The 133,683-nt window shown below is 55.9% G+C and overlaps 1 protein-coding gene across 14 annotated transcripts; it reads right to left on the bottom strand.

The window, feature by feature from the left end:
* Window positions 1–10,986: 10,986 nt before the first annotated feature.
* On the bottom strand, window positions 10,987–114,717 carry ZMYND8 (zinc finger MYND-type containing 8). Of its 14 annotated transcripts, none has more exons than XM_062204303.1 (25): window positions 114,115–114,136; window positions 112,996–113,228; window positions 111,842–111,915; window positions 108,237–108,324; window positions 104,588–104,658; window positions 80,146–80,294; window positions 72,294–72,512; window positions 68,399–68,512; window positions 66,126–66,218; window positions 64,947–65,034; window positions 61,934–61,989; window positions 58,633–58,710; window positions 57,589–57,704; window positions 53,122–53,603; window positions 40,367–40,507; window positions 35,986–36,138; window positions 32,824–33,333; window positions 27,256–27,633; window positions 25,322–25,512; window positions 21,184–21,264; window positions 18,543–18,621; window positions 17,698–17,937; window positions 15,982–16,142; window positions 15,318–15,384; window positions 10,987–12,128 (listed from the first exon to the last, which is right to left on the bottom strand). In XM_062204303.1, the coding sequence occupies exons 4-25, from the start codon at window positions 108,251–108,253 to the stop codon at window positions 11,989–11,991; spliced, it is 3,624 nt and encodes a 1,207-aa protein (XP_062060287.1). In that variant the 5' UTR covers window positions 108,254–108,324; window positions 111,842–111,915; window positions 112,996–113,228; window positions 114,115–114,136; the 3' UTR covers window positions 10,987–11,988. The 14 variants fall into 14 exon arrangements, with proteins under 14 accessions (XP_062060287.1, XP_062060285.1, XP_062060286.1 ...); XM_062204301.1 differs by lacking the exon at window positions 114,115–114,136 and adding an exon at window positions 113,772–114,108; XM_062204302.1 differs by lacking the exon at window positions 114,115–114,136 and adding an exon at window positions 113,414–113,623.
* Window positions 114,718–133,683: the final 18,966 nt, after the last annotated feature.

A 133,683-nucleotide genomic window follows, 5' to 3' on the forward strand; every position in this document is an offset into this window, starting at 1 on the left:
AGATCTCTACAATGAGAATTATAAAACATTAAAGAAACAAGTAGAAAATTAAAAAAAAAAAAAAGGAAAAATCTTCCATGTTCATGGATTGGAAGAGTCAATATCATCAAAATGTCCATTTTTCCAAAAGCAATTTATAGATTCAACGTTATACCAATCAAAATACCAAAGACATTCTTCTCAGATTTAGAAAGAATGATGCCGAAATTTATGGAAACACAGGAGACCTTGAATAGCTAAAGCAATCTTATACAACAAAAACAAAGCCAGAGACATCACAATGCCAGATTTCAAGACCTACTACAAGGCAGTTATAATCAAAACAGCCTGGTACTGGAACACAAACAGATAGACCAATGGAACAGAATAGAAACAGCAGAAATCAATCCAAGCATCTACAACAAACTTATATTTGACCAAAGAGCTAAAACCAATCCCTGGAGCAAGGACAGTCTCTTCAACAAAAGACGGGGAAAATTGGATTTCCACATGCGGAAGTATGAAGCAGGACCCCTACCTTACACCTTACACAAAAATCCATTCAAAATGGATAAAAGACCTAAATCTATGACTTGATATCATAAAATTATTAGAGAACATTGGGGAAACCCTGCAAGACATTGGTGTAGACAAAGAGTTCTTGGGAAAGGCCCCAGAGGCACAGGCAATCAAAGCCAAAATTAACAAGTGGGATTACATCAAATTGAGAAGCTTCTATATCGCAAAAGAAACACTCAGGAAAGTGAAGAGGCAACTGAAAGAATGGGAGAAATTATTTGCAAACCATGTAACTGATAAATGATTCATAACCAGAATATATAAAACAGATCAAGAAACTCCACAACAACAAAACAAACAACCCAGTTAAGAAATGGGCAAAGGACTTAAACATTTTTCAAAAGATGAAATCTAAATGCCAACAGACACATGAAAAAATGCTCAGGATCACTAGCCATCAGGAAAATGCAAATCAAAACCACAATGAGGTTTCACCTCACCCTGGTTACAGTGGTTTTCACACAGAAATCAACAAACAACAAATGCTAGCAAGGATGTGGGGGAAAATGTACCCTAATCCACTGTTGGAGGGATTGCAAACTGGTAAATCCACTGTGGAAGACAGTATGGAGACACCTCAGAAATCTGAATATAGACCTACCACATGACCCAGCCAATGACCCAGCCATCCCACGCCTGAGAGTTTACCCAAGGGAAATGAAATCAGTAAAATAAAAAAAAAATATATCTGCACCCACATGTTTATTGCAGCTCAATTCACAACAACTAAGACATGGAATCAACCTAAATGCCCGTCAGCTGAAGACTGGATAAAGAAATTATGGGATATGTACTCTATGGAATACTACACAGCAGTTAAAAAAAATGAAATCTGGTCATTTGCAACAAAATGGATGAATCTGGAAAACATCACACTTAGTGAAATAAGCCAGTCTCAAAGGAACAAATACCATATGTGTTCCCTGATCCGTGAGAATAGAGCACCTGAAAGGAAACCTGTAGAAGAGAAATTGCTCCTTTGAGAAGCAATGACTGAACAGCCCTTGTCTTGACTGTCAAAGAACAGTGTTTTTTTTCTCTTCTTCATACTATTTGTTGAACTCTTTACTTATAGAGTTAATCATATGTGTATAAAGCCAACTGAAAATAGATCTCAGTAAAAAATAAAAGTGGGAATAAGAGAGGGAGGAGGAAGTTTGTAAAGCTGTGTAGTCCTGCATATATTCCTACAGACTTACTGCTAACAGTACAGTTTAAAAACTTGCCATGGGACCCAAACCTCATTAAGCTGGGTGGTAAAAATGCCATCTTAAGTGTTAAAGTGACCATATTAAGTGTTAATGTGATCATATAGATGGGATTAAGTGTTAAAGGGATCATGTAAATAAGATCAAATGGGGGCCGGTGCCACGGCTCAATAGGCTAATCCTCCACTTTGTGGCACTGGCACACCGGGTTCTAGTCCCAGTCGGGGCACCGATCCTGTCCCGGTTGCCCCTCTTCCAGGCCAGCTCTCTGCTGTGGCCAGGGAGTGCAGTGGAAGATGGCCCAAGTCCTTGGGCCCTGCACCCCATGGGAGACCAGGAGAAGCACCTGGCTCCTGGCTTGGATCAGTGCGGTGCACCAGCCACAGCGCGCCAGCCGCGGCGGCCATTGGAGGGTGAACCAAAAAGGAAGACCTTTCTCTCTGTCTCTCTCTCACTATCCACTCTGCCTGTCAAAAAAAAAAAAAAAATCAAATGGCTGGTGATAGTAATTAATAGATAGAATTAAAAAGGAGAGAATGTTCCAAAATGCATGGGAAGCAGTCCACACAGCAGACTCATAGAATGACAATTGCTTTAAATAGCACTCTGACCTCAGAATCAGCTCTTAAGGCACTCTGGTCTGGCTGAAAAGCCCATGAGAGCATTTCAGGCATGGAAAGCCAAGACACTGTGGCAAAAAAAAAATGTCCTACATGAAGGGTCTGTGAGTGAGACCCCAGCGAAAAGAAGGGGCCAAAGAAGGAGGTACTTTTCTCTGAAGGGAGAAGAGAATTTCCACTTTGCTTATGGCCCTGTCTAAATATTGTAGATTCCAAAGGCTTCCACAGCCTAGGCAGCTCATGTGAAGAGCCTCGGGGGATCACTGACGTCATACAGAAGAGTGTTAATTGTTAAATCAACAACAGGACTCACCGTGCACTAACTGCCCATGCAGGACCTCTGTCCTCAATGAGTTGTATTATGAGAATTAACTGTAAAACTTGTTCTCAGGGTTTTTTGTGTGTGCATGTGTGTGTAAATTGTTGAAATCTTTACTCAGTACAGAGTGGGTCTTCTGTGTATGAAGTTAATTGAAAATGAATCTTAATGGAGAATGGGACTGGGAATGGGAGAGGGAGGAGGAGGGGGAGTGGGAGTGGGTGGGAGGGCGGGTATGATGGGAAGAAACACTACATTCATAAGGCGTACTTATGAAATTTGTACTAAATAAAAATTCTTTGAGAAAAAAATAAAATTAAAATAATAATTAAAAAATTAACAAAAAAACAAAATAAACCTCTAGTCAGACTAACAAAGAAAAAAGAGCCACAGGGCCGGCCCCAAATAAATCTTTTTTTAAAAAAGTTTCCATCAAGGAAAACTCCACAACCTGATGGCTATACCTCTGAATTCTACAAAACATTCAAAGAGGGAATAATCCCAATACTTTTCAAACTACTCCAAAATACTGAACAGGAAGGAACTCTGCTAAACTCCTTATGAGGCCAGCATCACTTTGATACCAAAGCCAGACGCAACACAAAAACTACAGACCTATACGCTCATGAACATAGATGCAGAGAGTCTCAATGAAATACCTGCACATCGAATCCAAAACCACATCAAACAGATCATACATCATGATCAGGTGGGGTTTATTTCAGAAACGCAGGGTGGCTCCACATTAGCAAATCAGTAAACATCTTAAATCACGCCAAGAGAAGGAAAAACAAAAATATGGTCATCTCAATAGATGCAGAGGAAGCATCTGATAAGATTCATCACCCTCTCATGATAAAAACCCTCCACAAATTAGGCATAGAAGGAACATTCCAGGCCAGTACTGTGGTGTAGCGGGTGACGCTGCTCCCTGCAGTGCTGGCCTCTCATATGGGCGCCAGCTCTGGTCCCCGCTGCTCCACTTTTGATCCAGCTCTCTGCTATGGCCTGGGAAAGCAGTAGAGGATGGCCAAAGTCTTCGGGCCCCTGCACCTGCATGGGAGACCCGGAAGAAGCTCCTGGCTTTGGATTGGTGCAGCTCTGGCCATTGTGGCCATCTGGGGAGTGAACCAACGGATGGAAGACCCCCTCCCCTGCCTCTCTGTAACTCTGCCTTTCAAATAAATAAGTAAATCCAACAAAAAAAGGAACATTCCTCAAAATTATAAAGGCCATATATGGCAAACCAACAGCCAATACCACACTGAATGGGGAAAGCCAGAAGCCGATTTCACCACTCTTATTCAATATAGAACTAGGAGTTTTAGCAACAGCAATTAGAATAACAGAATTTAGAAAACAGAATTAAATAAATGCATCTAAGCTGGAAAAGAGGAAGTCAGCTTATCCACGTTTGCATCTGACATGATGATGCACGTGGAAAAACCTAAACGCTCCACCAAAAAACCGTTAGAACTGATAAACCAGTTCAGTCCAGTTGCAGGTTACAAAATGAACATAACAGGCCGGCGCCGTGGCTTAACAGGCTAATCCTCCACCTTGTGGCGCCGGCACACCAGGTTCTAGTCCCAGTCAGGGCACCGGATTCTGTCCCAGTTGCCCCTCTTCCAGGCCAGCCCTCTGCTATGGCCCGGGAAGGCAGTGGAGGATGGCCCAAGTGCTTGGGCCCTGCACCCCATGGGAGACCAGGAGAAGCACCTGGCTCCTGGCTTCGGATCAGCGAGATGCGCCGGCCGCAGTGGCCATTGGAGGGTGAACCAACGGCAAAAAGGAAGACCTTTCTCTCTGTCTCCCTCTCTCACTATCCACTCTGCCTGTCAAAAAATAAATAAATAAATAAATAACAAAATGAACCTAACAAAAAGCAGTAGCTTTTTAATATGCTAATGATGAACTCACTTGAAAGAGAAATCAAGAAAGAAATCCTATTCAAGGTGGCTGGGGGAAAAAAATTTAAATATTTATTTAGGAATAAATTTAACCAAAGAAGTGAAAGATCTCTACAATGAAAATTATCAAACACTGATGAGAGAAATCAAGGACACAAAAAAATGGAAAAACATTCCTTGCTCATGGATAGAAGAATCAATATCATTAAGATGTCTATAGTACCCAGTGCAAACTACAGATTCAACGTAATCCCTATCAAAATACCAATGACACTCTATAGAATTAGAAAAAAATCCTAAAATTCATATGGAGGTGCCAGCATTGTGGTGTAGTAGGTTAAGCATCTGCCTGCAGTTCGAGTCCCGGCAGCTCCACTTCCGATCCAGCTCCCTGCTAATGCACCTGAGAAAGCAGTGGAAGATGCCCAAGTGCTTGAACACCTGCACCAGCATGGGAGACCCAGAAGAAGCTCCTGGCCCCTGGCTCCAGCCTGGCCCAGCTCCAGCCATTACAGCCATTTGGGGAGTGAACCAGTGGATGGAAGACTTCTCTTTCTCTCTCTCCATCTGTAATTCTGCCTCTTAAGTGAAAAATAAATAAATCTTTTTAGAAAAAATTCATATGGAGTCACAAAAGACCCAGAAAAGCCAAAGTGATCCTGAACAAGAACAATCAAGCTGGAGAAACTACAATACCTGACTCTGAAGCATACTACAACACTACAGTAATTAAAACAGCATGGTACCGGTATAAAAACCAATACATAGATCAATGGAACAGAATAGAGCCCAGGAGCTTATCCACATACATACAGCCAACTGTATTTTGACACATGTGCTTAGACCACAATGTGGAGTAAGGATGATCTCTTCAACAAATGGCGCTGGCAAAACTAGAGGGGTGTGTGTGTGTGTGTGTGTGTGTACACACAAATGAAATTAAATCCATACCGATCACCAGATACAAAATCAACTCAAGATGAACCAAAGACCTCAGACTACAAAGCCGCTTGAAGAAAATGCAGGGAGACACTCCAGGACCGCAGGGTAGGGGACAACTTCTTGGACAAGACCCCCAAAGCATAGGCAACAAAAGCAAAAACAAAAACAAACAGCACTGGGGCCAGGCACTGTGGCATAGTGGGTAAAGCCACTACCTGCCATGCCAGCATCCCATATGGGTACCAGTTCGAGTCCCGGCTGCTCCACTTCCAATCCAGCTCTCTGCTGTGACCTGGGAAAGCAGTAGAAGATAGCCCAAGTGCTTGGGCCCCTGCACTCATGTGGGAGATCCGGAAGAGCTCCTGGCTTTGGATCAGCCCAGCTCTGGCCACTGCAGCCATTTGGGGAGTGAACCAGCAGATATGACCTTTCTCTCTCTCCTTCTGTGTAACTCTACCTTTCAAATAAATAAAAATAAAATCATCTTAAAAAGTTACACTACTGCATTTGTAATGATCTGTGATTACTTTAAAATTACTCTATATGGGTGAAGTGGTCATTTTCCCATTCAGCTGTTGTTTATGGACATTGTCTATATTCCCACAAAACTAGTCTTTTTACTTAAAGTACGTCATGAAAATTAAAAACAAAAAGAGGGAGAGGAGGAGCGAGGGAGGGAGGGTAGGGTGGGAAATATCGTGTTCTTAAAACTGCATCTAGGCCAGCGCCGTGGCTCAGCAGGCTAATCCTCCACCTTGCGGTGCCGGCACACCGGGTTCTAGTCCCGGTTGAGGTGCCGGATTCTATCCCGGTTGCCCCTCTTCCAGGCCAGCTCTCTGCTATGGCCTGGGAGTGCAGTGGAGGATGGCCCAAGTCCTTGGGCCCTGCACCCCATGGGAGACCAGGAGAGGCACCTGGCTCCTGCCTTCGGATCAGCGCGATGCACCGGCTGCAGCGGCCATTGGAGGGTGAGTCAGCGGCAAAAAGGAAGACCTTTCTCTCTGTCTCTCTCTCTCACTATCCACTCTGCCTGTCAAAAATGAATAAAAAAAAAAAACCCTGCATCTATGAAATTCATGAAATTTGTTCCTTTTAGATGAATTTTAAAAATTGTAGGGTTCCAAAAAATCCTCGTGAGCAGGGATGCAGGATCGGGCCGGGAAGGGTCCCCTGCCTCCTACGAGTGAGTAATGGGGGTCCTCCCGCTGCTGGGCTCTCCACTTCCGCCTTGCCTGGAGCCCAGAAGGAAGTGTCCAGGGGTCCCAGGGGAGGCGGCGTAGTCGGCCTGGATTGTTCCAGCTGCCGAGGCCCTGTCCACGGCGCAGCTCAGACCAGGACAGGAGGCTGGGTGAGGTGGCCGAGCCCAAGCCCGAGGTAGGGGGAAGAGGCCAGGCCGTATCTGTAAGACCATTGCAAAACGCAGCAAACATGGAGTTAGAGGAAAGGTTTATTGTCGGGTGGGGGGAGCCCGATGAGCTAGAGGGAGAAGGTGGGTGAGAGAGAGAGAGACAGACAGACAGACAGACACGGAGGGAGGGAGGGACGGATACCAGGAGAGAGGCACGTGTGGGAGAAGCAGGTCCTGTTACACCTTTGCAGGGCGCAGGGAGAGCTGTGAATCCCATCAGGGTGGGGGTGGAGCGGACACCGCAGTTGGGCCATCTGGTCACCCAGCTTCTAGCAACAGGGACCAGAGCCTAGGGTGGTGCCCAGGGCGTAGATCGTGCCACACGTGAGGCTGTGCCATTACTAACAGTCTCCAATCGGACCCTGTTGGTCTTGGATTTGGGGCGTTTTTCTGAATCCAGTGACCAGGACAGGGCGAGGGCTTTTAGCAGAGCTGGCATTGACCCGACTGAGGTCCTCAGACTCGGCCTGGCTGCCATGGGAGGAGCCTTGGAGGGGCAGTTTGTTGTTTAAGTTTTTTGAATTTTATAATCAAGTCTACTGCACAGAGCACATAGCTCAGGTAAACACTTGTTTAAAAAGGATAATTTGAAAAAGAGAGGTCGTCCATCCGCTGGCCCAGACCCCAGACGGCCAATGCCAGGAGCTTCTTCGGGGTCTCCCACACAGGTTCAGGGGCCGAGGCACGTGGGCCATCCTCCGCAGCTTTCCCAGGCGCACTAGCAGGGAGCTGGATCGGGAGTGGGGCAGCCAGGACCGGACCCGCTGCTCCGACGGGATGGCCACAGCGCAGGCAGCGGCTTAGCCTGCTCCGCCACAGCGCTGACCCCCCAAGTACTCCCTGAAGAGCTTTGAGTCCACCGGTCAGGGTGCACATTTCCCAAAGGTGCCCCCTGCCCCCAGGGCGGACTGGGCTGATGCCCACTGCGTAGGAGCGGACTCCGACAGCGTGCACTGCCGCCTCTCAGGATGTTTCTGGGGAGCATCTGTGGGGGTGTAAGGACCTGTCACTCTCCAGACTTTAAAATGCTCCATGTTGATGCTTCAGCGCCCACGGAGCTGTGCTCACCAGTGACCACCAGAGGGCAGTGTGACCCTGCAGCAGGCATGAGCCGCCCGCAAGTGCCCAGCACAGCCGACCGCGTGCTCTGGCCAAGTTAACAGTAAGGTGACCTTCGGCAGTGACCACAGCGGCGTCCTCAGCCGACAGGCCGTCAGGAGCTGTCGGCCACCCACAGGCCTGGGAACACCTGTCTGCCCCCGGCCCGGCTGGCAATGCTGATCACTCTGATTTTTAATGTCATTGTACTAATAGCTCAGTCCGGGAATACGCAGCTCATTGGCGGGGCCAAGCTGGGGGCAGCGGGTTAAGCCGCCACGTCTGACCACAGGGGCCGGTGACAGTGGAGGCACCCTCGAAGTCTGGCCCAGCTCCTCTTCTGCTCTCCTCTGACTGTCAAGGAGGGGGAGCCTGGGCGGAGCAGCTCTACTGCAGCCATGCAGAGGGCCGGCTGGCCCACCCCCATCACCTGCTGCTCGCTGGCTTGGTGGACGCCGCTCCGGGCAGTGCGTGCTGGCAGCCCCATCTATGAGTCCGCACCAGAGGTGGCCACGTTTCCACTTTCCCAGCCCCACCCTGTAGTTGGAGGCAGTGCAGGCTCATGGCCCAGGCTCGAGCCCTCAGTCAGAGCTGGGGCCTGGGCTCCGCACCCGCACCCCACTCGGGCTCAGTTGTATGAAAGCCATGGAGGTGATTCCAGAACACAGAACCCAGTCTCAGGAAGGTGGGGAGAACACGCCCTCCGGCCCAGGGCCAGGGACCAGGACAGCAGGGTGGGTGCGGGGAGGCCCTGGGTGTGGCTGTGCACTCTCCCAGCCCACCATAAAAACCTGGCCTCTCTCTCCTTCTAACTGCCTTGCAATCTTAAAAAAAAACCACACACCTGGCCCTCTCTATAGGCTTCCCACCTGTTACCCAAGCAGCAGACCCACACCCACTGCAGGGGGCAGCCGGGGAAGTCAGGGAGGGGCCCCTCAGAGGGAGGGCAGGTTGTAAATGAGCACAGAGCCACCGACAGGTGGCTGCGCGGCATCCCCCGAGGCGCCCCGGGTGGTTTGAATCCTGGCTTGGGGAAGCCAAGTCAGTTTGCTCATCTGGGGAATGGGACCACGACGCGCGCCTGCTTGTGCAGAGGAATCATGAAGACCCAAAGATGTAGACAGCGCACTGTGTGCAGAGCGCAGGCGCAAGGCACCCAGCGGGACGTGGCGGCCCTCGCTCCCGAGATTCAAACGACGGGCACTGAGGCAGGCAGGGCCTCCGCGCCCGCTGCACGCTGGGAGGCACCACTGGGGCAGGGGGCAGGCGCACTGGTTAAGCTGCTGCCTGGGGCGCCCACGTCCCCGGCTGGAGAACAGATGAGCGCACGCTTTCGACCTCAGTGGCACATTCTGATACACACCTGATCACAATTTCCCACAATTAGTAAGCAAAACAGCTTTCCTGTGTAAAGTCTCTTAGAGGTGGCCCGCCTGCTGGTTCGCTCCCCAAATGCCTGCAGCAGCCAGGACTGGGCCAAGCTGGAGCCAGGAGCCTGGAGCGCCATCCAGGTCCCCAAGCACTTGACCCTTCGCCAGCTGCCTCCCAGGGTGTGTGTGAGCAAGAAGCTGGATCCGAAGCGGAGGCTGGGGGCCTGGCGCTGTGCGAGGAGGGCTAAGCTGCCACCTGCAGTGTCGGCATCCCGCTGTGGGCACCAGCTTGAGCCCAGCTGGTCCCCTTCCAACCCAGCTCCCTGCTAACGCACCTGGGAAAAGCGCTGGAGGAGGCACAAGCATTGGGCTAACCCTGCACCCATGTGGGCGACGGGGATGAAGCTCCTGGCTTCAGGCTGGCCCCGCCCTGACCACTGTGCCCATCTGAGGGCTGAACCAGCAGATGGAAGACCTCTCCCTGTTAAGTCCTTCCAATAAATAAATCTTTTATGGAGGCAGAACTCAAACCCAGGCACTAATATGGGAGACACAGGGCAGCTGAATCTAAGGTGTCACGACCCCACCCAAATCCCACACTTTAAATGGGCAAATGCTATGGTATAATCACCCCTCAATTTTCAAAAAATACACCCATGCCAGCTTCCAGGCCCACCGCGGCCCACCCCCAGCCCCCTCCCCTGGAGATGCCGGGTCCCACAGCCTTTCCCCTACCTGGACGCTCTTCCAGCAAGGCTAGCCGCGCTCCACCCTGGCTGCCCAGCACGCGAGAAGTTCCAGAAAGTGCTGTCGCCCCCGCCTACCTCCGAGGGGCTCACGCCTCTACTGGGGGTGGGGATATGGGCTTTTATTGGTGCAGTTAAGACTTTCCAGGTGCTTGTTGGGCCAGCATTAACAAGTCACCACCTTCGAAACCTGTGCTCGACCCCACCTCCTCCAGGCTTCCACTCAAGCTGGCCCCGCAGGAGGCTGCCCCAGCCATCCCTCCTCCTGTGTTGATCTACAAAGCATCAGGCACTGGCAACCGCGTGGTAAGCACAGCTGGCTACCTCCCAATGAGAACGTCAGGTCGATGAGCGCAGAGGCCACACCTGTGTTGTTCACCGCCCTATCCCTAGGGCACGGGAGGACAGCTGTGGCAATGAGCGGCTGTGGGATGCAGTTCTCTGTGCGGCCACCAGGTGGCAGGAGCGCCAGACTGCGGCAAAAGGCGCCCTTGGCCACTGCTAAAAGCTGGGAATCCGAGGACGACCAAGCCGGTTTGCCAAAACAGCATTAATTTAAAAACTGGTGCAGAACCTGAAAAAATGAGGGCGTGGGGGGAGAACCCAACAGGGCTTAGGGTGTGGAGTCCACTGGCTCAGTCACAAAAAAACACCATCATCAAAAAAGATATTTAAGTTTAATACAAATTTTATACAAAGAAAATGTGAAAAAATACTTCCATATGCTAAAAGCAATTAAGCTTCACAAGTAAGGCCAGCTAGGCTTCGTGTGTGTGTTTTGCTTTTTTTGACAACTGCAATTCACAAGTCTCCTGTTTTCCTCTAATACTCTTCTCAGTGTTCTCTAGGGAGGGGAGCTAGCCGGGGACTGTACAAGTCACGTCCTCTTATCAACAAGGAAGAGAAAGGAAACGAGACTAAAATGTACAACCAAATGTACTGGAATGATATCGTACAGTTAATTTGCTCATATACATACATCACCTTTTGCTTTGATCAATGCCTCGTACAGAACAAAGTGGGACGAACGCATACGTAGTGTAACAGACAGCATGACGGGGCCTCGCTCTCCCATCCGCCTCGGCTTCATATAAATAAAACAGACATGCCCGCTCCCAGCCGCCGGGGAGCTCCTGCGCCTGACCAGGGAGGTGGGGGGAGTAGGTGTGTGTGGGTGTGGGAGTGGAGAGGAACCGCAAAGCGGAGAGATGAGCCCGCTCCCCGCACCAGGCTGGGCCCCGTGGCGCGTCTGTAAACACGGACGCCGTGGCTTCCCTTCTCGGGGTCGCCCTTCCAGTCCCACACAAAGGGGCGAGCTGCTCCGTGCGTCCCGCTGGCCGGGACAGCGTGTGGCCCGAAGCGACCACCGGCTTGGCGTGACGTGTCCACGACGGCGCAGTCTGGGCCCCACCTCCTTCGTGCAGGCTGAGAACGGCTCCCTTTCCCCTGGGTGACAGCGCCAGCACCGTGTGACCGACAGGTGGCCCGGCTGGCCGCCCCTCCTCCAACATCAAACATTCCTCTTGTGGCTGGGGGGGGAGGGGGGGGTCACCTTTCATGATTTTTCTTCTTTATAAGTTAAAGTCAATACAAATATAAAAAGGGGCGGGTGCTCCAGCCTCGGTGCCATCCGCGGATCGTCCCTTATGTACAGCTAAAGCCCGGGCCCCAGGCGGCGCGGCCCGCCCTCAATGTAGTGTAGGCGGCCCGGGGCGCCAGGCGCTCAGCCCGCACCTGTGGAATTCGCAAGTCTGAAGACGGCCGCTCTCCCGCCATGGCTGCTTCCTGTGTCCCTGGGGCCCGGGGGCCCTAGTCCCAGAAGGCGTCCAGCCGAGACTCTTTCGGGAGGAGGCTCTTGGAGCTGGCGCTGGCGATGTGCTCGGCCCGGGCCGACGCCCGCTTCTCCTCACCGCTGTTCCAGCAGGTGGACTTGCTGCTCCGGGAATGGTCTGGGGGAGGAGAAGGGACAGGTGAGCTCGGCTGCCCCGCCCGTCCCGCAAGGCGCTCTGCACCCGCCCCCCCGGGTCATCCCTGGCGCTGTGCCCCAGCAGAGGACACGGAGCTGGTGGGCGAAGTGGGGGCGGGGCTGGCAGGCTCACGGAGAACCGGAGTTGAGTGGCAGCCGGGTGGACCTGCCGGGGCGGGCATCTCCAGTGCCGGCCCCAGGCCTGGGTGCCCTCCTCTCAGACCCCAGCGACACCACGCACGTCCGTGTGCGACCTCAGCCCCGGAGAACGCACCAGCCTGTGGCTTGTGGTCGACTTACGTCAGTGGAGGGACCGCGCTTTAAGCCAAGTGATGACAGAACCACACCTGGCGACCCACGAGACAGGCTCGCGAGAGATGGGACCAGAGAGGGGAAGGCCAGGTTCCGGGGTCACGGGGGGAGGCAGAGCCACACTCACACCCAGGACGGCTCTGGGCTGGGTGGGTGGGGCCCAGGCGGGCTGCTTGTCACACCTGTTGCTAACAGACAGCAGAGGCAGCGCCAGTGTCTGCTAAGCCCGGGTTCCGCGCACCCCGGGAGCGCCCTGGGCCTGTTCCTCGGCAGCCATGGCTACTAGAGCAGGCTGCCACCTCCGGGGAGGCCGGCGCCGGACACCGAGGCATCCAGCCACCAGCACGACCACCGAACACAGCACCCGCAGCAGTGCGGGGAGCAGCCGGGGAGCGGAGCCAGGACGGAGGACCCAGCAGCCGAACCCTCCGCCTCCAAGGGCAAAGGCAGCGAGCAACCGCGGTGCAAAAAAATAATCAACAGCTGGGAGCCAGTGGGAAACACAGCTGAAAGTAAGACAACGGTGGGGTGGGAGAGCTCCAGGGAGAGTGAGGATGTCGGAGCAAGGGGTCCTGGAAGGCAGGCTCGGGTGACCACCCGGCCCGGCGAAGCCCCACACTGGACAAGAGAACACGCGTGGTCTCCACCCTGATGACGGGCAGAACAGAGGAGGGAGGGGACGAGCTCCCAAGACAGGGCCGGAAGTCAGGAGGCGGGCTCGCTGGGCCCACCAAGCACAGCCGAGGTCCCTAACCTAGCCCATCTGCAGGTCGAGATGGGGAGGAGCCAGGTAGGCGGCCGCAGCTCTCCTGGTTCAAAGCTGCCGTGAACAACAGTGTCCAGAACCAGGGAAGAGGGTCGGGCAGTGCATGGCTCACCAACGGGGAGGTGACAGACAGGATGGAGGCAGAGCGTCCCCTGTGGCTCCTCCCTCTGACGACACAGCACATGCAAAGCCCGTGGTCCTCCAGGATACAACATGGGCGCCATCACCAGCCCGCGGGTGCTGGCTCGAGTTAGACGAGGAAGGAGAAGGGGCCTGAACACAAGGCGACCATCACCGAGTGCTCTGCCGGGAAAGCAGACACAAAAAGCACACCACCCGCAGGTTGCTCTGGGCAGGTGCCCGGGCGCTGGGTGCGCAAGGCCTCCGGCTCACAGGCGGGGCACGTGGGGGCCTGAGCCAGGGCAGGGCACCTGGGGAACTGCGCAGCAGCAGGGAGGGGCACGGGCCGGAGGAGGAACCCGGTACAAGGACCCGGCAGAGGGGCCCTCGGCACCCGAGACCGCACCTGTGCACCCAGCGGAGCGCCGAGCAGGACGTCAGGACTCGGCCGAGGAGGACCTGACCCCGTGGACGTGATGAGAAAACCGTCACGGGTTTGTATAGCGCGGGAACTGCAGCAGTGCCGGGTCATGGAGATGGGGGAGGGGGCGCCGCGGCCTTGTGCCTCCTGCACCGTCCACACCTCCTATCAGAGCCTTGGCTCGATCCCGGCTGCTCCACTTCCAACCCAGCTCCCTGCTAATGCGCCTGGGAAGGCAGCAGACGATGACCCAAGTGCTTGGGGCCCTGCGCTCACATGGGAGACCCGGAGGAAGCTCCTGGCTTCAGCCTGACCCAGCATCAGCCATCGTGGCCATCTGGGGAGTGACCCAGCAGATGGAAGACCCCTCTCTCTCTTTCCACCTTGCTCCCCCATCTCTGTCTCCCTCATCTGTACGTTGCTTGCCGACCCCTGGTCTAGGTACCCCTCACTGACCTCAGAAATGGGCGACGACGCCTCTCCCAACACCTTCCTGTGTGTGACCCCCGATTCCAACAGACCCCACACCTCCCAGGCATCACCCACCCCACCCCCTGTGACTCACCTGCCCTCCCACAACTGCCTGGCGCAGGGTTTTATTGTAAACCTTGCTTCTTTAACTTAGGGTTCTTCTTTTTAACTATTTATCACTACCACCAAAAAGGAGATGGATAAAACGTGCCACAAACAAGGTGAACTGCACACCAGACAACAGGAGCAGGATTAAGCTCCGCAGAGGCCCCATGGCAGGTCTGCCCTTGGAGACAGCACGAGACGCCGGCGACTCCACCATCTCCGAGAGGGATGGAGGGAAGTGGGCGAGCGGCACCTCTAACGGGCGGCGCGGTGGTACCGAATGCCAGCTCCAGGGCCCCCCACACCCGCTGACCTGACGTCCACCCCGGCACACCTCCCCCAGCCCCAGGAGCAATGCGCGGGGTTCTTCCTCTGCCACCCAGGACACAGAGGAGCGGGGGCTCCAGGGTTCCACCTGGAGAGCATCCTCACAGGACAGAGACGCAGGGGCGGAGGCGACAGTGAGATGACCCCTTGTAGGACGGACCCCGCCTGGCCGGGAAGGGAGGACGGCCAAACAGAACAAAAGGAATCCAGACGTCTCCAAAAACCACCCCAGACAGCCCAGCCTAGGAAGTGACCCACGAAGAGAGGCTGTTACACCCCACCCCAGGCGCCTAGCCGGACCCAACACGGGTGCTGGGACCTCAGGGAGGCCCTATTGACAGCTGGGCCACATCCCTGTGGACAGAGGGACAGCCTGGGGCCAAGCGCGTGCCAGAGCGACCCCGGAGCCTTCCGCACAGGCGAAGCTCCCGGTGGTCCACAGTAAATGCACCACGTGCAGCCGGCTGACGCCGATGGGCCCAGGGACCTGCCTGAAGGCTGACTCGCCCAGCTGCCCCCGGCCCCGGTGCCCCCGACCCACCCGAGGCGTCTCCCAGGACCTGGAGCAGTAGGAAAAACGCTGCCATCAACCCCGCCCCTCCGTGGCGCACAGCGCCCCTGCCCACAGTCAGCAGTGGGAGATGACCTACCTGTGCCTTGGTTGGTGCCTAGGAGAATGGAGGAGGGTGTGTCTCTGGAGCCCGAAAGGTCGAGGGTCTGGAATACAAAGAGAGAAGGATGGATGGACTCAAGCCGTGGGGCCAGCGGGCCATTGGGGGCACTCACACCACCCCGAGTACGGCCCGGGCTCTGCCCCCAGCGTGAAGGAACGGTCGAGAGCACAGCACGGGAGCACCCTGACGGCCTCTGATCCAGAACATTCCCCACTTTCCCAGTCTCCAGACTTTCCCCATTCCCGAGGGAGAAGCTGCTGGCTTCGACATCACACCAGCAGACATCACACAGCAGACTTGCCTCACGGGCAAGACTAGCAAAGAAACCAAAGGGCTTTACTGACCGCCCAGTGATCAATGTATTCCTAACACCAAGAAATAAATGCAAATGGATAAACATGTGAAAGATGATCAGTGCTCACCCTGAAACAGCCTTGGCTCGTGACTAAGGCCGTTGCGCCCATCTGGGGAATGAACCAGCAGATGGAAGACCTCTCTCTGCTCCCCCCCCCCCCCAATAATTTTAAAAAAAAAAAAAAAATCAACTCCATCACTGCCCTGGACAAGCACGAGGCTTCCAGGGCTGGCAGGCACGGGGCGGGGAGAGCTGGGGTCAGCGGCCCAAGGCCAGGGCCCTCACCGAGCTGCTGTCTTTGCTCTTCTCGGCGGACGCCTCCTTCTCTTTGGGGGTGCTGGGCGTCTCCGGGGCAGCCGCCTGGGTGCTGGCAGAGCTCCCCTGGGTCGACTTGCTGACGGTTTCCGTGTTCACCTCGGCGTCGGCTTCCTGCTGCGGGGCAGTAGCTGGGGAGGAAGAGAGGAGCCACGCGGGGACTGAGCACGACGGACTGGGGCCCTGTGTGGAGCCCTGCTCAGCAGCCCACGCGGCCCACGGCCCAGCACTAACTCTGACCCCACCCCGTCCGCAGAGGCAGCTGCCGCCCAGCCCAGCCCGGGACCAGAGCAGGAGGGCAGGCCCGAAGTGGGGGGCTCCCCAGAGGTGTCCAGAGCTGGGGTGACTCCGAACAGCGTGCACCCCACGTTTTATTAAACCACCTGGCGATGACAGAGTGCCCCCAGCTGGAGGCAGTGTGTGACCAGAGGGGTCTCCTTCTAGGTTCAGGCCTGCGTTAGCCCCAGGGGGCTCGGTGGGAAAGCAATGCTTGGGAGGGATAGAGCACCTGCAGAGGCAGGAACCTGGGCAAGCCCAGGGCGCCGGACGGAGATCTGCAGCGAGCAGGTGTCCCATGCCTCAAAGTGGAATGACCAAGGCCAGCTGGGCCAACAGGGACACAGCAAGAGGCTGCTCGGGAGCACTGGAGAACTCGGGGACACTGGGACGCACAGCACGGGGGGACTGCAAGTCACTGCAGGGAAGCCAGGTCCCTAGGCAAGGTTACAGCTCACTTTGCCTTTCAAATAAACAAATCTTCAAAAAATAAAAAGCACACAGCAGTGCGTGCTCCTGTACTGCCTTTGACAAAGCCCCAGAGGTCTGTGGAGAGCAAGAATCCGAGAAATCCGGAAACAGTTCTGCTGGCTGCAGCCACGCCCACCCATGCCCAAGCTGTCGGCGGCTGCTTCTGGGCTGCCAGAGCAGGGGTGACCGGCGGTGACGGGGCCACACAGCCCCCAAAGCCCAAAATATTCACGGGGGCCTTCCCCAAGAGTGGCTGCCAATCCCTGGTCTCCAGCCTCTCAAACCCGAGTCATCCACAAATCACCTTGGCAGGGGTTGTCTGACGCGAGCTTGCAGGACTGGTACAACACGTCAGCTCCCGGTGTGCAGGGCCCCGCGACCCAGAACCCACGGACGCTCAAGCCCCTTCCACGCCATGGCAAAGTATTCACGCGGCATCTACACAGGCCTCCTGCACACCAGACCCCTATAACATCCTAATACGATGGAAACGCTACAGAAATAGTCACAGTGCATCGTTTGGCCAGTATGGACATGGGGTGTCGGGGGGTGGGGGTGGGGGTATGCTCACATCCCTGCAAACGCAGAAACAGAGGGCCACCCGAACCGCTCGCAAAGTCTTCACAACGTAGACTTTTTAATTCTAAGCACACAAACCTCCTATCACATGCAATGGAAAATCTGCTTTTAAAATTCCGACAAATTGTAAGTCTCCCACTGGAGGCCCAGGCCACCATCTAAAGCTCAGGTCCCTCCCGGCCACAACAGCAGCGTCTCTGGCCAAGATGGCTGTGTTGGGGCGGCGACCTTGTGCACCGCCGTCCCTCGGGGCTTCCTGGGCCCACGTGGAGACAGACAGATCTGCAAAGGTGCACCCAGTGCGCCGGCCCCAAGGCACCTGTGGGTGGCAGCTGGCCGCCCGCTGCGGTCAAGCCGTACCTGACTGCGTGCAGGACTTCATGTGCTCGGGCCAGTGCGCCTGCTGGCACGGGTAGTCGCAGTAGCTGGTGTTCCAGCAGCAGTAGAAGATGGCCTCCTTCCGGCAGTGGGCGCACCACTGCTTCTTCTTGGTCTCGTCCACCGCCTGCTGTTTCTCCAGCTCCAGCTGCTTCTTCACCTCGGCGATGAGCCGGTCCCGCTCCTGCTCCAGGCTCTGCCGCATCTCGGCCATGGTCAGCTCTGGCGGGGGGAGGGAGGGGGGCGCTGGCTCAGTCAGCTGACCCAGCCTGGGGTGCAAGCTATGCACACACACCCCACCCCACCCCCGATTCAGACACAAGGTCCGAATCCAGACTCGGAAAATAATCTTCCCCTAGACCACATGACCCTAGGCCGGCCCCCAGACTTCCTTGAGAGAGCAAGGCCATTTGCAAGTCACCCGGGAGCGACATGCACGTCGCAATAAAACAAATGGTTCCTCGATTCCATGAGCGCACTTCCAGGAACCTCATGTCTGAAGCCCCTTCCCTCCCTGCCCCTCCCACGAGGGCCTGGGACATTTTTTTCTCTGGTGAAGAGAACACACATGGGGCCCTTGCAGTTGCTCCAATGACCCTTTAGACAAAAGCCCCACACCCCATGGGGTGGGGCATCTCTGTGCAGCACCAGGGGAGGCCTGGAGAGCACATCGCTAACAGCAAAGAGCAAACTCCAGAATCCCCCCCACACCCGTTTCCACGCCTGGCTGCTTCTCCCCACGGGCAGCCCAGCCCACGGCGCCCGGTCCCGGCTGCGTGGCGCAGGCCCGGATCCGGAGGCGCAGGGAAGCCCCCGCCAGGCCTCACCCAGGTTGTGCTTCATCTCCGAGAGCTCCTGCTGGTGCAGCCACTGCAGCTTCTCGATCTCGATCCTCAGCCTGCGGATCTGCAGGGAGGAAGGGGAGGAGTCTTCGACAGCCGCCCGCGGGTCGCGCACCAGCCGGGCCCGGACACTCGGCCCCTGGCCGGCCATAAGAATCACCCAGGACAGAGGCAGCCCGGGCCTGCGCAGAGCAACAGCCCGCACAGGCGGGCACCAGCAGGTTAACCGAATCCGTGAGCCGGCTGGCGCAGAAAACCGACTTCCAGCCGGGCTTTTCAGAGAAAAAGCCCCTCTAAGTGCAGACACCCACCAGAGCTCCACGTGCGAAACACGGAGGCGCTGATTAGGGTTTGGTCTAAGGAAATGGAACTGAAACAGGACAGCTGTGCCCGCCCCCACCTGCCGCCACTCGGCTGGGCTCACTCTCACCTGGAACCCCAACACCAAACATCTCTGAGAACCAAGAGTACTGGCGGGGAGGTGTGGCCTAAGTAGGAGGCCAAACTCATCGCACGCGGAAGCAAGAAGCCCAACCTGAACGGGTACGGGGCTACGGTCACAGCGGCTCTCCGCTGCGGCCAGCTGCTCACCCCGCCCTCTGCGGCAATGACAACGCCTGGAGTCATTTCTCGACTGTCACAGCTGGGCAGGGCTACTGCTGCAGTGGACAGAGGCCAGAGATGCTGCTGAACACCCCCACAGGGCACAGGACAGAGCTGAGGTTAAGACAATGTGAGGGGCTGGCGCTGTGGCGCAGCGGGGTAACGCCCTGGCCTGAAGCGCCAGCATCCCTTATGGGCGCCAGTTCAAGACCCGGCCACTCCACTTCCAATCCAGCTCTCTACTATGGCCTGGGAAAGCAGTAGAAGATGGCCCAACGCCTTGGGCCCCTGCGCCCACATGGGAGACCTGGAAGAAGCTCCTGGCTTCAGATTGGTGTAGTTCCGGCCATTGAGGCCATCTGGGGCGTGAACCAGCAGATGGAGAACCTCTCTCTCTCTCTCTCTGTAACTCTCTCAAATAAACAAGTAAATCTTAAAAACAGAACACTGAATCTCACAGAGTGCAGATGCCCATCAAGCAGAATCCTGCACCAACATGGGGCTGCTCACCCGCTCTCCGAAGGCCATAGCACCAGCACCCATCTGGACCCAAGATTTCAAGCGAGGTACCTAGGACCCTACTTTCTGCTGCAGGCCAGTTCTTAAAGCGAACAAACAAGAATACAAAGTACAGGGTGGGTGCTTGGCACAGCGGTTAAGGGGCTTGGGATGCACCCGGTCCCATACCCGAGTCCCCACTCGGCTCATAATTCCAGCTTCCGGTTGACCCACACCCTGGGAGGCGGTGGCTGACAAGTACTTAGGTCCCTGCCACCTGTGTGCAAGACCCAGATGGAGTTCCCAGTTCCTGGCTTCAGCCAGACCCGGCCCAGTCGGTTGTGGACATTCGGGGAATCGGCGCCGGGTTCTAGTCCCGGCTGCTCCTCTTCCAGGCCAGCTCTCTGCTGTGGCCCAGGAGTGCAGTGGAGGATGGCCCAAGTGCTTGGGCCCCTGCACCCACATAGGAGACCAGGAAGAAGCACCTGGCTCCTGGCTTTGGATCAGCGTAGCTCCGGCCATTTTGGGGGGTGAACCAACGGAAGAAAGACCTTTCTCTCTCTCACTGTCTAATTCCATCTGTCAAATAAATTTAAAAAATTTAAAAAAAAGAAAAACAGACATTCAGGGAGTGAACTACTAGATGAGAGATCTCTATGGCTCTCCAAAAAAAAATTCTTATTTTTTAAGAGAATGGACTGTAGTGGTGGCGCGGGGCAGTTTTTCTAGAGCGGCATCTTCATTTCTTCCGCAGTCATCAAAAGGGCGTGTCCATAAGGCTCCTCAGGAGGAGGGGCCGCTCTTAACCTTTTGTGTCCCCACTGCTCGCCCTGGAGGGGGTGGAGCGCCAGATCTCCTGCCTACAAACTTCCCCCTCTTGCCCTGGCTGCTGGCTACCACGCCACGCCCCCCAGGATTCAGGGCCACGACTCTCCATCACGACCTCCAGTGACCTAGGAATCTGGCCACTGGCCATTTCCCCTGGGGACATTGTGGTCTCCACACAGACCACCCACAAGCGCCCAGCCCAGGACCCCCGCTGTGTAAGCGGGCACTTGAACCGTCCTCCTCTCCAGGAAGCCATGTAACTGGGGAGACTCCAGGACAGTGACGCCTGCACGAGGACCCTGTGTACACAGAGCCCAAACTTCTTGATGACCAAGGACCCACCACAGGCTCGGGTTATAGCTGCTGGATCGGAAGTGAGTTTATCACACGGGGCAGGGTGTGTCTCCACAGTCCCAGCCTCCTGCCCACATAGGCGACCCCAGTGACAGCCACAGTCAGCGGATCAGCGGAGCAGAGCCAGGAGCAAGGAGGCGGCCTCATGGGGCGGGCCTGGAGCCCTGGGCCAGGAGCGAGGAGGGGGCCTCGTGGGGCGGGCCTGGGGCCCTGGGCCAGGAGCGAGGAGGGGGCCTCGTGGGGCGGGCCTGGGGCCCTGGGCCAGGAGCGAGGAGGGGGCCTCGTGGGGCGGGCCTGGGGCCCTGGGCCAGGAGCGAGGAGGGGGCCTCGTCTGGCCTCTGACCTCGGCTATGGTGCTCCCCGTGGTGTTTTTGGAAAGATCGTTGTAGATCTCCGTCATCGTCCCTTTGATGGCGTCCATCATCTGAAAGAGAAAGACAACGCAGGCGGTCACTCCTCCAGGATCTCTGCCCGGAGCCGGGTGCGGACCCGGGGTCGCCTCGCCCCTCCCGAGACACTGAGGGGCTGCGGCCGCCGTGCCCGGTGGGGGAGGCGAGAGCAGAAGCTGTCGGCAGACGGTGAGCAGACGCAGGTCCACCGCTCCACACCCCCGAGGGCACGCGACAGGCACAGCCCAGCTCACCAGGGCCGGGGTTAAGAGCTCTGGCATAAACCAAGGCAGGAATCACCCGCAGGTTCCCGGTCCGCCGTCCCGGGGAGGGGTCCAGGACGGGACGGCCAGTCCCTGCCCAGGGGCTGCACCGGACAGGCCGAGTCTGGCACCGTGCATGTGGGTTTGTTTGTTGCCCGACACAGCAGGCAGAAAGTAGTGCAGAAAGCACTACTTTGCTCTGTTTTGCTAACAGGGTTTTAATCCTTTCCCCTTAAAAAAAAAAAACAAAAACAAACAAACAAAAATAAAAAAACACTGTTTTATGTAGATAACATTCACACACCATACAAGGACCCATTTAAAACAGGAAGTGCAGAATCCGATGGCTTTTCAGGGTACTTGGAGGTACGCACCCACCGTCAGCATCTTCAAACCCGCACAAGCACCCGGCAAGAAAAGCCTGACCCCCCCACCCTTCATCCCCCAAGCCCCCTTCCGGCCTGCAGGCCCCTCCATCGGCCGCCCGTCTCTGGTCTGGCTGCTTGCCGTGCACGGGCTTGCCCGGCCTGCGGTCCCCCAGGGCAGGTGCCAGGCTTGCCAGCTGCAGCATGTGGGAGGACTCCCCAGGCTCCGAGGGTCCTCCGTGGGGACCCGGCCGTCTGTCACTCAGGATGCCCCCTGCCCGGCCACTTCTCGTCTTCAGTGGCATGAGCAAGTTGGAAGTCAGCTGAGGCCACAGAGCAGACCGACAGCTGCGGGCCGAGTGTGTCCGAAGCATCACTTCTCTGTCCCACCTGCCTGCGACCCCTCCCCTAGCTCGGCACAGAGGCCGAGACGCCCTCCCGCGCCCCAGGCCTGGGCTGACTGCCAGCTCTGTGCTACGTCTCCCAGATGCTCCCAGCACGTGAGAAGTCGGGAAGCAGCACCCCTGCCTCTGACGCCATCGTCCCCTCTCAGCGTCCACATTCTGAGCCTCCGACTCCCACCGAAGGAACAAGCATAGGGCCGGCGCTGTGGCGTAGTGGGTAAAGCAGCGCCAACATCCCACATGGGCGCCGGTTCTAGTCCCGGATGCTCCACTTCCAATCCAGCTCCCTGCTATGGCCTGGGAAAGCAGTAGAAGATGGCCCAAGTGATTGGGCCCCTGCGCCTGCGTGGGAGACCTGGAAGAAGCTCCTGGCTCCTGGCTTAGATCAGCTCAGCTATGGTCATTGTGACCATCTGGGGAGTGAACAAGCAGATGGAAGACCTCTCTCCCTCTGCCTCTCTTTCTCTCTCTGTGTAATCCTTAAAATGAATAAATAAATCTTAAAAAAAAAAAAACACACACACACTATTTTCTGGATGATTCCAGTTCCGTTTTCTTCTCTCTTTCAACATCAACATTTTCATGTAGCGAGTGAACCAGTGGATAGAAGATCTCCCTCTGTCTCTCCCTCCCTCTCTCCCTCTTTCAGTACACAAATAAATCTTTAAAAAAGAAACTAAACAAGCAAACAAGCAGAGCGAGCAGGCACGGAGCCAGTCATTAGAAGTCACACCTGGGAGGCAGCAGTGACGGCTCCAGTACCTGGGGTCCTGGCTCACACAGGGGAAGCCCAGCACGAGCTCCGGCTCCCTGGCTGCAGCCGCGCCCCAGCCCTGCTAGGACACCCTTTCAGGGAGTGATGAGCACACGGGGCTCTCTGCCTGCCTCTCTCTCTGACTCGGAAATAAACTTAGAAACAGAGAACACCCTTGGGAGGCATGCTCAAGGGTTAAACGAGAAAACCAGGCCACAGAGGGGGCTCAGCACCTGGAGGGAGTCAGCGGGTGCTCATGGAGAAATCCTGGGGGCCGACACTATGCCTAGGGGCAAAGCCAGGGCCTTTGACGCCAGCATCTCATATGGGCGCTGGTTCAAGTCCTAGCTGCTCCACTTCCAATCCACTTCTCTGCTAATGCACCTGGGAAAGCAGAAGAAGATGGCCCAAGTGCTTGGGTCTCTGCACCCATGTGGGAGACCCAGAAGAAGCTCCTGGCTCCTGGCTTCGGATTGACCCACCCCGACTATGTGGCCATCTGGGGAGTGAACCAGCGGACAGAAGACCTCTCTCCCTCTCTCTCTGTAACTCTGTCTAAATAAATAAATAAGTCTAAAAATACCTGTCCATCTTACTTTTACAGAAAATTCACATGAGCATGCGATAGTGTAACCGCTGCCAGCCTCCGAACAGTGACCCCCAATTCATCCCGAGATGGGAGTAAAGCAAATGAAACATCGACCAAGACTCCCCGCGCAGCCTGCAGCCGGGTCACGGCCACCCTGAGCTCCGTGGCGCCTGCGGGTCCGAAGTTTTTATGGGGCTCCTCGCTCTCCATGACTGCAACCACATCAATTTAAAAAATTAAAATGCAACTGCTTTACAGGAAACTTTAGGAAGCAGACGGAAATCGGGGCGTCACTAACGCGAGGTTACATTCCACTGTGAAGATATCACTGGTCTGTGCACTGACCGTTCACTCTGGCTTCCAAATATAGCAAAGAGCGCGCATCCAAGAGGAGGGCCTTCTGCCAAGACACACAAACCTGGGCCGGCTGGCAGGGCCACCGGGAGCCAGGGACGCCCGTCGGCGACCCCAATCCCACCAAGCTCATGTTTGTCGGCTGCAAGGCAAACACCTCCCACAAGGGTTGCTTCATTCTGCAAAGTACTGAGGCTACAGGGATCCCAGAACTCCAATGACTGCAGGACCTGGATTTGTGGGGACCACTGGCCGACTCCACGCCATGGGCCTCAGTTTCCACCCCCTGCAGACACACAGCCTAGATCGAATCAACGTCAGGTGACACAAGGGGCGAGTCAGAGTAGACTGAGTGCGCGTCTGGGCTACAGCAGGCCCTCCCTTAGATCAGTAATGACAAAAGTACCCCCTTCAACTCCCTCCTAGTCCCACAGCTGACTTGGGCCAGAAGGTCCCAACACCTTCATGTCACTCTCCCTTGTTTAGAACAAGAAAAAGGGATCTGGGCTCCAAGCCTTGACAAAGAACAGTATCTGATGAGGTTAACCTTCATATTGTTTGGGTTTTTAAGCTAAGTCGACTTAAATTTTAAAAAACAAAAAAAAAATCAGATTTAGGGGCTGCTGCTGTGGAGCAGGGGGTTAAAGCCCCAGCCTGCAGCACCGGCATCCTATACAGGCACCGGTTCGAGTCCCAGCTGCTCCACTTCCAATCCAGCTCTCTGCTGTGGCCTGGGAAAGCAGTAGAAGATGACCCAAGTCCTTGAGACCCTGCACTCAAGTGAGACTCAGAGGAAACCCATGGCTCCTGGCTTCGGATCAGCACAGCTCCGACCGTTGTGGCCATCTGGGGAGTGAACCAGAGGATGGAAGACTTCTCTCTCTCTGCCTCTCCTTCTCTCTGTGTGACTCTGACTTTCAAATAAATAAATAAATACACACTGCTTGGGACACCCAGATCTCAGATGGGAGTGAGGAGTCCAGGCACCAGATCCACTGCCGATTCCAGCTTCCCACAAAAGCACATCTGGGCGGCAGCAGGGGATCGCTGGAACCCACGTGGGAGACCCAACTCCTGGTTCCAGCCTGGCCCAGCCCCAGCTGCCGTGGGCATCTGAGGACTGGATCAGCACATCTAAGATCTCTGTTTCTTTCCATCTGCCTTAAAATTCAGTAACCAGGTTAGGCCCTCGTGGAGTGCGTGAGAGTGTCCAAGTTTCTCTGTTGGGCACCAACTTTAGACCCAAACAAGAGAATCTGCTCGTGGAAGTCCTCCGTGAAAACAGGGCCTTTGCCACTCCAGGTTCCACTCCGCCCCCCCCCGCGTGGCCCCGCCCCCATGGCTCGTGCCGCCAGCTGCTCACTTTGCTGGTGTACTTGGCGATGTCCGCGGCGACATCGGCAGAGGCGGTGGCGATGGGCAGGTCAGCGCTGACCGAGGACGTGAGGGTGCTCGAGGCCCCTGAGCTGGTGACCAGGGGCGACGACTGTGTGCTGGTCACCAGGGTGATGGTGGACGAGGACGGGCTCTGCGTGACCTCCTTCTGCTGCACAGCTGTGAAGCAAAGGACCCTGGTTATCCACGGGGGAGGGAGGGGCGCCCTGCGAGCTTCCCGGCTTCCAGGCAGGCGGCAAGGACCCTCTGAGCCAGCTCCGGCCAGGCTCGCTGAGCCCTCCTCTCCCCGAGGCCCCAGTTCCGGCCTGCGACAAGGTCAAGGCTGCCTGCTCGGATGACCTCAGCCCCTTTGGAGAGCAAGCTCAAGGCTGCCCCCACATGTGCAGGTGTCCAGCAACACCTGAGCGCCGGACTCCTGTCTCCCAGGCTCTGCGAGAGCACAACAGCCTGACTTCCGGAGGCAAACGCAGAGGGGTTTCACGTGGCCCAGCCTCCCCTGCTGCCCTGACCCAGCGCTGCTCCCTGGCTCTCCCTTCAAAGGGCCCCTTCACCTCTGGTCAGATCGCAAGCAGGTCTCAGCTCATGCTGGACTTTGCCCGAGGACAATGGCGTAGCACCAACTGCATCGTGCCCTGGGCACCAGACGTGCTCACGGTGACACAGACCCTCTGAAACTTCAGAGCTGGCTGTCAACCAGCCCCTTCCTGGCGGCACTCAAACCCCCACTGGGGAAAGCGCCCGGGATGCTGACGGGGCGTGGAGACAGAGCGTGTGGGCCGCAGTCCCAAGCTCCACTGGCTCTGGCCCAGCAACTTTGAAAGCAGCGACATCCATCCGCCCGGCTGCCACCTTTGTTTATCCAAGTGGTTACGGTCAGCCGGGCCACTCAAACCCGCGCAGGGGCGGGCGGAGGCCAAACCAGGCTCTGGCTACCTGTCCACCTCCTTTCCCGCCGCTCCTTCGGGGCTCTCCCCCAAGCTTCCCAGGTCTCCGTGCGCGGCCTGAGATCGGGATCAGCTGACAGAAGCTGAGCAGAGTGGGCCAATCGGCTCAGCAGCTCGTTGGCCTCAAGATAGGCTACAGATGGGGCCTCCTGCACGGCTGGGGGGGGCTGCGGATTCCGCAGCTTCCACAAGGGGTTCCGGAGGCCGGCCCGCCTCCCATGGGTCACCAAACCTTGTGCCTAAGGTCACCTTTGCTATCAACTCGCCCCACTGTGCAAAGTAACACCATGAGGTTCACCCACGTGGACGAGGAAACTCAAAGACACTCACTGCAGCGCTGTTGGCACTAGGAAAACCTGGACGCAACCTACATGCCCGCTCCGGCTGGGCAATACTTTAAGGAAACTCGGAATACTATGCAGCAGTCCAAAAAGAAACCAGGCAGAGCTGTAAGTACCGACACAGACGGACCTCCAAACATGCTGATGGGTGGGAAAAAAGCAAGTAGGGTACCATTTTTATGCTTTAAAAAAGAAAAAAGGAAAAAAAAGGAATTATTTCTAGAACATCATATATATATAAAGTATATATGCACTCATGCATAGGAATGGGTTTCAAATCCGTCCGTAGTGGCCACTCAGGAAAGGAGGGGAGGGAAATGAAAGGACCGGGACAGCAGACGTCGGCGTACAGTGTCCCTTTCTCAAGGACAACACAGACGCGAGCATCCTTTACAAAGTGAAAAAAAAAATTTTTTTTAAATAAAAAAAGACTGCAAATCAGTTTTTCAAAATAACGTCAGATGGAATGTGCAAGGCCTCCAGCCATCAGGGGCCAGGAAAGAAATGGGATGGGAAAAAAAAAACAAAAAACAAAAAACGGAAACAGCAATGGTTTTCTCCTGACACTGTGGCCAAAAGGGAGCGGGCGCCCCGAGCGCAGAGGGGAGGCGCGGTACCTTTCACAGCCTGTCTGGTCTGATAGCGTGTCCCCTGCGCAGATTGAGGCTGCGGCTGCTGCGGCTGCTGCTGCTGCTGCTGCTGGCGCTGCATCTTCTGCATGTGCCACTTTTGGGAGGACGTTTGAAACTTACTTGATGAGTTCCACACGACCCGCTGCACGGCCGGGGCAGTCTCCTTCGGCAAAAGCGGCCTCTGCTTTTTCACCGGGCTTCCTGCAGCGGCGGTGGCCGGGGCCGTGACCGTGACCGTGGACGGCGCGCTGGTGGCGGCTGGGACACCAGCCGCGGGAGTTTGGGAGGAGGAGCGGGTGAGCACCGGCGTTTCCGGGGGAGACTGGCTGCCCGCCGCGGTAGACGGTGGCACTTTCCCTACAACTGAGACCGACACACGGGAAGAAAGGTCAATGGCCACAGGACAGCACCCGGTGGTGACACCAGCGAGCTCCAGGGGAAAGCAACCAAGCAGGAACACTGCCAAGCACGGCCGAGACGGAGGGCACACCCTCACCGACCTCCCCGGGGCGACAAAGCGGTAGGGGAATGGGATCACTCTAAGGGCCGCTGGCAAAGTCAGAGCGTGGTGTAGACGGGGCTGGCTGAGCCCTGCTTGCAACGCCCATCCCACAACAGGCTTTCAGTACGGGCCCAGCTGCCCCGCTTCTGGTCCAGCTCCCTGCTAATGCACCCGGGAACCAGCACTGCTCCAGTCCTTGGGCCCCTGCCACCCACGGGGGAGACCTGGATGGAGTCCCTGGCTCTTTGCTTCTGCCTGGACCAGCCCTGGCCGTTGTGGCCAATTTTGGAGCAAACCAGTGGATGGAAGATCGATCTCTCTAACTCTGCCTTTCAAATAAATTAAATAAATCTTTAAAAAGGAAAAAAAAAAAGAAGAATGTGCTCTAAGCACCTTGAGAAGCAGCCCACCACATCAAGTCAGCAGCAAACCCCTTTGGTAAGGGGCCTACAAACATGGACCCTGAAGGACCCGTGGGGGCCGGCACTGTGGCATAGTGGGCTAAGCCTCTGCCTGCGGCGCCAGCATCCCACATGGGCACTGGTCTGAGTCCCAGCTGCTCTTCCGATCCAGCTCTCTGCTACAGTCTGGGAAAGCAGTGGAGGATGGCCCAAGTGCTTGGGCCCCTGCACCCTCGTGGGAGACCCGGAAGAAGCTCCTGGCTCCCAGCTCTGGATTGGCTCAGCTCAGGCCACTACGGCCATCTGGGGAGTGAACCAGCAGATGGAAGACCTCTCTCTCTATATCTCTCTCTGTGACTCTACCTCTTAAATAAATAAATAAAATATTTTTTAAAAAAAGAGAAAGGTATTTAAAGCAATATTGTAGGGAATAATACAGCTTTTAAAAAAAAAGTGAGTTTGTTAATTTACGAAAGATTATAAAATCAAGATTGTAATTTTTTTTTTTTTTTTTTTTTTTTAAAGGGAGCCAGCGCCGTGGCTCAACAGGCTAATCCTCCGCCTGCAGCGCCGGCACACCGGGTTCTAGTCCCGGTCGGGGCACCGGATTCTGTCCCGGTTGCCCCTCTTCCAGGCCAGCTCTCTGCTATGGCCTGGGAAGGCAGTGGAGGATGGCCCAAGTCCTTGGGCCCTGCACCCCATGGGAGCCCAGGAGAAGCACCTGGCTCCTGCCTTCGGGTAAGCGCAGTGCGCCAGCTGCAGCGCACCAGCCGCAGCAGCCATTGGAGGGTGAACCAACGGCAAAAGAAGACCTTTTTCTCTGTCTCTCTCTCTCTCACTATCCACTCTTCCTGTCAAAAAAAAAAAAAAAAAAAAAAGGACCCACAGCTGCCTAACAGCCAGGCACCAACCACACTGAGCAGCCCCATAAGGAAGGTGCCCCTCTGTCTCTGCTGACTCCCTCCAGGTCCAAGTCTCTGCGTAGTGCTGACAGCCTCGACCCCCAGCCCCGAAAGGAACAGGTGGGGTTCTCGCCAGAAGTCAGGAGCACGGCCTGGGTGTTGCCTGTGGTTTTTCACAGCAGCCCGGCAAAGCTGGTTTTGCCAATGTGCAGTGGACACACGCTGAAGGCTGACGTGAGTCTGACTTCTGTTTCAAAGACTGCACACTGAGGTCGAGTCATCAGGCAGGGCCTGGGAACGGGAAACCCAGTGACGGAGAGCGACTCGGGGTGAGGGGCACTGGCGGACGGAGGGCGACTCCTCGGAGGAGCTGGGGGGATTCCAGAGGCGGAGTGAGGATCCGGAGGGGACAGCCTTAGCCAAGACGCGTCTGGGGTAGGGGAGGCCTTGGTGAGGAGTGGCTGGGAGGCAGGGGCGAGCCAGAGCAGGTGGCCACGAGGGGGCGCCTTTACTGAGCGGTCGGTCCTCTCTGCAGAGGTCTTGGCCACACGAGGTGAACTGGCCCCCGGGGAACACGCATGCGGGCCAGCACCCCAATCGTGCACGGGCCGTGACGTCAGACACCGTCGGCGAGGAATACGCCCGTCCTCTTAGAGTCACTCCACCCGGCAAGACTCGAGTGGGACTCGTCTCAGGAGGACCCGGGCAGCTGTGGGTTTCAGGAAGCCAAGGGAAGCGAGGGAAAGAGACAAGCTGACTCCTGTGCCTTGGGGGCTGCTTCCAGGGCCCACCTGCTGCCCCAGAGAGGCAGGTGCAGCCAACCAGGTGGGCAAGAGCCTGGGACAAGGGGGCCTCCTCGGGTCCTTGTGGGTGACCTGCCAGATACTAGACACAGTCCCCACCTGCCTGCATGTACACGAGAGGCGTTGGGCTGGGCCCCTCCAAGAGCCAGGCCCCAGACAGTGCTGCCAGGGCTGCTCACCTGAGGAGACATCTTCACTGCCTCCCTTTTCAGCCATGAGACCAAAACATGCATGGCGACTGCTGACCACAGAAAGGTCACTTCTCTCCTGACTTACACAAAGTTCCAGCTGGTTTTCTTCTCCCAAAAAAAAAAAAAAAAAAAAAAAAAAAAACAGAGTGCAGAGACAAGCCCAGGGCTCAGCGGTGAACACGCCCACATCCTGCATCCAGTGTCCCTGCTCCACTTCCGATCCAGCTTCCTGCAAACGCGCACTGACAGGCAGCAGGTGATGGCTCAAGTATTTGGGTTCCTGCCACCCACGTCGGGGACCTGGACTCAGTAACAGGCTCGTGGCTTCAGCCTGGCCTAGCCCCAGCTGTTGTGAGCTAGTGGGTAAAGCTGTCGCCTGCAGCACTGGAATCCTATATGGGTGCCGGTTTGAGCCCCGGCTGCTCCACTTCCAATCCAGCTCTCTGCTAATGGCCTGGGAAAGCAGCAGAAGATGGCCCAAGTCCCTGGGCCTCTGCACCCACGTGGGAGACCCAGATGAAGCCCCTGGGTCCTGGTTTTGGCCTGGCCCAACCCTGGCCAATGTGGCCAACTGGAGAGTGAACCTGCAGATGGAAGATCTCGCAGTCTCTCCCTCTTTCTCTCTCTGTAGCTCTGCCTTTCAAATAAATAAATCTTAAAAAAAGTGTACAATCCGAAAAACTGTCAGGATTGAAATATCATGTGGGGTCATCATTTAGATTTTAATACATTAACTTTGATGGGAATTCTGATAGTTTACCAAGCCAAAAAAAAAAAAGAGAGAGAGAGGAAGAGACAGAGGGTACAGGAACTTTATCTACCCTAGAAATTCAGAGCATATAAAACCAAACACTTAGTGCCCCAACAAGGGTGCATTTCTTAGGCTCTCACAATGGGTCCCCATCAGACTGACCTGATCATTCCTGAATCTGTCACTGGTCCCTGGCACACCGAGGGAAGACTTTAAAAAACAAAAAACAAAAAAACAAAAAAAAACTAGCGCCCCCTTGGGGGAAGGATGGGACTTGCTGATGTGCTGGCCAGCCTGGACAGGAAGCCTGCGGGAGGCCCTGTGCCAGCGCGGAGCCCACTCTGACTATCTTACTAAGACCTCCCTGGCCAGGACCTGACTCCCTGCACGCTGAGACGCCCTCCCTGGCCAGGACCCGACTCCCCGCACGCTGAGCTGACCTCCCTGGCCAGGACCTGACTCCCCGCACGCTGAGACGCCCTCCCTGGCCAGGACCCGACTCCCCGCACGCTGGGACGTCCTCTGTTGCAAAGCCTTTCTGGACGACAAAGGGGCATAGCGGGAATCAATGCAGAGCCATTCCAGAAAGAAGGGCTCGGCATGGGCGTGTCACCAGCCCCGCCCCCACCACATCCTCTGGGGACAAAGGCCAGCCCCCCCCCCCCCCCCCCCCGCCAGTGTTCTCTGCAACTGGGGACACCGTCTCTCAAGCCCAATCCTCAGCACAAGCAGCGTGGTCTGAGCCCCTCTCGCCTAGGAGAGGGCCCTGGGCTCCTGCCTCCTGCTTGCCCCCCAATCCCTTCTCTTTCCACTCCATGGCAGTCAGCTCCCTCTCTCCTGTCACCGCAGACTCCCGGCCAGCCGCAGGACAGAACCACAGCCGACCCAAGGGCCAGCCGGGAAGGGAGCTCCAGGAAGAAGGGCGGTGGCCCCAGGCCAGGCTTCTCCCAGGTCCTCTATGAACTCCGCACTACCTCCGCCCGCCTGCCAAGCCCACTGGACACTACGCTAACCACCTGGGCTGTGGGAAGGGCACCCTTTGAATGCCCCCGTTCTCCTCCCAGAGGGTCTGCTCACGGGCTGGGCCCTGGGGGGCTTCAGAACACAACAGGTGCAGTGGCTCTCAGTGGGGCGATCTGTAGCCCGCAGGGGACACTGGCACCGTCTGCCTAATGGGGAGAAGCAGACACCTGCCAGCACAGGACAAAGAACTACCTGGAGCTGAGCTCTACTGAACGCAAACGGGACGGGACACCAACGCAGGGCCCAGCACCCTGGGGCCCGCCTATCTCCAGTGCTCCAAGGAGCCAACACCCACAGGGAGAACACTGGATGGCAGGAAGGGAGGAAGAGGGAAGCTGAACTCACCCAGATCTGAGCTCAGTGCTTATCGGCTGAGCCCTGTCAAATGTCTGAAAGCTCGCAGTGTCCTTAGGGAAATGAGTCAGCGTGCTGAGAAGATGCTATTGGGCTAAAAATGACTTGACCAGGGCCAGCGTTGTGGTGTAGCGAATAAAGCCAGCCCTTTTACGCCAGCATCACATACGGGCACCGGTTCAAGACCAGGCTGCTCCACTTCCAATCCAGCTCCCTGCTAATGTGCCTGGGAAAACGCTGGAAGATGCCAAGTCCTTGGGCCCCTGCACCTGCTTGGGAGAACCAGAAGAAGCTCCAGATCCTGGCTTTGGATCGGCTCAGCTCCGGTCATTGCAACCATTTGGAGAGTGAACCAGAGAATGGTTCACTGTCTCCCCCGGTCTATAACTCCCCCTCTCAAATCAGTAAAAATTAAAAAAAAATTTAAAAAACTGAAAAGGAAAAGTGATTGTGTTCCGCCTGGAATAGGTGAGAGGCGGGCGGGGGCTGGTGTAAGCCGAGGCTCTGCCGGCCCACCAGCTGAGGACCACACCGACCACAGCTGGCACCAGAGGGGCACGTCCCCCCAGATGAGACAAACACAGGGCGGAACTGGAAACCCAAGGAGACTGGCCGCGTGCACTCACCGTCCTGCTTGGGGGATGGCTCTTTGGGCTCCTTCTTGGTCTTGCGGCCCTCCCGCCCCGCGTGGTCGTCGCCCAGGTCGATGACCAGCTCGCTCTCAGAGTCGGAGTCCAGTCCCAGGTGCACAGTCGGAGAATCCGTCTCGTCCTTGCCCTTCAGCTTGTCCCTGGTGGGGTGAGGGGAGGGCTTGGCTTTCTCCGCGAAGTCCTTCTCGGGCTCGGGACTGGCCTTGTCCTTGGCCGTGGCCGCAGGCTCCGCCTTCTCTGCGGCCGGGGGCGAGCCCTTCAGCTCCTCTTTCACCTCGGCCGGGTTGGCGGGCTTGGGCTTTTTTTTGGCAACGGACGGCTCCTTGTCGGCCCGACCGGCGTCCTTGTCGTCCACGGGCTCCGGCTCGGCCTTGGGCTTCTCGTCGTCGCTGAGGTACTCGCTGTCGCTGCTCTCCGACTTCTCCGAGTCCTCGGAGTCGCTGTGCTCCACGGCCGTGTACACGTCTTCCGAGATCTCATTGATGCCTGCGGCCAAGGAGAAAAGCCGACGTGTGGCGCGGCCACGCACCTGCGAGCAGGACCCAACACAAAGGCTCCGCACGCCACAGCCGGGGTCTGCATACACGCTACACGTGGCGCCACGCGGGCCGGCTGGGGCCACAGGGGAAGGGACGCAGCTCCCAGCCGCAGACCAGTGCCACTCGTGTGTCTGGAGGGACTGGTATTCAAGCCAGGTGGGGGCGCACTGACCTAAACCTCAACATGTACAAGGCTGCTAACCAGCCAAGACAGAGTGGGAGGGGCAGGAAGAAATCCTAGAGATTCCTCAAATGATCCAACTTACAGATTGGAAAACAGAGGCCCAGAGAAATCACTGGCAGTCAAGTAAACCACGACACAGGCATGGCGAGACCCTGGGCTCCTGACTCTCGCCAGCCCTGTGCCCCAAGTGTTCAAAGCCCTTGACCCTTTGTGTAGGGCTCAAAGCAGGAAGCCAGAGCCTTGGGGGACAGGATGCAAACTCTCGGGCCACCAGCCCGGCGGGTGCGGAGGGGCGGGCGCGCAGGGGTGGAAGCGAGGCCTCGCCCCACAGGGGACCCAGGCATCTGCATCTGGTGTTCTCACTTAGACTGCATCGCCCTGTTCCTAGTCAGGGAATTCTGCATAGAAATCAAGAGCTGTGGCTGGAAGAACAGGAAGTCTGCCCACAGCGGGTCACAGGCCGCCTGCAGCCAGCAAGCCGCTGGCCCCTTCTGGGTGGGGGGAGTGTGCGGTTTCCCCGCAGGCCGGGGGCCTGGCCCTTCCAGCACTGGTACAGCCAGCTGCCGCGGCATTTCCACGGTGGCTCCACTTCCGGAGGCATCAAGGGGAAGGCCACGCGTTTCCAGGTCTCGGGCAAACAGCGTGGAAAGCAGTAGGCATTCCCCACGCTGAAACCACAAACCCCAGGAAAAGCCCGCTTCCTCCTGACAAGAGCTCCACGGGACACCTTCACACTTCCTGCCCCAAGGACACCATCGCCATCGGGTGTAGGGAAGCTCCACGGAGGCCTCCAAGTTTGACAAGAAGACAGAAAACGCAGTCAGCACTGCACGATCCTGGGTGGAGGGCGCCGGCCACCCTGAGCGGGGTCTGTCCCCACCCAGAGACACCGAGAGCAACTTGCCAAAGGGTAAAAGCCGGGCTCCATCCCAGCAGAGCTCTGTGGAACCTCATGGCTCCGCTAGGGCTCAATCAAAAACCCAAGTCAAAGTTAAACACTCCGATCTGGATGAACGTCGGGACCTACTACTGGTAGCTAGCTAATGGTCAGACAAGAAGGTTCAAGTTCAAGCAGACCTCTGAAAGGAAAAGCTTGGGTCCGGAGCCAAATCCTACTCTGCTCCTCCCAGCTCTGTGACCCTCTGAGGCAAACACACGCTTTGAGCCCCAGGTGCTTCACCTGCAACCCAGACTGGCCACGGCGTCTGCCTGCGGGAGCCATCTGGGCGTGGGGCTCAGCACAGGGCAAGGTGCGTGGGAGCCCGAATGTAAAAATTCTTATTAGCAGCACTAACAAAAAAGGAGCAAGAAGAGGGGGCCGGCGCCGTGGCTCACTTGGTTAATCCTCTGCCGGCAGTGCCCGCATCCCATATGGGTGCCAGTTCTAGTCCTGGCTGTTCCTCTTCCAGTCCTCTGCTGTGGCCTGGGAAAGCAGTAGAAAATGCCCAAGTGCTTGGGCCCCTGCACCCACATGGGAGACCGGGAGGAGGCTCCTGGCTTTGGATCCGTGCAGTTCCAATTGTTGCGGCCAATTGGGGAGTGAACCAGCGGATAGAGGACCTCTCTCTCCCTCTCTCTCTGCCTCTCCTCTCTCTATGCAACTCTAACTTTCAAATAAATAATAATAAATAAATAAGGCCGGTGCCGTGGCTTAACAGGCTAATCCTCTGCCTTGCGGCGCCGGCACACCGGGTTCTAGTCCCGGTTGGGGCACCGGATTCTATCCCGGTTGCCCCTCTTCCAGGCCAGCTCTCTGCTATAGCCCAGAAAGGCAGTGGAGGATGGCCCAAGTCCTTGGGCCCTGCACCCACAGGGGAGACCAGGAGAAGCACCTGGCTCCTGGCTTTGGGTCAGCACGATGCGCCGGCCACAGCGGCCTTTGGAGGGTGAACCAACGGCAAAAAGGAAGTCCTTTCTCTCTCTCTCTATCCACTCTGCCTGTCAAAATAATAATAATAATAATAAATAAATAAAATAATTCACTAGCAGACTTGGCCACACGTGGGTACGTGCCCTTCTACTGTTCAAGGTTATGGTAGCCATTAAAAGCAGCCAGAAGGCGGGCATTCAGCCGAGGACACCCTCAGACGGCGGACTGCCGGGCTCAGCACTCGCCTCGGGCTCCTGACCCCAGCTTCCTGCTTACCCGGACCCTGGAAGCCACAGTGGCGGCTCAGCCAGCTGTGTCCCTGCCACCCATGTAGGAGAACGGATTAAGGTCCTGGCTCCCAGCTTTGCCCTGACGCAGACCCAGCCATTGCGGGCATTTTGGAGAGCAAACCAGCTGATAGAAGCTCTCTCGGTCTTTCTTTCAATTAAACGAAACATAAAAATCTAAAGAAGAAAGAAATCTTAAATACAAGCAGTCCCGGCGACGTCCCTGCGCGCAGCCGGAGAGCGAGCCGTGCGCCCTACCTAGCTGTGCCTTGCAGCTCTCGATGGTCTTGTCCAGGTTGAGCTGGAACCGGCTGCGAATCTGCCGCTTGGGCGAGGTCAGAGGCGCCGGGGCAGACTGCTGCTGCACCGCCTCGCTCAGCTCCTTCAGGTCCATCTCGGCTTTGCTGCGGTCTGCAAGACACAGGCACCCTCGTGAGGCAGCGCTCAGCGACAGCGGCCACGGCCTTAACACACAAGACCCGGACTGCTCAACATCCCACCGCTATCGCCTGCTCCAAGATGCGCGTGACTGAGGGCCTCTCTGCCTGTCTTCCCAGGACGGTGGCTGTGCTGCTCCCGGTGTGGACACGGACAACGCCGCCGCTTCCAGGATGGCCCCACCCCACCCCAAGGCCAGGAAGGCAGCTCTCACTTCCACCCCCAGAGGGAAGGCACTGCCCAAGTGGCCATTCCCTGGGGTCTCCAGTAACATCCCTGTAAGATGACCAACAAGCTGTCTCAGTGGTCAGCAAGTTCTCTGCAGAGGCCCAGCGGGTCAGAACCATCAGCCTGGTAGACACAGAGGCTCCGCTGCCAGTGTGGCCATAGCAGAGGGGTGTGGCCGTGTCCCAGCGAAACTTTATAGCACAGGGTGGAGCCAGACCTGGCCCACAGGCTGCAAAACTCCCCAGCCCCTGCATGCGTCTATTTCGCCCTGGTTACACACAGCAACTGCCTGTGGAGCTTTAAAATAAAATCTGATGGCGGACCCACCCGCGCGGGCTGGCCCCAGGTCTGGCTCTCAGCTTCTCACAGTTCCCCAGGTCCTAACTGCCGCCCACCGTTAGAAACTCCTGTGTTAGATCTGCCTTAGTTGTTGGGTTTCCCTTGTCAACCCAGCAGTTTATACAAAGAGCTGTAGGGACTGGCGCTGTGGTACAGCGGGTTAAAGCCATGGCCTTTGTAGCACCGGAATCCCACATGGGTGCAGGTTTGAGTCCTGGCTGCTCTAGTTCTAATCCAGCTCCTTGCTAATGCTCCTGGGAAAGCAGTGGAAGACGGCCCAAGTCCGTGAGCCCCTGCACCCGTGTGGGAGACCCGGAGGAAGCTCCTGGCTTCAGCCTGGCCCAGGTCGTTGCATCCATTTGAGGAGTGAACCAGCGGATGGAAGATCTCCATCCCGTGGAGGGGTGGAGGGGGGACCACTCGGGCTGAGACTCAGTGATGTCCAAGGGCATGAACACAAGTTCACAGAAAATGGAATTAAAATATAAGTGCAAAGAATGTTGGAGGGGCCCTCGTTGTGGCAAAGCAGGCTAAGCCACAGAATGCTATGCTACACTGGCAATCCAAATATCAGAGCACCAGTTCAAATCCCAGCAGCGCCACTTCCAACCCAGCTCCCTGCTAGTGCACTTGGGAAGGCAGTGGAAGATGGCCCAATTAACTGGACCCCTACCACCCACGTGGGAGACCTGGATGGAGACCTGGGCTCCAGGGAGGCCAGCAGGGGAGTGTACCAGCAGGACAAACAGGGCAAGCAAGCGCTGCCTTTCGCTCGGGCCCTGAGCAGCCACAGAATGATCCCAAAGTCCTCTCCACTGTCTGCCTTCTCCACCCACGAAGGACTCCCATCAGGCCCAGCCAGCGCCCCTCCTGCCCATACACGCCCCCATGCCCAACTCCATGCTTTCCTGCTGAGGACAAAGAGAAGCATGGCCTGCAACTGACGAATTCCAGGGGAGACAGGACCCGAGTGCCAGCCTCCCTCCCTGTGCCACCACAGCCACACCCGCCCACCGACACCCAGGGCAGCACGGAATCCCAAGCCCAGGGTGCACGAGGGCACCCAGTGACAGCGCGGTCTGGGGAGAAACGTGACCGGCAGAGCGGAGGTGACGGGAGGGCGTGGGACAGCAGAGCACACAGCTGGGAAGGACGAGTGTTCCCAAGGCGGCAGACGTGGCCCCTCTGTGGAGCTCCGAACTGGGGTCCCCAGAGCGGCTCACCCAGTGGTCCCTTACAGCTGGGCTACAGAACAGGGGCTCCCAGTCCAGCTGAGTGGTGACCCTGAAGCCTCTGTGATCTGGGCAACTGGAGCCTCCTCTCCAACCTCAGTTTCCCCATCTGTAAAGGGCACTCGGTGCAGGGCACCAGCCACGAGAGGCGGTGAATTCGCACACAGGCATGGCTGCCCACAGCAGCCAGCCTCCCTTCCCCAGACCCTCTGGCCCCAGGGCCACTCCCCCGGAGGCCCCGCCTCCTCCACCGCTGCTCTCTGGGCTCTGCTGATCACTACAACACCCAGGGCCCTGGCTCCTCCTGGGCCTCTAGACCTGATGCACAGCTTAGCCAGTTGCCGGGGCTGGAGTCCCTGTGTGGGGACCTGTCCTGTGCTCGGTGCGGAGCCATGTCCCCAGCCTGCAGCCATCAAATGCCAGCAGCACCCCACACCCCCACAAAGCCAATGGGGACCTGTTCTGTGCTCGGTGCGGAGCCATGTCCCCAGCCTGCAGCCGTCAAATGCCAGCAGCGCCCCACACCCCCACAAAGCCAATGGGGAACTGTTCTGTGCTCGGTGCGGAGCCATGTCCCCAGCCTGCAGCCATCAAATGCCAGCAGCACCCCACACCCCCACAAAGCCAATGGGGACCTGTCCTGTGCTCGGTGCGGAGCCATGTCCCCAGCCGGCAGCCATCAAATGCCAGCAGCGCCCCACACCCCCACAAAGCCAATGGGGACCTGTCCTGTGCTCGGTGCGGAGCCATGTCCCCAGCCTGCAGCCGTCAAATGCCAGCAGCACCCCACACCCCCACAAAGCCAATGGGGAACTGTTCTGTGCTCGGTGCCGAGCCATGTCCCCAGCCTGCAGCCATCAAATGCCAGCAGCACCCCACACCCCCACAAAGCCAATGGGGACCTGTTTTGCCCCAATCCCACGTACAAACCAGATTCTGATAACTACACCTGCTCAGGCCTGGCCACCGTGCCCCCTGCTTCCTGCCTCCAGCTGCCCTCTCGACCGCCCCACCTAGGGGTCTACGGGGAATCAAACTTACAGAATCCACACTGAACTCCTGACTCCTGCTTCTACCAGACATGATGTGTCAGCCAAATTAAGGCATCACCTAAGAGAAGGGGGGAGGGGGAGGGGGGTAGGAGGAGGAGGGTGGGGGAGGAGGAGAAGAAGGGAGGGGGAAGGGGCAAGGGAGGGGGAGGGAGGGGAGGAAGAGGGAGGGGAAAAGGGAGGAGGAGGAGGGAGGGTGTAAGGGGGGGAGGAGGAGGGAGGGGAAGGAGGAGAAGAAGGGAGGGGGAAGGGGGCAAGGGAGGAGGAGGGAGGGTGTAAGGGGGGGAGGAGGAGGGAGGGGGAAGGGGGCAAGGGAGGAGGAGGGAGGGGTGAGGGGGGGGGTCTGTCCCAGGCAGGATGTTTTGTGGCAGCCCTGGCCTCTCCACACCAGATGGTGGTAACACCTGCTCCTCCAGGTGTGACCGTGGAGAATGGCTCCAGTCCCACCAGGTGTGCCAGGGTGGGGAGGACAAGAAATCCATTCAGATTTCTCAGCTCAGCAGCCCCCCGCCCCCCCCCCATGTCCACAGGCACCACTAGTGCCCCTCCCCCACTCACTGGAATGCAGCCACGGCAGCCTCCTTGCCAAGTCAGCCCTTAGCCTACAGCCTCTAAAAAAAAAACCTTGCTCCTTCTAGAATGTTCTTCCTAGACGCTGGCATGGCTGGTTTATCCAGTGATGGAGATCTCAGCTCGACCCTCACCTCCTATAAGAGGTCTGTCTATAACCCCTACACTCCGTGAGCTGCCACTCTGCCCCTAGCCTGCCCGTCTCTCCCACCGGATCAACACATCACATCATCAGGGCACCCATCCTGTAGCACTCAAGACAGAGGGTCTGACTCCACCTCCCACAGCTCCAACTGCAGTCCACAGAGGGGCTGTGATGGGGCAAACCGGTAAAACAGTAACCTCATTGTGGCTGCTTCCCATCCTGGTGCCAGCGCTTTGCCTAGAGCCCCGCAGCCTAACCTAGTGTTTTTGTAACAACCAACTGAAACCCGATAGGTTAAAACTTAATTCCTGGGAGGGAGACAAATTAAGGCAACAGTGTATCAAAGTGCACCACCCCAGGAGAGGTGAGCATTCAGGAAACTCTGCCTTCAGTGGAGCACTCCGGGAAGTGAGCTCCTCAGCCCTGGCAGGAGGCACTTGAAGATCAAACAGTCTTGCAAGTCACCAGCCCACGGAGATCTCTGACTTGTTCCTTTGACTGATCTCAACTCTCAAATTCTTTGTACAAAGGAAAAAGGCTCAAGGTTCACAAGTCACAGCAAAGTGCACATCACAGCTTGCAAAAAAAAAAGCAGTTCCCCAAAGCTGCAAGGTTAATTCCAGAAACTTCCAACTGACCCAGGTTAAGATTCAGGATGCTTCCAGTGGTGGGTGTTTTGTCCGTCTTCGTCGTGATCGGAGTCGACGCTTGAGGGGAGAAAGGTCTCGGGCTGCCGGATAAGCTCCCTGCTTGTCCCGTCTTGGTGGAGGCGGGGGAGGCTGGAAAAGTATGGCACGGTTAGTGACAGATTCACCAATCAGGGCATGGGGGAACCTGCAGGTGGGGCAGTGGGGAGAGCGGGGGCAGTGTGGAAGTGGACGAGGCTTCACCAGCGTGGGATTATGGTGGCTGGGGGAGGGGTGAGGGCGCCAGCCACTATTGGCAGCATAAGGCTACAACGAGCCAATGTTCAACCGTGAAAGCCACAAAGACGACGGCCTCCCCAGTTATTCTATTACACCCAAAGCTCTAAGACCAATCGGCTAAGCTGCCACTGAAATTGGTTTGGCCCATTCACGGGTGTAAATCTCAAAACAAATGGCGAGGAAACCAGCCCCCACGTGGCCCCGCGCATGGCGCCCGCACGCGGCTCTCACAAGGCCTCCACACCTGCTGGCCGGCGACGCGGCCCTGGGGGAAGTCTCCAGCTCCCATTTCAAAGGTTTCCGAGGCTGCACGGAAGCCAGGCTCACTGGCAGGTGGAGGGAGGGAGGGAGGTGCTCGTCCATTTTCTGCCTCCACATTGTGTTTCCAACTTTCACAGGAAGACAGAGGACAGGTGCCAGTGGCTTTCAAAAATACCTGAAAACTACCTACGACCTCCTCCTCCTCCTGACCCCAAGGTGAGAACCAGACCGCTTGTTTCGGGAAAACAAGGAGACTGCAGAGCAGCCCAAGCACCTGTGCAGGGACCTCCCGGTCCTGCCTGCAGGCTTGGCCCTGCCACCTGTGGGGTCTGCCCCGTTCTTGCCGATTTACAAACAGCTGCAATGAAGTGCAGCAAAAATGCAAAACTGGCTGATGCTCCTCAGAGGCACAAGGCACAGAGACGCAGACCTGGCCCACGCCCACAGCAAAGAGGCAGGCACGGAGGTGGCCCCTTGGGTGGGCGCCTGCCTCCGTGTCCTCCCTTGTCCAACACAGAGGCTCAGGTTGAAACTGGAGACCAGCTCGGCACACTGATACACCTGCGGTCATCTGAGCTTTGGTGCCGAGTCCTGACGACGTCATTCTCAACATAGGCTCCTGGAACAGCCAGGAGCCAGGGGCTCAAGTCCCAGCCCAGCGGCTGCCTTCCTGTGGAACCCTGGGCAAGTGACCCCTTCCTGACATCAGGACGGGTACTGATAAGGTAACACAAACTGACACAGTGCAAGGTACACAGGTGACACACAGGCCTGAGCAAAGCACCTGCACCCACAGCTTGGCACGAGGGCTCAGTGTCTCCCTCAATCGTCCACAAGGTGCCTGGCATCAAAGCAGCACGGCTGGCCCTCAGTGTCCGTGGGGATTGGTTCAAGACCTCCCCCACACAAAAATCCAGATGCCCAAGACCCTTATGTAAAAGGCTGTGGCATTTGCACAAAACCCATACGATCCTCCTCAGGTTCCAGATCACCTCGATGATTTATAATAACTAACACAACATAAATGCTATCGGTAGACCACTTTAGGGGGTGATAAAAAAGCCCGCACGTAGAGCTGGCGTGGGGGTGCAGCAGGTAAAGCTGCCGCGTGCAATGCCGGCGTCCCATCTCAGAGCGCTGGTTCAGGTCCCGGGTGCTCTGCTTCTGACTCAGCTCCTCGCTAAAGCACCTGGGAGGCAGGAGCGCACAAGGCCGCAAGTCCTTGGAGCCTGCTATGTATCCAAGAGACCCAGTTGGAGTTCCAAGCTCCTGGCCTTGGCCTGGCCCAGCCCTGACCTCTTGTGGCCATTTGGGGAGTGAACAAGTGGATGGAGAGGCCAACGCTGTGGCATAGTGCCAGTGGTAAAGCCACCGCCAGCAGTGCCAGCATCCCGTATGGGCGCCAGTTCGATTCCTGGCTGCTCCACTTCTGATCCAGCTCTCTGCTGCGGCCTGGGAAAGCAGTAGAAGATGGCCCAAGTCCTTGGGACCCTGCACCCATGTGGGAGACCTGGAAGAAGCTCCTGGCTCCTGGCTCCAGATGGACACAGCTCCGGCCACTGTGGCCAATTGGGGAGTGAACTGGTGGATGGAAGACCTTTCTCTCTCTGCCTCTCCTCTCTCTGTGTAACTCTTTCAAATAAACAAATAATTCTTAAAAAAATAAAAAAGTAAGCTGGTGCCGCGGCTCACTAGGCTAATCCTCCACCTTGCGGCGCCGGCACACCAGGTTCTAGTCCCTGTTGGGGCGCCGGACTCTATCCCGGCTGCCCCTCTTCCAGGCCAGCTCTCTGCTGTGGCCAGGGAATGCAGTGGAAGATGGCCCAAGTGCTTGGGCCCTGCACCCCATGGGAGACCAGGAGAAGCACCTGGCTCCTGGCTTCGGATCAGCGCAGTGCGCCGGCCGCAGCGCGCCTACCGCGGCGGCCATTGGAGGGTGAACCAAGGGCAAAACGAAGACCTTTGTCTCTCTCTCACTGTCCACTCTGCCTGTGAAAAATAAATAAATAAATAAATAAAATAAAAAAGTAGATGGAAGATCTCTCTGTTATTCTTTCACACACACACACACACACACACAAAACTTAGAAAAAAAAAAAAGCCACACATATTCAGCAGGGACACAATTATTTCTCCTGAATATTTCCAAATAGTGGTTGGCTGAATCCAGAGACCCAACTGCCCACACTCTCACTGGGGACTGGGGACTGGGGACAGTGTATGGTCACCACACCCAGGGGGTGGAGCTGCTAACAGCAGGTACAGGACAGAGCGGACCGACGCTGGGAGATGTCCTACACCCCCCAGGACAGCCCACACAACCAGTGAAATGGCCCCAGGACGGCCCACACAACCAGTGACACGGCCCCAGGACGGCCCACACAACCAGTGACACGGCCCCAGGACGGCCCACACAACCAGTGACACTGCCCCAGAGGCGGCCCTCACAACCAGTGACACGGCCCCAGGACGGCCCACACAACCAGTGACACTGCCCCAGGACGGCCCACACAACCAATGACACGGCCCCAGGACGGCCCACACAACCAGTGACACGGCCCCAGGACGGCCCACACAACCAGTGACACGGCCCCAGGACGGCCCACACAACCAGTGACACGGCCCCAGGACGGCCCACACAACCAGTGACACGGCCCCAGGACGGCCCACACAACCGGTGACACGGCCCCAGGACGGCCCACACAACCAGTGACACTGCCCCAGAGGCGGCCGGTGCTGGGACTGAGAAAACCACACAGGAGCGGGTGGTGCAGCTGAGGCTGGGAAAGGACGGGGACAGAGAGGGTGAGAGGGTGCCACCCACTGCTCGTGCTCGGGGAGGCTCAGCAAGTGCCCGCCACCCACTGGAAATTATCAGGAGGGGCCGGCGCTGTGGCGCAGGTTAAGTTGCTGCCTGCAGCACCTGTCCCACGCGGGATCCATTTTGGATCCTGGATGCTCCACTGCTGATCCAGCTCCCTGCTGGTGGCCTGGGACAAACAGCAGAACAGGGCCCAAGTGCTTGGGCCCCTGCCACCCACGTGAGAAACCTGGGAGAAGCTCCTGGCTCCTGGCTCCTGGCTCCTGGCTCCTGGCTTTGGCCTGCCCTGGCCCTGGCTGTTGCGGCCATTTGGGGAAGAGAACCAGCGGATGGAAGATGTCTCCGCCTCTCATTCTCTATCTCTGCCTTTCAATTAAATAAATAAAACTTTTTTAAAAAGAAATTATTTGGAGCAGGACATTTGAAACGTGTTGATTCAAATCCATCTCATTCCGACGATGGACAGCTGGCCGGGCCCAGGAGCCGGCAGGCGACAGCAACCCTTCACTGGACGGCTGAAGCGACCGTTACCTCCCCACGAGGTAACCACGAGAGCCGAAGTGCTTGTTACACGACACAGCGTGACCAGCAACATCTTTACTATTGGGATTTGTAAAAGCATTGACTCATTGTGTTCTGTTGAACCCCAGAAGGGACTCAAGGTAGCTCAGAAAATGCATGGCCCACAAGGAATCAAGATCAAGACCAAGGCTTTCTGTATTCTGTTTTGGCTTTTCTAGTTCAAATTTTAAAAATGTCTTTGCTTTAGAGCAGAGACAACTCACGCACTGGTTCGCTCCGGAAGGCCTGCCGCGGCCGTCCCTGGCTGGCCCGTCCACTGTGCTCAGGTCTCTTCCTGACCACCTCCGTGTGCCCCCAGAGCACCAGCTAAGACGGCAGCATCCCTACTGGCGCTGCCTGAGGATCCCACGTGCATTTTCTGACAAGCAAGCATACAAAGTTAACTGAAAAATGAGGTCCCCACCCCTCCTCCGACTGGGGTCCCCACAAGCAGGAAGGAAATGGTGACAACCCAGCGCGATCCTTGCTGTGCCTAAGCGCCAGTTTCAACAATCTCAACCTCACGGGGCCCCCCAAAACAAGCTGTGCTAAGAGCAAAATGACCAACTCCACGGAGGACGCGGGCTCGGGGCAGCAGGCAGGACACTGTCGGGACGCCAGCACCCCCCAGGAGAGGGCAGCCTGGACTCCCAGCTCTGCTCCTCACCCCAGCCTCCTGCTGGTGCATCCTGGGAGGCAGCAGGTGTTGGCCAAGCACCTGGGTTCCTGCCATCCCTGGGAGAGACCCAGATGGAGTTCTTGGCTCCTGACATCAGCCTGGCCCAGCTCCAGCTGTCCCAGGCACTGGGGGAGTGAACCAGCAGCTGGAAGCTCTCTGTCAGTCTCTCCGGGTTAAAAATAAAGTGAAAATAAACAAACAAGTAACTAGACAGGTGGAGACAGAAGGTTCACTCCGATCCTATTCCAACACAATGACGTTCTTGTCCACACGATTCTATGTATCAGAAACCCTAAGGAACAGCCAGCAGGTGGGTTAGACCTAGCAGCTGGCCCCTTCCGGTGGATTTATGAGCTATTTATTGTGTAATACTACATTTTGAAAAGAATATTTTATACAAAATTAAATGGAAACATGGAAGAGCTACGACGTTGGAACGTCACACCATGGGAATGCCGCCATCAACGGCAGAACCTGAAAGCCTGGTGCGTTCCGTCCGTGGCGTGGCTCTCAGCAGTGTGCAGGCGAAGCCCAGGCCACGTCTGGAGACGCCAGTGTCAGTAGTGACGGAAGGGGAGGAAGCTGCTGGCATCTGAAGGCCGGAGGCCAGAGATGCCGCGGAATTTCCTGCAGGGCACAGGATGGCCCCATGGCTAGAACCGTCCAGCCCAGATGTCCAGGGGGCCGAGAACCACGCCTGGAAACCACGCTGGACTTCTGCAAAGCAAAGGCATTTGGAAACGTTCATTTCAATTAGGCTTTGAAACAAATGCCAATCCTTTCATAAAGCCATAAATCTCGCCCAAAGAAAGAACTAACCGCCTTTGAAGTCACAGATAATTTAATCAGATCATGGGCTTTGATGTTTAGTTCACCTTACCTACCTCTGCAAAAGCCTACCACGGACTACGTGCTGTTCTGACCCTGGAATAAAATCCTAACACGGGGCCCCACCTTCCCATACACCCCAGCTCTCGGGGCGCACAAGGCTGGGGCAGTTCATGGTTCATGCTGAGTTTCCCCAACTTATCAGGCCTCAGGAATGACCTCTGTGCTACCGGGCTGCACCTTGCACAATTCCTGGGGGGCACGCACAGCTGAGCACAGCTGAGCACAGCAGCACCCAGGGCCCGGAGGGGTCAGGAGGTGCCGGTAAATGCCGTTTTGAAGGAAAGGATGGAAAAATATCTGTAAAACAAGTTTACATTTTTAAAAAATTCCAGGGTCTGCCTGTGGCATCGAGGGTTCAGCCACTGCCTGCAACCAGCATCCCGGCTGCTCCACTTCCAGATCCAGCTCCCTGCCAATGCGCCTAAGAACGCGGTGGAGGACGGCCCAGGTCCTTGGGTCCCTGAACAAAGCTCCTGGCTCCTGGCTCTCACCTGGTCCAGCCCTGACTGTAGCAGCCACCTAGGAAAGTCAACCAGCAGATGGAAGATCTCCCTCTTTCTTTCACTTTCCCTCTGTAACTCTGCCTTTCAAATAAATAAGATACATCTTCAAAAAAAATTTTTTTTTAATTCCTATACTATCTACACCAACAGGTGCACCTGACGCAGGATAGAGGAAACACCAGGGGGCCGTCTGGAACATCAGCGACCTGGCAGCGCCGAGCCCACATTCCCCCTCGGCCAGGGACCAGGGCAGAGGTCCCCGGGCCCGCACACACAGGCAGCCTCTCCTGCTGGGTGCTGTGCGACCTGCAGGCCGTGGCTTCACCCTCCGTGGGCTGTGAGAAGCACATGGAGCAGGAAATTCAAGAGTGGAAACGCATCATGGCTCAGAAGATCGACTGCGGCCTGGGGGAGCGTTACACACGCGTGTGCATCAACAAGCACACGGCTGTGTCACAGGTCACCGCAAGGAGCCTATTTCTGTTCTCATTCACCCCGATCTCCTCCAATTCCCAATCTGCCTGAACCCCAGAAGTCCTGCAGACACAGAAACCAACACAGGGGAAGCCAAGAAGACGACCCAGGGCCCGCCAGGGGGCCTGGCGTTATCAGCGACTTCAGTTTAATAATTAACAATCATTTTAGGACAAAAGCATAGGAATTTCACAATTACAAAAGTGGACATGAAAATACTTCCCTTTCTCCCTAAATGGTAACCTATAGTGCAGCCAGGCCCATTACCCCCCCACCCAGAGGTGAATGCCAGCCCCAGGACTGCTACCATTCCATATTAATGAATTACATAGTCATTGTGCAAGCAAGTACCGGAGCAGACATCAATTTGGTACAGGGGGCCAAGATAAAGGAGGAACCGGGAAAATCGGGGAGAATACAAACCACTTTGGCCACCAAGCCAGCAGATTCCAGGGTACTGCAGATTAAAGGCTTTTGGCAAAGCAAAATGCACCTAGTTTTTTCTTTTTCTTTTTCTTTTTCTTTTTTTTTAAGATTTATTTATTTATTTGAAAGGCGGAGTTAGAGAGAGAGATCTTCCACCCACTGGTTCACTCCTCAAACGGCCACCAACAGCCAGGTCTAGACCAGGCCAAAGCCAGGAGCCTGGAACTCCATCTGGGTCACACACATGGGTGCAGGGGCCCAAGCACTTGGGCCACCGTCCACTGCATCCCCAGGCCATTAGCAGGGAGCTGGACGGGGGGGGCGAAGCAGCCAGGACGGTAGCTCTGATGGGAGATGTGGCCGTGGCCAGCGGTGGCTTAGCCCACTGTGCCCCAACACCCGTCCAGTTCCCGGTATTCCAATCTCACGACTCTGAGCTCCACAAGCCCCAAGCAGAAGGAAGTGCTGACAGTGTGACGCAGGGGCAGTGCTGGTTCTGATGCCTGCATCACACCTGAATGCCTGGGTTCAAGTCCCAGCTCGGACTCCTGATCCCAGTGTCCTGCTAATGCAGACACTAAGAAGCAGTGGGGATGGCTCACGTGTGTGTGTGTTTTTAAAGGTTTATTTTGTGTATTTGAAAGACAGAGTTACAGAGAGAGAGAGAGAGAGAGAGAGAGGTCTTCCATCCGCTGGTTCATTCTGCAAATGGCCACCACAGCTGGAGCTGAGATGATCTAGAGCCCGGAGCCAGGGCTTCTTCCAGGTCTCCCACATGCGTGCAGGGGTCCAAGCACTTGGGCCATCCTCTTCTGCTTTCCCAGGCTCATTAGCAGGGAGCTGAAGTAGAACTGGAGCAGCCGGGACTCAATCAACACCCATATGGGATGCCGGGGCTTTAACCTGCTGTGCCACAGCACTGGCCCCAAATCATGCGGTTTGATCCCTGCCAACCATGTGGGAGACCTGGATCGAATTCTGGGCTCCCGAGTTCAGCCTCAGTCCACCCCCCCACACACCCCCACCCCCGCTGGTGGGCACTTGGGGCGTGAACCAGTGAATGAGAGCTCTTGGTCTCTCTCTTAGCCATTCAATTCACATTCGTAAATAAAAAAAATTTTTTTTTTTTTTTAAGACAGCATTAGGTGCTGGTGCTGTATTGTAGTAGATGCGCATCCCCTATGGACTCCAGTTCAAGTCCCTGCTGTTCTACTTCCAATCCAGCTCTCTACTATGGCCTGGGAAAGCAGCAGAAGATGGCCCAAGTCCTTGGGCCCTTGCACCCACGTGGGAGACCCGGAAAAAGCTTCGGATCAGTTCAGCTCTGGCTACTGCAGTCATTTGGGGAATGAACTAGTGGATGGAAGGCCTTTCTTGCTGTCTCTCCCTCTCTCTGTCTGTAACTCTACCTCTAAATAAATACATTTAAAAAAAAAAAAAAAAGGAAAGAAAAAGACGGCATTAGTTTGTCACAAGGAGAGGCCAGTGCTGTGGCACAGCCAGTAAAGCCACCATCTGCAGCACCAACATTCCAAATGGGCACCTGTCACAGCTGCTCCACTTCTGATCCAGCTCTCTGCTGTGGCCTGGGAAAGCAGTGGATGATGGCCCAAGTCCTTGAGCCCCTGCACCCACATGGGAGACCCGGAAGAAGCTCCTGGCTCCTGGCTTCTGATCAATGCGGTTCTGGCCGCTGCGGCCATTTGGGGAGTGAACCAGTGGATGGAAGAGCTCTCTGTCTCTGCCTCTCTCTCTTAATCTCTAGAGAAAGAGATATGGAAATGACTCAGACGATAAAACACTTCAGAACGTCAGTGGAATGGGAGCTTCATTGCTGCCAGTTCCATACAGATGTCAGTCCGGGTGTTTCCCAATACTGTAATCGTCTCTAAATGCCAAAAAATAAGTAAATAAATAAACCTTCTCGCCTAGAACTTCTTTGGGGCCTCCTCTCCCACGCTCACGCCGGCTGAACTCCCTTCAAGCCTGCGGGCAGCACCTTTCCTGGGGACCTTCCTGGGCGCGCGACGCCTCCCTGCTCACGGTTCCACGGCTTTACCTTCAGCCAGTATCCGGCCCAGGAGTGGAAGAACTTCCGAAAAGCTTGTCCTGCCCCGGCCCCAGCGCCATGTCCCCTCTGCTCTGACAGCGCCACCAGCAGAGGCCCCAGTGAAAGATTTATTAAGATGTCTTAGACAACAACTGATTTCAACGTGTCCTTTCACACAGCTGCTACAGAACCCCCACTGCTGAGACTGTGTGTGGCTGCTGCCTCCCAGGACGTGACAACCTCCCCTGACACCGTGTGGATAAAGCAGGCCTGGCTCCATTCTATCCTCCCTGATGGCTCAGAGCACTGCAACCCACCCCCTCATTCAACTTCTCGATCCTCTAACTGCTACTCTCGCTGCTAACACCAGAGGGCAGTATGGCGCAAAGAAACCCCACCTGGATTAGGATCTAGGGTGAGGCCTAGAGCGCTTCCCCTTGGGGGTGGGAGTGTGTGTGAAAGAATTAACAGTTCAGGAAACACACAACTAACACGCAAGCCAAATCCCATGTCAGTCGACAAGTGTCGTAGCCTCCACCTGTGCCCGGCGACCTCGGGGCTGAAGGGTGCACAGATGTGACGAACGCCCCATGGCCTGCAGCATGGACTGCGTGGCCCCGCACAGGGAAGGCGCTCCTTTTCCCCGCTACCCAGTGGCTCTCAGCTTAGCAGAGATCCACGGACAAACCGAGAGGGGGTCACATTGTAGGAGGAGGATTTTTAAAGATTTATTTTTATTTATTGGAAAGAGTTACAGAGAGATGTAGAGAGAGAGAGAGAGAGGTCTTCCATACGCTGGTTCACGCCCCAGATGGCCACAACCACAGGAGCTGCACCGATCTGAAGCCAGGAGCCAGGAGTTTCTTCCAGGTCTCCCACGTGGGTGCAAGCCCAAGGACTTGGGCCATCTTCCACTGCTTTCCCAGGCCACAGCAGAGAGCTGGATCGGAAGCGGAGCAGCCAGGCCTTGAACCAGTGCCCATTTGGGATGCCAGCACTGCAAGTCAGGGCGTTAACCCACTGTGCCACAGCGCCGGCCCCAGAAGGAGATTTTTAAATCTACTGGAACTCACTCACCTCTCACCCAAAAGGCCACTCAAGTGCGCAGGAATTTTGTCCCAAGTCCGATGTCATCTCTCTCTCTCTCCTTTTGTACCTCCCAAGGAAGGAGGGAAGTAAACTGAACACCCCACGCATCCTCATGCTGCCATAAAGCTGGGGGGGGGGGGGGCCAGATGTTTTATGCAATGGTTTAGCCACCGCTTGGGACACCTCGCCCCATACCAGTCTCTGGGTTCCAGTCCTGACAGTTTGCAACCCAGCTGCCTGTTGCTGTGCACCACGGGGAGGCAGCAAGTGTTGGTTCCAGTACTTGGGTTCCTACTACCCTAAGTGGGGGACCCAGATGGAGCGCCAGGCTCCTGGCTGCAGCCTGGCCCAGAGTAAACCAGCAGACTGAAGACCTCAACACCTCTCTCCTTTCAAAGCGGTTCACACACCAACATGCTTATTTTACTAGCTATGTATTAATTTCATGCTTATTAGGGGGAAAAAAAGCAACCAAATTTAAAACGCATGAGAATCACACGTTCCGCTTAGCTTAGGACAAAGCTAACTTGCAGGTTCTATGTTACCTGTGTGGTAAGATATGGCAAAAGGTCACACAGCAAGGTCAGGCAACAATGATCCACTAAGTTGCTCCCCACATTAAAACGTGCAATTTCCCAGTGCACAGCATCTAGGAGAACTTAACTAGGTTTGTGTGATTAAGTACCAGGTTTGTGAACTTGGCTTAACCAGCACCATGGTCTCAGAAGAAAACCAGGACTTGCAGGACTCCAGTTGGAGGCAAGGGGGCGGGGCCGTCAGTGTGGCACAGTCACTGTGGACCAAGTGCTGGCTCCTGGCTTCAGTCTGGCTCAGCTCTGGCTATTGCAGCCATTTGAGAAGTCAAACAGTGGATGGAAGAGCTCGCTGTTAACGGCCTGGGAAAGCAGTGGAGGACGGCCCAAGTCCTTGGGCCCCTGCACCTGCATGGGAGACCTGGAACAAGCTCCTGGCTCCTGGCTTTGGATCAGAGCAGCTCTGGCCATTGTGATCATTTGAGGGGTGAACTGGAGGAAGGAAGACCTTGAGCTGTCTCTCCCCCTCACGGTCTGTAACTCTACATCTCAAATAAACACATAAAAATCTTAAAAAAAAAAAAAAGTAGATGGAAGATCTCTTTCTCTCTGTAACTCTTTTAAATTTATTTTAAATATTTAAAATTTATTTTAAATAAATAAATATTTTTAAAAAAAGAAAGGAGAAACAAGGGAGCAAAGGAAGATTTTTCTAGAACTCTGTCAACACAGCCCACATCAGTCTAGAACAAAGCCCAACCTGAGCAGCTATGCTGACGGGGTTATGAATCAGAACAGGAGAGACCGCGGCCTTATTTTGCAAAACCAAAAGCCACACGTCCCTCTGCCCCTCTGGTCACTACGCAGGCAGCCGGCAGAGCACCGCCTTAGAATAGCCCAAGAAGCAGCACGGCCAGGACGGGCGGCCCAGAATTCCCCGCCAAGGAGGTCCCCGCGTGTCATCACGGGACGTCCGTGGTCTCGGCTCCCCGAGCAGTTCTGATGGGGGGTGGGGGACGTGCAGCAGGCTCTCCGGGGTTCACAGGCTGGGCTGGGGGGCACCTGGAGGTTGCTTTACTCGTTCTAGGATCCGCCCTAAGGTATTCTGACCTGAGACCTAAGCGAGGGAGATTTCCGATGTCAACGGAACAGCGTTCAGATTTGCAAAGCCGGGTCCACACGCCAGCACAGCGAGCAGGGGCCAGGGCCCGGCAGCCAGGGTGGGGGCGGCTCCCACCGACCGACCGACCAACCGTCTCCCCGCCTTTCTTCCCCACGCTGGGGTAGAAGCCCCACTGCCCCCACTGCCCCCAGAGAACAAACTGAGATGGTGTTTTGGGAAAAATAAGGGCAAAACCATTTCTTCACGCAAGCAATGAAGCCAAATCATTGCCACGCGACCAAATTCCGAAGGGGAGGGGTCACCATCACCGGCTGGATTCCCAGCCAGCATCTCACGTCGGCTGCACCCCTGCTCGGACCCCACCCAGGGAGCCAGCGACACGACACGGAGCACAGCTGCCAGGATTTCTGCCGTCTACCTCGGGCACTGCTCGGAGACCCGTGCGTGTGTGTTGATTCACTCCATACAAGAACCTAGAGGAAGGCCTATTTCCATGGTTACCTTCCAGAGGGAGAAACCCAAGCACAGGGCAGTTACGAGCCCGGCCCACAGCCCCACGGCCCGGAGTGGCAGGCTGGGGTGTGAGAGAAGCAGCCACCTTCTCACCACTCTGCCCGGCCCGGCTCACGAACGCAGGGCGGCCGCCAGCCGCGGGAGGAGCCTGGGGCCGATCTTTGCCTCACACATCTCTGCAACACTTGAGCCGCCAGGTTTGACAGAGAAATTGACTTTCTATTAACATAAAATCTTGGGAAAGAATGCTATCCTGGGGGGTCGATGTGATTACCCCGAGAGGCATGCCATTGGACCTGACCCCTGGAGGACGTCCGGCCATCCCCACCAGTGCCAGAAATGACCTCCAGCGGCCTCCAGGGGAGCACGTTCTCCTAGTTGGGTCCCTCCCAGCAAGGACCCCACCTGGCCACTCATTCAAACTCAGCTCCAGGGAGCAGAACCCCCGAAGGGCCCCTGTGGGGCTGAGGTGTGGCTCTGGCCTTGGGTCCATAGGACCCCTGCCCCCGGGGCCCCCGCCACCCTCCTCCAGCAGGGGCTGACCTGTGCTCTTCTCCAGGAAGTCCATGGACTCCTCGCTGGCGCTGAAGTGGCTGGACGTGGCCTTCTTCTCGGGGTCCTGCTCCACGTCGGAGCCCGTGTGCACCGAGGACGTGGTGCTCAGGGGGGAGCGGGGCATGTCGGACAGGGAGATCCTGCGGCCCGAGCCGCCGCCCAGCACCGGCTTGCTGAGCAGGATCTTGGGGGAGGCCGTCATGTCGAAGTTGAGCTTCACCTTCTCCTGCTTGTCCACCTTGGCGGTGCCGGCGCTGGGGTTGCTGGGGTCGAGCAGCATCTGGTACTGGCTGTTGGGCGTGTAGGGCGTCCGGAACGGAGAGTAGTTGAAGACGCCGAACTTCCTGCGGATGTTGTCCACGTACACCTCCATCTCCTGCATGGCGCTGTTGAAGATGCTCTTCGTCTTCTTCACAGAGAAGGGGATCTCTTTAGACATGAGGTAGCAGTTATTGATGGGGACCCAGGCCCTAGGAGGGCGAGAGAGACAGCGTCAGTGACCGCCAGGCAGCCCACGGCTGCCGCGGCCTTAATGCAACACCAGTGAGCCCAGCACGCCGGCCACCAGTCCTTGGTGATGGTGGTTTTAAGATTTATTATTTATTAAAAAGGCAGAGTTAGAGAGAGAGCTCTCATCCACTGGTTCACCCCCCAAATGGACGCAGAGGCCAAGGCTGGGGCAGGCGGAGGTCAGGAGCCTGGAATTCCATCCGGCTCTCCCACGTGGGTGCAGGGGCCCAAGCACTTGGGCCTCCTCCGCTGCTTTCCCAGGCCCATCAGCAAGGAGCTGGGTCAGAAGCGGAGCAGCCTGGGCTGGAACTGGAGCTCACAGGGATGCTGCCAGGTTCACCTGCTGCACGGCCACGCTGGCCCCCGCCAGGATTCTGAACTATTTACTCCGTTTTCTGAAAGTCACTCAGATTGATTGGTTTGTTAATGATCCACTGAGCTGACACATCCTGCCTTCAAGACAGAACATCAACAAAAAAACTTTCCTAAAATGGGAAAAGGCTAGATATACTGTCATTTTAACCTGCTTTAAAAAATAAAATATAATTTAAAAAATAAAAAAAAAATTTAAAAAGCAAACAAGAACCCCTCCTGGGATTCTGATGGCAGAGGGCAGCACACCAGCCACGGTGGCCTGGACCACACCTCTCAAAGGAGAATTACTCCCCAGCCTCACTGGGCTCCACGCGGACAGGAAGCTTGCTCTGCTCACCGCCATTCCAAAGGGGACGAGGACGACACGGTACTGACCGTGCGATAACTCACGTGGGAAATCGCCAGAAACAGCCCGCTGGCCTTCGGGGGTGCCCCTTCCACCACCCATGTTCCTGCCATCAGCACCCCACCTTCCAGCGTACCCCATGGAATCCAGACAGCAAAAATGCCAGTGGCCAGGTCATGGGTCCAGCCGGGGATCCCACAGGGCCGTGGTGGTGACGGCAAGGGTGACACACGGCCATCAGGACACACTGGTGACCCCTCAGGATTCCCGGTGTCCACCAGTCTGCAGCTGGGACATGGTGGGAAGGAGCTTGTCCAAAGGGGCCATCGGACGTCACACAAAGTCGAGGCGGACAAAGTCACGCAGCGTCAAGGCAGGGACACAGCAGTGGGGGCAGAAAGCCCGGCAGGAAGCTCACAGGGACAAAGAGGCGCCCAACTCAGCGCTGTCCACAGTGGGCAGCCAGAACCTGGACTCCACTGCTGATGCCATGAGCTTTAGGAAACACGGGCTCCTGACCTCACAAGCTATCGCCCACCTGAAACCTCAGCTGGGGACCGGTGTTGTTCAGGTTCTGGAACATCTGCATTTACATAATGAGAGCTCCGGGGACGAAACCCAAGTCTGAACACGAAACGCATCTACACCGTGCCCACAGAAGGTGGCTGTCAACAAGATGTTCCGGTGCACCTGCGCTCTGCCGGTGACCCGTCGCACGAGGTCAGGGAGGGAGCTTTCTGCTCCTGGCACCACGCTGGCACATGGAAGTTTCAGATTGGGGCATTTTTGATGTTCAGATTCGAGATGCTCCACCCGTACGCTTTGCCCCAATTCCAATACTTGACAACTAACTCCTATGTTTAAAAGAAAACCACCAGGGAAGAATTCACATCCCCCGGGCAGAATCCAGAGCAGGTGGCTGGCGTGCCATCTTCGGTGATACTGAACCGAAACAGAAACCAAAACCAAAACCAACACTTCAAACAGCAAGCCGCTCTCCCAGAGCGCTGGAAATCACCAGCTTCTCATTGGATCCCCAGCTGTCTTATACCCAGACCTGAAAAGCCACATTGCTAGCCAGAGGGAGGGAGGGCTGAGCAGAGACGGGGCCTCCAGGTGAGCCTGTGCGTGTGCACACCGAGTGGGCCCGGATCCAGGTGAGATGGGGACACGTCTGAGAAGCCAGCGAGATCCTAGGGGCATCCCCCGGGCAAGTGACTCCTGTCCCTGAGTGAGGCTCAGCTGGGCCATCCCAGAATGGAGGATGAGCCCCTATGTGGGGGAGGAGCCCAGAGCAGCAAATGACAACAAAGGGACTTCAAAATCATTCAAGAAAAATGAAATACAAAATGAGTCTGTCTTGTGCAAAAAAAAAATTTTGAAGTCCTAACAAGCATTTTCCGTGAGCTTTTGGTTAAAGGTTTGCTTGTCTGAAAGGCAATGACAGAGAGACAGAGTGAGACATCTTCAATCCCCAAATATCCACACAATAGATGGGGCTGAGACAGGCCAAAGCCAGGAGCCTGGAATTCCATCCTGCTCTCCCACACTGCTCCCTTCCCAGGATACGTGACCAAGAAGCTGGATCGGAAGCAGAGGAGCCTGGACTCAACCCAGCACACTGATAGGGAATACAGAATGCCTGTCCCTACCAGGACCTTTTCAGAAAACCCTGCATATGTGTGGACTTCAAAATGCTTTTGCAGGAGCCGGCACTGTGGCGCAGCAGGTTAACACCCTAGCCTGAGGCACTGGCATCCCATAAGGGCACCAGTTCGAGACCCAGCTGCTCCATTTCCAATCCAGCTCTCTGCTGTGGCCTGGGAAAGCAGTGGAAGATGGCCCAAGTCCTTGGGCCCCTGCTCCCGCGTGGGAGACCAGAAGAAGCTCCTGACTCCTGGCTTTGGATCGGTTGCAGTCAATTGGGGAATGAACCATCAGATGGAGGACCTCTCTCTCTCTCTCTCTCTCTCTCTCTCTCTCTCTCTCTGCCTCTCCTCTCTCTGCCTCTCCTCTCTGTGTAACTGACTTTCAAATAAATAACTAAATCTTAAAAAAGAGAGAGAGAGAGAGAGAGAGATCACAGGGCTGTGTTTTAACCCCCGCTTGGCTGCATAAGAGCTGTGTGGCCAGCTGCGAAGCATTACCCTCCCTGGGGTGCGGTTTTCTTCTCAGTAAAGGAAGCTAAAAGCAGCCCCACGGAGACTGGCGCTGTGGTGCAGCCGCCATCCCCTCTCAGAGCACCAGTTCAGGTCCTGGCTGCTCTGCTCCCAACCCAGCTCCCTGCTGATACACATGTGAAGTAGCAGAAGATGGGCCACGTGCTTGGGCCCCTGCACCCACGTGGGAGACCCAGATGGAGTTCCTGGCTCCCAGCACAATCTGGGTTGTGAACCAGCAGATGGGCGATATCTCTCTCTCTCTCCTCTCTCTCTGTCCCTCCCTCTCCCTCTCCATCTCCATGCCTTTCAAATAAATAAGTTAATCTTTTTAAAACTGTGCTTATAAATATATAAAAATATATATATGGTGTATTTTATACATATGTGGGTGGGCACATAATTTTTATTCTAAGTATGTTAAATCTCCTACACTTCCCCACTTCAGGGTGGGGTTTTGCCTCCTTTAATCACAACATTACCCGCTAGAAGAGAACTCGGATATTACAGGCTCCTGGCTGTAGGCACCTGCTACGCTCAGGCACACGGGGGGCCCGCGGTGCAGGGAACTGCTGATGGTGGAATGATTCACTGTGCAGCGAGAGGACAGACCGGGGAGCGTGGGAAGGTGCACACCTGTGCAGAGAGCACCCCCACCCCCTTGCCACTCCGCATCACAGCTTCAGCGGGAAGGCCAGAGGAGCCGACCGCTCGGCACTGTGAGACGCGAGTCATCTGGGAAGATACTTCTGACCCCTGAAAGCGTTGTTCTGAACAGCAATGTTACACACAGGTTGGATTTACCCCAGAAAACTCCGGCCAAAAGGAGCAGCAACCCCCTGGCAAGGCCTATGCTGGTTTCACCCACAGGAAGCCCGAAGGCAAGATTATCTTCTAACGTCCCTGGCAAAACCGCAGCCCACACGTTACCAGGCGTGGCCCAGCACAGGGAAATATCCCTCAACTCCAAGATCACCAGCTGGCATCACCACCATAAAACAGGAAATAATCGCCATAGCCTCCACCTCTTTTCTTATCCAAGGATACAATAAAGGTGACTCCCACCTGTCGTGTTGTCCAAAGAAACGGGCGTCGACCTGCCCGTCTTTATCCCTCAGAGCTTTGGCTGGCCAGAACGGAAAGCCCTTCAGCTTTGCCCAGACCAGAGGGTGAGGGTTGCTCTAGGAAAAGAAAAGACACAGTCTGGATGTGTTTGGCAGCAAGGTGCACACCGAGGAGAGAGCCGGTGGAAGGGGATTCGGGCCGGCAGATGGAAAAACCAGTTTCCATCAGGGCCAGGCCGAGGGGTCCTCCCTAGAGAGCGCCAGGTCCGGACATGGGACCAGGACTGCAAAGGGGCTTAAGTGGGGCGCCTCAGAACGAAACGCTGGCAGAACCAGCTTAGGTCCTGGCTGCGCTGTATGACCTGGCTGGCCAGGAGCCAGACAACTCGCCATCCTGTGCCACATGGGCACAGCCACCCCAGCCCCAGCACGCTGAAGCGTGCATGGCGCCAGCACGCACTGAGGGGCGGCCCGAGCCCCCGATTACTCTTCATCGGGGCCCAGAGCCTCAGCTGCTCACGTGTGTGCCTCCAAAGAACACAGCTCAGGATCCTCACGTTACTTGGTCCATCTTTGCACCTGACCCAGTGCCCCCACCTCCCTCCCAAGCCGACAATGCACTTTTCTCTGCACAGCTCCAGCCTGCAGAAGGCAGACCCCTGGGGGATGCTAAGACGACTTTCTTCACCCCCCAAAAAAAAACACAGCTGGAGAGACCATGGAATTGATCCAGGGAAGAATTCACAAACATCGTAAAACAGGCGCACATGATGCATGAACGACACACTGGCGGGAGGCTCGTGTCACCCCTGCCGCGTCCCACACCTCGGTGAGCTACCTCGGACTCTGCCCCATGCCGATGCCCGAGGGAATCAAGTACACCGTGATGTCATTTCCGGGGCCCAGCAGTGTGTCCCACCCAGGCTCCTATCACTCCCCATTTTCAAACTTCACCCCAGATTTCATCCCCAAGTCCCCGGGAGAAAGCTGTGCCGCGGTCACCACTGGAGCTCAGGGGTCAAACAAGGCAAGGAACCCAACTTACACAAGGCTCACAAAACCAGTTATCTCGCTTCTGGCAGGCAGCCAGGTAACATTCTGGACAGACTTCAATTTCATTCATCTGCAAAGCAAAAACACGTTAGAACGTGGCACTCCACAGCAACGAATACACAGGACCCCGCTGACCAAGCAGAGCCCCACAGCAGGAACTCCTCCAAGGTGAATCCCATGCCCACCTTGTCACCCCCTCTGGGTCACGTGCCGGCCATCTACCCCAGCCCGCCAGTCTCCACTCTCCCCTGGGTGACTGTCCATCCCCCACCCGGCAGCCAGGGTCCTCCTTAACACACAGGGACCCCATCTTATGCTTGCCCTGCCTAAGCCCTCCCAAGGACTCCCCAGGACCCCAGTGGTTCTTCCTCAGAGCAGGCTAACTCCGCCCTCCCCTCAGCACCTCCAGGCACGGCTGGCTGTCAGGACTGGGGACACGGAGGGATCCACTGGGATGTGGGGTGTGCAGGGTCCCCATCTGTCAACAGTGCCAAGTTGAGGAGCTCACAACAGAATCTGAACCGAGGGCTGGTGCTGAAGCGTAGCGAGTTAAGCCATGGCCTCTGACACCCACTACGGTTCCTATCCATCTCCCTGCTGTGGCCTGGGAAAGCAGCAGAAGGCGGCCCAAGTGCTTGGGCCCCTGCACCCATGTGGGAGACCAGGAGGAAGCTCCTGGCTTGAGCCTGGCCCAGCCCCAGCCATTGCAGCCATTTGGAGAGTGAACCAGCAGATGGAAGATCTCTCTCTCTCTCTCTCCCCCTCCTCTTTCTCTCTCTCACTCTCTCTGCCTTTCAAATAAAGAAAATCTTTTTTAAAAACTAAAAAATCTGATGGGTTCCTCCAAGGCCACGTGCAATGTGGCCTCTGCCCACCAGCCTGAGCTCACCTTGGCTTCCTGTGGGCCTCACTGGCCTCGCCTGCTTGGCCGGCTGAGTTGGTACACATCTCTAACCGTGGTATTCACCAACACCAAACCCCTATCTTTCATTCCCACTGATGAACATCTGAAGGCTCGGTCACTGGTTTATGGTCCATCCCCCACGACCCTGGAGCGACCTCCTGGCTCAGAACTGAAGCCCTTCTGGATGGGAAACGAAGCGAAAGCCCCGCCAGTGACACCGTCACCGACACACAGGTAACGTGTGCTGAAGACACAGTGTGCGCTGGCATCCTCGGTGCCCCGCGAGGACGATCAGACTCCCCACAAAGCCCAGCGGAGGACTACTGTATTCCCATTTAGAGAGGGGGAAAATGAGGCCCAAGGAGCAGAGCAACCTGCCCCAGGGTTCAGCGAGGCCAAGCGGTGGGGCCAGGCTCCTAAGTCCAGGCACCTGCCCGCCGCACTGTAGCTGCCGTAGCCTTCCCATCATTGTCAGCCCTGTTCCGTCCCCTGTCATCACGCGAGTACCATGCGCCCAACAGGAGCTCAGGAATTATCCAGAAGACCGACTGACCTAACAGGTCAATGAACACAGATGAACAACGAATGAACAAACAGCAGAATGTAGCGCCTCCTTCTACCCAATGCCGCCGGGGAAACACACACACAGAGACTTTTTACGTCAGAACGCCCAGTATTGGGAGGGACACAGCAGGGTTCCCAGGCTCGTCCACTCCTGGCTGCTCCACAAGCTGCTACAGCTCCTCCAGAAAACAATCAAGAGACGTCTGCCCGCAGCCGTGGCCCCGCTCATGACCTCTGCCCTGGCAACTGCATTTCTAAAACTTACACTAAGGGCCGGCACCGTGGCTCACTAGGCTAATCCTCCGTCTGCGGCGCCGGCACACCAGGTTCTAGCGCTGCTCGGGGCGTCGGATTCTGTCCCGGTTGCCCCTCTTCCAGGCCACCTCTCTGCTGTGGCCCGGGAGTGCAGTGGAGGATGGCCCAGGTGCTTGGGCCCTGCACCCGCATGGGAGACCAGGAGAAGCACCTGGCTCCTGGCTTCGGATTGGCGCAGTATGCCAGCCACAGCGGCCACTGGAGAGTGAACCAACGGGAAAAGGAAGACTTTTCTCTCTCTCTCTCTCTCTCTCTCTCTCTCTCACTGTCTAACTCTGCCTGTCAAAAATAAATAAATAAATAGATACATAAAACTTATACTAAGGAAGCGCAATGACATGCATCACCCTGCTGCTTAAAATGCTGACAACCTGGGCACTGCCTAAATGATGAAAGAGCAGTCAGCAGATAAACACCCAAGGGCTGCACAGGCACACTATGCAGCCAGGAAAACTTTTTTCATCCTGGGGAAAACAGAAAACACACAAACTGAACTCGGTGACAAGCAGAATATAAAACTCTACATAGGAGCCTGTTGCCCGTATGTGGTGTAGCAGCCTGCAGTGCTGGCATCCCATATGGGAGCCGGTTCTAGTCCCGGCTGCTCCACTTCCAGTCTAGCTCCTTGCTAACACACCTGGGAAAGCAGCAGATGGCCCAAGTGCTGGGGCCCCTGTGCCCACATGGGAGACCCAGAAGAAGCTCCAGGCTCCTGGCTTCAGATCAGCCCAGCCTGACTAGTGCAGCCATTTGGGGAGTGAACCAGCAGTTAGGAGACCCCTCTCTCTCTGCCTCTGCCATTCTGTAACTCTGTCTTCCAAATAAATAAGTCTTTAAAAAAAAAAAAAAAAGCTCTACATAAACAGACAGGGAGAGATGCCACTGGTATTCAAACACGGTTTCTTCTACATGAATGAATGAATGAATGAATGATGGGGTAGTGAATGGCGGCCAGAGGTTGAAGGCCGGTGCACCTCAGTGTTTCATTCTTACGATGGGACTCCGATGACACAGGTCTCCCACCCACACTTCACCTGACGGCCAGCCCCACAACCACACGGCCTCACTGCCCAGCAGCCCGCAGGGCCCATTCCCAAGGGACAAGTTTGCCAAAGGGACAGATTCTCCAAGACACCAGGCCACTCTGACAGACGATAGAGACCCTGCCTCCAAAAGTGAAAGCCCCAAGAGCACTCGCAGGGCTCTGAATTCAATGCCACAGACTACGGGTTAAGGTGGCAACACTGGTGCTGTCCAGGCCACCAGGAAAACTCAGAGGTGAGCACCTTTCTTCCTCCCTTCTGTCACCGCTCAGGCGAGCGTGGCTGACAACACAGTGGGGGCCTTCTTGGTTGCTTTCCTGTTTCTTGAAGACAGAGGATACCGTCTGCACCTCCCGAATTCTAAAGACACCACAGATTCCCACAGAGCGACGCTGCAAAAGGAAACCTTAGCCGCTCCAACCCTTCAGTCCAGAAACTTCTAAAGTGGGTCAGTGGGAAACACTTACCTCGTGCTCACAGATTTTGATGACTACTTTTGCTATCTGCGTCAATTTATGATTTCCTAGAGGAATAAGAAAATAGGGTTAATTCTAATGGAAACACGCGCGTGTCTGCTAACAACCTTTGGATCGACTTTCCCCCAGGATGAAGATGCGAAGGTTAAAAACCGGAAGCTTCTGGCTCCCGAAAATATTTCAAATTCTGTGACTTCTCCCATCCAAGTCAACCAAGCGTTGGTGGGTCAACGTCGTTTTCTGCGAAACGCACTTTGCAGGAGTTTTCCATCCGATGACCGATTCCTTTTTGAAAACGGCTTTGGCACTCCAAAGGCTGCAGTGAGTGGGAAGGGGCCGCATTCGACCCTTCGTTTCAGATTCTAACCGAGAAGGGTGTGCGGAAAAGCTGCTCCGTGTGAGCGTCTCAAGGCCACTGGGTTCACAGGCAGGCGGGTCCCAGGAGAACACTCGGCCAATGGGATGGGCATCTGGCCCCACTCTGAACCCCAAACCCTTCACCTTTGCACAACACCAGAGGAAGACAAAGGTCCAGCAGTCACGTTTGTTTTGATCTGGTATTTTCAGACACTGTTGACAAGAATTCACACGCACACACACACCTTGAAAACTCAGGACATCAGATAACTCTGTACCCCTCGGGCACAGGAGCCACCCACAGCGGCCTCTCCAGGCCAGCAGAAGGCTGTGACCTCCGTTAGCCAGAGCCCACCTCGTGCCCGCGGTCATCCTGGCTTGTGCTGGGATTCTTTCTTCACCTGACCTCAACCAGTTGTATGAGCACAGAGGCCTTTCCATAGGCTTGTTTGTCACCTTTATATAAATCCTCAATGCCTAGTGCCTCTTCTCCCACCCCGGCACCCCTAGCTCTGCTACAGAGCTAATGATGCGAGCACCTAAAACAGACACGTACTCGCCCCTGTACCTTTCTACAAACGCCAGGGAGCAGTCTTCTCCAGGCCCAAAGGAACGGGGTACGTACGGGGAGGGGAACAAGACACGGTGGTTGCAGTTAAGAGAGCTCACAGCCTAGCGAGCAACTCAAACACACAACAGCATCATTCAGAAACTGACAAATGCTGCCATGCCCAGCGAGCGAGGCCGGGACACCAGCAAAGGCTTCTGGGAGGACTGAGAGGCTGAGTCGGAAGGCTGAGGAAGCAGAAGGGCAAAGCTAGCAAGAATGGCTCAGCAGGAGGAAGCACCAGGGGACCAGGGGACCAGGGGACCACAGGAACGGAGCAGGGGACACTGGAAGACAGCTCGGCAGGTAGACAGAGGAAGACGAGGGGGGAGCTGGGGGAGCAGAGGCCGTGCAAATCCACTAGGCCAGGAGGCTAAATCCCCTACATCCACCCAAACACAACAGACAGAACATCAGCCAGAAGAGAACAAAACTGTAATTCAATACCCAGCTTTCGAAATGAGCCAAAGACTGGACCGTTTTACCCACAAAAAAGCCATACACATGACTATCAAACACATTAAGAGATGCTCAATGCCAGTAAGCCATTAGGAAAAGGAAAATTCAAATGACCACAGCATCTCACACACTGAAGAGCTGGTAAGGACGTGGTGCAGGGAGACCTCACACACACACACACGTTGGTAGAGTGCAAAATGACACAACCATGTGCAAAAACAGCCTGGCAGAATCCCTCATAAATATAAACCTGCCAATGACCCAGCAGCACCACGGCAGGTATTACCCCGGAGAAATGAAAACATAAGGATCTGCACAAGGAAACTCACAGCAACTTACATTCTAACACCCGAAAGCTGGAACCAGCCCAAGTATTAACACCAACAAAGGAACGGATAAATTGTGTTATGTGTGTAGTGAAAAACCACCCAGCAATTACAAAGAACAAACAGACCCAACAAGAGACGAATCCCACAAACAGCACACCGCGAAAACAGCCAGCCACAGGGAGCGCTCTCTGTAACTCCACAAATAGGATATTCCAGGAAAGAAAGCAATCCAGAGTACGGGAAGCAGAGCTGCGGCTCCCTTGAAGGACCCGGGCTTGCTGGAAAGGAGCAAACAGAAATGCAGCAGCCAGCGTTGTGGTGCAGGCGGTAAAGCCAAGCGCAGGTTCAAGTCCCGACTGTTCTGCCAACACTCTAGCCCCCTTGCTAATGCATCTGGGAAAGCAGCAGTTAAGGGCCCAAGTGCTTGAGTCCCTACCACCACGTGGGAGACAGGAATGGAGTTCCAGACTCCTGGCTTCAGCCCTAGCTATAGTGTGGTGGAATCAGAAGGCCATGCCAAGATGGCCGCGGGCAATGGAAACTGCCTGGTAACAGGCTGTGATTGGATGGCTTTGGAAACCACATGACAATGGAGCCTGGCCACAGGCTGTGATTGGATGGCTTCGGAAACCACATGGCAACGGAAACTGCCTGGCAACAGGCTGTGATTGGTTAGGGCATAGACTTCCCCTTGACCGGATTGGCTGCCTTGGCTATATAAGCTGCTGTACCAACTGAAATAAACGAGTCTGCGGGCTGCTCGCCTCTGGTCTCCTTTCACCTGACTCCCGGGGTCTGTGTGGTGACTCGGTGCTTCTTGCCCCCACCACGCTCCTCCTCTCAGAACGAATCCACCTCAACACTATAGTGGGCATTTGAGGAGTGAATCAGCAGAGCAAAGACAGACCCTCGCTAAATGTCAAATGACATCTGGGAATATCTGTCAAAGCAACCAAATACACATAGAAAACCTGTTTTATTGTATGCAATTAAAGCTTCACTAAAATAAGGTTTTTTAAACAATAGTAAGATAAGCAACACCCTGGGGCCCAGAGCCACTGACAGCAGCTTCCACCTTAAAAAGCCTGGAATCGCTGCCCCTGTTCACACACACCAGCAATCCGGAAACACTGTTCTCAGTCCTAGCTCTGAAACACGTGAGCAGCAGCCTGGTTTTTCCAAAGGCAGGGAGAACATGGAACACGCGGCACACATGACACACACACCCTCGGTCGTCGGTGCAGCCACTCACCCCCGTTATAAATGATGCAATTGTGCAAGATCCACTTGGCATCCGCCAGGAAGGCTTCCGTGCAGCCGTACATTTTCTTCTTAGCATTCTGGGAAGAAAAGCCACAGAGCGTCACCCCCGGGAGTCGGCACAAGTCCCGGCAAGAACCCCCACACCCCAGGGAATGTGGTCAGCAGGCCTGTGCCTAACTCGTTCAGGCTCTTTCACCGGGGCTACTGTTTTGGAGGTCTCTAACCCCGCCTCACTGACTCACCACACTAACATGATCTTCTTCACCGGGGGCTGCTGCCACTGACCACGCAGCTCCTTCTGATGGACCCTGCATGGCTTTTCATAGCCACGTGGTTTGCACAGGCCAAGCTGAGTGTTAACTCAGTGCAAACCTACTCATCAGCCCCACTCCACGGAAGGCGACACGGAGGTAAGTTAAGGAGCCCACCCTCCGTTCCAAAGCTGTCAGGTGATGAAGCGAAGGTTCCAGCCCTGCCTTTGTAAGCTGCCTTCCCCCGCCCACGCCACCATGAAGGGGAGTGAAGCCTGTTGGGACTATTCCCTGCTCGGGGGCTGGCAGTGAAGGTGAACATGAAGTACTGCTGCCTCCTCACGGGTGGTTTTTATTATCTATATTGTGTTGCTACCACAGTCTGAAAATCAGCTCCAATATGCACCATCTACAATGCAAGTGTGATTTTGTTCCTCCTGGAATGTTGGCATGAATTTTTAAAAACACCTTCAGGCATTAAAGAAACATCCTTAACAGAAGAGTACGCCAAGCTCTAAGAAGCCACATCTTTATTGCTAATTCAGAGATTTCCCAGACACTTAATTTTCTCTTCTTCCTTCCTGCTGTTCTCATTAGCACCTCCGACAGACAGAGAAGAGGAGCAAGGCTCCAATCAATCACATCGCTAATTCTCGGGAACTACGACTCTTGTGGGCGAAAAGCTAGAATCACTTGCAGCAGTATCGTCAGCGGGTGTTCACACTCCACTGCCATCCGTGGGAGAACGCTACGGAGGGGAGAAGTCAGGGGATCGAGAATTCTTCTATCCAAATAAAACAGGGGGCGGGGAAATGCGGAGAAATAATCTATCTAGAGTAGCCTGGGAGGTGGCGGAGGCTCCGAGTCATCTCGGGAACTGTGGGCTCTACCGCGGAGGTTCTCGGATGGACGCCAACCTTTTCCAAGGTGCAAAGGTCCATGGGATGGAAAATGTATTCCGCATAGTCAGGGTGCTGCTCCAAGGGCACGGGCTTCTGAAACGCGTCTGTCTGCAGAAGAGAAGATACACAGGCAAAGCCCGTCACTGCTGGGGAAGCCCACCACTGACGCCCGCGGAGGGCGCAGCACTGATGACAACTCTTCAGACAACACGGGTCTAGGAGCTTCCACAAAGGGTAACGCTGGGAGCTCCAAGTCGGGTCCACTTTCTACTGTTGACTGGTTACCGAAAACTCCGGGCCCAGCTGCATTTTGGTTTTGTATTTTATTTTCAATAAGACCCAATGTAATAGGTCCACTCCACTCCAAGACTGACATCACACGACTATACTATGAAACCTGGACCCATCTATACCCTGCAGATGTCGTTAACCAAAGTCAGCTGGAGGACAACACAGAAGAGACAGCTCGTTGGGTGCCAACGGGGGATAAAGCTTAGGGAGTGGTATTTTGCTACTCCTTTGAGAAGCCAAGTTACCTTAAATACAAAGAGATTACACACATTTTTCATTTTGATCCACTTTCTTAAGCCCTACTAGAATCAGCTCAAAATGCAAGGCCCAGTTTGTAGACTGCTGGTTATACGCTCATCAATAAAAAAATCTAAAATACTTCATTAAAATTACAGTAATACATCTGAAGGGCTTATGTGTAGTCATCCGAGCACCGTTATCAGAATGGAAGACTAAGCCACCGTAAAAGCCGGCAAATCTCTGCCCTCATTGATTTCACATCAAACAATGTACATGAAATTATTGTTCTCTTCGATTTTTCTCTTTGCTTTCTAACTCTACAGTGTTGACAAGTTACAGGACCCAGTCTTTTATACACAGTCGTTAGCAAATGAAAATTAAGCTTCAAAAAACAGAAGTATTCCTTGTCACTGAACATAAAAATCATAATAGTTGGGACCAGCGATATGGTACAGCAGGTTAAGCCACTGCTTGGGACGCCGGCAAACCGTATCAGAGTGCCAATTAAGAGTCCTGGCTACCCTGCTTCCAATCCACCCTCCTACTAATCTGCCTGAGAGTGTAGCTGATGACGGCTCAAGAACTTGGACCCCTGCCACCCATGTGGGAGACCTGGCAGAGTTCCCAGCTCCTGACTTTAGCCTGGACCAGACCTGGCTATTGGGGCCACTAGAAGAGTAAGCCAGCAGACAGAAGATCTCTCTCTCTCTCTCTCTCTCTCCCCCACCCCCCCTCCAACTCATTACTCTGCCTTTCAAAATCATTATAGCAGAAAAAAATTTTTGGATTTTTTTAACTGTTTTGAGGCTACATATTTTTGCTTCCAATAATTGTTTGGTTAGACAAATAAGGTCCCATTTTAACAATATCCAATTGGCATCAACTTAATCTGAGAGGGGCCGGCACTGTGGCGTAGCGGGTAAAGCCACTGCCTGTAGTGTCGGCATCCTTTATGGGCACCAGTTCGAGTCCCAGCTGCTCCACTTTCGATCCAGCTCTCTGCTATGGCCGGGGAAAGCAGTAGAAGATGGCCCAAGTCCTTGGGCCTCTGCACCCACATGGGAGACCTGGAAGAAGCTCCTGGCTCCTGGATTCAGATTGGCCCAGCTCCAGCCATTGCAGCCATCTGGGAAGTGAACCAGAAGATGGAAGACCTCTCTCTCTCTCTCTCTCTCTCTCTCTGTGAGCCTCTGCCTCTGTGTAACACTGCCTTTCAAATAAATAAAATAAATCTTTAAAAAAAAATAAACACAAGGTATTTTCCATAATAAACATACAAAGCACAGTGGCCACGGTACGACTCAGACCTCAGGTGGGCCAGCACCATGAGCCACACACCTGCCCATCAGAAGAGGCCACCTTGCTTTCACACGTGGGGTTTCCTTACCGGGCACAGCCTGCACCACAAACCCCCACTCAGGCCTCTCGCCAGCTTGTGTCTCACGTGCAGGCTCTACTCAGCTGAGCTGCTGCAATCTGCCCAGGGCGGGGAGTGAGGGCTCATTTCACAACCAATCAGAATAACCCCCCCGAGCTTCCACGGTTTGTCAAGTCCCGGGCAAACTCGGTTCGTGACACAGAGAGCTCACAACCAAGACGCCGCGGCTGCCGTGGCGAAGCTCGTGTTTCACTACGGGTGTCTGGACCTGGACCCACAAGAAAGCCCACGGAGGAGCACGGAGCAGGCAAGAGGTCGACAGGACAAACGCAGCCACCGCTTTCATGGACGTTTAGAACGAGAGGAGCTTTCTTCTTACCCCCGGCTGTTTCATTTTCTGAATGGCAAACTTGAGCAGGTAGGATAACTGTTCAATGGTAAGCATTGTCATGGCTTTGCTCTGGGTCTCGATGCACTCTGCTACTGTAATTTTCTACAAGTCAAAATCACAGACAAATACGCAGTTAGGAGACGTCAGCACCCACCTCCTCACTTCCCCTGCCGCCTTCTTTTTGGTTTTTGTGCCAGGAAACTCACCCATTGGCAAGCAATTCCCATCCAACGAGCGAGGACCCCAAACTAAGAGCCCCAAACGGACCTGGCGGGTAAAGCTAAAAAGCACATCAATTCAGGTCCCATCATCTTAGGACGTCTTTTCACTCCTGAGGATGACAGGATGTGAGAGAGGTGTGCATCTAAGACAGGGTCCTGAAAACTGCCAGTGTTAAAACCCTGGGATTCAAGCAGGGGCTAAGACAGGCACTGATGGAGAACACTGAGCGACCACTCATCTCACCCATCTAGGGCTCTGGGCTATCAGAAATGAAAGAGACAGACTACCCTGTAGAAAGAACCCAGGGAAATGTAGCGGACCAGCATGGACTATGACCTCGTTCTCCATCGCCACTGATGTGAACTCCACTCACAACATTCCAGCAAAACTTCCCCCAAGACGTCTGTCTACTGGGGCCAGTGCTGTGGCACAGCAGGTTAAGCCACTGCCAGTGAGGCCGGCATCGCAAATGTGCACCAGCTGGGAGTCCCAGCGGCTCCACTTCCAATCCAGCTCCCTGCGAGTGCACCTGGGAAAGCAGCAGAGCCCAGCCAAAGTGCTTGGGCCCCTTCCACCCCCATTGGAGACCTGGATGCAGTTATAACTTCCTGGCTTCAGTCCAGCCCAGCCCCAGCCATGTGGCCATCCGGGGAGTGAAGCAGCGGATGGAAGACCTATCTCTCCCTCTCTTTCCGTTAGTTTGCCTTTCAAGCAAATAAAATAAAATATTTTTAAAAGGGGGTATGTCTTCGTCATGGACCATGAATATTATTTCCTAGACAAATTCCCATCAAAGCGGATTCAGAAAAATGGCTGAAACCAGGCTGTGCTGTATAAACCTGGTTCGGTATCCCAGGGCTTCACAAGGGCTCTCGGTAACAGCAACAACAAAACTGCTCAACCCTGGCGATGCCAGGAAATGCCCCCTAGCCACCTGTGGAGGGAAAGCTGAGCAGAGTTTGCGCCAATGGACCCGGATCCCGGTCCCATTCCATCTCCAGAACCTCCAAAGGGAGCTCCCCGCTGTGTGTGGTCAGCTGAAGAGGACAAGGGTGACACAGGTGCTCAGAAGCAGAGAGTGGGGGATGCAAGGGCCTCACAGCTGAGCTACCAGGGCTGAACCCTCTCATGGTGCATGTTGCCGGCCTCCCCTGGAAGCAACACGGGGCCCTGAGTCGCAGACACACAGCACCTACCTGCTTGAATTGCAGTCTGTGTCCAGCTAGCTATCCAAGGCAAACCCCAGGCTGCAAGTCACAACTCTCCCTCCCTCCCACCCCACTCCTCCCTGCTGCATGCCAGTGCCTGCGGTTCTCACAACACTTGACAGCGAGTTCTCCGGAAGCCTTTTTTTTTGCACAGGGACTGGTGCCCCAACACTGCCCACTCAGCCCAAGGGCGAATCGACAGCAGCAGGAGGATGGCAGGTGAAATCCGCCTGCCTGGTGCCTGCATCGCTGCACAGCGGGTTCAGCTGCTGCCTGTGACACCAGCATCCCATATGGGCATCGGTTCAAATCCCAGCTGCTCCTCTTCCAATCCAGCTCCCTGCTAATGTGCCTGAGAGAGCAGTGGAAGGTGGCTCAACTACTTGGACCCCTGCATCCACAAGGGAGACCCAGAAGAAGCTTCTGGTTCCTGGCTTCTGCCCAGCCTAGCCCCAGCCGTTCTGGTTATTTGGGAGTAAACCACCGGCTGCAAGATCCCTCTGTGTCCCTCCCTCCCTCTCTCTCTAACTCTGCCTTTCAAATCAATCAATAAATCTCTCGGGGCTGGCATGGTGCAGCAGGTTAAGCACCTGCCTGTGACAATGGAATCCCATATGAGCACCAGTTCAAGACCTGGCTGCTCCACTTCCAATTCAGCTCCCTGCCAATGTGCCTGGGAAAACAGCTGAAGATGGCCAAAAGGCTTGGGCCCTGTGTCCACGTGGGAGACCTGGAAGAAGTTCCAGGCCCCTGGGTTCAGCCTGGCCCAGCTCTGACTGCTGCAGCCATTTGGGGAATGAACCAGCAGATGGAAGCTCGCTCTCTCTCTCTCTCTCTCTCTCTCTCTCTCTCTCCTTCCTCCTCCTCCTGTTTCTCCTTCTCCTCCTCCCTCTGTAATTCTGCCTTTCAGGTTAATAAATCATCTTTTAAAAAATTTTTTTAAAATCCTCCTGCTTGATGATAGGACACGTGAGGAGCAAGCCTCGGGCTCATCCACCCATGTCACTGGAGCCCTCAGCAACCTCTACGGCACTGGGGGACCCAGGCCCTCAACAAGGAGACGAGAGCAGGGTTCCGAACAAACTCCAGCTGGCCCCACCTCTGGTTGCCTCCAACCTTTGTTGCAATATCTTTAAACACCAGGGAAGAGATGATCAGAACAAAAGAAAACAGTGCAGGCTCCACCTCCCACACCGAACGTAGTCGAATGAGGTCAGGCTTTGAACCCAGAGCAAGGCACTGCTGGGCCAAGCGTTACCCTGCAAATGTCTCTGTTGAGAGTGATGCCAAGAGAACCAGCTGCCATCTCTTGCCATTTCACAGGCAAGACACCATTTCAACGTCACCATCTTCGTGAGTGACGTCATAACCTCTTCTTCCCGTACAAACAGTATCACAAAGACAGCACATGGTCTTTGCACTCCACACACAGCTTCCTCATTTCAGACTGAATTTCCAAAGTGCTTTGGAATCCGGAAGACTTTTCCCATGAAACACTTTCGTAGGTGGCTTCTTGTTGTTCACAGCTTAGAGACGCCTCATGGCTGGGAGTCGTCAAGATCTGAAGGCGCCTCGGGAGGATGGCAGCTCTCGTCACTGGCTTAATGGAGAGCGTTCAGGCTTGGCCACAAACGGAGCACGCCAGCTGCCTCCACGACGCCCAAGGCCCTGCTGCCACCAGCTCCGTAGCTACAGCTCCCGCTGCCTGCGGTCTCCCCGGCGGCTGCAGGGCTCACCCCTGGCCTCCCTGGCGTCAGCGCTCAGTGAGGACTTCCAAGCCTTGTGTGCTGAAGACAGGACACATCCTGCACGCCCCAACTTGCTCTTCCCATCCTCCACTCGGGGTCTCCAGGGCACTTTTCTTCGAATTCATTATACGTAACTTTATTCTGTTCTTTTATTTATCCACATCCTTTTCTGCTGACACAAGCAAAGTGATCCAAGCCCGTTTTTGTACACTGTCGAATCCCCAGCACCCAACAGGCACGGGAGAGATCCTTGCTCGGCAAAAGCCACGGTCAGATGGTCGCCACGTGGAACTCACAACCAAAACCGGTCTTCCCAGCTTGGCCCCTGCAGAGGATGCGAAGTTTGCAGGGGGAAACAGCACCCCAGAAGATGAAAACGAGCAGGAGAGAGCTGCCAACCGTGTGAGCTGATGTGCTTGCTAATGCCCAGGGCATTCAACGCAGGAGAACCAAAGACGGCTGCAGAGCTACGAGCGACCCGAAGACCCGAGAAGAACCGAATTCGATCCTGGACGCCTCTGTCTCCCACGTCGAGGCCGCTGTAGATGTCTGTCCAAAAAGGAGGTGACCGGGACAGAGCGGATGGGAGGCAAAAAAAAAGTCTCTTTTCCCTGTATCTGGATTATTTGAAAAATTAAAACTCAAAGGAAAAAAGAGAAAGAAGAGGAATGAGGCAGGTAAGGCATTCACTCATCAGGAACTAACCTCACACTCAGGACAAAACCAGTCCCCCTCTGGTTCCGATGTCAGTCTCAGACACTTAGCGTGATAAACCCGGGGACAGAGCTCACAGCAAAGGACTTGGCCTTCCCGGTGACAAACCCAGCAGTAGAAATCGTTCCGTCCGTCCTGCGGTACAACATCAACAGGGTCTGTGGTGAGTGGCTGCTTCATATAGTAAAACGGACCATGTCTTAGCTCTGACTGAAATGTAGGCAAGAAAGACAGGTGCGGTTTCAAAACAAATGTGCATTCTCAACAGGAATTTGAACAAGTACATCAATAACAGCAAGCGCAAGTTACAACATTTCACAAATGCATTCCAACGTCAAGCGGACTGGGGTTCCTCCACTACCTAGGCGTTAACAGGTTGCTAAGTAACACAAAGATTCTTTCTACCTTGGGAGGCCACAGACTGAAAGCTGGCATCTCAGTGACAGCCCAGCAGGGTAACATAGTAGCTACAACCCGGGCATCCTGGGGTTCTAATTTTCACTCTACAGTAACCAGCTGCATGGCCTTGGCCTTGTCTCCTAACCTCTCAGTATCAGTTCTCTCATCTGTAAAATGGAGACAAAAATCGCCTAGCATCACAGTACTGAGCTGGGATTAAGTGGGATGACATCACGGACGGCTTAACACCATACCACCATGACTAACGGTGCGAACACAGTGAAAGCCCAGGAAATGGAAGTCCAAAATTGCAAAGCCGCTAGAAGGATGGCAACTGGCCTGGGAGTTTTTCACCAATAGGCATTTGGGGAACAGAGCACCTGGATTTGAGTCACCAAAAATACAGTCATCTCTTTTCCAAGTCTCCAGTGCATAAAGTGCTTATGCTTATTCAGACTCCGAACGTGGGGGACCCTCTGCTGCTGGCCCCCCGAATCTCTTACTCAGAGCGATGTCAAGATGGACCTGGGGAGGGACCCGTGGCAGCCGCTCAGACTCCCTCTTGTCCCAGCATGTCAGGGAAAACATTTCTCCAATCAAGTGCTACAGAACACAGCAAAGCCAAACACATAACACCACTCAAAAGAACCTGACTCAGTAGGAAAACATCAGAAACCAGAGTGGGTGTTGGCGTTGTGGCCCAGTGGGTTGAGAGAGGCCACCCCAGCACCTCATACGGGAGCAGTGGTTCAAGTCCTGGCTATCCCATTTAGGATCCAGCACCCTGTTACTGCACCTGTGAAGGCAGCAGAAGATGGTCCATGGACTTAGGCCCCTGCCACCCACAGGGGAGATCCAGGTGGAGTTCTGGGCTCCTGGCTTCCGTTTTGGACCAGCCCTGGATGTTATGGCCCTTTAGGGAATGAGACAGCGCATGAAGGCTCTCTCTCCCTCTCTCTGTCATTCTGCCTTTCAAATCAATAAATCTTTTTTTTTTTTTTTTTTTTTTTTTTTTTTGGACAGGCAGAGCGGACAGTGAGAGAGAGAGAGACAGAGAGAAAGGTCTTCCTTTGCCATTGGTTCACCCTCCAATGGCCGCTGCGGCCGGCGCGCTGCGGCCGGCGCACCGCGCTGATCTGATGGCAGGAGCCAGGTGCTTCTCCTGGTCTCCCATGGGGTGCAGGGCCCAAGCACTTGGGCCATCCTCCACTGCACTCCCTGGCCACAGCAGAGAGCTGGCCTGGAAGAGGGGCAACCGGGACAGAATCCGGCACCCCAACCGGGACTAGAACCTGGTGTGCCGGCGCCGCTAGGCGGAGGATTAGCCTAGTGAGCTGCGGCGCCGGCCAAAATCAATAAATCTTTAAACAGCCAGTGTTGTGGCACAGCAGGTGAGGCCGCCACCTTGCAACTCCGATGTCCCAGATGAGTTCTGGTTCAAGCCCTGGTTGTTCCACTTCTGATCCAGCTCCCTAATGATGGCTTGGGAAAAGCAGCAGAACATGGCCAAGTGCTTGGGCCCCTGCACCCACATGGGAGATCCAGATGAAGCTCCTGGCTTCCGCCTCGTCCAGTCCCAGGCGTTGCAGCCATATGAGGGGTGAACCAGCCGGTGGAAGATCTGTCTCTGTAACAGTGACCTTCAAGTAAATGGATGAGCTGTCAAGACTAGGCCTAAGATAAAGGCCATATTCTTAGTAACTGCATTAATTCTAAGTAACATCAGTTTTAGTCCTGGCTTAACACTTCTGCATTTATTTATTTATGTGAAAAATAGAGTGACAGAGAAAGGAAGAGAAACAGAGAGAGAGAGAGAGAGAGAGATCTTCCATCTGCTGATTTACTCTCCCAATGCCCACAACAGCCAGGGTTGGACCAAGCTGAAGCCATGAGTCAGGAACTCCATCCAGGTCTCCCATATGGACACCCATTATTTGCTGCCTTCACAGGCGTACTAGCAGGAAGCTAGGTCAGAAACAGAGTGGCTGGGGCTGAAACCAATCCTGACATGGGACGTGAGCATACCACACAGCGGCTTAACTTGCTGCACCACCACACTCGCCCCTGCTCTAGTTCACTGGCCACCGGACAAGGTAAGCAGTCTTCGCGGAAAGGGCCACGTCTTCTTCCTACCTTCTCTGAGGTTTACTTATTTATTTGAAAGGCAGAGTTAGAGAGAGAAAGGAGAAAGGGAGAGACAGAGAGACCAGATCTTCTAGCTGCTCGTTCATTCCCCAGGTGGCCACAACAGCCAGGGCTGGGTCAGGCGGAAGCCAGGAGCTTCATCCAGGTCTCCCACGTGGGTGCAGAGGCCCAAGCACTTGGCCATGTTCTGCTGCTTTTTCCAAGCCATCATTAGGGAGCTGGATCAGAAGTGGAACAACCAGGGCTTGAACCAGCACCCATACAGGATGAAGGCATCACAGGCAGTGGCTTTACCCTCCGCGCCACAACGCCAGCGCCCTTCCCAGCTTTTCTTAGGAAGATTTAACATTCTCCAATGTCTACCCTCACAGACAACAGGCCTCACAGATGCTTACCCGGCCAGCCTTGAGGACCAGTCCTTAGCAGCCCCACTGTCACGCCTCCCAAGCGAACAGCTAAGTCTGGCAAGTGCCGTCACTTCCCCCTTTCAGTTCACCTTTTAAAATAGAGCAGCCGACTCGGCTTCCAGGGGAAACTCTCGCTGCTGCCTGCCCCGGCCACGTGACACGGGCAGCCTGTCCTGCTGTATCCGCCCCACTCGCACCCAGGGAGGCGCCAGGGCAGACACAGCCTGCCTCCATCCACAGACGGAGACGTCTGTGACCTCCAGGCCCAGGGCAAGCTCTCCCGCGGGCCCTCTCTCTTCCCTGCACCCCGCACAGGCTGACACCTGACGCCACCAAGGTCCTCGTGATTCAGTGAGAGCCCCCAGAGAACCCGGTCTGTGTTCGACAGAAGCTCGGCCTAAGGCAGAGCGTTAAAGGGGGAAATGAGCCCCTGAAGCCTAGAAACCCCCCAGGCAGGACAGCAGCAGGGCTCTCAACCTGAGCGACAGGCGGGCCAGCAAACAGTGCCGGGCACGGGCCAGAGACACCCCCGATGCACCTACCACCGCACCAGCAAACACGTCTGGTGATACTGCCAGCGCCCCCTTGCGGGGGAACCGAGATCTGCTCCTGTGGGTTGGTCGTGTGTTTAGGAAAACGCCAGCCCGAGGTTATGGTGGGGGCAAGGAGTCCCAGAGGGGCCTGGGTGTGGGGAGAAACCCCCACTGCAGGTGGAGGGCGGGCGGGGCTTTTCGGGGGTGCTCTGTGGTTTCTGGAAGATGGCAGGAAGTCCTACTTTCGGTGCCCGCCTTTCATTAGGTCAATAACAGGACAGCCAGAGTCACTAAGACCTAAAGGCAAGTGGGAGAATCAACCGTGACAGGGACAGCGCGTCTCCCTGACCAGCATCTCGAGGCCTCTCTGACTGGAAGCCGGCTATTGATCCTTCAGCGTTGGCTCCCCACCAGCCCATCCCTGCCTCCCCCATCCCCCACCCCACCCCCACACCAGGAGGCCAGGTGTGGAGGCCGGGGCGGGGCTGTCCCTGGTGTGGCATCCCGGGAGTGCCAGGCCGCTCCAGACTCCTGGGAGGGTCCCCGCCCCGCGCGGGCAGCAGTACCTGTGGCTACCGACCGGCTGCCTGGCTCACCTCCTAGACAGCTACCTTCCTTATCTGCTGTTTGCCAGGGTTTCACCAAGAATGCAATCTGGTAACAAATGCGGACATTTGAAAGAGGAAAAGCCAACTTCAAGAAAAATGAGTTAGGACTGTGTTCCCAGCCGGCCAGTGGGGCCGACAGGTCGCCACCTGTGCTCGGGGGACACGACAGGCTATGACACAGGTGTTCTCACTGCCCGGCTGCTCCCACACCCACACTGGCTTCACCAGAACAGGGAAAGGGCCTGTTTGCTTCTGGAACACCTCAAACCAAGGAGCCAGCAACCTTTTTCAATAAGGAAACAGTCAAACACGGTTGACCTGGCAGCCACTGCAGTACAGTGACAGATCATATGCGCAGGAAGGGATGGGCCGTGTGCCAATAAAACTTTATAAAAAACCAGACTCCACGCACATCCGGCACACAGGCTGTAGCTGCCGGCCCCGGCCTACATCAACCAGAGAACAGGTGCTCCGGCCACGCACACAGGGAGTCCACAAGCCCTAGCTCTGCACAGGCACGCGGGTCACCTGCATGAGTCCATCAGCCTTTGCAGCAGCTCTCGCTCTCCTGCCGGGCGTGCAAGAAACAGCGCCCAGCCCTGGGCTGAGGACTCACTGGCCATTAGCTTCACAGAGGGCAGGCGGCAGGGAAGGGGTCATCTCCTGGGGGCAGCCCCACCCTGCCCCGGTGATAGGGGCAGCCAGGCTGCCACACACCCTGTGCTGCCTCGCCTGGAGCAGCCAGCAGCCCTAGGCATCCCCAGAGCTGTCCGCCTGTCTCTCACTCTCTCTGTCACTCTGCCTTTCAAGTAAATAAACTATTTTTTTTTGGCCGGCGCCATGGCTCAACAGGCTAATCCTCCGCCTTGCGGCGCCAGCACACCGGGTTCTAGTCCCAGTCGGGGCGCCAGATTCTGTCCCGGTTGCCCCTCTTCCTGGCCAGCTCTCTGCTATGGCCCGGGAAGGCAGTGGAGGATGGCCCAAGTCCTTGGGCCCTGCACCCGCATGGGAGACCAGGAGGAAGCACCTGGCTCCTGGCTTCGGATCAGCACGATGTGCCAGGTGCAGTGGCCATTGGAGGGTGAACCAATGGCAAAAAGGAAGACCTTCCTCTCTGTCTCTCTCTCTCTCACTATCCACTCTGCCTGTCAAAAAAAAAAAAAAAAAATGTAATAAACTATTTTTTTTAAAGTTCTTTGTAAAACTCTCCTAACAGGGTCCAGCACTGTGGCATAGTGGGCTAATCCTCTAGCTGCACTGCCAGCATCCCATACGGGCACTGGTTCGAGTCCCGGCTGCTCCACTTCCGATCCAGCTCTCTGCTATGGCCTGGAAAAGCAGCAGAAGATGGCCCAAGTGCTTGGGCCCCTGCACCCGCCTGGGAGACCCGGAAGCCAGGATCCTGGCTTCTGGCTTCAGATCAGCCCAGCTCTGGCCATTACGGCCATTTGGGGAGTGAACTAGAGGATGGAAGACCTCTCTCTCTGCCTCTCCTTCTCTCTCTGTCTCTCCCTCTTTCTGAATGTGACTCTACATCTCAAATAAATAAAATCTTAAAAAAAAAAAAAAACTCTTAACAGTACTCACTTCCTAATACAGACAAAAGAGATGCAACAGAATCCAAACTTAAAATTCATGCCCTATCTTCACTAGTAATCACAGGTCTCTACTAAACATGGAAATGCATGACTTCTTTCTTTTTTATAAGGATAGAACTACTTTCTATGTGGAACACAGAGAACGCAGAATGAAGAACAAAAGGGAAGAGGTGGGTGACATCGAAACAAGGAAAGTCTAAAGAAATGAATGCCCAGAGACCCCCAGGCAAAAGCAGTGAGTAGACCAGGTGGGCTGAGTGTGAGACCACAGGGAGGGGTGGGGAGTGTGGCCAATCAGAGCACAGACCTCCTGTGTCCTAAAGGGGCAGCTCTGCTCCCAGCTCTCGCTGGACTGCTCTGAATGCTATGGCCTGCACGTCGGTGCCCCCACAACCCCCAGTTATATCCAAGGTGATGGTGTGAGGAGGTGCGCCCTTGGGAAGCGACTGGGTGCTCAAGGCACAGCCGTTAGGAACGGGCTTGGTACCTGCATGAAAGAGACCCCAGGGAGACCCTCAACCCTCCTGCCACAGGAGGATGCAAACCAGAAGAGGGCCCTCACCAGAACCCACGGAATCAGCTCCACTGTTGAGGAGCCACCCGGCTACGGTATCTTGTTACCATAGCAGCCCGAACAGACCAAGACGCTGAGTCTAAGAACTTGGAGGCCAGCGCCGCGGCTCACTTGGCTAATCCTCTGCCTGCGGCACCGGCACCCCGGGCTCTAGTCCCGGTCGGGGCGCCAGATTCTGTCCCGGTTGCTCCTCTTCCAGGCCAGCTCTCTGCTGTGGCCCGGGAAGGCAGTGGAGGATGGCACAAGTGCTTGGGCCCTGCACCCACATGGAGACCAGGAGGAGGTGCCTGGATCCTGGCTTTGGATCAGCGCAGTGGGCTGGCCATAGCAGCTATTTGGGGGGTGAACCAACGGAAGGAAGACCTTTCTCTGTCTCTCTCACTGTCTATAACTCTGCCTGTCAAAAAAAAAAAAAAAAAAAAAAAAAAAAAACTTGGAAACAAGATTCTGTCAACACTCCAGCCTATGTGATTTGGGAAAGAAATCTGACGAAGTGGGTCAGACTTAGAGCCAGCCCCTGCACCCATATGGGAGACCCAGATGGAGCTGCTGGCTCCCGGCTGTGGCCTAACTCAGCCCCAGCCATTGCAGCCATAGGAGAGTGAACCAACACATGGAAGATCTCTGTGTGTATGTGTGTGTGTGTGTGTGTGTGGTGTTACTCTGCCTTTTAAATAAATACCTAAAATCTTCTTTTAAAAAATCCAAACAACCCCGTGTACAGCAGCACCCTCTCCTCACTGCCAGATGAAAACGCTGGGCACAGAGAGGTTAAATCCCCCACAGCGGCCGAACGAGCCTGAGCTGTCATCTCGCTCTAGAATTTTCAGACTGAAAATAGCTTGGTGCTCAGAGCACACACCTCTCGCAGGCCGCGCGTTTAACCGCTGCTAGCCCTCCTGCGGAAGCATCAGCCCTGCCCCACTCCACCTCCTGGCCCTCTCGGACTCAACGGTGCTCGGGACGGACGATGGCACCCCTGATTCCCGCCACAGACCCGGCCGGGAGAGCGTCCCGGAAGCTGGCTAACTCGCTGGGCGCTCTCTCTCTCCACCACAGCAGCCAGCTGCATTAGAGAATCTGAAAGCCAAGAGCCACGTGGTCTCTGACCAACCCCTGGCTGCCCAGGTCTGGCAAAGATTCGTGCTGCCCAGGGGCTGTGCTCAACAGGCAAGAATTGAGACCACTGACCCAAGTCTACCTGGGGCACTGCCTCTCATCACAGCCCTAAGACCCATTTTACAGATGAGAAAACTGATACCGGACAGGAGCACACTTCAGCCCCGCCACCACCTACAGGCAGAGCTGGGCATCAGTGCCACAGAGAGAAAATAACCCTTAAAACGGGAAATTGTTCCAAAAAAAAGCTTCAAGCTCTAAGGGACAACATCTTTATCTTATCTGGGTCACAGTTCTACCCCCCAAAACACATCCAGAAACCCACTGGTGGTTTGGTCCCAGGCCCACTGGGAGCTGCCCTATGCAAGCGACAGTAGCGCATGCAGGTGCCAAGCAAACACCCAGCGCGCCCGGGCCTCGTCCCCCCTGGTGCCGCCGCCACTCCCGGGGGCTCCGTTACCTGCTCCTTATTGTTATTATTCAGTAAGCCGGGTTTCTTTTTCTTTTTAATGGGGCTTGTGGATGTATCCTGTGGCGAGTGGCCATTGGAGGAGTGCGGAGGGCTGGGGAACTTCCTTTTCTGGGCTGTTCTTTCTGCAGAGGCAGGATCTGAAAGAGACACAGCACCACGGGTTGTAAAGCAGTCGGGGCGGCCTGGGCCCATCACGGAGGGTGTGCAGAGGACACGGGACACGGACCCGCGCCCTCCCGTGCCATCCCAGTGCCCCTATGCCCAGCTCCTCCTCCCCCGCCTCCCCCTTCGCTGTCTGTCTCAGGGGTCACAGTCTTTCTCCAGCTGAGCAACATCTTTTGTAAAATCTTAATGCACTCCCAAGGTGGAAACACTGGGAGACTTCACTTAATAATCGAAGTTTTGGGCTTCTCTTAAAAAAAAAAAAAAGAGAGGCCAGGAACTATGCCCACTTTATATGGAAGTGTGCTCTCTGCTTTGCCATGGGCCCCACCCTCCCCTCCTGGGCCCCTGTCCACAAGGTCACGACCAGGCTGATATCACACAGGCTTCGGGATCCTTCTTATCCCCAGGAGATATTTCTTCTCTGTATCCGAGCCCGGCAGCAAAAGCAGGAAGCCATGGGAGGTAGGCCATGGACAGACACTGCAAGGCAACGAAGGCACACACACTTCCTTGTGGGCGACGGAGCACGGCAGGCCAGAGCACACCTGTGACAAAGGATCCACCCCGCCCACCAGAAGGTTCTCACGGCCCGGCAGGTGCGTGTTTGAGATTCTCCTCCAGACAGACAGCAGTCTCACTGCCTCTACCTCAACCCCCAGCCCCCCTCTGGCCAAGCCCCCCACCCCCCCACCCCTGTTCATCTCATTAACACAGGTCCACGTCCAGCACCACGCAGCCGATCTTCACCTGCAAGGACAGGAATCTGCTCCATGACCCACGGTGCCTCGGCGGCCTAGGGATAAGAGCCCGGTGACAGCCAGCACAGTGCCCCTTACAAAAGCCAGGGGCACCGGGAGAGCAGGCAGCTCGGCTGACGGCTACATCAGGAGCACGGGGCACAGGACTGGATGTGAAACCCGGAAATGACTATTCCCAAAGACATCCCTCCTCCCCTAGCCGCACGGCTCGGGCAGGCCCCAGCACGCAGGATGTGTGGGCCTCACCATCCCTCCACCTGCTGATGGCAAACAGGGCCACCGGCAAGGCCTCTCGGGGCCTTACCTTCAATGGAAGGTTCCAGCACCTTCCGCAGACTAACCAAGGAAGACAGTGAGCGCTGGCCCAGCACCCAGGCCCCCTGAGGGAGCTCTCCCGGGGTGCCACGTGGAAAGCCCACCTGAGAGGGAATTAAATTCTAACCTCTGGCACCTTGGGAATCAACAGATCCCAGATCACCTCAGACACCAAGCTGGAGGGCGGGAGAGCCCAAAGCGTCGGCTCCAAGGCACACGACGGCTGGTTAGTGGAAAGTTCTCTAGGACGTGCGGCCAGGGGTCCACAAGATTCCCTGGAGAAAGTCTCTTCTCATTCGCACAGGGGTCCTCATCCCACTCCATATGACCCAGGACCCAACAGTGTCCTCCTAGAAACACGCTGTACACAGTGCAGGGTAGCACAGCAGGTGCAAGACGGCTCAGCCCAGCACTGTGTGTTGTCCCCAACACTGGGGACAACTAGCGTGTCCACAGATAACGGCTCACAGCCATGCAAAGGGACGTTCCACTGCCATCAAGAACAGAGGCATCCAGGCCGGCGCCGCGGCTCACTAGGCTAATCCTCCGCCTTGCGCCGCAGGCACACCGGGTTCTAGTCCCGGCTGGGGCACCGATCCTGTCCTGGTTGCCCCTCTTCCAGGCCAGCTCTCTGCTGTGGCCAGGGAGTGCAGTGGAGATGGCCCAAGTGCTTGGGCCCTGCACCCCATGGGAGACCAGGAGAAGCACCTGGCTCCTGCCATCGGATCAGCGCGGTGCGCCGGCCGCAGTGCGCCTACCGCGGCGGCCATTGGAGGGTGAACCAACGGCAAAAAGGAAGACCTTTCTGTCTGTCTCTCTCTCACTGTCCACTCTGCCTGTCAAAAATTTAAAAAAAAAAAAAAAAAAAAAGAACAGAGGCATCCAACACAAAGCTTCTCCTCCAAGCTGAAAAAGCAACGCATGTCCGGCGCCACGCGTGATCTGATACCAACCTCCTGAGAAGGACACACACGCACTCATGTTTGCAGAAAAGCATGTCGGAGAGACTGCCTGTGGGCAGCAACCCCCAGGGGCTGGGAGAGGGGACTTTCCACTGCCCCCCGTTGCGTCCTGGATGGACCACATGCCGCGACACTAACAAAATCAAAGCTGAAAACGAAGCATGCACGCAGGTGAGTATCGCGAAAAGCAGCAGGTAGGATCCAAAGCCTGCGATGAGCCCATGACAGAAGCGTGGTGGGGACACAAAGCGTGTAGATAAAGTAGGCACCGGATCACCACCATCACCACGGGCTTACGACCCCCAGGGAGGAGTGTGGTGTTTGCTCTGTGCGGCCCTGGTACTCCCCAGGAACTCTGCTCAAACGGCAGATCGTGGGCATCTGTGAGAGGCGTGAAGCTGCCCTGGGAGAACAGGTCTGTACACGCTCACGACACGCAATTTTAAGTTGTTTTTTTTTTTTTTTTTTGAGAGGCAGAAAGACCCAGAGAGTAACAGACACGTTGAGGGAGCACCCACTGGCTCACCCCCCGGACACCCACCTGGCACAAACTAGAGCCAGAAGCCAGAAATTCAACCCTGTCTCCACGAGGACAGCAGCAACCCAAGCACGTGGCCCCTCACCACTGCTGCCCAGGGTCTGCCCTGCCAGGAAGCTGGAGCCGGGCCCTCGGGGGCGGGGACAAGGCCCTACCAGGAGGCTTAAGAGCAAGGCACACGGCCAGCCCAGACAACACTGCCAGCAAGTGAGGGAACAAAAGCACATGGTGTGATCCCAGGCTTCTCCGTGGAGTGGGTGGGGCCCCGGCTCCGTGGTCAGCACGTGGAGGCACGCGGGGCTGGGGTCCGGAGGATGGGCCATTTAGGCAGCAGCAGCAGCCCACAGGGCTGGCTCCTCTTGCACAGGGTTACATGGTGGTGGCCATCAGCCAAGGCCTTACCAAGCACAAAACTTATCAGTCTTACTGGGCCCGCTGACCAGCAGAACATGTACCTATCACGCAGACCTGCCCGGTTGCCATGGAGCACAGCTTAGAATGCCTAACGGCACGCTATCTTAACGTTATTAGCCAACCTGCTTACCTGGATTTTGTTTATGATTCCAAAAAGCACCACCAGCTTTTGGAAGGGGTAGGTCCTTCCTCAGGGCCAAGGTCAGCCTCAGCTTCCGCCACTCAATCCCATTAGCCGCCCTCCTCCCTCCCCCAACACCATGACACTGAAAAGCATTCCCATAACCTTCACAAACACGATCACACAAAAAGCCCCAAGTCGGAACCAGGGCACAGTGGATCAGCAGCCCAGCCATCGCTCCATGGACCCCAGGGTCCCTCCTGGGGCTGAGTTCTCCTCGGCCGAGGGTCCCCCATGTGTGGGTCCCATGCTGGAAATGCGGATTCTCAGGCCCTACCCCGATCTACACAATCTAAACTCTGGGTGGGAACCAGGGGTCTGTGTGGTAGGAGCCTTTCCAGGGGCTGAGATGTGCCCAGGCTGAGAGACGTTAGGGCAGGGCTGAGGAGCCTGGCTCCTGCCAAAGCCCACGTGGATATTAAGAACATCACTTGGGGGGCCGGCACTGTGGCGCAGTGGGTAAAGCCAACACCTGCAGTGCCGCCATCCCGCATGGGCCCCTGTGCCTCAGTTCGAGTCCTGGCTGCCTCATTTCGAATCCAGCTCTCTGCTGTGGCCTGGGAGAGCAGTAAAAGATGGCCTGAGTGCTTGGGCCCCTGCACCCACGTGGGAGACCCAGAAGAAGCTCCTGGCTCCTGGCTTTGGATTGGCGTAGCTCCAGCAGTTGGGGCCAAATGGGGAGTGAACCAGTGGATGGAAGACCTTTCTCTCTCTCTCTCTCTCTCTGCTTCTCTGTAACTCTGCTTTTCAAATAAATAAATATTTTAAAAAATCATTCATGGGCCACACAAAATGATCAACTTAAACACCAGCCTGCTATAGACTCCCACCTATGGGTGCCTTGGCAGGGCCAGACCATGCTGGAGGTTCCCCACCCCCGCTCTAGGGTGTGTCTTTCAGCTTGGAGAACCCTGTCCCACATCTCTGCTTCCCCCCACTCTCCGGGGTCAGCCTGAGGCTCAGGGAGCAGAAGCCAAACAAGGAAGCAAGGCCTTGGAGAAAGAAACAAGCAGCGGAGGGGCTCCAGTGCCTTATCTATACAACGGGAAGAGACACGGAGAGGGGGACCAGGCTGCAAGTCCTTCGGCGCTGCGGGGACCCACACGCTGCTATCTGGATGTGGAGGCAACTTCCTGGGAAGAGGGGCCACAGCCTACCGCAGCTTCTCAAAGACGTCCCAGCAAGAACAATTCTGCACAGGGCCAAAGGAGCTTAAACCACCGCTGCGGAAGGCGGTTCAGAAATAAAAACGCTTGTGAGCAATTGACAGCCAGCGACCGTTTCACCCAAGCCCACGCCCTGGGAAACAAAGGGGGAAACCAAGACCCTGCCCGTGAGTGGGGAGGGCAGGGCTGGCGCAAGGCTGCCCACACCTAAGAGGATTCCAAAGCTCCCAGGCTCAGCACAAGACCAAAAGCCCAATTCTGTTTGTGTTACAAACACACCGATTCCCCCTGGAGTTAATGAGAGCTCAGCAGCTGCATCCAAGGGGCAGGAATTTAATAGATTCCAAACCACAGGCAGCAGGGGCCAGCAAGGAAGGCTCTGGGGGGAAGACTGGGCCAGGCCTGCCCGAGAGGGTGGCAGGCAGCGGTCGGCGGTCCCACCTCCCCACCCCAGCAGGAACAAGGCCTCTGGGGAGGAGGGATGGGGGAGGGGCAGGTCTCGGTAACAAAGCCACACCCGGACGTTTTTCTTCTCCCTTTTAATGATTTAATCCTGACAAGGCTGACTTGCTAAGCGCCTTTCTTCTATAAACCTGGGGCAGTGCAGACTGAATCACCCCAAAGGTCTCTGCTGCGGCCCCCTCCAGGATCTGGAGCCCACAGTGACCCTCTGTCCCCTCCCCCCACCTGGAGAAGTCCGCTGGTAAGCGGGGAGGGCTGCCTGGAGGATGGAGCAGTGACTCGGGCACACAGCTGGGCAGAGCAGAGAGCTCCTTGTGACATTGCACTGCAACCTTAATGATCCAGGAAGGTCTACCGGGTAGGAAGAATGGAGCATGTGACAAGATCCTTCCCAAACCTGTGTCTGGTGAGCCACCAGAAATAACCCCTCGACTCGACACTCCCCGGACGTCCTCTGGCTGAAGGGGCACCCTGCTTCAAGACAACTTCCTTTTGCTGTGGGTGCTGGATGGACCACGCGCTGGTCAGAACGCTTCTCACGGGGTCCCCTCTAAGGCCCGGGCCCAAGCTACCGAGTGGCAGCGTTGGATCTGAACCCAAACCACTGAGCAGCAGACAGACTACCCAGTGCGCAGCCCCCAGGTTCGGGACCCGTCCACCTTCTGCCTTTACTTCCCCCTCGACCGCAGATGGAGGCGTGGGGGCAGGGAATGCCCAAGAAGGAGTTCCAGGAAACAGGAGAGGGAGGGAGTGTGTGTCACTCCCAGATGACGCCATTCTCTCCACTGCAGTGCCCAGACAGCACACCCGGCTCCCCAGAGTCACCCGGTGGCACCAGGAGCTGCCCAGGCTGGGGGGGGTGCCATAGGTACCTCCCTGCCAGGCGCCCCCCACCCCCGGCGCCTGAGTCAGAGCCATTACTGCTGGGGGGAAGGGGGGGCGCTAGGAAATGACACACCATCAGGGACCAGCTTGGCCCTGCGGGGCAAAGGCCACCGCTGAGAGCCAGCGGTTTCTGCGGGCTGAGTTTTCTTCCCACATGATGTGGATGACAAGCCTCCGGGCCTGGACGGGAGCAACAGGCCCAGGCAGGCCTGGGAGCCACAGGAACACGGTGACCCTCTAAGCGGCTGGCCAGATCCTGGGCAAACCAGGACAAGGGAAGCCAGGGGCGCACGCTCCAATCTCCTGGCATCACGCCGCATGGAGAACCCAGCTCTGCTCCTGCCGGAAGTGGGCCTTTAGGAAGCCACCCAGCCTCCCTGTGCCTTCGTGGTTCCACCAGATGGAGGCAACGTGGCCTCCTCACCGGACTGAACAGGTTAAGTCCATGACGCTCCCAGCACAGACCTGGCCAAGAGGAAGCACCCACTCAGGGGTAGCTATTCGCGGAATCCCTCCCCGGATCCAAACCAGAGCTCGCTTTCTCAGGGGAGCACAGGACACCCACCCCGCAGGTTCAACGTCCAAAGAAAGCGCCAGCCTAGACAACGTGGCCAGCAGAACCAGCCCCGGAGTTTTGATAAACTGTAAAAAGCCCGGTTCCCCGACACACACCCCCCCCCCAGGACTAAGAGGCGGGAGGCCGGCGCGGGTGTGGGCACTGAGTGGTCCAGCAGGTGTGGCTCCTGCTCACCTGCAGCCAGGCCCAAAGCCTCACTCTAACAGGCCCTCCCGGAAGCAGCACAGCGGGGCTCCGTAAATCAGCGAGTAAGACACAGAGCTGGGAAGCCGGTACCCCAGGAAGCCTCAGCACCCTCCCCCACCCCGCAATTACATCATAAAGAAACAAAAGCCCAGAATTGTCTGAAATCAGGAGCCATAGATGGGGGATGGGGAGAGAGTAGAGGATCTCCTACATAGCAGGACAGCCTGAGCCCCAGGGCCTGCTACAAAGCAACACCCCGAACACCCCGAAGCGGAACATCTGAGGGCCCCACAGAGTCCGCAGCCTGGGCCGGCTCCTCCGCCCGCCCGGGAACAGGAACTTCCACCCTGAGCCGGGCCGCGCGCAAGCTAGAATGGAAGTGAGACCGTGGAATGAAAGGGTGGGGCCCTCTCCTTTGGGGAAACTGCCCACGAGTCCCAGGTTGCTGGACAGCAGGCAAGCGGGCGAGGGGCAGGCCACGCTGGGCAGGCCACTTACCTGCCATGGAGACCGCACAGCTGCTGCGAGGGCCCAGCCGCCGTGTTTAAAAAGCGAGCAGAGGCTCACCCACGGCAGACATGCCTGCTTCCGGCTCCCAGCGGCTCTCCCAGGGGGAGGAGGGAGAAGCAGAGGCTAACAGTCACCACTTACCAGGCCAGCCCCGCTCTCGGACGCGCTGGGCCGCCCGGCGGGACAAGGGCACGGTCACCTCTGTGCCATGGGGCCGGCAGAGGCGTCCCCAGGCTTTCGCCTCTCATCTATCACCCCCGACAGCGGCTCGGCTAAGCCGCAAGTCCTCGGCGCACCGCAGCGAGGAGCCGTGTACTCCAGCAGACGTGGGAAGCCACCGGGAGGCTCCTGGCCACAGCGCCAGGGTCACAGGGGATGGGGCAGGGGAGAAGAGGGGTCGCGGTCTGCCTTTCGGGGGTGCTTTTAATTTCCCTCCTAATTGCTTCTAATTTTCTTTTAACTCTGCTGCACCTCCCCTAGAAACGAGAACACTGTCTCCGATCTAGAGCTAATCCTCGCTCGACATCTCTCGGGGAGGAGGACACATTCATATGTAAAAGGTGAACTCCGCAGCTCCCCCGCAGGACGGAAATTGCTTCCAGCTCGGCAAAGAGGCTGATTTACAAATGAATTCAGTGTTTGGCCCTCAACTGGCAGTAGCAATTGCAACGGAGACCCTTTCTCCCGCTCAGCTGGGACCAGGCCCTCTGGAAAAAGCGACAACATCGCAACAGGAATTTCCTGGTTCAAGAATGCCAAGCGCTTTCAGATTTCACTGAGAGGCAGGGCCTCAACCCCCGCAACACAGCACTGCCCCCACCCCCGTCTCAGCAGGCCCAGGCCCCGCAGGCTGCGTCCAGCTCGCGTGCGTATTGGTGCTCCCGCAAAAGCAGCCAGATATCACAAAGAGAATGTGGAGGAACCGGCTGCCCTTGGCCTGGCCGGCGTGGCTGGCTGCGGAGCCGTCTCTGCTGGCTGAGACCTGCTCGCGTTAATCGGGCTGCTGGGCCGGTCGTGGGGGCCCCGGCCCGGCGTGGCTCAGGTTCTGGAAAGTTCAGGTGTGGATGCGGCAGCAGAGGGCAGGTTCACACCGAGAGGAAGCCCGGAAATGGGGCTCGGAGAAGAGATGGGAAATAAAGTGGCTCCGATTCGGAGGAGGAGCCGCTGCCTGGAACCGAGCCCTGTTCCCTACACGCCCTGGGCAGGCTCGGGCCTCCCTAAGCCACCGTAAAGACCAGAAATTCTCCACTGAAGCACTGGGCAGGCAGCAGGGGACAGACCTCCTCCTGTCGCCTCGGCTCCTCCCAGGGGGGAAGCAAAGATTTCAGCCCCGGATTCCCCTGGCCCAAGGTGGGAAGGAGTGGGGAGGACGCGGCGTTCACCTCTGGGAGTGCAGAGGCTGGATAAGGGCAGCCCCGCAGTGCCCGTCCACGGGGGGGGGGGGGGGGAACAGGGCTGAAAAGTGCTGGCACAGCCCAAGGGGCCAAAAATAGAAGCTGGGGGAAGAATCAGGGGCTTGCAGGGACCCGGGGGAACCACTGGACTGCTCCCTTCGGGTTTTTCTGACAGGCAGAGTTAGTGAGAGAGACAGAGAGAAAGGTCTTCCTTCCGTTGGTTCACCCCCCAAATGGCCGCTAAGGCCAGCGCTGTGTCGATCCGAAGCCAGGAGCCAGGCGCTTCCTCCTGGTCTCCCATGTGGGAGCAGGGCCCAAGTGCTTGGGCCATCCTCCACTGCCTTCCCCGGGCCACAGCAGAGAGCTGGCCTGGAAGAGGAGCAACCGGGACCAGAACCCCCAAGGGGAGGGGTGCCGGTGCCAGCCAGAGGCAGAGGATTAGCCTAGTGAGCTGCGGCGCCCGCCCACGTAGGGTACCTTTTAGCGGAATATAACTACACTAATACTGTAACACACTACCCAGCAGCCCTGCCAGGGACCACGTTTGTATCCCCAGCACCCAGTAGGACCTGGCATCGATCACCTGCTACTTTAAGGCTCAGGTGTTCAGGAGAACAGTACAAAGCGGTGGTGATCAGGGGGGTCCCCTCAGCTGGGACAGGGGGACATCTGGCAATGTCTGGGGACACTGGTTGTCACAACTAGGCAAGGAGAGGAGTTGCTGCTGGGACAGCCTCACAAAGGAGAAAGATCTGGCCCAAAGCGTGACAAAACCCCATGTTGAAGAAACTTCCCAGGACCGCAGCGGGTTAAGCTACAGTCTGCAGTGCTGGCATCCCATGGGGGGCACAGTTTAAGTCCCGACTGCTCCACTTCCCATCCAGCTCCCTGCTAATGCACCTGGGAAAGCAGCAGAGGATGGTCCAAGTGCTTGGGCCCCTGCACCCACATGGGAGACCTACAAGAAGCTCCTGGCTTCAGCCTGGCCCAGCCCTTGGAGATGGAACCAGAGGATGAAAGATGTCTCTGCCTAATTCTTCCAAATAAATAAATAAATCTTTTTTAAAAAAAATTCTTCAGTGAGCTCCCAGGCAGGTGCAACCCTGTGTAAACCCACCACCCACACAGGCATGGGCCTCTTTAAACAGAAAACCCAGTCCTCATGTTCCACCTGGCAGCAGGGATGTCCGATTACAAGAGAAGACAACAATGCACCTGTCGGTCAGATACCTGGGGTACAGGGAGACTGTTGGGGAGGCCCTGCCCAGAAACACGGGGCAGCAGGAACAGCCCCCTTTCCTGGGGCACTTGGTATCTGGGAGGCCCTGTTTGGAAAACCAGCATCGACTCATGTCCAACTCGCCACAGCTGTGCCAGGAGGCAGGCCATGCGTAGCCTTGTTTTGTTGACAAGGTAACGGCAGCCCAGAGCCCCAGCAGAGCCACAGGGATGTGGCAGTCCATGTGTGATGGTTGAGAAACTAAGCCAAAGGCTGAACCAAAGAAGCGCCAGCAAGCACCGACTGTGGGAGGGGAGAAGCCAGGCGCGTGGTTCTCTGTTTCCTCGCCAAAGAGGGCTCGCAGGTGCTGTTCCTGAAGACCCCTCCCAAGAATCTGAGGAGGATGGACTGGCATCTCTTTGTGCAGGCTCAAAAGCGTGCAGATGGATACAGCAGGCCCTGGTGGCCGGAGCACGCCAGGTTCCACTCCAAATCCTCACGGCTCAGTCAACTGACTGTGGGAGCCACCTGGTAGTTCTCCATCCAAGGGGCAGGGCTGGCCTTGGCCGACATCGACACACAACCACGTCAACACAACCACAGCACCAGGTCTGACTCCAGGCACCGCCACCTGGCAGCTGTGTGCCCCCAGGCGAATTACTTAGCTTCTCTGTGCCTCGGCCCACTCAGCTGTGCACATCAGACTTCCTGGTTAGGATTGGCTGGCATTGTGATGCAGCAGGTTGAGCCACATAAATAAACAGATAAATATCTGGTGGGGGGATGAGTGGTTAGGATCCAATGGGACAATGCATGCAGAGGGTAGGGCATGGTGCACCAGGGACACCAGGAGTCATTTCTATGGGGGGGGGGGGTCCCCAGGGGAGGGGGAGGGGACAAGGGGGCAGGAGGGCCAGGGAAGACAGCAGCTAATCCAAAAATCCCAAGCCCATTTCCCCAGATCTTTTTGTATCTTCACCGTGACTTGCACCTGTTACCCCTCCCCAGCCCATGTCTGACAACGGTCCATGGATGAGAAACAAACTCTCATAGTAAACCTCTCAGGCTGGCCAGGATTCAACCCAGGCAGGCTCCACACCGCACCAGGACTCAGGATTTCCCAGCTGAAGAAAAAGAAAAGCACAACTCCCCAGGTGGCCCGAGACGCCAGCCCCGCCCTCCTGCCAGCCCCGCCCTCCTGTCGGACTAAGGCACTCTCCTCCCCACCCAGAGCAGGTTCACCCAGCCCAGGTGAATCCTGGCTCACTCGCTGTGTGGCCTTGGGCAGGGCACTTCACCTCTCTGAGCCTCCGAGTCTCGAGCTATCTGCAGGACGCACTGAGCACGCCCCAGTGCTCTGAAGGGCGCTTCCTTCCTCCTCTCCCCCAGTTCCCGTGCAGGGCAACCTCACAGCGGCCTCCGCTTCCACCCCTGCCTCCCTGCAGCACCTCAGACGCCAAGAGCTCCCTCCAAGGGGCTTCCTACGGAGACACAACCTCTTCCCAAGACCTACACGCCCGGGGGAATCTGGTCCTGACCCCTCTGCGCCTTCCCACACACTATGGCCTCCTTGCTGCTCCTCAGACAAGCCTAGCTCATTTGCATTTGGCTGGCCCCTCCTTCTAGAAGGTTCCCTGGCCCATCGTCTCATCTCCCCAGAGAAGGCTTCCCCTGCCTGCCCCAGTCTCCAGCCTCCTTATTAGATCATCCTCGGGTGGTTTGTGTTTTCCCTTCACTGGAACCACCCCTGGCTGAGAGTTAGCAAAACTTGTTTGTTTTTTTCTGTTGCTGATTCACTTGTTTGTTGCGTCCCATCAGACCGTGAGCTCCATCCCAGCCTCTGTCCTGTAGCCCAATGCCAAGCACACGAACTGGCTCACAGGTGTCCCACACACTCCTGGCCCACTCACTGAGCAACAGAACAGGCTAACTCCCAGGACTCCGTGTCTCTTCCCCTAAGAATCTCTTCCAGCAAACCCAGAAGTCCGCAGGGCAGGGAAACTGCAACAGGGCCGCCGGCCTTTTCAGAGACGAGAGGGGCCCTGGCACGGGCAAGGTCCCTCCCAACAGGTCCTCAGCCTCTCTGGGTTCTTCTTGCCCACTTCCCCCAAGAGTAGGGGACGGAGTCAGGTTTTATATCCTTAGCGTGTGCGGCCAGGCGATTCTATCCAAAACCCAAGGCAGGAAACCCAGGAGGCTTTCTTTGGCCACCAATCTCCCCCGTTCTCCCCATTCTTCTCCGGTGAGAGCTACTGTTTCAGACCCACTGAACAGTTAAAAAAAAGCACACAGGAGGAAGCGATTTCTCACTACCAGCAGAACATCCCCCACACACACTGCAATACCATCTAACAGGATTTTCAGCCTACTTCTGTGCCCTTTTTTTAGACCCTCTGAAAGCTGAGAATCTCCCTGGCCACCGCTCTCTGGGTCCTCAGCCTTTCCAATCCACAGATCCTCCAGTTCTGCCCCCATACTCTGATTACTGTGACGCCCGGCTCATCAAGCAGGCGGCAGGTGCACACGCAGCCATGTGGGCTCAGACTTGAAGAGGGAAAGTGAAAAAAATTACTTTTCAAGTTCATCTTCCCTGCGTCCCACTTAACGGCCATGGCAGAGAGAAACTGAACCTGTTCTTCCTGCCTCTGTCCAGGCTTCTCAGAATGTCGGCCAACCCTCACGGTGGCAAGCACTGGAGATGTTAAAGATGTGAGTCTGTGTACAGCAGACCCCCCAAGCTCTCATCAGCAGCTGCTGGTATGTGGTCCCAATGAAAGGACGAGTGACCTGGCTTGAAAGACAGTCCCAAACCGAAGTGTGGGCAGGGAGTTAGCGGAGGGTCTTTAAGGAGATGGGGGCTGGAACCAGGTCAGCTTTGCCACTAGAGAACCCTACTGACAGCTGGAAGATGAACCAACGATCTAGGAGGAGACTAATCGGGGGCCAGGAAAGCAGCCTGCTAACTTCAGACATGGCCTGTGCCATCGGAGCCCAACTTAAGCACCCAGTGCTGGGTGCTACTTAAAAAAAAAAAAATTGATTTATTCACTCATTTGAAAGTCAGAATTAGAGACAGAGATCTTCCATCCCCTGGTTCACTCCCCAAATAGCCACAATGGCCAGGACTGGGCCAGGCCAAAGCCAGAGGCCAGGAGCTTCATCCCAGTCTCCCATGTGGGTGCAGGGGCCCAAGCAATTGGATCATCTTTTGCTGCTTTCTCAGGCGCATCAGCAGGGAGCTGGATCAGAAGTGGAGCAGCTGGCATACAAACCAGTGTCCATATGGAATGCCAGCCTGCAGAGGGTGGCTTTACCCACTGCGCCACAGCGCCGGCCCCTGGGTGCGGCTGCTAAAATTTAAGTTGGGGCCGGCATTTGGCACAGTGGTCAAGCTGCATTTGAGGACCCTGATTCCCACATAGGAGGGACTGGGTTCAAGTCTCCTTTCAAACTGCAGGTGATGGTCCGAGTACTTGAGTCCTTGCCACCACGTGGGAGACCAGGATGGCACTCCAGGCTCCCAGCTTTAATCTGGCCAAGTCCAGGCTGTTGTGGGCATTTGAGAAGTAAGCCAGCAGACAGGAGGTCGAGCTCTGTCTCTCTCAAATTTAAGAAGGTGTCAATATTTAAATATTGGCAATTCGAAAATCCAGATGTGTAACTTGTCTTAAAAAGCGAAGCAGAACCCTAAGAGCTGGCCACCCCGGCCTCAGAGCCACACGCAACAGCACTGCAGGCTGCCCCTCTGGGTGGAATTTGAGACTCCCTGTTTGCCATGCTCCCCATTGTTCTTAACTCTCAGATAATTAAATCTAACCTTGAAAATCCCTTGAAGGGCCTAACAGGGCAGGGGAAGCCAAGAGCAGCGAGGTCAGCAGAGGCCTTGGAGCCGAGGGATATTTTTGTTCTAGGAAGTTCAATATGCATCGTGCAGGGTTTTGCTAATTTTGTAAGCGTGGAGCAGGGAGCGACGGTGAGAACACAGCCAACTCTTCACCACGCTGGTCACCTGGCACGAAGGCTGCAGCTTTTCCTTTGTAGACTTTGGCTAGCTGCAAGCAGAGGCACTGATGTTATAATCTGAATAAAAACCCAGTGAACCTTTCTCTTGTCCCTTCAAGTTCACGTTTACAGTTCTTGGAAGAGATCCTGGATTTCAAAAACATCTACTGAGCAGCTGCTGTGAGTCCCTAGCTCTGGGTCAGTGCAAACAGGCGAGGCACACCCGATCAGTAAACAGCCACAACTGTGAGTGGAAGCTGCAGAGCCCGGCCCAGCTCCCTGAACCACCCTCTGGGACTTGACCCCCGTCGGTGCCAAGACGCCAAAGGGCCTGACAGCTCAGTGGGGCCCCGGCAAGAAGTGCCAACTTGGGAAGATGGCAAGAAAGCACATTTTTGGCAGAACTTCTCAGAGTTAACATGGGCAGGCCCAGGAGGGGCTGGTCAAGGTGAACTTGAACTCCACCCTCTCCTGCTGTGGTGGTCTCAGGCTAGATGTTTGCAGCCACTGCATCGAGCTGCAAACAAATCCATTCATCTATGAAGCCCCTTCAGCTGTGCTAGCCTGCAGACCCTTCCCCCTAGTGACAGCAATGCTAACGTGGCCACCCCGGCCACAGGCGCCCACTGGCGCCCACCGCTAGTACCGCCTAGCAAGAATTTTTTTTTCCCTAATGTAAATTTCAATAGCCATAGACAGCGCCAGCAGCCACGCCGGGGAGCAAGGCTGCAGGAGCTGTGTGTTACAGGCAAGCAGGCATTCAGAATGGCTGCCCAGCCCCGTCGGCCCTGAGGGACTTGGAGGCCAAATTCAAGGGCTGAGGAGTTGGTGCCTGGTGTATAAGGACTTCCTGTACTTCGTCCCAGAGTGCAGCTTGGAAATTCTCAAAACTTCAGTATGCGTAAGAATTTCGGGTCAAAGCTGATTTTTTTTTCCTGGGCAATGTAAGGGATCTTCCAGGGTGATTTTGACCTTGGAATCTAACGGACGCCACTGTAGGAGAAGGGGGAACCCGGGCCTTCGAGGAAGTGGACAGGGCGAGGGGAAGTGGATCCTGGGGGGGGGAGCGGCAGGGCCAGTGCCTTGTAGCACTGTGTAGGTTCTGCAGGGCCCTGCGGAGCTGCCCCCAGGCCAGCAAAGACAGACCAAGGCCTGGAATCTCCTGTCCTCGGCCCCAGAATCGGGGAGTCTCCCCGCGGTAGGAAGAGCCCAGCACCAGACATGGTAATAACATGTCAGGAAGGAAAGAAACCGGGCGGAAGGGGCCCTTTCAAAGAGGGCTGCGTCCCCAGAGGGAAGAGAAAGGCCACCAATTGTTTCAGAGAGAGCAGACATTGGAGCCCGGGTAATTATTTCCAGACACTGGATTACGCTGCTAACAAAGCCATCCTTCGGGCCCAAAGGCTGCTTTTACTTCATTCTCCAGGATGAAAGTTCTGTCTATCCGACAGACAAACGCAAGCCATCATTCGTTCATTCATTCATTCACAATAAAGGTTTACTGTGGGCTGCCTGGAACGGTGAGACAGGCACAGGGGGAAACCGCTCAGACAGAAACCAAAGGCACTCGTGTCATGTCGAGGCTGGCACAGAAAGGAGAGGAGACGGTGACCTTCCAGGCGCAGACAGAGGCCTGTGGTCACGGGCGGCTCGCCCAAGGATCCGTGTCGGTCACAGTGACTGCACCAACCAGAGAAGGGCACAGACAGAGGGGCCAGCGAGGTGGGCAGGAGCCAGTCCACCAGGACTGCAGGAGTCTGGGTTTCATCTTAAAAGCCAAGGCAAGAACACTGAGAGAGGTAGGCGCTGTGGCGCAGTGGGTTAATCCTCTGCCTGCGGCCCCAGCATCCCATATGGGCGCCAGTTCTAGTCCCGGCTGCTGCACTTCCGATCCAGCTCTCTGTGATGGCCTACAAATGCAACAGAAGATGGCCCACGTCCTTGGGCTCCTACACCCTGAAAGAATAAGGACATAAGCCTCGGCCATTCTCCCTCACTGCCCAAAAGAGGTAAACTTTGGAATGTATTCACCCTACATGGGAGACCCAGAAGAAGCTCCTGGCTCCTGGCTTCAGATCGGACCAGCTTCAGCTGTTGTGGCCATTTGGGGAGTGAACCAGCAGATGGAAGACCTTTCTCTCTGTCTCTCCCTCTCACTGTCTGTAACTCTACCTCTCAAATAAATAAAACAAAATCTTAAAAAAAAAAAAAACACTGAGGTTTATAGAGCAGGAGGGGGTAGCCAAGAGAGACGCTGCTTCTCGAAAGGTAGGGGTGGGAGTAGGGAGGGGGACAGGTAATAGTGAGAGCAACTCAAAGACCACCATACTTCCACGGGAGAGAGGTTGCAGAGTGATGTTAGGACCCAGTACTGTAAGAAACTGACCAAGAGAGGCCAAAGAACAGCGGAACCGAGAACAAGTGCCAGGCCCCGGGCCTAGATGAGCCGCACAGTGTCAGGTGTGCTCACGGCAGAGGGAAAGCAGGTGTCTGGATCGGGGAGGAGGGGAGGGCCGAGAGAGTTGACTCTGCCCATGAACAGCAGGGTAGGGAGGCCAGGTGGGCGGCTGGCCCTCGGCATCATGACTCAGGGGAAACTGAGGTTGGAAACAGACACGTGTGAGTCATGGAGACCTGAGCGCCATTACTCAGAGAAAGAACACAAGCTGCCAGCAACCCCAACAGCTGGTGGCCGGAGAGGGAGGAGGAGGCACACGGAAGTCGGGGCTGTGGTGGCCAAAAAGCCACAGGGACTGTTTCCAGAATGAGCGGCAACGTCCAGCACGGCCAAGCCCAAGGACTGAAAATCCTCCCCCAGAAAAAGCAACGGGGACCCTCCCAGGACTCAGGGAAATCAACCGGCGACTGCGAGGGGCAGAGCTGAGCGGACAGAGTGGATGCACAAGGATCCTTCTAGAAAGTCCAGCCATGAAGAAAAAACCAGAAACAGGACATTAGCTGGAAGGAGGCAGGGGCAGGGTCACGAGAGCCGGCGCAGCAGCCCTGAGCGTGCTCCCAGGGCCATGCGTTCCTTGGAAGGTTAGCCACGTCACAGTCATTCCCTACGACCCTGCAGCTCTGCCTGCAGGTCCAGGCCCAAGAGAAATGGAACACATGGGACCGGCGCTGTGGCACAGCGGGTTAAAGCCCTGGCCTGCAGCGCCGGCACCCGATATGGGCACCGGTTCAAGGCCCAGCTGCTCCACTTCTGATCCAGCTCCTGCTATTGCACCTGGGAAAGCAGCAGAGGACGGCCCAAGTGCTTGGACCCCTGCACCCATGAGGGAGACCCAGAAGAAAGCTCCTGGCTCCTGGCTTGGGCCTGGCCCAGTCCCAGCCATTACAGCCCTCTGGAGAGGGAACCAGCGACTGGAAGATCTCCCTCTCACTCTGCATGTTTTTACAGAGAGAGCGCGCGAGAGAGAGATGCACCCTGTCTACATGACACATCCCCAGGCAGAGAATGTTGGGCGAGTGGCTGCTGGGGCAGGGCACGGGGTGCCTGGGAGTGACTGGTCATAGGCATGGGATTTCTTTCCAGGGCAATGAAAAAGTTTTATTTTTTAAAGACTTATTTATTTTATTTGAAAGAGTTACAAAGAGAGAAGGAGACACAGCGAGAAACATCTTCCATCTACTGGTTCACTCCCCAAATTGGCCACAGCTGCCAGAGGCTGGACCAGCCAGGAGCCAGGAGCCAGGAGCTTCACCAGGGTCTCCTACATGGATACAGGGGCCCAAGGACTTGAGTCATCTGCTGCTGCTTTCTCAAGTGCCTTAGTAGGGAACTGGATCAGACATGGAGCAGCCGGGACTCGAATGGGTACCCATATGGGATGCCAGCATTGCAGGTAGCGGTTTAACTCGCTGCACCACAGCACCGGCCCCAACGAAAATGTATTGAAACTCAGGGTGGTGTTAGGAGCACAGATCTGGGACCACTGGGCTGTACACTCTATGCAGAACTGTCTGCTGGAAGATACATCTCGGTAAGGACTCTGTTTTCTTTAAACATCGCTGCAATCTGCAGCTGGTTTTTCGAAGAAGGTTGACAACGGTCAGTTGCAGACCCAGTCCTCCAGAATAGTAACAGTCACGTACACATATACCACGGTTAGGCTTCACAAAGGACAAGCTCAAGGTTTCCACAAGGGGCCCACAAGGCCCAATGCAGAGGCGGCCGATGGGCGTTCCATGGACACGCCCGGAAGGGACAGTGCTGGCCGAGCAAGGTCTGGAAAGCCAAGCTCAGACGTCGGCCATGTCAGCAGAGGAACTATCCGGCCGGTTCTCTGACTTGCCAATAAATCCTCTGGCCTGCACCACGCAAGGACTGTCGGAGACGTAAACGAGCCAAAAACGGTTAAAAATGCCGATGCTCGTTTTTTGAAAGAATTCTCCCTGGCAAGTCTGTGCGGCCCTGTGGTTTCCTAGTGTTTAGCGTTCTATTTGCTTAAAGAGCTTCCTTAAAAAATGACAGAAGGTCTCCATCTCACCGCCATGTCCATAAAGAAGCCCTTCGTGAACGTCTTAATTTACACACAACAGTGAGAACTGGCAGCCTGTACTGATTAAGGTCTGGGGCCGGTGAGCAAATTGCTATCATTGTATATCCCCTCGCATCCTGTCTCTGAAAATGTATCCACGCTCAGGCCAGCCTCAGCACCAACCACACTGTTCAGGATTTCAATACCTTGAGCTTCCGCTGTATCTGTGCCTGCTTTATCCAGGCCTCGCTCCCTTGTGCTCACGACATTACACAGACATTTTTTAAAATGCTCTCAGCCTCGGCAGCCCGGCATCCACATGCCACAATCTACCGCAAACGCACCCATGACGGCACCGAGAGATGCAGGCGGCATGGACAGGGCGGCCTTTGTTTGAGACGTGAGCTGCACTCAAGAGTCATTTCTCATTTCTCAGACCCCGAGTCCCCGGCCTACGAGGGAGGGGCTCGTCGCTTGGCCAGAATCCTGCAAGGAACTGTGCTGTGACCAGTCCTGCGCAGAGAATGCAAACTGACAGTCCTCGGCCACGCCTGACCCAGACATGTGTTTAGCTGGGTTCGTGCATGGTCTTTGAGAAACCAACCTACATAGACCACATTTCTAAATCAGGCAAGGGAAAAAAAATCCCATCTGGCAACACCGGGTGAGCCGTATTCCTGCTGGTGAGGCATCAGATGGAGGCCCCACCCCCACCCCAGGCCCCAGCATACCCTGGGACCAGCCACAGCCACTGCTCCAAAGACATCTGATGCAAAACCCCGAAGACAGCCATAGGCGGGTGCAGGTGCGTACAAAGGGTTACAATCGGAGGCAGAACCTGTGCCAAGTGCGCTTACTCTGCCCTTTGATTCATCCACAAAGCTTCAGTTTCCTTCGCTGTCAAATGCCCCCACGTCTGGGCCTTATGAGAAGAAAGTAGCCTGCACCCAGCACCTGCCCCTAAGTGAGCGGTACGGGTTCGCCACTCACTGGCCCCACAAACACATCCGGCATCCGGGCGGAGCGTCCGGCTTACACCTGCGGATCCTCAGCAGCTCATGACCCAAGGACACAGAGGCCCAGCTGACGTCTCCTGAGAGCTGAAACACTGCGCTACGTGCCAAGGCTGCCACCACGGAACTGAGGCCGCGTCCCGGGGAGAAGGGTGTCCACGTTGAAGCTCAGCTGGAGCACCTGCGGGACTGTACCAACTACACCGAGGACAAACGAATCCTGCGCCGGGTACTGTCAGAGCTTCTAAGTTTCCCACCCAGACGACGGCTCAGGGCCCCTTTACCTACAAGTGGGGAGTGACAAAGCCAGAGCCACAGAGCTCACTCACCACTCTGGAGGGACTATCTCCTCATCGGTGGGGGCAGTGTTGATGGCTCCAAGTCCAGGCCCAGCCCATTCCTGCCCCAGGCCGCAGGGCAGCCTGGACCTTCCCAGCGATGTCTAAAGCCAGCTGACCCCTCTGGACCTTCTCCTTCCTGCCCAAGCCACCAGAGCTGGCTTCCGCCGCTCACAGCCAAAGCGCCCTGCGGGAAGGGTGCCCTTTGGGGACTAAGCACTGAACTGCCCAACCACAGGGAACAGGGATCGATGCGCCCTCGCTGAGCCCCGCTCATCACACTGGGGCCTGAGCTGAGACCATCAAGACCCAGAGAGACAGAGAAGCTCCATCTCGGTCCACCTTCACAGCCCCAGCGAGCCAGGCCCTCGAACACGCAGTCTTCGGCTGACGCAGTGGCTCCATCACCAAGGTTCCACAGAAACAGCAGCTGCTGCCCACTGCCCTGCCCTGGGAGATGGCAGCTTGGCCCCACACAAAGCCAGCCTCCCAAGGAAGAGAGGAAGGTCTCCCTCCAAGCTAGGGGACCCCTTCCTCCATGGACTCCCCATCAAAGCCACAGTGAGCAAACCCTGCCAAACACGCACAGTACGGTCCTAGCGTCAGAATCCCAGATCAAGAGGCGTTTCCATCTGACCCCGAGCCAGCCTGCTGGGCAACCGTACAAGAGTCACCGTACCCACCAGGCAGGGGCTCTGTCTGGGCCGGTTTCCCACATTTACTGGGGGAGAGGGGCGTGCAGAACAGCGAGGAGCTGGCTCTGTGCACCTGTTAACCTACCAGTCTCTCCAAGTCACTTCTAATCAAGACGGAGGCTTCCCAGGGCTCACCAGGCCCAGCACCATTCGGAGCACTCTGCCAGTGTGAGCAAATTTCATTTCAACCCCAACCCTCTATCATTATCACCATCCCCCGTTAGGGCATGAAACGGAGGCACAAACGATAACGGAGTTAGGAAGGGGCAAGCCAGAAACGGGGGTCTGGCTCTGGTAGCCAACCTTTTAGGCCTCCATGCCATCCCAGCTCCCGGTTGGAAGGGAAGGGCAAGCACCATAGGCTCGTCTGCAGGCAAGGAGCTTGCATTGTGGCAGGACAAACACGAAAGCACAAGGCCAGGACAAGGGCTGTGAATGAACTCAGTGTGATTGGGAATGTTCTAGATGCTAGAACTGTTCAGTGATCCTGGTCTGGGCCGTGGTCCCAGTAGTGTCTACACAGGTTCAAGTTCATCCAGCTGGAGGCCCACCTGGTGAGTGGTGGCAGCCAGCTGTCCCACTGTTGGGGAGGGAAGTTACAGATAAGTCAGGGGACAAGGCAGAGCGATCCATGCAAGAATGGATTAATGTTTGAGTCAAGTACACGTGCACACACTTAGCAGATGAAGACACCTAAGGGAGACACTGCGGAATCCACACCGTCTCCAGGCTCCGCCAGCTCAGCCTGGAAGCCAAAATACTGCAGGACCACAGAGCACACCCAAGCACCCAAATTTTGGTGTCCGGGACTGGTGCTGTGGCGTAGCGTGTAAAGTTGCCACCTGCAGCGTCGGCATCCCGTATGTGCACCAGTTCAAGTCCCGGCTGCTCCACTTCTGATCCAGCTCTCTGCTACTGCACTTGGAAAAGCAGCAGAAGATGGCCCAAGTGCTTCCGACCCTGCATCCATGTGGGAGACCTGGATGAAGCTCCTGGCTCCTGGCTCTGGTCTAGCCTGGCCCAGCCCTGGCCATTGTGACCATTTGGGGAGTGAACCAGCAGATGGAAGATCTTTCTCTCTCTCTCTCTAACTCTGCCTTTCAAATGAATAAAATAAACCTTTAAAACAAAAACAAACCGTGGTATCTAAAACCATTCTCTAATAAAAGGCACCAGGGTCCTTGGGGAAATGGCTGGTTCTAGGCTGAGACAGAACACACGCAGGATGACTCTGGGGCACCGTGCAGTACCAGAAAACAAGAAATCCAGACACGCCTCACGACGGGCTGTCGAACAACAGCCGGACAACACGTGACGCTGGACTGAATCCCAAAACCTAAGACGGTTGTTCCCCAGTCCCTACTGAAGAAACGAGCCAAGGACGAAGAGATAAACATCCCACACGGAAACAAGAGGTCCTGGTAACCTGCGGATGCGGCCCTCACCGCCCGAGTGTGGGTCACACCTGTGCCCGCCCGCCAAGGAGCAGAGCACCAGGCAGAGTGGCCACGGCCACCCCTGATACCACAAGACGAAATGGCACCGGGCCTCTGGGCTCTCCCTCCCCAAGGCTAAGGCAAGGAACCCATCAAGCTGACGGAACACCCCACGAGCCACCTGACCAATACGCCTCCCAACTGTCGGCCTCCCCAAAAATGAAGTGGGAGAAACCGGCCCCGCCCAGAGACCTGACAACCGAGCGAGACGTGGTGAACTGGGAACAGGCGAGGAACCTTGTGGGAGATTTTGAAAAACAGAATACAAGCTGGTAAGCTGCCAACTGTGACTGAGACAAATAAGCCACACGAATGCGTGACAGTAACGACAGGGGAAGCCCACATCAGGGTATTTGGGTTCAACTTCGGCTCCAGAGGACCCTGGGGGGCGGTGGTGATGGCCCAAGTAGCTGGGCTCCTGCCTCCCATGTGGGAGATCTGGACGGGCATCTGGGGAATGAGCCAGCATATGGGGAGCTCTACAGCTCTCTGTCTCTCTCAAATAAATAAATAAATAAATAAAGCTATAATTCTTTTTCAAAAAGATTTATTTATTTGAAATGCAGAGTTAGAGAGAGAGAGAGAGAGAGAGAGAGAGAGAGAGAGGGAGATTCTATCTACTGGTTCACTCCCAGATGGCTGCAATAGCCAGGGCTGGGCCAGGATAAAGCCCGAGTACTCGGGCCATCCTGTTTTTCCCAGGTCATCAGCAGGGAGCTGAACAGGAAGTGCAGCAGCCGGGACTGGAACCAGCACTAATATGGGAGGCCGGCCTCACAGGTGCCACTCGGCCTGCTGCGCCACAACGCCGGCCCCAATATTTTTAAATTAAAAAAGTCTCGGCACTCTCTCCGTGAGACCTCTGCACATTGAAGATTCGGTGTATTTCTGAAGCCTGACAGAGCGTGATGGAATGACTGCCTCAGACGCACCCCGAGATGAATCTGAGCAGCGAGAAACAGGCAGGCAGGCTGCAGGGCGGCGCGGACACAACAGGGCAAAGGGCCTGTGGCTCCAGGAGGGCCCAGGAGGCACTACACGTCACTTCAGTGGACAGAGAGACAGGGCCCGAGGTGACCGGGAGGCCACAGGGGAGCAGAGGCGAAGCGGCTGGCCCAGGCAGACAGGTCACAGCCACTGTAGACGGGGCCTACGGGAGCTGGGAGCTCGTCGGAGGGAGGTGAAGGGGACGTCTTTTGTCCTGGATGCTGGCAGGAGGAGGACAGGGGTCAAGCGGATGCAGAAAAGGAACAATGGTCACTCCGGGGTGGCCACGCCCCGGACAGCGGGAAAGGCCAGCCCGGCGAGGCGCGCGAGGGAAGGAAGATGAGACATCCCCACACTCACACCTGCCCTGGTGGGACACCACGGGTGGGTCCAGGCAGACTCAGCCTCGGAGCACCCCCACGGCCGCCTCGCACCCAGGAGAAGCCTTGATCTCATCAACAAAACGGGAGCGGCATCCCCTCCCATCCCCCACCTCACCAAGGGATCGAAGGAATCCAGCCAGAGGGAGCCACTGTCATGAGAAAAGCCCGGATCCCAATCCAACACCCATTCCACCAGCAGAGGGACAGACAAGTGTCCAGGCCTCCACAGGAGAGCGGAAAGACCCACCCACACCCGGGCTCCTCTCCAGGGCCGGACCCGCTCCACCCTGTGTCCCCCGGGCCACAAGGCAGCTGGGCAGTGGCACCTGCTCACCCCCGATGAAGACCCAGCCCACTCTCCCAGGAGCCCCAGCACAAACCACCCCGCAAGGCAGCATGTCCTCCCTCCTCTCTAAATCCTGCCCTGTCCAAGAGCAGCCAGCTCCCCCTTCGCGGGCACCGACCCCCAGCTTCGGCCCAAATGCCACGCCGCCTTACACAAACCTTCAAAGCGCATTTTTGTTGCGGCCTTTAGAGATTCTCCTTTTGTGAATCTCTCTAGCCAGGTCAAGTGTCCTGCAAGAGCCTCGCCACTCCCTCCAGCTGTCCCCTCTCCCTGCCGCACCCCCTCTTTCCCCAGAAGCCACTGCGGCTCAGGGCTGCAAGCTTGGTGCAGGTGCTCAGTGACTCGTGAAAAAATGAAAACACCTTGATCCGCCGTTCCGAGATTCCCAACACCCGAGCACGCAACGCCAGGCTCCGCCGCTCCTCTGGAAAAGGGGCACGCGAGCAGCTGCCTCCTTCGGGGAACCTCACGGAATCACACACAGCCCGGACGCAGAGGACCCAGCCCTCGATTAGAAGCCACTCAGGGGCCAGCTACAGACCACTCAGGTTAAAATCCACAATCCGTCTAGGCCCTCATGTGCTGAGGTTTGGTCCCAAAGACACAACACTCGAGCGGTCCACAAGGCCCCACCAGCGTCCCACAAAGCGAGCCAGCTTCACCCCACTTGTGAGAGTCCAGGGATCAGAGAGCCCGCAGCGGCTGGGGCTCGCATGGCTTCCAGAACCTGCTTTCTGTAAACTCAGAGTCACCCTGCAGAGAGACAGAGCCAGCTAACACGGGCGGTCAGGACAACCCCGGACAAGTCCACACACCTACACAGACGGCGGCAAACCACGGCCGTCCACCAGAGGGTCTGGGAGAGCCGCCCTGCCCTGCTCAGTAACAAGCACGGAGGGAATTAATTCAGTTTCCTCCTCGGCCCTGCATCGGAGAACACAGGAGTCTTACCTTTGGAGCGAGTAGAGATGTCCATGCCCTCTACCACCTCCTGTTCTGTTTTTATTTCCTCTTCAGCCAAGCTGAAATAGAGCAAATTATGTGCATGTTTAGATGAGCTGGGGACAGCCCGTGGGGACGGCTAGTCACAAGTCCCTGCGGACAACCCCACCTTTAAGACAATCCCCCACCCTGATGGGGGAGGGGGAGGGGGAGGGAGTCCACCCCTGATTTCAGCAAAGTAGTAAGACTCCTAAAGGAGTTTTCCTTACACACACACACACACACACACACTAGGTTGTTCTTTGTTTCATTCCAGTGGTCAGGCTCCTGGGGGAGGGGAGCTCCAAGGAGCACTGTTCCGCAGGCCCGCAATTACAATCCATCCCGGTGGGCCAGGGAGGCCCCGGCCTTGGTCGGGCAAGCTCCTCGTGGCTAACACCGGGTTCAAAGGCAGGTGTTCCCAGGGTACCCAGGGTTCCCACCTCCGAATCCCGCAAGCTGAGGGCTCCCAGACCTCCCCGCTAACAGTTTCCTGATGAGGCAGGGACAGGAAAGGAAGATAAGGTTAAATTACAAAGCAGAAAAGTATGTCCCTGCTAGGAGCCAGAGAGCTGGTCTCCGCACATTCAGACGAGCAGCATCCACCCCGGGAGTCAGGCCTGGGGTCTCCACGCGCCCACCCCCTGGCTGCTCTCCCCAGAGCAGGCCTGCCTGCGAGCTTCTGAGCTGTGACTAATCGGCCCTCCGCGCCACAAAAGCAGAAGACACAGACTGAGAGTGGGGGGAAGGCAGGCCCTGTGCTGGCAAGGTCTGCCATCCAGAACTTTCTCTGCCTCTCCGCTGAAGCAGTCCCTCACCCCTCCTCGCACCCGCCCCCCCACACCCACACACACCCCCCACAAGCCAACCCCAAGGACAAGATGTGGCTCCAGGGACCAGAACTCTCCCAACACGCAGGCTGACCCTGACATGGCGGGAACCTGAGCAAGCGGATCTAGGTGAGACGCCATCGGACTGTGGCTCAGCCAGAAGAAATGGGTGCATCACCAGCTGAGTGGCCGGAATTTTCCATCCGGCAGGCAGACTCAAAGCCGGGGCAAGGAGGAAGCTGGAGGGAACGTGCTGTGTGTTCCGTACGACAGAGACGGATTAGGAGAGCGCCGTGTTGGTGGGGAGGAGAGCGGGAGAAATTACAGCTCACAAGTAAATTACAGGAACATGGAGGCCTCCGACTAAGCAGTCCCAACAGCAGTGTGGGCTGACATCAGAATATTAACACGTTGAGCATCCTGAGACCAGGCTCCCTCGCAACTTCGCTTACACAGCATCTCGCCAGAACGCCTGCGACACACAGCACCCAAGGAAACAACTGATGTGTTGTCACATACGCTTTTCTAGGAGGAGGGCAGCCGGCTCAGTCCAAACTCATCACTAACGAGCAATAATACAACGGTGATCTTAGCACTAATACTCTGCTCCGACGTTCTCAACCCAGAAACAGTGTGCCTGGAACACACTCAGGTTGTCCTGCTGAAAGCTGGGGTGGGTTCATGCTTGGGGTAATTAGCAATAAATTTTAACCCAAAAGCCCCTTACAGGCAGCGGGAGATGGGTAGATGGTTAACTTCAAAAGAACAAATAGCTACCTTGATCTTTCTAGCAACCAGAATTCTACTTCCCTCCTTAGCATGAAGTATGTGAAATTCTAAACTTCTTGAAACCAATCCCATATTTTGAGTGATGAAGAAAACGCTAATCTGTGATGCAGCTGAAATGTACAGTGGTGAAAGAAACAATTATGCAGAGCCCAAAAGGGTTTCTACAGCCACGAAAACCTTCAGAGGTGTATCGATCACCCAGGAGGGCTGCTTTGGAGAGAACAATTACTTGGCTTGTACTTCAGGCAGGAATGCTGCTGAGAGACCAAGAAAATGCAAACTAGTTACTCCATGACTATTTGCTGCTGAGTTTACGATAATCAATTCTGTAGCAGAATAGAGTCCGAGAGAAAAAAAGTTCGGCTGTTTTATCTCCCCAAGTATAACAAGTGGGTAACACAGCCACCTAACTTTAGCAATAGCACCACCAGCTTTAGCCCAGGCTCCCAAGCTCAAGGATGTAAGAAAACCATCCTTTTTTTTTTTTCCACAGAGCAGCAAGTCATCCTTTCAAAAACAACCCCTGTGTGCACATGCGATCACATACATGCACCCTGGCGCACGCGCGCGCACACACACACACACAGTAACTCAAATTTGACTAAAGGAAATTGCAGTGTCTCAGCATTCGAAGGGGAAATTTCATTTATAAAAGCAAAGACCAGAATGCAAAATTAGTCATTTTCAATAGCCACATCTAAAGAGACTTCCGCTTTTTGGTTTAGTGTTAAGCACTCATATGTTATTAGGGGAGGAAAAAAAAAAAACTATGAATATTACATCAAAAGTGATGGGGAGAAAAGATTTGTACCTGTCTCAATGATCCAGTGATCTTGGTCAATTTAGGTGAACAACTGTTCAGTCATTTAGGGGAAAAAAACAGTCAAATCACAATTTCTTTAAGAGAAAAAGCAGCTGCATCTGAAGAATACTTTGAACTTCTGCCATTAACACATTAAAGTCTCAAAAAACATACAGCTTCCTCCTTCCATACCTGCCAACCCCTGCAACCCAGACCATTGAAATCAAAACCAATGAACAACAAGCCCTTGGTTCACACTGACATTACTTTTTTCTTTTTTTTTTTTTTTTTAAGGTCTTTGGGGGAAGGAGGCTGCCTCCACCCCCACCACCCCCACCTCCCAAGAAAAAATGTAGCTGAAACCTGATCAACAGCTCTCTCCCCTAAAGGAAAATATACCATCAACTAGTTGTACACATTGTATCCACCACCATCATATTTAAAATTAACCCAAGTCACTTGCCTGTGGATTTCACAAACTGATACATTTCAGGCCAATAAAGGAAGAAACACCAGCACCTGCAAACACAACCCAAACCACTCCACCCCCTTCAGCCCCTGAAGAATAAAAGGATTTCTCGCCCAAGGTCTGAGCAAGAATGCCTAGGCTGGCCCCTTCCCCTGCATGCGCTGAGAAGAAGAGCAATTAAAAGTTGCCAGTGTACCACTGCACCTCGAAGATGCTTTCAGTCTCCTGATTATTAATTCTGAGGACTCGGGCTGCTCCGAAAATTCCCAGGCTTCTCAACCTCTCATCACTTGCAAGAGAGAGAAAAGGAAAGCATCCAGTTTTGACAGAAACTGCCTGGATGCACAACGCTCAGATCTTTCTGTTGCCCAAGTGTCCCTAGCATCTGACTTCTCACCAAAAATATCTAACCCACCTAAGACTCTATCCCCAGCATGCACAGACTGGTTCTAGAGATGAGGACCACCACACAGCAATTCAGGAATCATGCATCAGTCGGAAGGGCTTTTCCCATTTTCCTGGTTTGTACTTTCATTCAAAATACCAAAGGGTCCAGGCTGTAAGAAATATTTAATCCTCAAAGCATAACATCTTCCTCTTCTACATCAGAAAACAGTGAACATCAGAATAAAGACAAACATGCTTTCCGAGATCTGCAATTAATTTTTTAAATGGGGGGAGGGAGGGAGGGAGGGAATGGTTAGCAGGCGGCTTTATATAGGCACTCACCTAAAACAGGCAGTCATCGGTAGCTAAGCTATTTATGCAGGATTCTTAAAATGGCGTCTGGCAACACTGCCTCACTCCTGTATTGAAGCTAAAATGGTAGCAGTTTGTTCAGTAGCTGTGGCTTCTGTGCAAGCAGCCCTGCCAGTCTCAAAGCCACCTTGCTCAAGATCAGAACTAGGAAAAAGCTCAACCAAAGGACACCAACAACCCAACGTTTGCAAGCTTTGAAAAAAAAAAAAAAAGGAAAAAAAAAAAAACCCTGCAATGACAGGGAGAGTTTGTGAAGTCACAGGTTCCTAAAGAAAAGCCTTCTCTCTTAGATCCTGAGCAGGCAACACAAGGTGCAGTGCGGAGGCCCCCTTGCCCTCGAATTAGGTGGGTGGGAGGTTAGGAATTCTGCGGCCCCGTGGCATAAAGCTGCAGGCAGACAGGTGTCTGCAGGCACAAAACCAGTCCCAGGGAGCAGGCTGGGAGGAAGCCCTTTCCCCCTGCCCAGTAGATTGGAACCCAGCCTGCATGCGAACGCAACAGGGGCCAGTAGGTAAAAATCGACGTGTTCCAAGGACAGCAGGCTTCAGAAAAACCCAGCTAAAGGGCTCCCCTGGATCTGAGGCCAAGGTAAAATGAAAGGACTGTGTGTGAGGCTGCGAAGGGCCGGCTCATAGCCCGTCCTCCGAAGTCATCAAGGAAAGCCATCAGGTCTGCAGGAGATACCCCGGTGCAAGGCCCCCTTCTCCAAGGCCCGGGATACTCACAAACTAGCTTTCTGTCCACCCCCAACAGAGCCCTGAGAGTTCACAATGGGAGTTTGCAGAACCCGTCGGCAGAGGCTGAGCTAATGGCCTCAGAGTGGGTCTGGTCATTTACTGCCGCAGGTCTCAGGACTGGCCTCCGAACTCCCCTGGGGCTGGGAGTGGGCTATTTCAAGGTGACTGCTCTCTGGCTCCAAGGGAGAAAGGAGGGCACCGTGCCCGAGGCCCAGGCAGGGCGAGGACGGGCCGCTGGCTCGGGGCCGGCCGGTGGGTAGGTGATCGGGCAGGGAGAGGCCAGCGTGGCAGAGGGCTGGCTGCAGAGCTGGCATGGCCACCGCCTGCTTGTTTGTCTGTAAGGAGAGTGGGGTGGGGGAAGGGCAACCTGAAGCCAAGGTGAATCCTTGCTTGTTTTTGCATTTTAACAGCCAGCCTGGGGCTTCAGAACACATTCCCGAGTTGACTCTGGGCTGGGGGGCGCCAAGGCCCCCTGGAATGTACGTTTCCCTTCAGGGTCAACCAGGGGCAGAGGGAGACCTAGGGCTGCAAGCTGACAAACGTAGGAGGCAGGCACACAGGAACAAAGGGATCGCACATCTGACGTGGCTGCACTCTGCCAAGCCAGCTTCACCTCCAGGGGTTCCTGGGTTCCTGTCACCCCACTTTCTAAAGAGTGACTCCCTCCCTCCCCCGCCCCCAGCCCCCACTCAGGACCCATCCACCACGGCCCTCCCAGGGAAGGACAAGGGGGGCTCTTTTGCTTAAAAGAAAGGGGTAACAGGAAAGAAACCGGGGAAGCTGTTGTTTTCATCCCTAATTTACAATGCGAGAGGCCTCACTGTTTCCTTCTTTCTGACTCAAATCTTTGAGCTGTTCATTATAAAAGTAACTGGACTTGGCTCCAACAGGCTAACTATGTTCATCTTGGGCAATTAGAAAAACTGTAGAAAGTTTACTGAGTGATTATATATAATTAATTCCTAGTTACAGACTGCACACTGACCATTTTCTGGAGCTAATAAAAGCAGTTCCTCCCCCTCCCCCATGTGAAGGGCACTTAATTTCCCAAAGCAGAAAGTGAATCCATCCTGGAGGGTCTGGGGGGGGAGGGGGGAGCCGAGGGGGGGGAGGAATCAAAAGCCCTAGTGTGTCCTGTTTGTTCCCTGCAGCTGTGCATCCTCTTTGGGGACCCAGGAGGAGGCAGAAGGGAAAACAGCCCTTCGCTCTGTGCCTCCCTCTGCAATTTACAAATGTGGCACAGAGAACATTCTACCTTGCTGAGAAGGGGGAGGGGAGGACAAGGCCCAGGAATGGAACGCAGGAGACTCTTCGGCTCTTCCTACAAGGGACAAAGATGGCAGAAATTTCCAGAAGGCCTGCTCCGAGTCCTGCCACTGTAGTTGTCAATCTTTAACCTTGCCTCCAAATCTATTGGTTCAAAAGCTAGAGAGAGGAACCCCATTGGGCTGCTCGGGGAGCCAGCGCCCCTACCTAGTCCTGCTGCAATGCAGACATTTATCTTGTTTCCCTCTAGGGACTGGAAAACAATGCCACCTGGAAAGGAATTTGCTTTCTCCGGACCCACCCGTGGTGGTGGCCACCAGGCCACAGCCAAAGCGGCCAGCCTGGTCCAGGGCCGGGAACTTGCTGGGGCTGCACTTCTGCCAACAGCTCCGGGCTTTCCAGGCCTGTGGGAGCCATTTTAGTTGTGAGCGTTTAGAGGACAAATGCCTGGCCCTGAAGTCTCCTTCCCAGCCCAGTGCACAGCAGCACGCCAACGTGGAGGGCACCAGACCAGGAGTCTCGCAGTCAGATACTCCTTCCAGGGAGGCCAGGAGAGCCTCACTATGTCATCTCCATTTACAGCAAGGAGATAACAACAAAGAAAACAACGAAGCGTCCGACCTGAACTCGTGTGGGTAAGGACACGGTTCAGTGTCAAGGAGCTAACATCTTTCACGTTTGTCTCTGGGAAGCTGGCCTGCCTCACACAGCCTGTTCTCAAGTGAGCATTTGCTACCTGTCTCCTTATTACAGGAGCCTTTTCCCAGCTGATGTCAAAAGGTGGGCTGCTGGGCATTAATTTACAAGAAAAGAGATTGCTGACTTCATAAAGTTGGCATAACACAGCAACCGACTCTGTCTGTAGCATTTCCAGACTGGCTGGAAATGTAGACAGTGAACTTCCAGGGAAATTCTGAAGCTAACGCTAAAGGAGGAGTTGACTTTTGTTCACTTTTAAATTCTAGCTGAAGCATTAAGAAATCCAGGGACACGTACAACGTGAGAAATGAATCATGAGAGAGGCCTGCCGTGTGGGCCGGGCTTGGAAAGCGGCCGAGATCTGCTGGTGGGCCCTGAAGCAAACCAAGTTTGGTGGTAGATGAGATTTTGCACGGTATATAAGTATCCTGCAAGCTAAGAGCTGCCGGCGCCACCACCCCCACACCAGCAGCAAAAGCAGCTCCTGGGCCAATGCTTCCAGGCCCCTGTGCCTCTAAGAAGCAGCAGTTTCATTCTGTGTCACAAGCAGCTCACCTCCCTGGCGTTCCAACATCGAAACAAACCCAATTCAAGGTCTAGAGTAAGGCCACACCAGACTGAACATTTCTCCCCTGGCCCAGGATAAACAGGAAGTACCACCTTCAAGCCTAGGTCCAGGTTATCCGGCAAAAACAGTGGATTCAAACAGTCACCCTACAACCAAGAGACTCTTGGACAGCCCTTATACTCCGTTCCTGCAAGTGAAGCCCCCAGCTGCTGTAGCCAAGAATCCCCCCCCCCATTACAAGCAGACCCCAAATGTTCGCAAAACTCTTTAGACAGGGTCACGGAGGAAATGGCCGGTTTACTTACCCAACAAATGTTCAAGCAACCGTCTCATTTTTCCACAGTTAGGAAGAAGAGAGAACAGGCTGGCAGATTTGGGACTTGATCAAAAAGGAAATTTTTTCAAACAGTTACATGGTATTATTAAAAACACACACACCACCACAACAACACAACCCAACAACTGAATCTGGAATCCTGTCCCAGCACAGACATGGTTTTCTGCCCTCTGCAGCCCATCGCTCAGGAGGGACCCAGGGTGGCACCATGTGGCACAGGGCAAAGCAAAATGACAACAAGGAGAAGAGACACATTGAGTTCACTGAAAACCATGCAAGAGTAGAAAAGCTAAGGGATCCACAGCCCTCACAGATTTGGGCCTTTTTTTTTTTTTTTCTGCAGGATGCTGTCCAAGATCTACACCCCCACCCCGCCCCACCCCCACCCCCCATCCCTACTCCCAAAACTTCCTCCAAGGCCTAGAAAACACTTTCAGAAACATCTGCTGGCTGCAGGCTAGCTTGCACAAGAGCACAGTATCAACCCAAGGCAGGAAGAAAGGCTGCACAATGTAGTTAAGCCCATGTACAGACAGCACCACCCACCTAGGCCCCAGGAGCCAGACCCTGGCCCCTGAGCCCTGCGCTGCTGAGGCCGGGGGCCACGCTGGGGAGCCCTCAGCCCAGCCTGGCCAGCTCCCCCTGGAGAGGCGAACCTGCCTACTGTGCTGTGTGCCAGGAGCACTCCCTGGAAAACAGCCTACTCCTTACCTTCCATTTTCTTCCCCCAGCACGCATGTGACAGGAGAGAAGACAATAGTGCAGGGAGGGAAACTGCTCAGAGAGGGAGAGAGAGGGGGGGGAAAGGAGAGGGAGGGGAGCTTCTTTTTTGGTTATACCAGGCTCTAGCTTCAAACTGTTCCACAAACATCAGGGCCCTGGTGGCAGGAGAGAAGTCCCAGGCCCTGGCCAGTTTGCAGAATGAAGCTATGGCTAATGGCTACTTAGCCATGTGACCCAAGAAAGCAAAAAAAAAAAAAAAAAATCTCTCTAAACAGTTGCAAGTTAACCTAAGTGCTCTGGGGGTCAGAGTGGCAGCCAGCCACACAGAAACCACGCTGCTCGCCCCAAGGCGGGTGTCTCAGAGGGAGGGGAGAAAAGATGTTAAAAAGTCGAGCTTACCTCTGTGGATGCATTGTTAACACTGTGTAATGTCAATACTTATAAAACATGGAGGACAGGCTCCTAGTTCTCACAGAAAAAGGGTTTGGCACTTCGGCTGATGATCTGGCCGCCTCATAAAAGCTCATCCCCGATTGGCTGCCCCGGCAAATCCGAGTGTAAGGCCGCCCCGGATTGGCTGAAACACTTCCTGAGCGATTATCTTTGTGAGGCTAGGGTGAGCAAGAGCTATCCTGTGCATAGAAAAAGACAGGCTCAGCTAGGCCTTTTGCAGCGAGAACAGCTTGGAAAGGGGGCCCCCACGCGCGCTTCTCCCGCCCCCCGGCCGGTGCGGCCAGCCTGACCTGCTCCAGCCGAGCCTGGGGCCCGCACGCCCCCCGGGAAGACAGCCTCTGGGTGGGCCAGGGCGAGCCCTCACCTGCCCCCGCAGCAGCGGCCCTTCTGTGAGCAGGAAGGCCAGCCGGGCTTCCAGGGCCATCCCGCAGGGTGGTTTTCCGAGGGGAGGAGGGAAGCAGCCCGGGGAGCGGGAGGCTGGGGCCTGGGGCGGCCTCCGGGGGCGGAGGGGAGCCCCAGGAAGCCAGGCGGGAGCGGCCAGGCTTCCCCGAGGCCGGAGGCGCCGGCTGCTGCCAGGCGAGGCGGAGACCGCGGGGGTCACTGTCCAGGCGCCTCCGGCCCAAGCAGGCCAGGCCGGCGTTTGCCGGGTTTGCCGGCCGGGAAACCAAGCCCTCGCCCCCTCGGCCCGTCCAGGATGCCAGGGGGGCCCTGGCGGCGCTTACCCTAAGAAAAGCCCCACGCGCTCCTAGCAGGCCACATGCCTCCACCTACGGACTTCCCTTCCCTGCGCCCCCTCCCCCACGGCCGAGGCCTGCTGAACCTGTCAGTTAAACAAAAATCTGACTTCCGTATGAGCCTGCAATGCCTGCAGCTTCCTGCCTATTAACCCTCTCTCGGACTCCGGGCCTGGCTGGGAAAAGTAGGCCCTGAGAGCGCAGAAAAGGCCTGTGGAAAAATACCAGCTGTAACTCTGCCGGCAGACGCAGAGAGAGAGAGAGAGAGAGAGAGGGAGCGAGCGCCAGCCAGCCGCTGTCTCTCGCCTCGGCTTCCCGAGGAGGCGTGTACCTTCCGAATCCAGGGCACAGGCAGTGCCTCCCGGGCTGAGAAGCCATTGAAATCCAGGGGGAGAAAGAAAGATGGCAGTCAGCTAGGAGCCAGGCCCACACCCACAAGGTCAGCCCTGGCCTGCTGCAGGCGGGCCCCGGGTGTGCGCCCGCGGGCAGACAGATCCCAGGAGCTTCGGGAGGGGTCCTGCTCCAGCCCGGCCCCCCCACGCGCACACACACCCCCGAGGCAGATGGCCGGGGCACACGCGGCCGCCCTCTTGCCCCCCGTCTCTGGCGCTGCTCCCCAGGGAAAGATTAACTGGCTGCGCAGAGCTGCTTAAACCGGCACCCACTTCTCCAGGACACCCCAGCCTGCGCCCTCCCTCTGTAAGTCAGTCTGCACGGGAGAAGCCCGAGAAGTCCACGCTGGCTTGCTTCTGGCCTTCTACTTTCTTTAAACAACCGCAAAGACAAGGTGCCTAATGAGCACGATTTTTTTTTTTTTTTGCAACAGAAGCTAAATAAACAGCAGAGGCCGAGGCAAGCCAGGGGGTAAAACTCCGGGCACAACGTCTCCCTTTTCCTCCTGAACTAAAAAGGCTGCTCCGTCCCACACGCCGGGCCCCACCGAGACCAAGAGGGCCTTCCCCCACCCCACCCCCACCCCCCGGACAACACATGCCCGCCGCCGCCGCCTGCACAGAAATTCCTGCCCCCGCCCGGGAGCCTTGCGCTCCAGGAGCCGGGACCCACACACATTCAACTGCAGGGCAGGGCCCCGGCTTTATAAAAAGGGGCCGGATGTTGTTGTTGTCCCCGTGGCGGCCCCCCCCCCCCAGGGCCGCCCAGCCAGATAAGGGTCCTGGGCTCCGGACAACAGGCCTGGGCCTACACGGAGGGAGGGGCCGGCTGCTGGAGGGGGGGAGGGTGGCAGCCACGAGGCGGGGGCTGGAGCCAATCAGCCCGGGCTTTCCCGGCCCTCCACCACCGCCCCTTATGGAATTCTGTTTGTTTCTGTGGCCGCGGCTTCTCGGGGAAGGAGCAGCCGTGGGGCTGGGGGTGGATCTAATGGCACCGACTCCACGGCCCAGCGCGGCAGTGCTGTGTGCTGCTGGCCGGCTGGTGGGTTTTACGGCCTCATCCTCCCCCGCCCGTCCGCCCTCCCCCCCTCCGATCACTTGATCACTGGAAATGTTTTCTGGGGCAAAGAGCAGGAAGCTGCCGGCTCATTCTGGCTGCCCGGCTAGGTGTCAGGAATGCGATGGGCATTGGGGCAGGGCAGGTCTCGGGTTATCTGGACCGCGGCGATTCTGCTGGGGACAGACAAAGGTCTGGTGGCAGATGGAATCCTGGGAGAGGCTCAGGTTGAAAAGGAGGCCCTGGGGCGGGCCTGCTGGGGGCTGGCTGGAATGTGTGGGGAGCAGGAAACAGAAAACCAAGTGTGTCCGGCTTCGCTCTAGAGACCCACCGAGCGCCCCTCCGACAGCCCCAACGCGGCGGCCGCTGCCTCATCAGGAACCAAGGCAGGCAGCATTCGTTTTCAGAGACCTGGAACCGGGCCCAGAGAGGTGACGCGAGCTGCCGAGGTCACACAGCTGGCCAAGCCCAGAGACCGGGCGAGGACTCCAGATCCCCAAGCCCTGGACCTATGCCTGCCTCTGAAGAAAGCAGAAAAGGCCGAGCTGAACCCGGCACAGCAGAAACTGGGCGTCTGAGCTCTCCAAGGGCAGCTGTGTGCTGTTCCCCTTGGGAGGTCAGCCCCTAGAGCTGGGTTTGAAGTACTGCACCGAGATCCCCCGTAACAGAGAACCCCAGGAAGCGCCCCCTCGCCCCACCCACCCCAGCAGCAGGGCCAGGAAACACCCTAGGGTGCGCAGGACGGCCTCCGAACGGCCACAGTGCCCACAGGGAGGACTCCCCGGCTTAAATGAAACGGATGAAGAGCTCCTACCATGGTGCTTGGATTAGAAAAGCCAGCACAGGCCTAAACACGCAGGCTCCTCGGTGATATTAATAAGCCGTGAGCTAATAAAAATAGACTGAAAACCTGTCTGTTAATATTCTCGGGGGACAGAGAACTGGGGGGGGGGGGGCATGTCCCAGTACCAACGGCCGGTCTCAGAGGAGAGGCAGGGCTGGCCCAGGTCCCTTTCTCAGCACAGGCCAGGCCTTGCCGACATGGCTTCCAGGGCCCGCTGGCCTGCGGCCCAGCCCAGCCCGGCCCTACAAGCTGCATCCCCAGATAGCCTGTGTGGCCGGCCCTGAACACAGACGCCCTTGGAGTTATCTGGCCGCGGCTAGCAGTGGGGCCCGCGGCCGTTACACAAAGGGGCTGCACAGAGGCAGGGCCATGTTTGAAATATCTTGTTTTGTTTTGTTCCCTTTCGGCCCTGAGAACCAAGGCCAAGGGGAAGCGCACAGCGGCAGAGGGCTCACTTTCAGGGCAGGGAAGCCGACTGCCTGGTGCCACAGCCCCACAGGGCAGAGGAGACTGGGGCTCCCCCAGGAGCAGGGGCACAGCTAGGGTTTTACAGGGGTTTGTTTTTTGTTTGTTTCTTTGTTTTCTACTTCTAGGAGGGACTGGTATGATAGAGCAAATGGAGAGAAGACACAAAGGCTGGTGGGAAGGCAGGAGTGGCCAGAGTGGCCAGCCGGTGCCCCCCAGGCAGATGGCCACAGCTCGGCGGGGGAGGGGGGAGGGCTGGCAGCACAGGCACAGACTTGAGGACGCGCAGGGACAAAGTGAGCCGCGAGGGGGGAGGGACGTGCAGGAGCCGCTCGGCTGCTGTTTGTTTGCTGTTCTCTGCTTCCTGGCACTCGGGCTATGGAGGGAAGAGCCCTGTCCCCAGGGCCCACTAGACCAGGCTTCTACCAGGCTTCTCGCCCTGGGAGATTTTGCCCCCCCCCCCCCCAGGGCTCATCTGGAGATGTGGCATTTTGGGCGGGGGGGGGGGGTGTGAGTGAGTGAACAGAGGCCGGAGATGCTATTTAACACCCCTCCTGCTCAGCCAAGTGTCAGAGCCCAGGTTCGGAGCCCCACCCTCGCCCGGGGGAGCTTCCAAAGGCAAGGGTCCTGTCTGAGCTTTTCACTATGGAGCCCACGCGGCCAGAAACCCTGCTCAGCGGGGATTTCAGCTCAATACAACCTCATCTCCCACCTGGACCGTGGCAGCCAGCAGTCCTCTGCTCCTGCCCTTGCGGATGTCTGGGCACGGCACGCGAGTTTGCACACGGACACACACACACACACACACACACGCAGGCTGCCAAGGACCTTTTTAAAATGCAAGTCGGATCCTGTCTGTCCTGTGACTCCTGCCTCCCTCAGCGCCAAAGCCCAAGCTCTAAACACAGTTTCCCTGGCTCCCCAGGCTCCGTGCCCTTCTGATCTCAGACTCCCGGGCTGGGGCTCAGCGCTCTTGTGCTCTTCCCACCCCCGTGCCCACCCGCTGGGCCTTTGCACTCTCCTGCTTGCTTGCTCGCTCTGCCCCCTGCCCCAGGCCACCTGACAGCCGGGTATTTCTTCCTGCAGGCCCTGGTGGGCCCCTTCCTTCCTAGCCCCACATGGCGCCTTCCCATCTGAGCCCTGCTGGGGCCACCCCATCTCTCCTATACCTTTAACCTTTTTCCTTTCTTTTCCACATCAAGAGGCAGAAGTGTGCTGTGGTTGAGTGCACGGATGCGGGCATCAGACTGGGTGTGAATCCCAGGTGCTCTGCTTGCCAGCTGCGTGGTCTGGTTTTGCTTATGGTGCTGAATTTGCTGTGCCTTGATGTCTTCATCCGTACAATGGAGCAATGTCGCCCACTAGAAGCACCGGTGAACCATCCCCCTCAAGACCCAGTGTCAGCTGTCATTTTCCTCCGCTCACTTTTCTCTTTTTCTTTATAAGATTTACTTACATAAGCATTTATTTGAAAGCAAGATGGGAGAGAAATCTCCCATCTACTTGTTCACTCCCTAACTGACTGCAACAGCCAGGGCGGGGCCAGGCTGAAGCTAGGAGATTGGAACTCCATCCGGGTCTCCCGCATGGGTGACACAAACTCAAGCACTTAGGCCGCCGTCCGCTGCTTCTTGGGGGCGTTAGCAGGAAGGTGGGAGCAGAGACCATTCTGATACGGGATGAGGGCACCCCAAATGGTTGGCATAACCTGCTATGCCACGGTACCCACACCCCTCTGCTCACTTTTTTTTTAAGTTTATTTATTTTTTATTTGAGAGACAGAGGCAGAGAGAGAGAGAGAGAGAAGTCTTCCATCTGCTGGTTCACTCCCCAATTGGCCGCAACGGCTAGAGCTGCACCGATCCAAAGCCAGGAGCCAGGAGCTTCTTCTAGGTCTCCTACGTGGGTGCAGGAGCCCAAGGACTGGGCCATCTTCTATTGCTTTCCCAGGCCCTAGCAGAGAGCTGGATCGGAAGTGTAGCAGCCGGGTCTCAAACTGGCGCCCATACGGGATGTCGGCACCGCAGGCGGTGGCTTTACCAGCTCTGCCACAGCACGGCCCCCGCTGTTCACTCTTAAAGGCATTTTTCTGGGGCCTTTTCCAGTAGTTAAGAATCTGGGTCTCCCCTCCTAGTGCCTCGTTTGAGTCCAGCTCCTCCTGACTCGAGCTTCCTGCCAGTGCTGACCCCGGGAGGCAGGGATGAGGACGCTGGCCCTCACCTGGGAGACCTGGACTGAGCTCCAGCCCAGGCAGTGCGGCCTCTGTGAATGAACTAATGGATGGGAGCTCTCTATCTCTTTGATTCTCAATGTTTTTTTTTTTAAAGGCTATTTTGGGGGGGGCAGCGCTGTGGCTCAGTGAGTAAAACATCCCATATGGGCACCAGTTCGAATCTCGGCTGCTTCACTTCTGATCCAGCTCTCTGCTATGGTGTGGGAAAGCAGTGGAAGATGACCCAAGTCCTTGGGCCCCTGCACCTGCATGGGAGACCCGGAAGAAGCTCCTGGCTCCTGGCTCCTGGCTCCTGGATTCGGATCGGCGCAGCTCCAGCCACTGTGGCCATCTAGGGAGTAAACCAGCAGATGGAAGACCTCTCTCTCTCTCTCTCTCTCTCTCTCTCTCTCTCTGCCTCTCCTTCTCTCTCTGTGTAACCCTTTCAAATAAATAAATAAATCTTTTTAAAAAGATAAAATAAGGCTGTTTTCTGGACAATTCCAATTCAGTTTTCTTCCCTCTTTCACCATCAACCTTTCCAAAGGAGAATAATGATAAATACCGATAGGTTACACGCAGGGACCGTGGGCCAGGGACTCTTTATAGACTGTCCATGACCTCACAGCTCTGTGAAGCAGGCATCGACATAACCATCACCTCCATCCCTGATGAAGAAACCGAGGCAGGGACTGCTAACAACCTCGTTCTACCAAGAAAGCCTGGCTCCCCCTCTCCTCTGCCTCAATGCCTGGCCACCGCCCAGTGCCCGTCACTGCGGAAGTCGGCAGCAGGTGAACACACTCTGCAGGGCTGCCAGTCTGCGGAGAGCCGTGCAGCTGTGCAAGGAAGCTGGACTTTCTTATCCTGATGGGAACAATCAGACACATTCTTGAGTTGAGGAGAAAGACGGGGAGTGTATGTGGAATACTGGCAAGCCTAACGTGTGCGTGTGTGTGGTGTGTGTGTGTGTGTGGATGGGTGTGAGAGTGTGTGTGAGAGACAAGTTTGCTTATCATGCATAGACTCTTAGAAACACACTTAGGAAGCAGCTAAGGACGAATGCATCCAAGCAGCATTGGTGGCAGGGGCCAGGGACCGAAAGGAGGCTTCTCACCTTTATGCCCTTTTTTTGCCTTTGGATTTGAACCATGCATCTCTTACTACTTCTTGAAAAATAAAGCAATAAGGGCAGGCGCTTGGCACAGCCATTAAGAGGTGTCTCGGGCACCTGCATAGGATTTCCCAGTGCCTGCTCGGAGGCAGCTTCCTGCACGCCCTGGGAGGCAGCAGCTGGTGGCTCAAGTGCTTGGGTCCTGCCACCTACTTAGGACCCCAAGTTCAGTTTCTAACTCCAGTCTGGCCCAGCTCTGTCTGTTGCAGGCATTTGGGGAGTGAACCAGCAAATGGGAGATCTCTCTGTCTCTCCCTCTGCCTTTCAAACAAATTAAATAAATAAATTTTAATGAATTATAAATATAACACCGGGGGGAATTGTGAATTGAGTACAGAAAAGATTACTGTTTATCCCACCTTGCTTGCCAGTGGATGACCTGCGCTTTTCGCTGTTTTTTGAGCTACTTGACAACTCAGAATTGTAGAAAACGAAGACTAATGCACATTTGGCTGCCTGGAATATCATTGATTATTTCAGATTTTGCATCTACTTCTCAATTCATTTCAGCATCCTTATATGTGTGTAGTACTTCGGGGGTTTTGTGCATTTTTTAAGTTTATGTATCTATTTTTATTTGAAAGAGTGACACAGAGAAAGAGAGACATAGAATTTTCCATCCACTGGTTCACTCCCCAAATACCCTCAACAGCTGGTGTTGGGCCAGGCCAAAACCAAGAGCCCAAAACTCCGTCTGTCTCTCCCACATGGGCGGCAGGGGGCCAAGTTTGTTGCCTCCCAGGAGGCACTCACAGGGAGCTGGATTGGAAGTGGAAGTGGAGCAGCCAGGACTCAACCCAGCACTTTGATATGGGGTGCAGCATGTCAAGCGGCGACCCAGCCCACTGCACCACGGAGCCCACTGCACCACGGAGCCAGCCCTGGGATGCTCTTAATGCCACCAGCTTGAACACTGAGATGCTAAATTTTATGCTATTTGTAAACTGGCACGATTTTTTAATGTTTACTTTTTATTTATTTTCATCTACTTAAAAGGCAGAGTGAGGGAGTAGGGGGCGGAGCTCTGGGAATCTTCCATCCACAGATTCATTCCTCAAGTGCTAGTAACAGTCAGGGTGGGACCAGGCCAAAGCCAGAGCCAGGAACTCCAGCTGGGTCTCCCACGTGGGTGGCAGGGGCCCAAGCATTTGCTGCCCCCAGGATGTGTTAGCAGGAAGCTGGTTTGGAAGTGCAGGTGCCAGGACTCAAACCAGCTCTCTGATAGGGGGCGCTGGCATCCCACACAGTGACTTCACCCTGACCACAGCACCCACCCCGGCACATTTTGTTTGCAGTGTCCACAGTCACCTCATCCCACTGAGGATAAAAATCCCAGTTCCTCCGCAGGCCCACCCCTCGGAGCTACCGCGTGGCCTGGGCCAGCTCTTCCCAGTTCCCCTGGCCCAGGCCTCCCCAAACACCTCTGCCAGCTTTCCTTGTATCTTTCTTTGCTTTGCTTGTTTATTCACTTACTTGCTTGTTTTATCCGAGAGGCAGTCAGGGAGACGAGCTCCTACCTGCTGGTCACTCCTCAGAGGCCGGCCAGGGCCAGGCCTGAGAGCTCCATCCAGGTCTCCCACGTGGATGGGTGGCAGGGACCCAGTTACCTGAGCCATAACCACTGCCCTCCAGAGTCTGCACCAGCAGGGAGCTGCGGTTGGGAGCTGAAGCCAGGGCAGAACCCAGGGGTTCCCACACGGAGTGCAAGCATCTTAACCGCTAGGCTAAACGCCCAAGATCACAGGTGTTTGCGTCTCCCTCTCCGATCTCCCCAGCGTACAGTCCGAGTGTGGACTGAGCCCTGAGTCCCCTCCAATCTCCCCAGTGTAAAGTCCGACAATGTGCCCAGCGTAAAGTCCGAGTGTAGACTGAGTCCCCTCCAATCTCCCCAGCGTAGAGTCCGAGTGTGGACCGAGTGCCCTCCGGCAGCACCATGTGTTTTACAGGAATTCCATGTTTGTCGAGTAAACGAAACGATTGTCCGAACGTCCATGGTTACGTTCCTGTCCCCACACTTTCCCATCACCAGCCACATCCCATCATTCCCCTGCTCAAAACCCTTGAACGGCTTCCCTGACCTTAGCACAGGAAGCTGGGGCCCTGGGCTGACTGCCTGCGTGGCAGTGAAGCCAAACACATTTTTCAAATATTCACTTACTTATTTATTTTCATCTACTTGAAAGACAGAGTGACAGAGAGATCTTCCGTCTGCTGGTTCATCCCTAGAATGCCCACAATGGTCAGGGCTAGACCAGGCCAAAACCAGGAACCCAAAACTCCACCCAGGTTTCCCACACGTGTGGGAGGGGCCCGAGCACTTGGGCCGTCACCTGCTGACTCCCACAATGCATTAGCAGGGAGCTGGATGGGAAGCAGGGACTCAAATGGGCACTGGGGACTCAGCGTCCTGCAGAGTGGCCCAACCTGCTCCGCCATGACGCCCACCCCCTAAACATGCTTTTTTTTTTTTTTTCCACTTTTCAAAATGGTTGGAAAAAACTCAAAAATAATTTGTGGCCCCCACGAACTGCATGACACTCAAAGTTCAGCATCTACAAGGACTGCTTCTGTGCCGGAGGCATGGAGCCCTCAGGCGGAGCAGTCACTGTCAGAAAAAATGTCCTGGGGCCTACGCTGTAGCACAGGGGAGTAACCTGCCACCTGCAGCGCCGGCATCCCATATGGGCACTGGTTCAAGTCCCGGCTGCTCCACTTCTGATCCAGCTCCCTGCTAATGACCTGGGAAAGCAGCAGAGGATGGCCCAAGTGCTTGGGCCCCTGCCACCCATGTGGGAGCCTGAGAAAAAGCTCCTGGTTTCGGCCTGGCCCAGCCCTAGCCTAAGTGACCATTTGGGGAATGAGCCAGTGGATGGAAGATGTCCCGCTCGCTCTCTATAACTCTGCCTTTCAAATAAATAAATAAAATCCCCAAAAACACACAAAAAAGAAAAGAAAAGAAAGAAAGTCCACTCGGCCTCTCGAGGCTTGGTCCCCACGCGTGTCCTGGCCCCTGCAGTCTCTCCCCACCCCAACCCTGTGGCCCAACACAGACATCAGGAGTCCTTCCCCGGCCGGCTCCCTTCTGAGCGGCACCACCGGTCTTACTTGTTCGTTCACTAGGACTTTGTGGGCCCCATGGAGCCGTGCGCCCCGGGCAGCACATGACGTAACCAGTGACCAGTGACACCTCCTTACCTACCGCGGATTCTCTACAAGCTCTCCAGTAAATCGTCCACACCCCCTTCACAGTCCACCGTGTTGAACCACACAAAGTCATCATGTGTACATGGATTTCCAAAAGCCAAAGTCCCTTCACCTGCTGACTGCACAGCGGCTCCACAGACCTTCCGTGGGGTCCCCACACTGCCAGCTGTGACAGGCCGGACTCCTTCCCACCCCCTAAGGGGCCTGTGCACTTGCTCTCTCTGACCGACCGCCACCTCCTCCAGGGGGCCCTCTCGGATCACATCGTGTCACACGGCGGCCATCAGCACCTTCTCCCTGAAGTGCTTCTCAGGGCCGAGCCTTCTCATTCTCAAACATGGAGGGAGCCCCCACCGCGCAGAGGAGGTCCCACCCTCGGGAATCTCTCACTGTTCATCCGACCGGATGTGAATTCCTTGCGCTCCTCTACGCAGCTTCTTACAGTGTTTGCTTATCTCTGGGGACAGTAAGCGTCCCGAGGACTTGCTCAGTAACCACAGCCACTCCTATAGGCTTCCGGGCTCCTGCCTCCATCTCTGTCCTGGTTGTCATGACAACATCAGCATCGCCATCACCACCACCTTCACCTTGCCAGAGCCGGCTTGCCAGGGGCCACAGCTCATCCTCCATGCAGATGAACCGACTCTCCCAACAACCCGATGAGGCGGGAGCCACTATCACCCGCATTTTACAGGTGGGGAAACCAAGGCACGGAATGGTTCAAGAAGCCGCCCGTCTGAGAAAGGAAGACATTCCTAAGAAAAGCGAAGCCTCGGCCCTCGTGGCCTCTGAAATGGCAAGAAGCAAATACTGCGGAAAAAGAGAACCCAGGTAGCCAGGACAAGTTAGCGACTGCAACAGGAACACACCGCGCCCCGAAGACAGGGCGGAACCCCCCTGGCAGGGCGAGTGATGCAACCTAGGCTGGCCCGTGCTCTCGGCCGCCGGCCCCACTCTCTCCGACGGTTCGCGCCCAGCAGCTCCGCGAGCCCACAGCTGGACGCCACCTTGGCCTCCTCCTCCCCCAGCGCCCGTGGGATTTACCCGAGCGCCTTCCACGGCCGACTGCGGCGACGGAGCTCCATGCTGCGCAGCCGTGCCCGGCACCACGGCCACCATCCGCTGCTCTCCGGGCTGCGAGGGAGCGGCCCCCAGGCCCCAACCCCGCTCCCATCCCCCACCCCCGGCAGCCAGAGGGATCTTTTGAAATTTCAATTTGGACCAGGTCACTTCCCCACCCCCACCTCTCAAACCCTTCAAAGGTTTCCCATTGTTCTCTGGCCAAAGTCTCAAATTCTTCACCGAGCCGGAGGGGGTCAGCAGAATTCCCTTCTCTGGCTTCAGCTCCGCTCCGGGGTCTGAGCTGCAGCCGGCGTGGAGGGCTCTGAGGCTGGACTGCCCGAGTTCAAATCCTGCCTCTGCCACTCTCCGCACCTCCCGGCCTACACATTGAGGATGCGGCACCTCCTAGAGTGCTATCGAGATGGGGTTAACTCCTCCCGCCGTGAAAGTGTCTACTTCGCACGGTGTCTGGCTCCCATCAGCCATTGCCGCTGCAGCTGTGATCCGGTAACTCCTATTCATCCTTCAAAACCCAACACAAAATTCCTTTCTTCCAGGCAGCTCTCCGGACCTGCTTCCCAATACATCACATCTGCCGATCATATCACGATTTAATACTGAACACGTGTTTAATCACAGTATAAATTCATGGGACTGACTTCCTGTCTGGTGTCTGTTTTGTTCAATTCTCTCTCCCTGGCACATACCAGGAACACAGAAGCAATTTGGTGGTTGGGGTGAGTGTTTCACCTAGACACTGAGCCACCTGTGCCTCACATCAGGGTACTGGGCTCGATCCCGGTCCAGTCCTTGACTCCAGCCTCCTGCTAACGCAGGTCCTGGGAGGCAGCCAGGATGATGGCTCGAGGAATTGGATTTCTGCCACCCACGTGGGAAACTTGAACGGAGTTTCTAGCTCTGGGCTTTGGCCTGGCCCAGCCTCAACTGACGTGAGCATTCGGGGAGTGAACCAACCAACCGATAACAGCGTGCTCTCTTTCTCTCTATCAATCTCTCAAATAAAATTTTAAAAAAATTTTTTTTTTCACAGGCAGAGTGGACAGTGAGAGAGGGAGACAGAGAGAAAGGTCTTCCTTTTTGCCGTTGGTTCACCCTCCAATGGTCGCTGCGGCCGGCACATCGTGCTGATCCGAAGTCAGGAGCCAGGTGCTTCTCCTGGTCTCCCATGGGGTGCAGGGCCCAAGCACTTGGGCCATCCTCCACTGCACTCCCAGGCCACAGCAGAGAGCTGGCCTGGAAGAGGGGCAACCGGGACAGAATCCAGCACCCCGATCGGGACTAGAACCCTGGGTGCCGGCGCTGCAAGGCGGAGGATTAGCCTGTTGAGCCATGGCGCCAACCAATTTTTTTTTTAATTTTTAAGAGAAGAATTTGTTGACTGTTGAGCCGGGAATGACTGAAGGCGTCACACTGGAGGATGCCCAAATCCGAATGTTCGAGTCAAAGACGTAGGAAAGTCGAGTCTGAATGAGGATGGAGGAAAACCGGTGCCCACGGGCGGCCAGAGCTGGCCAGGACCAACCAGCAGCCAGGAAGAGGCAGGGAGGCACTGTCCCCTGCAGGTCTCAGAGGCTGGGCCTGAGGTCTGGGACCAGCGAGAACACTGCTGCCATCTGAAACCCCAGGGTTTTGGGGTGGAGGCAGAGCATCCAGCCCTTTCCTCTCCCTGGCTCCCTGGTCCCCAGCCGCCATTGTGTGTATCTGTTTGCTCCCAGGACCCACAGCCGGAGCACACGTGTCTGGAGGCCAAGGTCTCCCATCCGGGCATTTGTTCCTTCAAGCACTGTTTACTGAGTGCCTGCTCCGCCAGCCCAGTGTGGCAGGCAAAACTCCTCGGCTGCTTGAAGTTCTCATCCTGGCAAGAAGAGTCAGGCAAGAAATCCAACAACAAGACAGGTGGCGTGTTAAAGGGCGCTGAGTGCCATGGAGGAAACTATAGCAGGAGGAGGGGGAGGGTGGGGCGGGCAGCAGCGAAATGGTGGGGGGGACGGGGATGGAGGCCTCCTAGGAGGCAACGTTGGGCAGGCTCCCAAGTGAGAGGAGGGAGGCAGAGTGGGGCCTCCAGGGCCCACAGTGCAGGTCGGGCCATGCTTTCGGCACAGGCGACTGGAGATGCTGGCGACGCGCGGGTACCTACAGGGCACTGGGCAGGTGCTGACGGTGCACGGGACAGCGCCCACCCTGGGAATGGCGTGGGCCAAGACATCCACAGTGCTAGACAAGGCCAGGGGGCTTAGGAGGGGCGCGTAAGGGCCTGGGCTTTGACTCTGAATGAGATGGGAAACCCTCAGACTTCGCAGCAGGCAGGGGGACAGACGGACGTGTCCTAAGAGGTGAACTCTGGCCAAGGAGTAGGAAGAACCCTGAAGGGATGGGGGGTGGAGGGCTCACCGAGGGAGGCCAGCAGGGGCTCCTTGGGCATGTGCCAGGCTGAGAGAAAGGCAGCTCAGACCAGGGTGCAGGCTGCAGGTAGAAGGCAGGGGTAAGGTTTGGGATCTGCTTGGACAACTCCAGGTGACGGGGTTAGCGTGGGGTGGGAGACAGAGGAGGTGTGGCTGAGGCTGAAGCACTGTCTTCCGCCCTGAGCAGCTGGGAGGCTGGGAGGCTGGAGCAGGTGCCAGAGACCTAGGGAGGAGCAGGTGGGAGGGTCCTGGGGGGAATGGGATCATCCCGGCGTCGGGGGAGAGGGGTGAGTCACCAAGGCCCTGGGACCCTGGGCACAAGAGGCGGTTTGGGATGCAGGCATACATGAGAGCAGCATTGCATCTGGAAGCTATTCTGACAATTTTGTTTTATTTATTTTCATCTGATTTGAAAGGCAGGGAGCCAGAAGAGATATCTTCCATCCACCGGTTCCCTCCCCAGGTGCCCCCAAACAGGGGCTGGGCCAGCAGAAGCCAGGGGCGGGGCACTCCATCCGGGCTCCCACATGGGTAGCAGGGACCCAGTATTGGAGTCTTGCCCTGCTGCCTCCCACAGTGCCTTAGCAGGAGGCTGGATTGGAAACAGGAGCAGGGGACTCCAATATGGGATGCTGGCTTCACAAGTGTTGACTTAAATAATGTGTCAGCTGCCTGCCCCTCAGTGCTACTTAAAACCACAATTCAGGGTGAGCGCAGGTAGCCTTGCCTTAAGGGACTGGGCGAGAACCAAGCCAAGGACCCATCCCTGGGGCTGTGGCCACAACGGCAGACCAACGAAAATGACAAGGCACTTCCGGTGACAGGTGAACCTGGTGGCACAGTGGGTTAAATCTCTGCTGGAGATGCCCACATCCCGTATCTGAGTGCTGGTTCGGATCCCAGCTACTCTGCTTTGGGACCAGCTCCCTGCTAATACACCTGGAAAAACAGCAGATGATCCAAGGACTTGGGTCCCTGCCACCCACATGAGAGACCCAGAGGGAGTTCTTGGCTCCTGGCTTTGGCCTGGCCCAGCCTGGCTGTTGGGGAGTGAACCAGTGGATGGAAGAGCGCTCTCTCTCTCTCTCTCTCTGCCTTTCAAATAAAAGAAGAAACAGAACAGAGCCCCCAGTCCTCCAGGAGTTGTTGTACCCCCATTAGTAGGTGCTCTTCACAAAGATAGAAGGCGATATCAGATTAACTTGAAAAACAAAAAATACCTTGAATAGGAAAGGCATGCCCGTGGCGAAGAATGAATGTGGTCTAGAAGTTTACACAGGGAAAAAGCAAGTCTCCCTCCCCACCCCGGCCTGCTGATGCCCTCCCCCGCCAGGTGATGGCTAGTCCCGGCCGGACCAACGCCTGTGCACCGCCAGCACAGCCCTGCTCGATCTGTCGGCACCGACACTGGCAGGCCCCAGCCACCACCCCACTCCCTGCCTGCTGGCGCGCCCCATCAATACACACAGACCTGTTTTATTCTCTTCGAATGACTGTGGAGGCATCTCCATTGTACAGCCGCATCTTAATTGATTGAACCATCTCTTACTGATGGACATTTGGGTAGTTTCCAGTCTGGCTATTATGAACAATGCAAAAATAAATATCCTTATTCATCCATTTTGGGCAAGGATTATCCAAACGAAAAACTTCTAGCAACAGGATTGCTGGGTCAATGGGTCTTTGTATTTAAGTATTTAAGCTTTGGTGTCAACACAAGCAAGGGAGTGTGTGTATTTACATGTTTTTTTAAAGATGTATTTATTTATTTGAAAGCAAGAGTTACAGAGAGGCAGAGGCAGAGAGAGAGAGAAGTCTTCCATCCTCTGGTTCACTCCCCAAATGGCTGCTACGCACTGAGCTGTGCCGATCCGAAGCCAGGAGCCAGGAACTTCCTCCAGGTCTCCCAAGCAGATGCAGGGGCCCAAGGCCTTGGGCCATCTTCTACTGCTTTCCCAGGCCATAGCAGAGAGCTGGATTGGAAGTGGAGCAGTCAAGACTCGAACCAGCGCCCACATGGGATGCTGACACTGCAGGCGGCGGCTTCACCCGCTGCACCATAGCACTGGCCCCAGTGCATTTACATTTTTAAAAAGATTTATTTATTTATTTGAAAGTCAGAATTATACACAGAGCGAAGAGGCAAGAGAGAGAGGTCTTCCATCTGCTGGTTCACTCCCCAATTGGCTGCAATGGCTGGAGCTGGGCCATTCCAAAGCCAGGAGCCAGAAGCTTCTTCTAGGACTCCCATGCGGGTACAGGGGCCTGAGGACTTGGGCCATCTTCCACTGCTTTCCCAGGCCATAGCAGAGAGCTGGACTGGAAGTGGAGCAGCCAGGACTTGAACCGGTTCCCATATGGGATGTTGGCACTGCAGGCCGCAGCCTTACCTGCTACGCCACAGACCGCCCCCCAGTGTATATACATTTGACATTAGTGCTATGTTACTGACATCAGCGCTTCTTCACTGGGTATCAGAGAAGGCGCAGGAAGGCGACTTTTTAGAAGCTTCTCTGTGTGTGTGCTTGGGGAGACAGGATTTGGGTGACAACCCCAAGATGAGATCTCTGAGGGCTCCCAGGAAGAAGCTTCCAGCCTGGTTCTGGGCATTCTGAGATCCAGGTGCAGCATCTGCTTGGGAGACCTGGGGCAGCTAGGGCTGCCCACCGGGAAGGCCAGGATTTGCCTGTCTGCACACAGAATAGACATCACCAAACACACACTGAATGAGCTCTGGCCCCAAGGCCATGCAGAGAGAACCCTCAAAAAGCCCAGGACCAGGGTGCTGTGTCGTAGTAGACTAAGCCTCCGCCTACAACCCCAGCACCCCATACGGGTACTGGTTCAAAGCCTGGTTCCTCCTCTTCCGATCCAGCTCTGTCTATGGCCTGGGAAAGCAGTGGAAGATGGCCCAAGTCCTTGGGCCCCTGCGCCTGCGTGGGAGACCTGGAAGAAGCTCCTGGCTCCTGGCTTCGGATCGGCCCAGCTATTTGGAGGTGAACCAGCAGATGGAAGACCTCTCTCTGTCTCTCCCTCTCTTTGCAATGCTACTGCGGCAGGGGCCTTTGTCCTTTAATTACGCTTGTTTCTAACTGACTTGATGAAAGTCCGGCTGAGACCTTCCCAAGGTCAAGGAAAAGGGCGGCGTCCGTCCTGGGGCTGAACTACGGTTGTCCACCTCTGCTGGCCTGTGGATGCCTCCGCCGCAGCCGGTTCCGGTTCTGCTTGTTAGAACGGAGCAATGGTATGAACCCTTGACAGACAGCTGACGGCTCAGCATGTGTGTGAAAAGAAGCAAAAATTCTCCAGTAGCTACGTCCATACTCGGGCAGTGATGCAGCAGTTCTGTGGCTGCCACGTATCATTAGCATATCCAGCCCAGTGAATGCAGATAACCGAACAAAGGAGACAAAGAGGCTAAAACCGCGTAGAAGGGAAAGCCCGTCTTTGTTCCTGGCTCAGGATTTTGGATAAGAAATTCCACCTGGGCCTTATGCCGGTGTAATAAAAGACCACTTCCTGTTAGGAGGCCTTGGTGTCTTCTCTTGGTACACAAATCCTGCAACATTGCCTCTCAAATAAATAAATAAAATCTGAACAACAACAACAACAAAACCCAAAAAACCCAGGGCCTAGCACACGGAGAAAGCTCAGGTTGGAGCTGGAGCCAAATCCGCAGAAAGAACCAACTTCCAAAGCAAGGTGGGGGGCGCCCACGTGCTAAGTGCAGATGGTAGCAGAGACAGGAGGCTGGTGTTTTTATTTAATTTACATATTTACTTGAAAGGCCAAGCTACAGAGAAAGATGGAGAGACAGAGAGAAAGAGAGAGAGATCTTCCATCTCCTGGTTCACTCCTCAAATGGCTACAAGGATCGGGACTGGGCCAGGCTGAACCCAGGAGCCAGGAATTTTTCCAGGTCTCCCATGTGGGCGCAGGGGCCCAGACACTTGGGCCATCTTCAGCTCAGCTGCTTTCCCAGGGGCATTAGCAGGGAGTTGGATGGGAAGTGGAGCAGCCGGGACTCAAACCAGCACTCTTATATGGGATCTCAGCATCCTTGGTTTAATCCACTGTACCGCAATGCTGGCACCAGGATGCTGGCTTTTTGATAAGCTATTGGATTGTTGCTGTGGATTCATTCTGAAAGGAGGAGCGTGGTGGAGGCAAGAGGCGTGGAGTCACCACACAGACCCCAGTGTCAGGTGAAAGTGGGTCAGAGGTGAGCAGCCCACAAACTCGTTTATTTCAGTTGGTACAGCAGCTTATATAACAGAGGCAGCCAATCTGTTCAAGGGGTGGTCTATGCCCTAACCAATCACACCCTGTTGCCAGGCAGGCTCCATTGCCGGCAGCCATCTTGGCATGGTTTTCTCATTCTACCACATTGGATGAGCTTGGATGTCCAAGCTTCCATTAACAGGCAACATGTGCTCTCTCTTTGTACCGGGCAAGCGGTGTCACAGCACACGAATACGAGCACCACCCCCCCGAGATTACCGTGATCATGGTCTCTGTCTCCAGACAGCAAACTGAGGTGCAGAGACGTCACCAGTGCCGCCTGGCCGATCTGGGTGTGCACCCAGTGGGAACTTCCTGCCGGGGGGGGGGGGTAGGGGGCAGACTGGAGCTGGGAGGGACAGAACAGATGTAGAAAATGAGGAAGTACATGAGGCCACTGCCAGGGAGGGGACCCTCCCGCGATCAGAGTCTGCCTGCTCCCCAGAGGAGCCCCAGCGGCACGGCGCCCAGTGAGAGAAGCCAGCCACCGAGGACCCGGCTGCAGGATTCCACTCCTGCTCAGTGTTCAGAGTGGATAAAGGCGGAGAGACCGGACACAGAGCAATGCTACCCCTGGAGGAGAGGCCCTTGAGGGTGCAGGATTCTCATTTCAGAGGATGAAAAAGTTCTAGAAGTGGGTGTGAACATACTTAATGCCACGTCATGGTACACCTAAAATTTGTGACAATGGGACAGGTGTTCAGCCTAGAAGTTACTCAGCTCCAGCTCCTAACTCCAGCTCCATGCCAATGCCGTCCACGGAAGGCAGCAGCGTTGACCAAGGAGTTGGATTCCTGCTGCTCCGGCGGGAGCCCTGGACTGAGTTCCCGGCTCAGGGCCTCAGCCAGGTCCAGCACTGGCCATTGCAGTGACTCGGCAGAAGGAAGCTCCCTCTCGCCTTCTCTCTGTCTTTCTACCTCGCAAATAAATAAATTTTTAAAAATGGTTACAATGGAAAATTTCATGTTCCATCTATTTTATTACAATTAAAAAAAAATCCTAAGAGTCATCCTTGCCTGTCTGCACACAAGTGCACACACACGCACACACACGCACTTGCAACCTGAGCTCCTAGGCGCCCCCCGTCCCAGGGCCCTCTGCTGCCGGTGGTGGCCCACACCCTTGGCCACTCCTGCCTGCTGGGGTGGCTGTCCCACTGTCGCGTCTGCCCCTGCTCTGACTGCAGTCAATTCTCTAGCCCTCCACAGGGCAACGGTCACATCGGGTCACTGCGACACTGCCACCCTACCTGGAGCGAAATGACACCTTTGCCATGACGTTGGGGGAATGGAAATGTGTCAGGACAGAGGCTATGAGTGTACCGCCTAAACTGCGTCATTCGCTTTGATTCTGTGTTATGTGAATTTCATCTCAACAAATTATTATTTTTTTAAAGATTTATTTATTTATTGGAAAGGCAGAGTTACACAGAGAGAGAAGGAGAGGCAGAGAGAGAGAGAGAGAGAGACAGAGAGAGAGGGCTTCCATCCACTGGTTCACCGAGCCAAATGACTGCAATGGCCAGAGCTGTGCCAACCCAAAGCCAGGAGCTTCCTCCGGGTCTCCCACGTGGGTGCAGGGGCCCAAGCACTTGGGCCATCTTCCCCTGCTTTCCCAGGCCATTAGCAGGGAGCTGGACTGGAAGTGGAGCAGCCGGGAGGCAAACCCGTGCCCATATGGGATGCATGCAGGCTGCGCCTCACCTGGCCCCAAGCAGAGAGCTTTTTAGACATTAGCGCCCCCCCCCCATCAGTGTCTGGGCGGGGCTGCAGGATTCCCAAGGGCTGGGCAGGTGCTGCGCCGGCCCGGAGCACACCTGGAGACCCAGGGCTGAGTGGGTCTCTGCGCCAAGGGCCGCCTCCGATAAGATCCAGGGCCTCCTGATAAAGGAGGCAGGTGTCCAGGGTCACCCAGCCCGGGGCTGGCCGCCGGCTCCCGCTGGTTCAAGCAGGACCGAGCCTGTGCAATCCATTTCTCCCCGGGCACCTGCTTGGATCCTGGAGCGCGCCCAAGGCCGTGGGGCGAAAGCCTGCCCGCCTCCCACGGGAGCGCCTTCGGGACACTGCGTGGAGACCCGGCGCCCCCTGCTGGCGGGCCGGCGGAGCGCCGCCCGCCCTGAGTCACCGCGCTCGGGGCTCCGTGACTGAGGGGGAAAATGTGACCGGTCCGTTCGGTCTGGAGAGAGGGCGTGGGCCCGCGCTGCCCAGGAATGCGAAGGATGGGCGGCGGCCGCGCCCCGGGGACCTCGGGCTCGGATGGCAGAGGCGCGGAGAACAAGTCGGCCTTTGACCTTTGACCTTCCGGAAGATTCCTGAGGAGGAATTCCAGGCCCAAACCTGGAGTCCAGGGGCGTTCCCTGCGCGCCGGGGCCCACCCTCCGGCCCTGGTCCGCTGGCCCACGCGGGGATTCACCCATGGGTGCCCTGTGAGCGCTCGGCGGGCGCCTGGCCGTGCGGGAGTTGTGAGGGGCGCTGCTGCCCCAGAGTGGCCGGCGGCGACCCAATCAGTGCGGACAGCAGGGCCGGGGCCCCACTCAGAGGCTGCCCCCGGAGCGGCGCCTGAGGGAGGAGGAACGTTCCAGAAGCCAGCCCTGGTGACCGAGAGCGCGGACGTGGCCCTGGTGACCGAGAGCCCAGCCGTGGCCCTGGTACCGAGAGAGTGGCCATGGCCTTGGTGACCGAGAGCGCGGCTGTGGCCCTGGTGTCCGAGAGCACGGCTGTGGCCCTGGTACCGAGAGCGCGGCCGTGGCCCTGGTGTCTGAGAGTGTGGCCATGGCCCTGGTGTCC

The sequence above is a fragment of the Lepus europaeus genome, chromosome 10 (assembly GCF_033115175.1).
Source record: "Lepus europaeus isolate LE1 chromosome 10, mLepTim1.pri, whole genome shotgun sequence".
NCBI classification, from domain to species: domain Eukaryota; kingdom Metazoa; phylum Chordata; class Mammalia; order Lagomorpha; family Leporidae; genus Lepus; species Lepus europaeus.

Bases quoted from the DNA above. Each gene is read 5' to 3' on its own strand.
- ZMYND8 (XM_062204300.1), bottom strand. From the start codon at position 114,161: ATGGCTTCTCAGCCCGGGAGGCACTGCCTGTGCCCTGGATTCGGAAG. The intron at 104,659-114,114 runs GTACACGCCTCC...GCTCTATTTCAG, and splicing joins CTGTGCCCTGGATTCGGAAG to CTTGGCTGAAGAGGAAATAA. The intron at 16,143-17,697 runs GTACGGCTTGAC...CTTCCTCCCCAG, and splicing joins GAAGTCCTGCACGCAGTCAG to CTACTGCCCCGCAGCAGGAA.